The sequence below is a fragment of the Eleutherodactylus coqui genome, chromosome 1 (genome assembly GCF_035609145.1).
Source record: "Eleutherodactylus coqui strain aEleCoq1 chromosome 1, aEleCoq1.hap1, whole genome shotgun sequence".
Lineage (NCBI taxonomy): Eukaryota > Metazoa > Chordata > Amphibia > Anura > Eleutherodactylidae > Eleutherodactylus > Eleutherodactylus coqui.
The window spans coordinates 358,662,471-358,806,649 of record NC_089837.1 but is presented as its reverse complement, the minus strand read 5'-3'; the positions used below and the strand labels follow the sequence as shown (position 1 = coordinate 358,806,649).

At 44.2% G+C, this 144,179-nt stretch overlaps 2 protein-coding genes and 1 long non-coding RNA gene across 5 annotated transcripts; 2 read left to right on the top strand and 1 right to left on the bottom strand.

The window, feature by feature from the left end:
• The first annotated feature begins 9,751 nt into the window (after positions 1 to 9,751).
• On the top strand, positions 9,752 to 31,562 carry ECRG4 (ECRG4 augurin precursor). Of its 2 annotated transcripts, none has more exons than XM_066577583.1 (5): positions 9,752 to 9,906; positions 22,238 to 22,353; positions 27,028 to 27,072; positions 28,706 to 28,863; positions 31,036 to 31,562. In XM_066577583.1, the coding sequence occupies exons 2-5, from the start codon at positions 22,269 to 22,271 to the stop codon at positions 31,195 to 31,197; spliced, it is 450 nt and encodes a 149-aa protein (XP_066433680.1). In that variant the 5' UTR covers positions 9,752 to 9,906; positions 22,238 to 22,268; the 3' UTR covers positions 31,198 to 31,562. The 2 variants fall into 2 exon arrangements, with proteins under 2 accessions (XP_066433680.1, XP_066433672.1); XM_066577575.1 differs by having other exon boundaries at positions 9,753 to 9,906; positions 28,703 to 28,863.
• Positions 31,563 to 38,513: 6,951 nt separating this feature from the next.
• Positions 38,514 to 91,758, bottom strand: UXS1 (UDP-glucuronate decarboxylase 1). Of its 2 annotated transcripts, none has more exons than XM_066577553.1 (16): positions 91,522 to 91,758; positions 77,692 to 77,719; positions 73,689 to 73,740; positions 69,470 to 69,513; positions 67,568 to 67,628; positions 64,665 to 64,845; positions 63,730 to 63,834; positions 59,554 to 59,613; positions 59,105 to 59,226; positions 51,130 to 51,249; positions 50,230 to 50,273; positions 46,316 to 46,376; positions 43,949 to 44,006; positions 39,793 to 39,896; positions 39,361 to 39,472; positions 38,514 to 39,256 (listed from the first exon to the last, which is right to left on the bottom strand). In XM_066577553.1, the coding sequence occupies exons 1-16, from the start codon at positions 91,613 to 91,615 to the stop codon at positions 39,222 to 39,224; spliced, it is 1,281 nt and encodes a 426-aa protein (XP_066433650.1). In that variant the 5' UTR covers positions 91,616 to 91,758; the 3' UTR covers positions 38,514 to 39,221. The 2 variants fall into 2 exon arrangements, with proteins under 2 accessions (XP_066433650.1, XP_066433654.1); XM_066577557.1 differs by having other exon boundaries at positions 73,689 to 73,737.
• A 5-nt stretch (positions 91,759 to 91,763) lies between these two features.
• LOC136577655 (uncharacterized) lies at positions 91,764 to 104,032 on the top strand. The gene is made up of 3 exons (XR_010786539.1): positions 91,764 to 91,901; positions 95,253 to 95,362; positions 103,100 to 104,032. It is a non-coding gene; the product is annotated as an uncharacterized lncRNA (long non-coding RNA).
• Positions 104,033 to 144,179: the final 40,147 nt, after the last annotated feature.

The following is a 144,179-nucleotide window of genomic DNA, read 5'->3' as shown; positions in this document are numbered from 1 at the left end:
ATTTTTTAATTTTTTGCAACAAGGTTCTGATCTTTTTTAAATAGAATATCAGCATGATTGTCTAGCATTGATGCAACAAGAAAATTTAAGTTTTAAAAAAAAAGTTACTGAAAGCCCTTGTTAATAATGCATATTTTGAGTTGTTTTTTATAGATGGTACCAGGGTGATTGACGACTCCACACTGGATATACAGTGGTTACACAACAAGATGTCCTAAAAGCAGAATCTCTGCCTCCGCATGTCTCAGCACAAGAAGCGGATCTAAAAGCACTCACGGAGGCGTGTAGAGTGGCCACAGGTAAGACGGAAACCATTTACACTGACTCCCGGTATGCATTTGGCATAGCTCATGATTACGGCCCAACATGGAAGGCCAGACAGTTTTTTTACCTCAGCAGGACAGCCAATTAAGAATGTTGCAGCGGTGCAGAGTCTCATGGAGACCCTACTTCTACCTGACAAAGTGGAAAGCTCACACCAATTCCTACACCGGAGAAGCAAGAGGCAATGCCATCACAGACCACACAGCAAAAGCAGCGGCCCCCAAGCCGTGGAAGAAAAGAAGAAAAGAAGAAATTAACAATAACTTTGGACTTTGATAAAAACTTGGACTTTGATATACTAAGGACTTTACAGTTACAAGCCAGCAAAGAAGAAAAGGAAAAATGGACTAAAAAGGGATGGCGTATGGTGAACAGTCAACAGCACTTGCCCACCATGATCCCTGTGCCCCATGATGGCCCAGCTGACGCACGAAAAGACGAACCTCTCAAAGCAGCAATGATGACGATGCTTGAACAAGGACGGGTGGCTCCTGGGTTTTCTGTAGCTGCTGCATCATTTGTCCAATTTTGCATGATCTTTGCCGAAAGCAACAGGGCAGAAGTAAATTTGCCACATCACACTTGCCGAGGCCACTCTACCCATTTCAGGGATTGCAAATTGGCTACACTCAGCTCCTACTTGTTGGGAAGCATGAATATGTGCTTGTTGTTGTTGATATTTTTCAGGTTGGAGAGACCTACTCTGTTACCAAAGTAAATAAGCAGGTAACCGCACAGGAGCTCATGAACGAGGTAATCTGCAGATACGGGGTACCGGAAGTGATTGAGTCAAACAAAGGTAAACACTTCACAGGTGAAATAATGCAATACATCATGTCTGCTTTGGGTATATTCCAGGCTTTACACACACCCTACCATCCGCGGAGTAGTGGGAAAGTAGATACAAAAGGCAATGAAGGAAACGGGTAAATCTTGAATTGAGTGTCTTCTATTAGTTTTTCTTTTTCTAGGAGGATACATGTCACAGTAGCTGAGTTTGGGGAATGATTCTCTTGTTAATTTTGTCATAGGTTTCTCCAAGGAATTGTCAATAATGTATTCTGTAGTCTCTGCTTTTCTCCCAGGTCCTACAGATGAGTGTCACAATCTGAAACCAGGTGACAGGGTCTATGTAAAAAAGTTTAAGAGAGAAACCCTGTTTGAATGTCCCTACCAGATGTTGTTCACCACCCCAACTACAGTCAAGCTCGAAGGAAAGCCCACTTGGATCCACACTTCGCACTGAAAAAACTCATGATCCTGCATATCCTTTACATGCTATAATGTGGTACAATTCCTCTAACACACACCTTTGACTACTGTACACTAGCCCCCTGTTTCAGAACAAATTAATATAATCAAATGTGCAATATGAAGCCTACACTGAGGGTTAGAATGCAACACTGCATCGTGCTGAGAGAGAAGTTGACGCTCCAGGTGGTAACCTTGATCCACATGTATACATAGATACAATAGGAGTGCCAAGGGGGGTGCCAGATGAATTTAATTCTAGAGATCAGGTTAAAGCAGGTTTTGAGTCCTTATTTGCTTTTGTCACTGTTAATAATAATGTAGATTGGATGAATTATATCTATTGCAATCAGCAGAGGTTTGTAAACTACACTAGGGATGCTTTTGCAAGGGTTAGCTGACCAGTTAGGGCCCACTGCATCCATGGCGTTCCAAAATAGAGTGGCCCTGGATATGATTTTAGCAGAAAGAGGTGGGGTATGTAATTTCATGTATGTGTATTATCCCTTTGATCAAAAAGAGTATGAGTAAGGGACTGGATAATATGATACCAAAATTTCCCTTGTTTGAAAAAAAAAATGAAGAGCCAGTTCCGATAATGCCAACCAGGTAAGTTACCAGAAGAATAGAGAAATGTACTAGTACTGCGCCTGCCCCGGTCTCATAAGATGGACTGTCAGTGGACTTCCCATTTGCCTAGGGAAAGTGCAGAAGACCTTAGGTTCCGGCGAGGGCACACCCTGTGGGGTGTTAACTCGTACAGATAGAGGGTATGGATGCCCGGAAATAAGCCCAGGGAATCCATGGCCTCCTTCTGAGGTGAGGTAGGGATCCCCCCCTTTAGGAGTAGGGACTTACGGGCAGTGGAGAAACCCTGACGCAAGGGAGAGACGACCGAGGAAGAGTGCAAGGCCTGGTACTTGATCTCCATATTAAGTTTTTTAGGGGGGTTTGTGAGGGTATATATATATATTGCCATATGTTCTTTATACTTTTATACCTATATGCAAGTTCTATTCAATTCCAAATAAGAAAAAACTTAATCTGTCGCCTTAACATCAGATATTCCAAGGCTTTGCAAGGCTGAGAGAGATGTTTCTAGAAATTCAGAGATGATACCGAACCAGACACGAAGGCCGCGTGTACTTGGCTGTTTTTCTGGAGGCGCCAGTATCAAGATAATGACTGTTATATGATTTTCAGTGTCTCAGGCCGGAAATCCGGACTTCCCATATATGGAGAATGCATGCTTGGCCGTTTTCTTAGAATTGAGTGGGTGATTCTTTGCACTGGAGTTAATTGAATACGTGATTTTCTGTACATAAGCCAGAGGCGCCATATCAAGATAACGGCTGTTTTCACTGTCTCAGGCCGGAAATCCGGACTTCCCATATATGGTTATGAGCCCATCACCCCTTGCTGGTGATGAGACAAAGGGTATAAGATCTCATGTAATCTGTAATAAAGGGGAGCCATGTCCCGTGTGAGAAACTATACCAGACCTCTGTGTGGTGTTTTCTTCTTATCGCCGGCAGCGGGGCAAGTGGGGTGGGCCTGATTGGTGCTGTACTTAGAATTTTACCCTGACACTTTGACAGCTTTCTGGCTCCCCAGCAAGACTGTGTCACCGCTCCCCAGTCAAGGCTGAGTCAGCGGGAGCACTGTAAAAGGATGGTGAGGGAGTACGTAGCCGATCGCACGACCGTCCTCCGTGACGCCTCTGCCCCCTACAACTACTGGGTGTCGAAGCTGGACACGTGGCCTGAACTCGCGCTGTATGGCCTGGAGGTGCTTGCTTGTCCTGCGGCTAGCGTCTTGTCAGAGAGGGTGTTTAGTGCGGCTGGGGGAATCATCACAGATAAGCGTACCCGCCTGTCAACCGACAGTGCCGACAGGCTTACACTCATCAAGATGAACAAAGCCTGGATTTCCCCAGACTTCTCTTCTCCACCAGCGGACAGCAGCGATACCTAAACAACACGTAGGCTGCACCCGCGGATGGAAGCATTGTTCTCTATCACCATCCAAAACGTGGACCTTTTAGCTTCATCAATCTGTGTATAATATTCATCCTCCTCCTCCTGCTCCTCCTCCTGAAACCTGACGTAATCACGCCGAACGGGCAATTTTTCTTAGGCCCACAAGGCTCAGTCATATAATTTTTGTAAACAATTTTTATACGTTTCAATGCTCATTAAAGCGTTGAAACTTGCACCTGAACCAATTTTTATTTTAACTGGGCTGCCTCCAGGCCTAGTTACAAATTAAGCCACATTAACCAAAGCGATTAATGGGTTTCACCTGCCCTCTTGGTTGGGCATGGGCAATTTTTCTGAGGTACATTAGTACTGTTGGTTCACCAATTTTTTGGGGCCCTCGCCTACAGTGTAATCCAATTAATTTTTTGCCCACCTGCATTAAAGCTGACGTTACATCAGCTGGCATGAGCACTGCAATGGGATACATTTATGTACAGCCGGTGGGTTCCAGGGAGCCACCCATGCTGTGGGTCCACACGGAGTTGTAACTGCATGTGTCCACTTCTAAAGAACCCCAGTCTGACTGGGGCATGCAGTGTGGGCCGAAGCCCACCTGCATTAAACATGACATTACCTCAGCTGTGATGGGCAATGCAATGGGATATATTTATGTACCGCTGGTGGCTTCCTGGCACCCACCCATGCTGTCGGTCCATACGGAGTTGTAACTGCATGTGTCCACTTCTAAAGAACCCCAGTCTGACTGGGGCATGCAGTGTGGGCCGAAGCCCACCTGCATTTAATCGGACGTTACCACAGCTGTGATGGGCACTGCAATGGGATACATTTATGTACAGCCGGTGGGTTCCAGGGAGCCACCCATGCTGTGGGTGCACACGGAATTCCCATTGCGGAGTTGTACCTGCCTGTGACTATTTATAAAAACCGCGGTCTGACTGGGGCATGCAGACACCTTGACAGAATGAATAGTGTGTGGCACATAGGTTCCCCATTGCTATGCCCACGTGTGCAGCTCCTGATGGCGGTGGCACAGGATTATATTTCTCATTGCTTCTGTACAGCATTGTGGGCTATCGCCCCGTCCCTTTTAAAGAGGGTCGCTGCCTAGCCGTGCCAACCCTCTGCAGTGTGTGCCTGCGGTTCCTCCTCATGGCAGACGCACTTATAAATAGACATGAGGGTGGTGTGGCATGAGGGCAGCTGAAGGCTGCGCAGGGACACTTTGGTGTGCGCTGTGGACACTGCGTCGTGCGGGGGGGGGGGGGGGGGGTTGGGCAGCATGTAACCCAGGAGAAGTGGCAGTGGAGTGTCATGCAGGCAGTGATTGTGCTTTGTAGGAGGTAGTGTGGTGCTTAGCTAAGGTATGCATTGCTAATGAGGGTTTTTCAGAAGTAAAAATTGTTGGGAGGGGGGGGGGCACTCTTGCCGATATTGTGGCCTAATAGTGGGACCTGGGAACTTGAGATGCAGCCCAACATATAGCCCCTCGCCTGCCCTATCCGTTGCTGTGTCATTCCCATCACTTTCTTGAATTGCCCAGATTTTCACAAATGGAAACCTTAGCGAGCATAGGCGATATACAAAAATGCTCGGGTAGCCCATTGACTTCAATGGGGTTCGTTACTCGAAACGAACCCTCGAGCATCGCGAAAATTTCGACCTGAGTAACGAGCACCCGAGCATTTTGGTGCTCGCTCATCTCTAATAGGTAGGCTTTACGAAATTCAATTCTAAGGATGAAGATACAATACATATTGTGATAGCATTGAATCTTGTTTACTTAGTGGAGAAACAGCGGGCATGCAAGAGACTTCATGTGCTATTCAACCCAAGGTTCTGTCTATATAGCTGTCGATATAAGGCCCAGGGAATGCATGGCTTGACAGAAGGAAACCAGTTAAGGTTCTAACAGACCTTAGGCATGCCAGGTTAATGACATTACCCTCTCTGGAGTCAGACTGAGTGTCAACTTGTCTACATCCAGTATGAGTTCCAGGAACTTGCAACTCTTGGAAGGAGAGAGCCTGTATTTTTTTAAGATTCAACTTCCAACTGAAGACAGAAAAAAAGGTAATGAGGCATTCTGTCTATTTCTGCAGTATTGAGGTAAAACTGCTTTGATCCAGATATGGGGTGATAATAATTCTCTCTTGGTGAAGTATGGTTAGCATAATCAGAACTAGTTAGCTAAATATCCTGGTGATCTCTGCAAGGACTTGAAAATGGTAATACAGGTCCTTCTTGCCCCTGTTCCTGATTGTGATCCTCAAGAACTTTCCCTGTATCTGTGCCACTGGTGCCAATGGAGGTATTTATCATTGAGATAAAGGATTGCCATATAGTTCCCTAGGTCTATAAGGGACACCATAGATCAAATTGTCTCCATCCTGGAGTGTGCTGCTTGATATAGGTATTTAAAGTCAATTATTATCCTGATCCTGTTTGGGTATCAGGAAGCACTTCTTCTATTAACCTTCTGAGCTGAAATTTTTTAAGGGCCTACAACATGGTGATTCTTCTTTTTAACAGGGAAGACAAGATGGGGGAGGCAAACCTGTCTCATGGGGAGGAAAGAAAATCTTTAACGTTGCCAGGTGGGATGATCCCTGTGACCCATGGATCCTCAAATAAATGTTGCCATCGTGGAAATAAGAAAGCCAACCTGCCGACTACTGGGATGTCTGTAGTATCAGAAGTCAAAGTTCCTGAAACGGAGGATGGCTTGTCCCTGCTTCTTGCTTCTTTAGGCGTGTTCCCCTTAGAACTACTCTGGTGCATTCTTGGATGGATATTAAGGGAGCCCTGAATGAAGTCGGCACAGAATTGCAGTGAAAGTTATGCCGCTTGGCTTTAGCAAATACCCAATGATACTTGCTCTTTAGTCCAATTGAGAGCCAAATGTTCTACCTGGTTGGTATTTCATAAAGCACAAAATATTCTTAAAAGTATTATCTGGTGCCCATGGATTCAGTAATGCTATTTGGCATTCAGCAGAAGAGAGTGCCATCATGCTGGCTGCAAACATCACACCTTGCTTCCCTGCATTTCAGAGGAAGCCCTACTCCAATGAGATGTTCCTGAAGGATCTCACAAGGTCTTCGCACTGCACTTCTTCCTGAACATCTTTGTGGCGGTAAATAAGTGAGGATCTTAATGCCATGAATACATTGGTTGAGGCTATAGGTATTATCTACTGGGTAGCATTGGACATATACTGTATATCCTCCTCAGGGTCCCCCAGGCTAGTGCTGTGCTCTGCGAGAACCGCTGTATGCTTAGACAATTAGTTGTTTGCCATATCCACTTTACATAGAAATCCAGCCTTGCCCACCTGATATTCATCCACTGGATACAAAGTTTTAAATCTATATATAACAGCCTATGTGGATTTCTCCCTTCTGCAACCATGACCTATTTTAAGTTGTCCCAGTTTTGAATGGACTAGAGCAGTGGTTCAGAAACGTTTTCAGCCATGGAGCCCTTTACGAAGCAAAAGTTTCTTGTGGAGCCCCAAAGTGTGACAGAGGGTGTGGTAAAGAGAAGTGTAAGGGGCGTGGCTTACCACAACATATGATTTTTACCTCTGTCATTGTAAAAGGGGTTAAACAAAAACAGGGACATTTAAAAAGCAAACAGGGATTTTTTACGGCTACTATAAATACCGCTGCAAATCTGCTCTGTGTAGTAATAGTGACCCTTATATTGGTGGCCCCAGTAGTAGTAGCGTTTTCTATATTGGCCCCGTGTAGTAATAGTGACCCCCACAGTGGCCTCAGTAGTAACAGGGACCCACAACAGTAGCTTCAGTAGTAATAGTGTCCCCCTTATTGGCCCCAGTAATAATAGTGACCCCCACAGTAGCCCCAGTAGTAATAGTGACCCCCACAGTAGACCCAGTAGTAATATTAACCCGACAATAGCCCCACTAATAAAATTAACCCCCTCAGTAACATTAACCCAACTTTAGCCCCAGTAGCAATAACCCCACAGTAGCCCCACTAATATTAATCCCCTCAGTAACATTAAGCCCACATTAGCCCTAGTAATAATATTAACCCCTTCAGTAATATAAAACCCACAGTCGGTAGCCCCGGTAATATGAAGCACAACGTAGGTAGGCTCAGTAATATTAACCACAGCGTTGGTAGCCCCAGTAATATTAACCCCCCAACCCATATACTTACCTCCTCCTTGCAGTCAGCACCGCTCTTCCTCTGCTTAGTGCTGATCCCAGTGCACACTGATGTCAGTGTGTGAGCCTGGAATGCTTCTTCCCTTGTTCTCTCCTGTGGAACTAAGGAGGAGAGGACCCAGGGGAGGAGGAGCCTGGGTGCACACTGACGTCAGAGTGTGCACCGGGATTAGCGTAGCTGCGTAATTACCAGCCAGGAGCTGCGGCACCCAGGCCTGTGAGCACTACAGTGGTGAGCATCTAACGGAGCGCGTGCCAGCAGAGAGGGCTCTCTGTGCCCTCCCCGGCAGGCATACCGTAGGTTCGCCACGGAGCCCCTGACTGTCACTCGCGGAACCCCAAGGGCTCTGCAGAGCACAGTTTGGGAACCGCTGGACTAGAGACTTTAAAGCAGAGTCTTCATTGTCCAGATGAATTGCCTTCACAGCTTCCCTACTTAAGTCATTTGGAAACAAGTGCCTTGATGCCTCATCCTCTTCAGATGGTGAAGATCCTAACTCATCTAAGACCCGAAGGGCTTCCTTTGAAGGTTAAGACGAGGTACTGCTATCCAATCCCATACTGTATGATGAGCAAGGATTCTGCTTTGCCATTGAGACCTTTATGAAATCCCTGACTCTGGGCATCATTTCCTGCTAAGCGGAAGACAACAAGATTTGATTGCTGCCTGATAGTCTTCTAAGGAAATTAAGAACACAGAATGAAATCTCAGAAAGGGAAAATAAATCTTCACAACCCTTGGGTAATGAGGCATCACAGTTTCTACAAGACCTATGAAGTCATTTAACTGAATTTTTCTCATAGCTAGTTTCCTATCATGGACAGCAACCACCTGTAGGAAAAGTAGGACAAGGAAAAAACACATGGCGGAGAAGGAACTGAGGCTCTTTTGTGGAATTGGTTCCGTTTAACTCTGTGTCACCTTTTCAAGCATTCATGTTTGTGCTGTCATGCAGGACATCCAGGAAAGACAAATTTTGGCAAGAAAGTTTAATTTGTTCATTTGCTTTACCACATTTTATACATTTTGCATTTAGCCTTTGCCAACTTTATGGCTGTGACTGCTTTCTCTTTCTACAGACATTTTCATGTACACTTTTGAGAGACCTATCTGTGCCATAATAACCTCAGACACATTGACTGATGCAGAAGTGGAAAAACCATAAATCCAATCTGTGCATCTGGCCTGGAACTGTATAGCAAGAGGGCCTTGCATCAAGATATCCTGTATCAGAGAAACAGACACATGAAGATTAGCTCCCCCTAGTGGTGGTTGCATGCAGCTAAAATTATATAATTTATCAAGTCAGAAAATCAAAGATGTATTATGAGTAATAAGCACAGAATCTTGGACCTAAAACATTTATGGTGAACTTAAACTTTAGGTATACTGTACTATATTTGTTGAAATATGGAACCCATTTGAGTTATGTTATGAGTTCTGTGCAAATCCCTGGCTTTCTTTTTATGTTTCTTTTTTTAACTTAATGTTGGTTATTTGTTGCTTATTTTTTGGATTCACACACATTTTATTTATGCAGTCTTTTTGAACCAATATAAAAAGTGGATTCAAAAGCTAAGGGAAATACCGAATAAAGGAAATACTTCTATGTCTCCTTCTAGCTGGACCCACTTCTGGCTTTGGCTTATAAAAACTGAATGAAAACTGTCACAAAAACCTGCGTGTGAAACCAGAGTTAGGAAGATTTTAACCCTTTAAAAATAAGACAGAATTGTATCCCTGTCCCTGCCTGCCCCCTAAGTATTTCTACTTAACTTATATACAGTATAACTTACACATTTATTTAAATGGACACAAAAATCTAAGAATGATACAGAGTGATACAACTTTTCTAGACATCTGCAAGTAATTCCACTTTAGGATGTGGCATTTGTGAAAATACAGAAACCTGATTCCACAGCCCTAGCAGCTCTCGCCAAATTTTTTACAGAAGGTCTGGTATTCATAAGCTGAGTTTTTTTCATGAAAGTGCCTTTCATATGAGTTCACCTCCAATCAAACCAGATTTTAAACCACTACCTACAGCTACAGGGTATATAAGGAATACCTTGTGTAGCAGACGGACACAAGACATCCTTTTATACCGACACGCACTTGGAAAGCTCGTCACTACAGAGGTAAACTTATAAATCTGTTTTCTCTTTTTTTTCCAAGGCAAGAAACACATTAAGAATACAAACACGAGTGCAGTCCAGAATAGGTGGTCAGATTCGGAAATGAACTGCTCAGTTAGGATTTTACATATTGCAAATCAGTGAGCTATTTAACATGGCAGAGTGTGCTAAGCCCATAAAGTAGTGTACTGTACAGAGCTCTTCCTATGTTTATTGCCTTTCCTTTCATACATTTATTCTCACTTATGTGTTATTATTTACCATCTAGGAGGATAAATTGTGAATAAATTAGGAATTTAAAATTTTCCTTAGTATATGTGCAAGTAGTTTGCAGTTTATTATTTGTTATAGCAATTGGTAAGCATTGGTAGATATCATTTCAGGAAGCAAAGTCACTGTCCTAGACAGTATTGGCTGAATTGCTTTGATCAGTAATTATACAATTTTATTATATGGTTAAGAATTACAAAGTTGCGATTAATATTAGCTAAACCTAGGAGGGGCCGCTGTGATTGAGACAAAGTTACAGAAAGAATGTTAAACTCACAAACTGCTTCCTAAGATGGTATCTGCGTAGCGTTCCGTTTGTCTTCAATGTAATTGGTCATGTTAATCAATGCAGTTATGCCATTTTGCTGGTGCGTTGAAAAGTATATATTCCTCAATCGTTGTGCATCATGTAGAGGAATATGGAGTGCTAAAAGAAAGTCAAATTTAACTTTTCTAAGTCTGTATATAGTATAGCCATATGTGGAAATTATCACATATGACATAACAGAGCAGCCTCAATAAACTGTATTTTGACTGCAGCTTAGAGAAGTTGCCTAGTTTTGAAAATTGTTTTAAAATATTTTAATAAAGGGGAATTCTCAGTTCGGGACCTCCATTAAGTAGCCACAGTAGATAATGGCTGCCCACAGCATCTCTCCTTCTGGAGTAGCTAGCACATTTATTTACACCAATGGGCATTCTGCAATGATTTCTTACCACTATTGTGGTGGAGTACTGGCATTCAACATGTCCTGCTAAGTTTTCCCACAGAGTAAGGCTAGCTGCACATGACCGGGTCAGATTCCGCATGCGGGAGCCCACAGCGGAATCAGACCCTGTGCCCAGCAGGCATCTGCGCGTACCTGTATTTTCTTCTTCTTTTCTGTATTGCGGATGGTACGCACGGCGAGCCGTCGGACATGCGCAGTACAGATTTTTCCATACCGTCCGTAGGTGATGACGTGGAATCCACGACCTTTCTGCAGTGTCAATTGCGAAAGGGCCGCGGGTCACAGCACTTCCATTGACTTCCATGGAAGCCGTCCCGCACGTAATCCGCTTAAAAATGCTGCAATTTGTCCTCCGCGAGTGGAAAATTGCAGTTGATTTCCACTCATCTGCAGGAAAAAGCATTTTTCAATAGCATGTTATGGGTGGAATTTACAGCAGAATACGGAGGCGGACGCCCGCTCCAGATTCCACAATACAAATATGCCCATGTGTAGCCGGCCTAAAGCTGATTGCTTGTGGTCAGTTTATTTTTTGGGGATCCTTCTAACGGAAAAAGAATGCAAGTGCTGCATTTCTTTTTCTGTACTCTTAGGCCGCCTGCAGACGAGCGGGTCGGATCCGGCAGCGAGAAATCTCGCCGCGCGATCCGACCCCAGAGCCTGCAGGGGCGAGCGCGTACTCACCCGCGCCTGGCGGCCCCGGCTCTTTGATGTGCCGGCTGCCGCGCAGCCGGCGCATGCGCAGACCGGAGCCGGCGGCCAGGTGAGTGCGTGCCCCGCAGAAAATTAGAACATGCCGCGGTTTGTTTGCCGCGCGAGATTTCGCGCGGCCAAACCGCGGCCGTCTGCATAGGAGTGCGTATTGTAATGCACTCCTATGCAGACTTTCAGCGGCGGAAATCCCGCGGGAAATCCCGCGGCGGGATTTCCGCTCGTCTGCAGGCGGCCTTAGTTAGTTATTATTACACTCCAGTTTAATAGATGACCAGTAAAGGGACCGCTTACATTAAAATACAGTCTGTTCTGGAGCATGTGAAGCTGAGCAGATTGTTATATAGTTATATGGGAAAAGATTCAGTATAATATGTGATTCATTCATTTAAATGTCTGCTTATTCTGGGCTTAGAAGATTAGTGGGCAGTCCTACATAGTGATTGACAGTGCTCCCAACTGGTATGTCCGTGCAGGCCGTGGGAACAACAACCTACAGCAACGCAACCCAATAAGGGTTAACAGGAAAGAATATGCACTCGAACACCAACAACAAACATAAGCCGAACGTGCATACAAACAACCACAAGAACAACAGATACCAAAATGCTTACCAAATGTACTACAACTAGAGATGAGCGAGCACCAAAATGCTCGGGTGCTCGTTACTCGAGTCGAACTTTCAGTGATGCTCGAGAGTTCGTTTCGAGTAACAAACCCCATTGAAGTCAATGGGCGACTCGAGCATTTTTCTATATCGCCGATGCTCGCTAAGGTTTTCATTTGTGAAAACCTGGGAAATTCAAGAAAGTGATGGGAACGACACAGAAACGGATAGGGCAGGCGAGGGGCTACATGTTGGGCTGCATCTCAAGTTCCCACTATTAAGCCACAATAGTGGCAAGAGTGACACCCCCCCCCCCCCCCCGCACTGTCAGCATAAAGATCGGCAGAGAAGAACGATGTTAGCCCATTGAATTCAATGGAGCCGTCAATACAGCCGACTCCATTGAAAGCATCGCGGGATGAATTGTCGGGAAGGGCGTAAATATATAAGCCCTTCCCTGCAATTCATCCAGAAATGTGTAAAAATAAAAAAAATATATACTCACCTTGTCCTGGCAGAACGATGTTAGCCCATTGAATTCAATGGAGCGGCAATACAGCCGGCTCCATTGAAAGCAATGGGCTGCCGGCGATCACGGGATGAATTGTCGGGAAGGGCTTAAATATATAAGCCCTTCCCTGCAATTCATCCAGAAATGTGTAAAAATAAAATATATATATATATACTCACCTGGTCCCGGCAGACAGAGTTCAGCGCGGCCGGCGGCAGTCCTCCTGAACTGCTCTGAACAGCTGTGAGTAGTATTCAGCAGCCGGGGATTTAAAATCCCCGCCTGCTGAATGAGCTGCCTCTAATTGGTCACAGCCTGACCAATCAGAGGCAGATCTCACTCACACACCCATTCATGAATTCATGAATGGGTGAGTGACTGCTGCCTCTCATTGGCTCAACGGGACCAATCAGATGAGAGGCAGCAGTCACTCACCCATTCATAAATTCATGAATGGGTGTGTGAGTGAGATCTGCCTCTGATTGGTCGGGCTGTGACCAATTAGAGGATGAATTGCATTTCTGGGTGAATTGCAGGGAAGGGCTTATATATTTAAGCCCTTCCCGACAATTCATCCCACGCTCGCCGGCAGCCCATTGCTTTCAATGGAGCCGGCTGTATTGCCGGCTCCATTGAATTCAATGGTCAGTGCTCGTTTAATCGAGACGAGTACCGCGTGGTGCTCGTCTCGAGTAACGAGCATCTCGAGCACCCTAATACTCGAACAAGCATCAAGCTCGGACGAGTATGCTCGCTCATCTCTAACTACAACTCAAACAGATGGAAATATAATAAGTATGTATGAGGTATTGGTTTGTATTTTGGCCAGAATACATAAACTCATAAGCCCTCGTCAAGGGCCTTTGTTGTCTTGTGAGCCCCTACTCTAACAAGAAAACTAAAACCACAAAAAGGGAACCCTGCCTATAAGTGGGGCGATCGTTCCAATAGGGACAGCCCCACACTGGAACCTAGGAGCCTGGCTCGCCATAGATGGTAACAGGCAGGAACCCCAGACAAGGGAAATACAACATACACACTGACACAGGGCAGTTCATACCTAGTGTAGTCAACACCTACAGACATGCAACCAAGTGACCAAGTCACCAAGTGACTGCAACATAAAGGGAACACCACACAGAACAAGTCATTGTTCACACCTAAAGTCTGCACACCACACAGACAGTAGAAAACCCCACTCAGTACCTCAAGCATGCAAAGATAAAACAAGAGCTAGTTAAAAGTGTCACCACACCAAGGGGAAAGAGCATCTGACACTAAACTGATGTGAACGGAACAGTGTCAGATATCACCCACCTGACAACATACATGACATCCAATGTCTGGAGGCCGCAACTGATAAAGGGAAGGGAGAAGGGGCCCCCAGAACATGCAGACAGGGATAACTGGTGCCCAGACCATCTTCTGCGAAGGTGGGGAAAGCAACTCAAACTAGCAGCATGCATGGCACAAAACACCGAGTGGGAATGAGATAACAAAATAAATGACCAGCACCCTCATGTAAGGTGGGCTGGTATTTTTGTGCACTGACCAATGGTCATTAGCTGAGAACTCCACACCATCAGATGCCCAAATCAACCACACCTGCAAGAGCGTGCTCCTGGAAACCCATAGAACTGGAGGTCCCAGGAGAACAACGTGACACCAACGTATATGATGAATGTACTTGCAGACGTCTATGAGCATGTGAATTATAAAGTATAATTGAATACTCCTTTCAATACAAAGGGGCCCTGCAAAAGAAACTTTTTTCTCCAATGAGAGTCAATGGGCATGTAATTTTCTAGCATATAGTTTGATATCTCATGGATATATATATATATATATATATATATATATATATATATATATATATATATATATTCAGCATTCATGTCTGGAGATGTTCACATCCTATAAGCCAGATATACCCTACAACTGAGTCTCAGTGTTCAAGTGTCATATCACAAGTCTCACAGCAATAGCTATAGCTTTTTTGGCAAGGTAGCAATAACTTAGACTTACAAAGACTTACAAAGCTTAGCTGAATAGACTTTTTCCACTATACTTAATACTAATTCCTGAGCTACCACCTGGTGATTTTAACTGCTCCATTTTTGTTAATAGGATTGTTGTTTTCAGATTTTATTTTGCTTATTAAATTAAAAGTTAATGTTTTCTGTGACGGTAGCGTTGTGGAAACTTTTTGCTGCCTTACGGGTAATTTTGTTATGAGAAATTGTTTATCTAAGAGCCCTTTTACACTAAACGATTATTGTTCAGATTCTCGCTGGATCACAGGAATCTTAATAATAGTCATTCAGTGTTAATGCCTGAATGATCTGAACAATAATTTGTTCATCATTTGGATCATGCAGCTATCAAAAAAATCAAACGACGATCTGCCCATGTAAACATCTAGAATGACTGATTGTTTACTGGGAATGGAGGCAGGAGTCTGGAAGAGATCTCAGGTCCGCTCCCCCTCCCTTCACAGGATTGATCATCACTGTGTATAAGGGCCCTAAGTCACAATTGTAGACAAACACAATCTAATTAAATTAATACTTAAGGGATGGGAAGGTATAGTTTCTCCTTAAGGAGAGTACCTAGAAGGTGAGTGAGGGGACTTAAAAGGCCATCCATCTGCATCCAGGTCGCGGCAGATGGCAAACTTCAGCACAAGGATCAGGCCAGAGGTCACATCATAGAGAACAGAAGACTGCATCAATTATGCTTTGATTCGAAATTAAATGAAGGTGTGCTTGATTGTGTGAATGCCGGACCTTGTAAACCACAGACAGCCTGGGTCCTCCAGAGCGAGAACCTTTCTTTGTCAGTGGCTCTCTGCTTTTGCTCAAGTTTTTTTTTTCCAAATCAGTTTCTTTATGCTCTAATTCCAGTAATATGTTTAAAAATAATACAATGGTTATGTGAATAAATTAGATTATTCTATAAAGTTCAAAGCAGTAAATGAAAACCAAAAGTATAATTATGCTATAATGAAATGTTACTCAATGCTTTGCTTCTAGTCCACACAACAAGACCTTTAATATTTAACAGAAATAGCAATACGTAGCAGCCACGTGGACAAAGCTGTGAGCAGCATATTTTCTGTTGAGCTTGCATGTTTCTGCAGGAATATTTAAGCAAGAATCTGTCATATAGGTCCAGAAAATATGAAGTCACTTCTCTATATTGTGCTGTGTGTTAGTTAGTATGTGAGTGCTTCTCATGCTCCGCCCCCTGGTGACGTCTGCGCTTCACCCCCCTGGTGACGTCATCGAAGGTCTTACAGCATATATAAAACACAGAGCCTGACCGATAGAAGGCTGAAGGGCTGAAGGGCCTGCAGGGATGTCACTGCTGTGGGAGGAACCATTGTGTAGTTTGGTAGAAAGTACAGTATACTGGATAAACCGACAGCAGCTACTACCAGGACCTGTGATGATATCACCGTCATGTGATCACCTGTGTGGGTGGAGTCAGGAATCACATGACCAGGGGTGATCGCTGTATCCAGGAGTCTCGGGATGTGTGGAATAGCAGAGCTATGTGTGTGTGATGTGTGTGAATCAGAATGTAGCAGAACTGTGTGTGTGATGTGTTGGGTCAACATTAGAGATGAGCGAGCACCAAAATGCTCGGGTGCTCGTTACTCGGGACGAAATTATCGCGATGCTCGAGGGTTCGTTTCGAGTAACGAACCCCATTGAAGTCAATGCTCGCTAAGGTTTTCATTTGTGAAAATCTGAGCAATTCAAGAAAGTGATGGGAACGACACAGCAATGGATAGGGCAGGCGAGGCGCTACATGTTGGGCTACATCTCAAGTTCCCAGGTCCCACTATTAAGCCACAATAGTGGCAAGAGTGCCCCCCCCCCCCCTCCCAACAACTTTTACTTCTGAAAAGCCCTCATTAGCAATGCATACCTTAGCTAAGCACCACACTACCTCCAACAAAGCACAATCACTGCCTGCATGACACTCCGCTGCCACTTCTCCTGGGATACATGCTGCCCAACCCCTCCCCCCCCCCGCACGACCCAGTGCCCACAGCGCACACTAAAGTGTCCCTGCGCAGCCTTCAGCTGCACTCATGCCACACCACCCTCATGTCTATTTATAAGTGTGTCTGCCATGAGGAGGAACCGCAGGCACACACTGCAGAGTGTTGGCACGGCTAGGCAGCGACCCTCTTTAAAAGGGGCGGGGCGATAGCCCACAATGCTGTACAGAAGCAATGAGAAATATAATCCTGTGCCACCGCCATCAGGAGCTGCACACGTGGGCATAGCAATGGGGAACCTATGTGCCACACACTATTCATTCTGTCAAGGTGTCTGCATGCCCCAGTCAGACTGGGGTTCTTTAGAAGTGGACACATGCAGTTACAACTCCGTGTGGACCGACAGCATGGGTGGCTCCCTGGAACCCACCGGCTGTACATACAGAAGTGAATACAAATCACAAAGAATTACTGAGTAGCAGATATAAAACTTGTATGAAAGATGCAGAAAATGTTTAATACAGTATCCTACATGATCACTTAAGTCTGCTTACCTCCAAGTCGAGTCCATTCACAAACCATTCAATGCCCAGAAAGTTGACGGCCATGTCTGCATCCCCACTATACACCAGGATGCGATACTTCTGCAGAGAAGGATAAATAGCAGATAATGGCTGTCCCAAAAAAATTGTGCAACACTGCTAAAAGCAGCCTCAACAGTACTGCACACGGTCAGATGTGGCCCTAAGAAGGACCGTTGGGGTTCTTGAAGCCTAAAATAACTCCTAACGCTCTCCCTATGGCAGCTCCGGCACCAGCAGCACTGTCCCTGATCTCTGTCAGAACGCATCCGTGGCGAGCCGCGGGAGGGGCCGATTTATATACTCGGGTGACACCTGATCTCGCCAGCCACTCACTGCAGGGGGGTGGTATAGGGCTTGAACATCGCAGGGGGAAGTTGTAATGCCTTCCCTGTCTTTCTATTGGCCAGAAAAGCGCGCTAACGTCTCAGAGATGAAAGTGAAAGTAACTCGAACATCGCGTGGTACTCGTTACGAGTAACGAGCATCTCGAACACGCTAATACTCGAACGAGTATCAAGCTCGGACGAGTACGTTCGCTCATCTCTAGTCAACATGCATGTAGTAGAGCTGTGTGTGTGTCATGTGCTGTGTGTGTGATGTGTCAGGTCAGGATGGATGTAAATGGATGTACAATGCAGCACAGCTGTATGTGTAATGTGATGTGTGTGTAATGTGTGGGGTCAGCATGCATGTAGTAGAGCTGTATGTGTAATGTGTTGTATGTATAATGTGTGAGGTCAGCATGCATGTAGTAGAGCTGTTTGATGTGTGGGGCTCAGGATGAATGTAGTAGAGCTGTATATGTGATGTGTGGGGATCATAATGCATGTAACATTTAGTACAGCTGTGGGGCGCATTGCGCTCCAGAAACACTGGTACTATGATTTCCTAATAAGTACTAGTCAGGCACTATAGGGTTGCTGGAATATGAAGGAGAATTGTTTGGGGAAATACAGTATAAGGACCTTGTGACCTCTATTAGAATGGATTGATGATGAGGATTTTTTTTACAAGAGCTGAAAATATGCAAAGTATTATAACAGATATCATGTTTAAAATGGGAGACGCTTATTAGATGTGAAGTTCCCATATGGATATTTGTGAAACAATCTAAGGTGAGGTACGATTACTCCCATCACAGCAACATAACTCCAGGCCAGTTTCCGTAATGGAGGTTCCCCAAATTGAAACAGCAGTCTGTATCACTTCAAATTGTACTGTAAGATGAAATTAAGAAAAGTCATTAAAATTAAGATTCCTCACTAAATCAATTACCTATTTTTGTATAGCTGAATATTTTATTTGTTTGTAAATAATTAGTATTTGCATCCCTCTATAACACCTTGGAGGTATATATGATGCTGCTAAGTAACTATATATAAAGGGTGTGCAAAAATATGAAAACATCATGCGAAATGCAAACCAAATATAAAAATTGAACCAGGCAGCCTCTGATGAATTCAACAAATGTTTTGCTTTTTATTCCTCCATATTACAAAGAGTGGCGACGTTTCGGCTTAAACTGAAGCCTTTCTCAAGCCCATGGAATGCATGGAATTGTAATCAATAAGACTGAGTTGCCCTTTTGACTCCTGCTTGGCTGAGAGCTTTCCCACCACATTTGTGTTTACTTCACCTCTTGCCCTGCTCTGGGTGGTTGTGGGAGCCAGCTGATAGTAGCAGCTGAGTGGCTCGAACCCCTGACCAAATGGAACCTTGTTGCTTGGACAGATGTTCACTTCTGCCCAGCATCATCTGTGTCATATTATCTCCACTTAAAATCGGTCTCTACATGTCTTATTGAAATATGATTTAGAATCCCATGTAACTTAAGGCATCCATTTCATGTCCACCCCCTGTAATTGTATAATACTACTAATTTGGGTACCATATTGTTCATGGTACTGAAAGCTTTCACCACTTCTCTAAATGTTAACGATACAGAATAAAAAAACCGTTCTAAATACTATCAGATAATCTGATAGAGTTTATTTTAAACTTCCAATTTCTCCAAATTCATGGAATACCTGATTACAAATATAAAGTATAGTAATATTATTTATAAGTTTTGCTCACTTTTTCCAAAAAAATAGGCAGTGACAACAATCACTAGGATACTCAAACGTTGCTCGATGGAAAGGAATCTGGAATGAATAGATTTTTTCGGACACAGTGCCGCCTCTACACTGCGCTGTATGGGAAATGCAGCACAGCCCCATTTCTGCTTATTGATAGCACTGGGTTGGCACTTAGTACAATAGACATCAAACCAGCAGGTAGCGGACTGCCATGGTCTTCTTAGAATGACAAGTAGTGATGGTATATGAAAAGCCGTTTCTGACCTTTTATCTCACAAACGCAAATGTACCTGTAGTACACTTATGTGAAACTGGCCTTAAAAGAGCAAAGATTGAACAAACATGCGCTATTACTAAAGCTTTGACAGTTTTATTAAGCTGACAGACTACTAGCAAAAAAAGCTGAAAATTGCAAAATACCATAGTATAATTACATAGTGGCCCAAATCCTTAGAATAGGTCAATCAGCAGAGCAAAATGGCGATGCCACTTGCTGGAGCTCTGCCGCCCTGCCCATGTTTGTCCAGTAATAGCAGCTCATCTATATGGGTGGCTATTCATCAGGGTCCCATCACCTTTGCTAGTGGGTGCTAAGAACCCTATCTCTCAAGATGAATTACCTTGTTAGCAAACAACGATTCAGAGCATTGGCCCAACAGTGTGGAAGAGGAAAAAAAACACTAGATCATTCAGACTCGGGTAAAACTCAGCTTCATAGAGAATATTTTGATATTTCCTATGGGACCCCCTCTGTTGTGTGCATGCCGCTGACTACTTATGGTTTTGGACATTATATTTCTCTTTGTGCCACCCTCAGGATAGTATATGTAGGACATCCTGAAGTGTTTTATATTGATGAGACTTTAGTAAACAAAATGTATCAGTGTTACAATATAAGATTACAATACAATTAAGAAAAAAAGGTCAACAATTGCTGATCTTACATACAACAGGCTCCTGGTGGTTGAAGATTTACTGAGCAATGATCTCTTATTCCAGTATTTTCAAAGGGATACTGGAAATCTGAGCGGCCGCAATATTTTGCATATCTAAAAGCTTTGAACTGCACATTTAGAAATCATAAATGACCTTGATAAGTAGCAAAGGGATTCATTCTCTTAGAACCAATATGATACAGTGTAAATAATACACGAAGCATGAGGATGTTCCCTTCATTCACCTCAACTGCTAAAGTGGCCTAATACATTGGATTAAACTCCCCAGACGCTGCTATGTTGTTTTGGTATTTTTCTTGGTGAAAGGAGAGGCAGTACTGCGGAACAAAATTAATTAACCCTTTGCAATCCAATTTTGGATTCAGGGTTTCCTAGGGGGCTTTCTTTTTCTGCCATTCTACAATGGCGCCATCTGCTGGCTAGAGCCAGTATGGCAGTATGGGACATGCCAGAGAGGCCCCCCGACAACAGAGCAGCCAGTACTATAGAGTAAGAATACTCTGCCAGACGTCTTCCGAATTTGGAGCTGTACAGGCTTCAATCAGAATGTTGGAAGACGTCAGACAGTGGATTGGAAAGGGATAAAGGGGTTTTATGGGACAAAAACCTAAAAAAACAGGGACAGGGGATGTTGTAAAGTAAAGAAGTAAGGCATGCTCACCTCCTTCTGTGGCCCTTTGTCCAGGGAAGAGCACCCAAAAAGTGTGTGGAGACACCTGGGGAGTGGTCGGGAGGGTGGTGGTGTGAGAAGACACGCAAACTATGGAAAGTGAGAACAAACTCATTGAAATCAATGGGTTCTATTCTCTGTGTTTTGCATGCTCTGGTAAAGTAGAATGGCCTGCAGAGGGCTGTAAACGGGCTTTCTGTGTACTGAATTAGAAGGGATAGCTGTTTGAATGTGTCTGGAGGAGCTAAAACCTCCAGACACACTGAGCTGCAGGCAGTGTTGTTGTGGAGCCCCTCAAGGTTAGAGGAGACTGCCCTTTCGGGGATAAGGGCTTGCAAGAATCCAGAGAGGAGCATATATGGAGATTGACTACCCTGGGACCCCTGGGGGGAAGAAGCAGACAGCTTAGAATTGCTGAAGGGGCTGAAGCCCGAGGATCTGGTATGGACCAAGCGTAGAAGGCTTGTGTCTGACAGGGAGGATGCCACCAGACTTACACACCCTGGTTGGGTATGATAATGAACTTTGTTGGTGTTATGACATGCACAGTGTGAAACTGCAATAAAAGGCTGGTGAATCAAGATATTTTTACTAAAGATACATTCTCAAAGTGAATTTCCTGATGTGTTGTCTCCCATCTTATGGAAGAAGATAGCGGTCCAGGAGTGAGTAACCCCCAAAGTTACGTCAGCGTGCAAATATGTCTGTGTAAAGTCATCCTTACAGATTTACCTGTAGAAAAACAGTATACAATATTCCTTTAGGTAGGACTGACCACTTTTAAAAAGATCTGTCAATAATGCCGGACCCTTCTTTGGAGAACAGTGGTGGCATCAGAGTCAGATGTAACATCCATTTTCCTCCAACTTTTATATAAAAAGTCAGAAGACTGGAGCTGTCTCTAGATACAGTTTGCTTAAATTCTTACATTTTATAGACATGAAAATTACCGAGCAATGTGTTTATCTACAATGTGAATCCTGTACATGTGCCCAAGAAAAACAGCTACAGGAGATGTGTTTGCACCTAGATGTCATGTTGAATACTGCCAGCATTCATTAGAAATGGCCTGAAGTAACCTTGCATGAAAAGAGGTCACAGCTGAAAAGATTATTTAATTCTGCACCCTCCCTTCATACCCACCTACTTAATGGAGCTTTTCTGGCATGGAAAGAATAATGGACATTCTCTTTGCATGTTCTTCTAGGTAAGGAATAGCAGGTTTCTTCACCAACAAGATGGGACCCTTCTCCTTCTTACAACGACGTCTTGGACTATCATGTCTGGCCTTGGTACTTCTTGTCCTGGTGCTTTTATGCCCGGGTGAGTATTCATAATATAATAGTTGGTTAGTTGTAAACTGTATACCTAAGGTTGGAATTATTAATGGTGCTGCCATTATGTAGTCAATATGTACATCTAATACACAGAGGAAAAACTACATCAATGCGCAAATGAATGACATATACCAGAACACAAATACTCTTTCCAGGCTTTTCTGGACAAAACAAATATTACCTATTACCTACTATTACATATTACCTGCAAGAAGGTAATGAAACACAGTAATACAATGCATATTAAGTGGGGGGCTTTATTTGCATCATACATTATATCATTGTTATGCCTTGCAGCTTTGATCATTTTAATATTCAGTTCTACATGTCTTCATTCATTGGTGTCAGTTATCAGTAGTCGAAATTGACTTCTCCATTAGTCTTGCAAAAGAATTGTCCAAATTGAGCAGTAATTGAAAACAAGGAAAAAATATTTCCATTTTTGTGTTCCATCAAGTATTTTAGATATGTACTAAGATGCAACAAGATATGTTATAAACTTTGTTATAAACTAAAATTGAATGCTCAGAACCAGATATATGTACCATAATACTTGAAAATGATTGCTAAGGATCTAGTATCCTATTATACCTCTCTTACTGTATAACATGCATCTACACTTTACCCTACTTATGGAAAAAGTTAAGAAAAACATCTTGTAGTATTTCAGATATGGCTGTAATAAAATACTGAGCATCCTGGCGGTTGTCATGCCTCAGTTAGGTGTTACCTTCATGTTTAGAAAGTGTTTTCACCTTTAGTGCATGATTTCTACAACTTTTTGATATTATCACTGTTTATGGAGAATCACTACACTTACCGTAGAGATGCAAGCAAGATACAGTACTATCAGTTACTTGCAATTTGTGAGCATCCTGAAAGATTTCTTTGATTACATTAACTACAAAAGAGAGAGAAATATGTCATGAGAGGTGAACACAACTGTGGCTGAAACAAGCTATTATACTATAATTTAACAGACCATAATTACACTGGTGGTTCTTTATTGCTGTCAGCCTATGACAAATACATCTTAGCCATTAGAGGCTGAGACACAAGGCATTATATAGTAAAAATATATACATACTAATAAGGTGCAGTCCAAAACAGTGAGTGACTCATATTTTGTATTAAAATCAATAGTCAATACACTTATGCCATGTTGTGTTACTGTAAGGATACTGCTAACTAGATGTTAGTACAATGTAATTGTTCCCAGAAAGAGAAACCACATAATCTTGTAGATATGATACATTTTAAGGTGCATTTACACACACAGATGATCGCTCAAAATTTGTCAGAAACTGACAGTTTTGGCGATCATTTTGCATTATGTACTAATGGGCTAATTAGCCCATTAGTAGCTAACTGGCTTCATTTGCGTGTATTTAGAGAACAGTGGGTGGTCTGTTCTCTAAATACATCACTATTGATTTTCAGTGGGACAGCTGCTGAAAGAATGTTATCAGCGCTGCCCGCGGAGAACACAGTGTGCGGTCCGTCTTATCAGTCCTGATGGATTTTAAACTGAGCTGAACTCAGCAATGGACGAATAGTGCATGGTAAGTGTACGATGGGCACACATTTACACCCGATTATCGCTCAGAAGATGGCTTTTGAGCAAATTTTGAGAGATAACCATTGTGTGTAAAAGGATCTTTAATCGCTAACAAAAATACATGATGTTAATGTGAGTTTTCGAACCAACGCTGGATTTTAGTTCGATGTTGGTAGATCATTGCTAAGAGGAGTGTATCACCCAAATTACTGACTGGGTAGACAGACAGCAAACAGGAGCAAGCAGTGTCTTTTGCAAAAAGCCATAGAGGCACAGCACATTCAAGAATGCACGCTTGTGTTTAAAACTTTCTGTATGTACCATCTGGCATCCTTATGTGATTGACTTGAAAAGTGAAGAATTTGAATCCTGAACCAATCCAGATTACCAATGAGTGAAATCAATCATTAGTTTGCTAAACAGACCCTCAGGCGCACCTAATGACATCATGCTTTTTTATCTTTATCTATACCGTCTGCATCACCGCCGAGAGGACTACTGATTGATGTTCACAGTTCAAAGAGCTTCAGTGCAGCAAATAGACCCGATGTACAAGAGCCCCAAAGCTCGCATTGACCTGTAATAAATACATCTACTCAGCATTTAAACTTAAGGGAGTTAGCAGTGAGTTGGAAAGAAAAAGAGCAAATGTGCTAAAATAAAAAATAATCAGTTCCTCAATCCACCAAAAACTGCCCTGAGAGGTCACAAGCTGTATTTACTGACATAAGCAGCTGAGCACTCGATGGTGACGTGACCGCTGTGTATATGTGCCGGATCGGCAGACAACTGAAGAGGTGAATACTGATTGTTTAACTTTTTTTTAGTACATTTGCTTCTTTTAACTCAAAATCATTCTGAGGACACCCTCATAGTGGCATAGGTGGGCATAAGTAACAGTCTTCTGGGCAGACCATTAGACTAGGTTTGAATTGCAGAATCTGCGATCTTCTCCTGCGCAGATCATCTGTGACATTCCATACCAGTACAGAAGAAAAGTTAAAACTACAGGTACGTGCGGATGCCAGCCAGGCACAGGGTCGGATTCTGCTGCGGGATCTGACCTGTTTGTATGCAGGCGGCCTAAAACAACTCAGTGGAGGTGGATGGTTGATATTGATTCTGTTAATGTAATCTGTGAAAAATGCAAATGATAAAAAGTTGCCCTAGCTTATTCTAGTCTTGCTAAATATTGATAAATATCAGGACACACTTGAGGACAGTAATTCATGGCTGGAGGTTGGATATCTGTTCCAGGGAGGACTGTTTTTGTATTCCAACACTCAGACACACACTTACCACTATGAATTTCTTGGGAATGGAAAGTTTTGAAATATCCCGTCTGCAGCCTGAACTGTCTGCTTCTAACATTAAAGTGCCTCCTTAGGCCACTTTCACACATCAGTATTTTGTATCTGTATTTGATGCCAAGACTTGAAGTGGAACAAAAAGAGAAATAGTACAATGGAAAGATGTTCATGTCTTCTGTACTTAGCATCTACTCTTCATTTTCACTTACAAATGCTGGCCAATATACTGCTATGTGACAGTGGCCTGAGAGGCTTACACTGAGGATAATATTCAAGAAGTCTTCAAATTGCTAAGTGAGCAGGATAAGCCAGAAGGGATTTGATTTCTTGACACTTAGACAAGCGCCTCAATGGAGAAAGTAATAATATATGCTTAATATGTCTGTCCCCCGAGGCAAATTCCCTATGCCTGAAACCAGCACAATGAAGATGCTGAAGTGCATGGCAATTAGCTGAGTACAAGGTGCGGCCACTCATAGAAATAAGACACTGCGAATGTGTTTATCGCCAGGGATAGGATCACATACTAATGGCCTTAATATTCCATAGCCAAAAACCTAATGACGCAGATGTAGACTGGACTTTTCACACCTACTTTTAGGACTGCATTACAGCACAGAAAGATTCAATGAAAGGATATCATCACTGCTGATTTATCATAACTTATTACAAAAAAACATGTTGCAAGTTATGGACAAAAACTCAAGTCAACTAAACTGTATAAATTGCTGATTGGGGGTGTACCACCAATCGGCAAGTTATCCTGTGGATAGGGTATAACTTGCTATCATTACCGATCTCAAGAATGGGATTCTGTGTCCCTGGTCCTCCTCACTGCAGGGTTAGTGCACCCCCCACAGTGAAGAGGAGACTGAATAGAGCACTGGTCACACAAGCAAACTAGCACTGTACTCACTTTCAATGGGAATATGGAGATACCTGAATGTCACCCGCTTAAGTATTTCCATCAACCCCTTGAAATGAATGGAGCACCAGCCATGCATGCTTGGTCAGTGCTCCATTCGTAGTGACGTCACTGCGGGCAAAGAAGCAGCCACAGGAGTGACAGGAGAGCAGGACATAGGAGGGAATAACTTGTAATTGTGGTACAACCCCTTTAAAGTAAATCTTCACTTTTTATTAGTGTGTTGTTATTTTTGCCCAAGATTTAGTGCTGATTAATTTCTTAATATTCTCTGATAGCTTCAAAACCTGTGTATAGACATTCATATATACATGTATAACATAATGTTTAGACTGTTTGCCTCTGCTACCGGGGAGGGGGCAGCTTACTGCATTCTGCTTTATTCTTGAATTCATCGTATAAACAGCATGCCATAACCCCCCCTATTGGCAGCTACCAACAGCCAGCAGGGGATTTGGAGCTTAAAGAAAATAACAAAATGGTGTTGAGGGGCGGACATTCACAATCTCCACCCAGATTAAACTTTTGAAAAAAAAATCTGTACTGCGCATGTCCGACATACAGATGAAGAGGACAAATGACAGGTACATGAGGACAGCGCTGCTGCCAGAGTCAGATTCCGCTGTGGTTATATTTCAGTTGAAGATTAGAGAATTGTATTCCAATCACAGACTGGATGCCAAGCGCAACAACAATGTTCTTTATTGTCCATATGATTTGTCCAAAACCACTCAGTTTATGAATGCTATACACTTCGAGGATCTAATTCGAAATGTACAGCAAAAAGTAGGCATAAACAGAAGTAAAGTGCCATTTTGATGGCTGTATACTTGTAATACTAATAAATGTATGTATGCATATTTCTAGATGCTTCAAGTGGAAACAAACTTCGAATGATGCTTCAGAAAAGAGGTGAGTCGATCTCTGCTTAAAATCTTAAAGAGCTAATAGTATTGTATAGGAATCCTTCTGTAACACCTGTTGATAGGAACTTTTAAACTACCGTATTTAAAGGGGTTATCTGGGGATTTTTATGTGAGCCACTTGTGGCCCAAAGCCATGTGTTTTGGCTATTCACATGGCCACACAGATAGAACCACGCTTTGTCTGTGAACCATGTGATGTCCAACAGTTCCTGATGTTGGCCTAAATTTCCCAGGAACTATTCCTCGTACTCTACACACTTCACCATGTCAGGTGGCTGCAGTTCATGAAAGACCATGATGCACTAGGATTTCAACTAGGTTTGCTTGGCAGCTCTGCCCGAAATTGCCAGTTGTGGAGTGAATGTAATCACACATCCTAGTTTGTGGCTGCTGACATCTGTGGCAGCCCTCCCCGATGTGCATCCAACAAAGATCCACTTGTTTTCAGTTTGTTTCCTAGTCACCTTGTTGGGTACAGTGTGACCTCAAAACTTTGCCCGAACTTTTCGCTAACATTCCATGAATGAAGTGGTCACCCAATGTGTGTGTATGAGAAAAACATACCCTTCTGTAGAACACTCCAAGTAACCCACACTCTCAGCTGTGAGAAAATATCGTAGACAACACTGGACCTCATTTATCAAAACTGTGTAATAGTAAGGCTGTCCCTGTTTCCCACAACAACCAGAGTTCAAATTTCCGAAACCTGTTAGAGCTGCTAGTTTTCATAAATGAGCCCCACCTTCTCTGGAAAAGTGAACTGTATTCTAGCAGGTGCTGCCCCTGACGGACAGTACATCCGTGGCTCGATAACCCCTTTTAAAGAGGATGTGTGCGCTCTCCTGACAGCTAAGGATCTGTCAGCTCTTTGCAGTGCTGGTCCATTGTCTTTCCTCATAGACATTCATGAATAAATTGACAACTAGATATTACCAATTGGGGATATTACCAGCTGTGTGTTCCTACACAGTCTGACATCCAGGGATACCAACCTGAATTTTTCTTGACAACTAATCCGAAAATCATGGACAAACAACATTTTTTATAGTCAATTAAACGTCCATAATGAATTATACAGATTATAAATGATACAGGTCAGAAACTGGTAAGAACTCTTTTGAGGCATTTACTGTGGGCTGTAAAATACCAATAATTATAGTCATAAAAACCCGGTCAATATCCACAAGCCTCAAAAAAAAAGCACAGATGCCTCAATTTATTTTCACGGACACTGGAAAAAAAGTGCCCTATTTTCACGGACTGTCCAGGAATTTCTGGATGGTTGTCAACCCTGCTGACATTTACCAATCAGTGCCAGACTGTACAAGGGCACACCTCTTTGACGAGAGGTATAATAACATCCATTTGTCAATTTATTTATACATTTTCAGGAGAAAAAAACAAAAGATGTTCAAGAATACCGTAGTTATTTTATGGGGAACAAAGTATTTTTTAAATCAGGAGAGCTGATAGGTTCTCTTTTAGGGCCACTCTTATGAGACAGTCATATTTCGGATGAGTATTTACGTTAGTGAAACTGTGCAGTGAATACTTGATGCTGAGTCGGTCATGCAATTAATCTTGGATTTTTCTTTATATTTCTTGTTGGTTGGAAGCAGCTAAGGAACCAGCGAAAACTGTTGTATCTGTGGATGGGAACAAAGCCAATGAGTTTTTGAATACACTAAAGCGATCAAAGCGCCAGCTCTGGGATAGGAGTCGCCCTGAGGTGCAACAGTGGTACCAACACTTCCTTTACATGGGCTTTGATGAAACAGTAAGTGATGCTAAATGCTACAGCCTGTCTTTTTAGATTAAGATCACTAACCTAAAAATTCTCATTACCTGATGCTGAGATCTGGATAGCCTCTAATACACCATCTGTATATAAATATAACTAAAGTCAAACAGCAGCTAAAGAACACGATCCTTGGCTTTCTACCAATGTTAACTTCCATCCAAGTGAGCTGAGGTGCCATACTATTACCACAATCTAGTACGTGTATAATCGGGAAGCAGGGGTGGCCAACAATTTTCAGTTGCCTTTATGTCCCTGCTATTGGTTATCAAAAAGTTGAACCTTCAGTAAATATTCACTTGTAAACTGTAGTTGCCAATTTTGGAAATTAATATCCCCATGTGTAATGTGCACACCATTCCTTTGTACCCGGGTTGCATAAATCACACCCCAACACATTCGTAAAATAATCCCAACAAGCAACACAGTTACATAAATAAATATAATGAATAACACAAAATCTTAAACACTTACAACCTTTCAGCCCAATGTCCACGGGCGGATTTTAATTATAAGATCTGCAGCTCTAGAAGCCCATAGGGATGCATTAGCACCCGCAGGGCAATTTAAAGCATGCGGATGTGATTTTTTTCCTTGGCGTGCAGCTTGAACGCACAGAAAGAAATCGCAGCATGCTCCATTTTGTCTGTGGATGCCGCAGGGACGGCTTCCAATAAAGTCAATGGAAGCCGTCATATTCGCGACACACCCGCAACTGTCATTGTGGCTACGCCGCAGATCCGCAGGAATGCAGGACATTCCAGGGAAAAAAAATGCATGCGTGTGGCTCGTCGCCAGCACATCCGGACGCATCTGCCGTGCTGAAGAAAGCCAATCCGGCTGCCGCAGAGGAGATCCACATTGGAGCCGGAGAGTTACAAAAAACTTTTTTTCTCCCAATGTCCACAGGCATGGCTGGATTCTGCTGCGGGATTCAGCAGTGGAGTCCGTGCGTGCCTTAAGGCCTTTGGGCCTTTAGTTGGCTTCACAGAAATGTACTTGTGCACGCAATATGAAGAGAATAGAATCCATTGAATTTAATGGGTTTGTTCACATTTTTGTATTTTGCGCACGCAGGGAGATGTGTGAAGTACTGCATATTTGCACTGGAAAAAGAACACATTAGGAATTAATTAGGCATTTCATTTGGTGCGTTTGTTTGATGATGCTTTGTGGGACAAAAAGTACAGTAAAATACACTGATGCTTGCACAAAAAAAGTTCATTATACAAAAATCAAGCACGCAGGTGCGCGCAAATGTGCTTATACTCATGTGATGCCGGCCTTAGTCTGGATTCACATGGTCAAGTGCGATATTGGTCTGTGAAACAAGGGCCAACGACTACAAAAGAGGTTGAGCTAACTACTTGAACCACGTACTCGTGTGTTGTGGTGCTGACAGCGGGTAACTGACCAGCTAATTAAGTAGCTCTCAGTTGCCCCCATTGGTATACCTGCCTGAAAAACTATCCCTGAGACCAAGAGTGCGCTAGGGCCCAAACAAGAAGCTAATAAGCAATGCGGAACCATGAACCAAGACAGACAGACAGAAGCAAACAAGGAATAAGACAAACCACAGACTAGGAAACACAGACTGGACTAGAAATAAACAAGATACAGTATACTCACTGGTAGACTAGATAAGACTGGACTAGAACCAGGTACATAGAACTAGAACAAGGAATACTGGATTAAACACATGTTGTCACAGCCATCAACTGTACACACTGCGGAAACCATTAATACTTAATGATATTGATACTTATTAATATGTGAAACTACCTATGGGAAAAATAAACGAGAAAGTAATTTAAATTAAGCCTCTTTCCCATGACATTTATACATATGGCAAAGTGTGTCATTGCACTTTTAACAAACTGCATAAATCATTTCTACGGACAAATACAAGAAACCCTGCATTATATCTTATCAGAGGTAGCTGCTACATCCACCTCCATTAAGCTGTTCACTCACTGTGAAATACTGTTAGATCCAAGTTGAGAGATGCAATGGACTAACAGCTCACTGACTGATCAGATTGTGAGCTGCCCACAGAAGTCTATGGAGAAAAGGAGGTAAAGCCAAATCAGAATGTAATGTAAAATTATCGGGGCAAGGTATGTAATCATATGTCATACATTTTTAATACAGAAATATGAAGATGATGCAGATTACTGGATGAATCAGCGGCGTGCTGGAACTGAATACTATGGAGCTTTTCACCATCACCACTATGATGAAGATGCACCAATTGGACCTCGCAACCCCAATACATTCCGACATGGAGCCTCGGTGAACTATGATGATTATTAGTTCTGCCTTAAAAATGAGAAGCAAAAGGCAAAACTTTCAGTCTCATTGGTAATAATGCATTCTTTAGCACTAAACTGATGGGGTCTAAAAGAACAGCTATGGTCCGTGTTACCGATCAGTTTCTGGTATACTTTAGTCTTGCTGCATAACACATTTGTGCATGGTCACAGTTAGCAGAGCTAAATATTTGTTATGCAAATTAGTAGCATGAAAAAGGCATTAATATTTTTGATGCACAAAGACAAATGGTGCTATCTAATCGATGTTTTCATTATAATAAATAGTCTGAATTGGTGGTTTGCTTCCTTTTCTATAAACCAGTGACAAACACTGCTAATAAATGTAGTTCTGAACTTTTAATGACATGTCACAGTTTAAAGTGTATTTCTGTGTGTAAACAACTTTCCATAAATCAATAGTTTAAGCAAAGATAAGAAACTATGTAATATATGTTATTAGAGACAAAGCCACTTATCTGACATCTCCCCCATCCCCCACCCTGGGTGGCCACACACATTAGATGTATAATTGGCCAAAGATTTTATTTTCTCTTTACGTCATTCAGCATGTGATATAAATTACATATATTTATAGTATTGGTCATTATGAACATTGTGATATCTAATACATTCTTTCCCATTAAAAAAAACTTGTCACCGTGACAGAAAGGAAAACCCTGTGTGTCAACAAGCCTATCACCGAGGGAATCACTAAAATATAACTTTTATTAGGTAAAGATAAAAATAAAAATGTATAAAAGGCGTGGACTCTTATTCCAGTTACACTCCTACTGGACCAGTAGATATTCTAACAGTAGTAAGTCCATATAAGTATATACCAGATGATGCGCTAGGTTCTAACTCCACAACCACAATGACCCCATCTATATTGTTGGTGCATGGGTCGAGATATATATTATGGTTGTGTACAGCTCCACGTGTATAAATGGCCACAAGGGCTATCAAAGCACAATGTAGGTTATATTTTTTGTATTTATACGTTGGAGCCGATAAATGGGTAAAGGCCAGAATAATAAATGTAACCCCCGTCTGGCAGAGTATTGAGGCATATATTAATGCCCAGGAAATATAGCATCAATCAGGTATATACTATGTGGTATATCCCCTATTATGGTGGATTATACCCTGATGCGATAACCAGCTATAGTAAACACGGTCACTAATTTCATCTATATAGTGACTCACTTGACTGACGTCATTTAGCGTGTTTATCTAGTTTATATAAAAGCTGGCAAATAGACTGCAGCGCTGAGTGGTCTGTAACTCGGAGTTAAATGGTGCAAGGACATATTACAGCACCAAACGTTCCTTTTATTTTACCACATTCCCATTAGGGACAGACACAGCGGACAGTCTTAGACCAGGGTCATTAACTCATAATACCCTGTCACATGGACTAAACACTGCTGAGTGCAGCTAATAAAAACAGCTGATCACTGCTTCACTAGAGATGAATGCCGCTGTTTGTGAGATTTTATAATCACCAGCAGCTACGAGCAGCTGAACTGAAGAGGGTTCAATAAGATATATAATGAACCCTCTTTGTCTCTTTGCTATATTTCCTGGGCATTAATATATGCCTCAATACTCTGCCAGACGGGGGTTACATTTATTATTCTGGCCTTTACCCATTTATCGGCTCCAACGTATACAAAAAATATAACCTACATTGTGCTTTGTTAGCCCTTGTGGCCATTTATACACGTGGAGCTGTACACAACCATAATATATATCTCGACCCATGCACCAACAATATAGATTGGGTCATTGTGGTTGTGGAGTTAGAACTTAGCGCATCATCTGGTATATACTTATATGGACTTACTACTGTTAGAATATCTACTTGTCCAGTAGGAGTGTAACTGGAATAAGAGTCCACGCCTTTTATACATTTTTATTTTTATCTTTACCTAATAAAAGTTATATTTTAGTGATTCCCTCGGTGATAGGCCCATTAAAAAAAACAAACAAACATACATTCTTTAGGCCTCATGTCCACGGGCATAATTGAATTACAGAATCTATGCGCATGATCTGCAGTTCAATATGCCCATAGACAATCATTGGGCATCCACAGGTATTTAAATACCTGCGGATGTCATTTTATTTTACCTGCATGCGGATCGCACGTGCGGGAAAAAAAATGCAGCATGGTCCATTTTTTTTTGTAGATCCCGCAGGGACGGCTTCCATTAACCCCTTGAGTGGCGGGTTTCCTACCACCCTGTCGTGCCCACCAGGGCAGGTTTTTTAAATGGTCTAATCATTGAATTTCAACTAATTTTGCAGTTGCGTTCCAAGAGCCATAACTTTTTCATTTTTCCATTGATACGGCCATGTGAGGGCTTGTTTTTTGCGGGACAAGTTGTACTTTTTGATGGCATCATTTTTGGGTATATATAATGTATTGTATAACTTTTGTAAAAACATTTGTAGGGAGGAAAAAAAAGAAATTCTGCCATTTGTTTTTGGATTTCATTTTTACGGCGTTCAACATGCAGAATAAATAGTGTGATAAGATTATTCTCTGAGTCACACGATTCTGGCGATACCGAGTTTATACAGTTTTTATGTTTCGGGGAGGAAAAAAGAAACGGGGAAAAAGAAAAAAAGGGGCCATGTCATTAAGGGGTTAAATAATGTACCAACTTCCTTCTCTGGGTCATTACGACGCAGGAATACCACGTGTGATTTTATTTTACATTTTTTACAAAGTAAAGGGAGACAAGTGTTTTTAATTTTTTTAATAATTTTTTTACTTTTGTTTTTTTTTTACTTTTTTTTTTATTTTGTCCCTTTAGGGGACTTCCACGGGGACCCATCAGGACCCCCTGATCACATTCCGGGGGGCCGATGGTGACAGCCCTTTACATGCTGCAGTCACATAGACTGCAGCATGTAAAGGGTTAACACAGCAGAGATCAGAGGTTTTCTCTGATCTCTGCTGTAAGAGCTGGTACCTAGCTGTTCTCTGACAGCCAAGCATCAGCTCTCCCTGCCACAGAGATCATCGGCTTGCTTCTGACAAGCTGATGGTCTCTATGGCAACATATAAACAAAGCAGGAGACTTAGAAGCAGGAGATTGCCGGCATATCGGCAATATCTTCTGCTTCTGTTGTTCAAAGCCCTTGCTTTGTTCTCTGTGGGACTGTGCAGGCAGAGCACAATGCCACAGCCTGTGGCATTGTGCTCTGCAGCTCCCATAGTGATACATAGCCCGGAAATCTTCTGGGCTATATCACTATCGGCAGTGGAGCTCGTCCCGGAAAATTTCCGGGCGTGCCACTCAAGGGGTTAAAGCCAATGGAAGCCGTCCCCTGAAACTGCGTACGTGCCGCGGATCTTCGGGAAAGGAGGAGATTTAAAAAAAAAAAAAAAAAAAGACACTACTAGTGCAATATACATTTGACAGCTGTTCTTAGAGCCTATAAGCTGGTATACATGGCAGACCCAGAAGCCTTGACCAGACCTTCATCTGCCATAGGACCCTATTGGCATATTAAGGTCACAGTACAAGATGCTGATGGGTGAAAGGGGAAGCCACCTCCCTCTGTCGACCACTTACAGGCTGTGACCGCTATTATGGCATTAAGGCTTCATTCTCACGAGCACACAAATGGCGATTTTTTATTTTTATTTTTATGGCTGACCGATGTACGCGCCCATCTAAGGCATTGGTTTCTAATGCCTTAGTTCCCACGGGCGAATATACAGCGCATAAAAGTCACTCCGTGAAAAATTGAACATACGCTACTGAAATACATATTGACGCACATACAGCGAGCAAAAAAGATCATTCTGGAACTATCTTTTGCCTGATATAGGGCGGCGAAAAGCTTACAGGTGCCTCTATGTAGGCAATGAAAGGCATCCAGAGGATTTTGGCAGAGCGAGGGTTTTCCGGGGTGCGACGCATTTTTTCCGCTATAACAGTCGCTCCCAGTAGTGTGAATGGGCGAGAAAACGCTGGCCATAAGTGTGGAAAACCGTCTGTTTTTGCAATTTTACAGTATGGATGACAAAACTTAAAGATGCATACGGCTGAGTGAAAGAGCCCCTAGGCTGGGTTCCCATGGAGTGTAATTGCCATGGAATTTCAGTGCAGACTTTCTGCATGGAAACTGTGCCCACGGCTTTTTATCCTGGAATAAAGCAGCAAAGTGGACGAGATTTGCACAAATCTCGTCCACAGGCAGCGGCCGATCCGTTGTGGCCAAGCCACGCTGAAATTGACATGCTGCGCAGAAGTCAAAGCTACGGCATGTCAATTCTCTCCTCGTTTCCGCGGCAGCCACTCTCCTCTCTGTGGGGAGAGATGTCCGCAGCGGAATGCAGGCGGCGAAGCAGCTTCAAAATCCACGGGGTTTGAAGCTGCATTTCTGCTGCAGAAATCTTGTGGTATTTCTGTGCGGTCATTCCGCGGGATTTCGGTCATGTGTGACCCCAGCCTTAAGATGCTAAAACTACCAGGATTATAGTTATTTGTACCCAGCTGTCAGTAAACAGACAAACCCCAGTTTTCCTGGCATGGGACCGTAGATTAGGCCAGCGTGATTTTACGGTCAGATAGCATAAGGTCGCTTAGTAACTGCCATAAAAACACAAGAGTGTTCACTAAGGGCCCATTATACAAGTTGTACCCGAGAGTCTCACCCATCCATGTGCTGCCTGATACCTGCGGAAGAGGACATTACATCTCAGATTCTGGTCCGTGATATGGCCCACAATAGGATTTGCTGTGATTTATTTTTTTTCCCACGTGGACATCTGAAAATGCCTGTCTGAATAGCTTATTTGGCTATAATGGATCCGTGTGCTGGGCATAAAATACATGGATGAGAAATATGCCCATGTAACTAGGCCCTAAGGGGTGTACACATGCTGAACCATCTGCCACTTCCTTTTCCATACTTCCAGTGAAGCATTGCCCTTACCTCTGAGCCTGCCTCTCCTTTACCCATAGTCAAGACAGGAGAGGTACTGCACATTGTGACATAGTTGATCTGAGCTGGGGTGGGGTGGGGGATTTCACATATTTAATAGGTTTCCTACTTGACTGACCTAAATAGGAGCATGAGATGCCCATGGCGTAATGTACCACAGAAAGTCCTAAATGAATAAAACTATTACAATACAATAGCAGAACCCAACTATTAAAGGGGTTATCTAAACTGCAGAGGAACAGGTGCCCAATGGTGGAAAAAAAACGGATCAGCCAATAGTTATTTCTACCGGTACCCCGCTGTGTGCACCTGTTCTGGGCCTCCTCTGTGATGTAATCTCTACAGAAGCCAGTGTATGGGACGTCACAGGCTGCTGCAGCCAATGAAACAGCTCACCAATTTTTCACTGATCTGTCATTGGCTGCAGTAGCTTGTGGCGTTTCATACGCAGTTTATAAACATTGCAGCACAGAGGAGACCTGGAGCAACAGTAGGGAGCTGGGAGAGGTATCAGCTGTTTTTTTTTGTACCACAAGGCACCTGTTTAACTACAATTTAGATAACTCAGACAGCCCCTTGAACATAAGCACAGCCCAAGAGCGAAATATAGGGCTAGCAAGGCACTTGAAAGGCAGGTGTGCTATATCAGGGGCACTTACGCATTCAGTGCATGGAGAGTCACATGGGTAGGTAGGTGGGCTGCATGAGGGACAGTGAGAGGATGTCCATGGCATTGAAGAAGCAGCAGCAAAAGCAGCATAGCTTGGTAGCAAGTTTCGGGATACTGCACGGATGCAATGAGGTGTGTGTGTGAGTGTGTAATGCTAGCAAGGCCACCCTATTTAGCTCACCAGGGATTCGGAGGCCCATTATTCCTTCCTAAGCACTCAGCCTTATAAAAGGGTGCAAGGCTAAGCCTTTCTACTATTTTAATCTAAATAGCTAGGCTGCCCTCTTCAACCCTGCCCTCCAATCACAAGTTGCTAGTTTGAGCAGTCTGCCTGCTGCTAGCCAGTAGAACACAAGCAGGTGCATAACTAGAAAATGTTGGGCCCCATAAGAGGTATTCTTACTTCGATGTTGCTGTATGAGGGCTTGTTTTTTACAGGAGGAGTTGTATTTTTCAGTGGTACTATTTAAACGTACCATATATTGTACTGAAAAACATTAGAAGTGGTGCTTCAAGATTATAGACATTTTAAGAGGCAAGTATACTCAAAAAAAGCTTGATCTGCTCAGTTTTTGATCCTCCTAGGCACTTCCTTAAATTCTAAAATTCTCCTTTGCTCCTTAAAAGACCCAACCAATTTTCACTTTTTCATACCCACCTTGCAAAAATTGTAGCTTTGCTTTTTTGTTGAGATGGCCACACGGGGGCTTGGTTTTCGCAAGTAGAGCTGGGGTGCCATTTAACGTACCAGAAAGTACCAAAAAAACTTAATTTTTAGGCGAGGTAAATTAATATGCAGCTGTGCCATTCAAAGTGTACTTTCATTTTCACAGTGCAGAAAAAGTGACATGTTGATTTTATTCTGCAGATCAGTATGATTGCAGCAATACAAACATTTACTTTTACCTCCTACTTCAAAAAATTAAAAAACAATTTTAGCATTGTGTTTTTTTCTTATGGCAATTACTGTACAGGATAAATTATGCCATTCAATTTTGGGCTTTTACAAAAAGGGGCAATAAAAAAAATATATATAAAATTCCCATGCGTATATATGGCAGATGTCGCAGAGTGGTTTAAGAAACACTGTGCCCTTCCTGGGGGATAATGCATGACACACGGATTCTTTATTTGGTCTTTGCTTATGTCATGCATAACAAATAGAGATGAGCGAACCTACTCGTTTCGAGTAATTACTCGATCGAGCACCGCGATTTTCGAGTACTTCAGTACTTGGGTGCAAAGATTCGGGGGGCGCCGGGGGCGTGACGGAGTGGGGGGGGGGGTAGCAGCAGGGAACAGGGGGGAGCCCTCTCCCTCTCCTTCTCCCCCCACTCCCCGCTGCAACCCCCCACTCACCCACGGGGCCCCCCGAATCTTTTCGCCCGAGTACGGAAGTACTCGAAAATCGCGGTACTTGGGCGAAAAAGGGGCGTGGACGAGTAGGCTCGCTCATCTCTAATAACAATCAAAATAAAAATCAAATAAAAATACTTAACTCAACTGGATCACTTCTAGTTCCCACTCATTTGACAGTGATGATTAGCAACTTCAAGGCGCCTTCTCTTACTACAGGTGAGCAATGATTGCACTACAGCAGACACAGTAGCAGTCCATTACTCACCAATTTTGATCATAAAAAGTGTTTGTATATATGCTACAAGAAGTACAAAGCAAAAAGGTAGATCATATTGTTCTTATTTTATTAAAATAGCATATTCAACCACCATAAACGGATAATACTTTATTTTCTTTATCCAAGAGTACACTTGACAACACAATTGTGATTCAAAATAATCTTATTTATAATAGCTGCTTCTAAATTCAAATGTACAGCCTTGTGAACATTGAGGAAAACAAAAGATAATGCTTAATAAAAAAAAACAAACCAACAAAAAACACAGCTTTCGCACATTTTCTCACACTCTTCAACCCCTTTATCGAGGGGCATCTAAATCGGCAGCATGTAAGAGTGCACCCTCTTAGCAAGGAAGGCTGCCACCATATAATGCATAGAATACATACCATATTTTTAAAGTACCCACCATATTTTTGTTTTAAACATATATAAATAAAGTTGGCATTCTTTGTTTCCACGTTAGCTTCTAAAAGAAACCAGTAATTTAAACCCGTTGTACTCGGCAGAGTCTGAAAAAAGACTAAAAGGTAATTCTTAGCTGGCCCCACCACCAGCAATAGGGCTGACCTGTCCTGAGACAGTCAAAAACAGTCACAGCAAGATATATAAAATGTGGAGTTTTTCCATGTTTTTCCTAGACTACTGTACATAGAAAGACAAATTTGGAAAAGTGCAAGGCAATGTTTGCAGTTCTCAATGTTATTAGGCACATCCATTCCTTTAAAGCAAGCTTCGAAGGGAAATTCCAGTTTTATTCTTCATGATACCCCCTCAGAAGTCTCTTTTCTTGTAAAAGAAACAAAGGGGAGAGGGAAAACAAAAATTACATCCTGTAAACCATCAAGATAGCCTCTCTTCTTTATGGAGTGTTCAGTTCTGCCGCGTTCTACCTTTTTTAATTCTTGCTGGTTTTGGCTTGGGTATATATTGGTTGTTTGCTTGATATTCAAGCTCTTTGCTAAAGTAGTGGATTGTTTTATTCAAGCCTTCTTCTAGTGGAACCTGAAAATAGAGAGGAACGCAAGAGAGATAATGTTACCGTAGCTTTCTGATCTTACACCAAAGGGTCAACTAGAACAATCTACCGGAAAAAAAAAATTACAGTATAACTTTACCCAGATCTTAGATTTTTCTTATTGAACATGAACTGGAGAAAATCATATGCCTTTACTTTGATAGGAAAGAAAATGCTTGACATACCTTAATTCAGATGTTGGCTGTTGGTAACACAACTGTTACTCCACCATTTACTTCTGATACCAAGTATAAACTGTATATACACATCTAACATACAACGTAAGTTTATGTCCCACTCTACATACCACAGGTTCCCATCCAAGTAATAGCTTGGCTTTCCTGATATCCGGTTTTCGCCTTTGTGGATCATCTTGAGCTTCTGAAAGAAACTGTATTTCTCCACCACTCCCTATAAAGAACGCACACCATTAAAGGAGTTTGTCCAGACACATCACACACACTTTACAAAAATACACAGAATGCTTTAACCCCTTCCAATCCACCGTCTGTCCTCTGAAGACATTATGATTTAAGGCTGTACAGCTCCGATATTGGAAGACATCTGCCAGGGTTCTCTTACTGTATATTGCCAGTCTCTCTGCTGTGGGAGCCTATCCAACGTGTCACCTCATGCAGTACTGGTTTTAGCCAGCAGATAGCGGCATTGTATGACGACAGAAAAAGAGTAAGCCCCCTAGGAAAACCAGGATAGAAATCGGATTGGAAAGGGTTAAAATAAAAAGTAACCAAAAAACTTTTCTGGATTGCCTGCTGGTCTCCCTTCTTCTTGGTCCCAGTCAAGACCGATATGTGACACTTGTAGCCAATGAATGAATACAATAATGACATGCTGCAGTGGTAAAATGTCTGCGTCAACAGGGACTAGGTATTAAACAGCTTGGCGGAAGACCTGGGAATCGTTAGAACAGTAGCAGTAGACCAGTCAAGTATTATTTTAACCCTTTCCAGTCCAATTTGTATCCTGGTTTTCCTAGAGGGCTTACCCTTTTTCTGCAGTTATACAACGGCGCTATATGCTGGCTAAAGCCAGTACTGCATGAGGTGACACGTTGGATAGGCTCCGCCAGCAGAGAGACTGGCAATATACAGTAAGAGAACCCCAACGGATGTCTTCCAAGATCGGAGCTGTACAGCCTTAAATCATACTGTCTTCAGAGGTGAGACAGTGGATTGGGAAGGGTTAAAACTCTTTGGGCCTCTTTCCCACGAGCGACAGCGATATCACTGCTACAAAATCACAGCTTTACCCCCTTGATTTTGTAGCGACAGCGATGTGTTTTCCTGTGGAAAATCACGCATCGCTGCTGCCCCCGATAAACTCGCATGATTTTATCGTGAGAGGGTGAAGCCCTACCACGAAACTAAGCCCGAGCTGTACCCCTAAGAGAGGGAGAAAAAAAGGGAATACTTACCTAGTAGGCTCGGTCTGGGTCCTCCCGCTGCTCCCTGGAGCTCCACTGTGCATCCTGCAGTCCTCATTCGCCCACAGAAGATCACTTACTGGTTGCCGGATTTATAAATTCCGGCTCCAGGAAGCGATGGCTCTGATTGGTTTATCCAGCGCTGTTCAGCCAATCAGAGCCATCACACTGGTTCATCCAGAACTGATCTTCTGTGGGTGAATGAGGACTGCAGGACTGAGGACCCGGGCCGAGCCTTTTAGGTAAGTATTCCTTTTTATTCATTTATATTTTTGGAGTGCAGCTAGGGCTTAGTTTCGGGGCATCGCATGAAAACCACGATTTCATGCAATGCAACAAAAACGAAGGCTCTATAGGAAAACATGAGCCTCAAAACGAAAACGAAAAAGAAAAAGAAAAAAAAAAAAAAGCAAATCGCAGCAATAGAGGATGCTGTGATTTCTTTTCCTTGCAAGATAGCATCAGAGAAAACTGCGCTAATGTGAGGGAACCCATTGGAAACCATGGGCTTCCCATACATGCGTTTTCTTGCGTTATCGCATCGCGGCAAAATCGTGCTATTTTGTCGCCCGTGTGAAAGCAGCTTTAAACGCATTTACGATTGTAGGATTCAAGAAAAGCCAAACTACAGTATAATAATGTCCAATGTTCAGAACAGATAACCAGGCAAAATATACCTACCTATGAAGTTTTAACACAAGAGACTTGTGGTAGGTCATTAATCATACCGGAAGAGGTCCAGCAATTGGGATGTTCGCAATGAGAGGTCCTGGTCTATTTTTTTGTTGATAAGTGGATACGTAAGAGCGGGGTCCATTTAAAGGGGTTATTCCAGAAACTAATTTAGGATGTCAGAACACACCAGCGTGTACATTTTACAACCCATCTAAAAGTATTCTCTTGTGAGCTAGTCATTGCTCAGTTATAGTGCCCCCTGTTGAATCTCCTTCCCCTTCAGTGCATCCTCAGCAGTAGTGAGGGATTCTTACTGGCTATGCAAGGATACTTGGTTTCTTATTTGCTTGTCAAATCATGAAATAAGGAAGCACAGTGGCATCCTCGGAGGCAGAGAACAATTGGTACCCGCACAGTAATTGCCATAGAAGTGAGGTGGACACTACTTTAGATACAGCCTAGAGGAAGGACACAGGATCGAAATCGCTGTTGGCTATGCTACCTGCCCACAAGCCTCCATGTCAGCCGTGGTGCTGACAAGATAGAACATGCAAAAGGGACAGTTTCACCCAAAAATACGGTTGAAGCATTTAAATGTGATATTTGGGTAGATGTGGGAGTAAAAACCTGCTGCATTTTTGCGCAAATATGAATATTGTGGCCAAAAAAAAAAATGCAACAAAGCCATAAATAAAATACACCCTTCATGAGTATTTCTAGCTTACACTAAGTGGAGCGCCAACTGATTCTCCTGCTATCAAAAGCATGTTAAATGCAAAAACGTTTTTTTTCTAATAAACAAAACTTAAAAAGGGTATCACATGACTGGAAATTACTTCACAATCACTTTGTACTTCCTGGTTGTTGATGACAGGACATGCGACTACTGCAGCCAATCGCTGGCTATAGCAGGTCACGGTACTGTTGTGTCTTGTCGACACTGGAAGTGGTTTGTGTCGACAAGTGTCAGGCTGCTTGACAGCCAGGTGACAACCCCAGTTCGTGATTGGGTGAAGTCACCCCTTCGCCGCTGATTGCCTGCAGTCACCCCTCGGCTGCTGTGCTTTCTGCTGGGCTGCTGGAAGTTGTCCCCGGCGGCTGCAGTGAGTGAGTCAGTTGGCATTGGGTCCTCCTCTCTCCCCTCGCGTCTCCAGCTATCTTTGGCCTCCCTAGGCTACCGTCTGTGAGGCTGGCGCCTTTGCCCTCTCGGGTCCTGCCACTCACACGCTATGCTGTGACTGCGCGGCTGGAGCTGCTCCTCCAGCGCCGCTGAAAGGGGGGCTGTTGTCTGCATGGCAGGACAGAGGACCACAACGGTGGTGGGGGGTTTAGAGGCTGCAGGGGGGAGGAGGTGAGGTGGGCAGCAAAGGTCCTAGCAGCGTGGGGACAGAGTTTTGCCTGGGATGGAGGGTTAGGTTAGTTTTAGTGTTAGGCTTAGATTATTAGCTGTAAATGCTTCCAGCTAATAATGTAATCCTAACACTTAAACTAACCCTAACCCTCCATCCCAGGCAAAACTCTGTCCCCACGCTGCTAGGACCTTGCAGCAGCCACCCAATTAGAAACGTATGGGTGTACACTGGGCGGATCGAGCCCATCACCACGTCTCCACCCACACTTGTGGTGGAGACATAATACAATAGTACCAGAGGTCACTGCTGTGGTCAGTGATTGGCTTAAGAAGTCACGTCGGTCAGCAGAAACCAGGAAGAACAGAGTTGTTGTGAAGCGATGTCAAGCTTTGGAAAAACCACTTTAAATATGAAAGCCAAGTTAACAGCATGCCATTAGGAGAATGGAGTAACTACAAGTCAGACAATAATATATCAGTAGTTCTCTAAGCTGCCTCCCAATGATCAAGAGAATCAGAAGGGAGAAAAGGTCTAGCGAGTTGACATTCATACACTGGTCTGCACAATTGTTAGCTTTCAGCCATATTACACACCTGAGGGTTGGGTCATAAGGTCAGGGGGAAACCTCCCACAAGCTCGCATAAATGATCTGCAAAAGCAGTGTGTAAAATGTCTTAAACTGACAGCTAGGACATCTGCAAATGACTCTGATGCATGTAAATCGGACTAACAGAACAAGTGTACAAAATGTATACTTCCACCAATGTCAATGTATTGACTAGAATTTCTGAGATATATGATATATTATATATATATTAATCAACACTTCAAATCCACACAGCAACTTCTGCACTTGAGCAGACATTGAAAACTACAGTGGTGATGAGCGTGTCCCCAATTCCATTCCCAGAGCTCTGTGTCCAATTATCCACCTCGTGATTACACATCTAATCAACAATTGGCAGGATTTCTCAAGGGGGTGCAGGACTCACCAACAAGGTGTTTAATTAATCGGGCAAATTCCAGGATGGTATGCTCTTCTGGGTTTCCCTGTGGAGGAGATGAAAGCAGATTACAACTTTAATTGCAAATTGTAATTATTAACTTCACCGCTCAAATGAATTTATGATTAACTTCAAACTTTATCCTGATTATATAGACTCTTATTTCACCTGGAAACATAAATAGTAACTGGACAAAGATACAAAATAATGACATTGTAGATGTCAGTGTGGGCCATACTGTGCTAGACTTACATATGCCTTTAAAAAGTTGGCACCTGCCTTCCACAATGATCCAACACTCATTCCATCTATTGAGTTGGTTCATAGCCCGCTTCCTATAAGCATTTAGGAGCACGCACCTGTCCCTATAATATGCTGTCCTTACATGAGGCAGAGCTTTCAGGTGACAGACGTACTAGAAATAGATCTTAACCCCTTACTGCTATAGACCATATATTTATGTCCTGCAGTGTCAGGTTATGTATGAAGAGAGATCACGCAGCGATCTCCCTTTATGCAACGCGGGCGCCGGCTGTTTCTTACAGCAGACACCCGACAGCAACAGCTCTATTAGCCGCGCAGCTGATCGGAGCTGCTAGCCCTTTAAATCCTGCTGTCAGTTCTGAGAGTGGCATTTAAATCCCCCAAATAATGTTCGGGCGTCCCGTATAGCCCACACGTGATATGATTGCAGGGAGCAGCGTGGGTATCATGGCAGCCGGGGGCTTTCTGAAAGGCCCCAGGGCTGTCTTAGCAGAATGCTTATCAAACCATGCCCTCTGGGTGGCTTGATAAAATGCCTGCCCGATCGCAATATGATATAATGCGATCAAAGCATCGCAAGTTATTGTCCCCTGTAGGGACTTAAAAAAAAAAGGGTAAAAATAGGATCAATAAGTTTTACTAATTATTAAAAAGAAAAAAACAAAAACATCCTTTTGCCATATTTATAAAACAAAAATACATATTTGGTATCACTGCGTCCATAAAATCCGATCTAAGTAACGTATTATTTACCGCGTACGATGAACGTCATAAGAAAAACAAATGCCAGAAATGCGCTTCTTTGGTCACCCTGTCTCCAAGTAAAAATGCAATAAAAAGCCGTCAAAAAGTTGTATGTATTTCAAAATGGTACCAACACTAACTAGAGGATGCCCCGCAAAAAATGAGCCCACGCACAGCTATATTGATGGAAAAATAAAAAAGTTATTGCGCTCAGAAGATGGCGGCAAAAAATATATATATATATATAAGTTTGGTATTGTAGTAATCATACTGACCCATAGAATAAAGTGATCATGTCTCTTTGTTGCAGTTTGTGTGCTGTAGAAAGACGACGCATTGAAAGATGGCGGAATGTCTTTTTTTTTTCCATTTTACTCCACTTACAATTTTTTAAAAGTTTTTCAGTACATTATGTAGTACCATTGAAAAATACAACACGCCCCGCAAAAAACAAGCCCTCATACAGCTACATCGATGGATAAAAATATACATACATATACATTTTATTTATTTAAAAAAAAAAAAAATAAAAATTATATAAAATATTTTTTTTAAGGGTGGGGAGAACCAAAAATGGAAGAAAAAAAAAAGGGTCCACATCATTAAAGGGGTTGTCTCGCGAAAGTAAGTGGGGTTAAGTACTTCTGTATGGCCATATTAATGCACTTTGTAATATACATCGTGCATTAATTATGAGCCATACAGAAGTTATTCACTTACCTGCTCTGTGGCTGGCGTCCCCGTCTCCATCTAATTTTGGTGTCTTCTTGCTTTTTTAGACGCGCTTGCGCAGATGGGTCTTCTCCCTTCGGCTCGGCTCGGCACCATCAGCCTTTTGGCTCTGCCCCCTTGTACGCGTAATCGCTTAGCTCCGCCTTCATCACATGTGCCGATTCCAGCCTCCTGATTGGCTGGAATCGGCACATGTGGCGGGGGCGGAGCTACGCGATGATGCGTACAAGGGGGCGGAGCCAAAACGCCGATGGTGCCGAGCCGAGCGGAGAAGACCCATCTGCGCAAGCGCGTCTAAAAAAGCAAGAAGACACCGAAATTAGACGGAGCCATGGAGACGGGGACGCCAGCAACGGAGCAGGTAAGTGAATAACTTCTGTATGGCTCATAATTAATGCATGATGTATATTACAAAGTGCATTAATATGGCCATACAGAAGTACTTAACCCCACTTGCTTTCGCGAGACAACCCCTTTAAGGGGTTAAAGGGGAAAAAAAAGGTTTCAAATGATTAGAATTTTAAATAACTTACTTACTATTTATTAGCTTCATGGGATCCAGTTTCAGGTTAATATGTTACACAGTACAATGTGATCGCACAAAGGGACACTTACCAGGTTCACGGGACTGCTGACATTGCTGTTCATTAAAGCCACAAGCCCATTAACCAAGTCACTGGGAGAGAGAAGAACCAGTAGATTATTAGGTCATGTCCTCTGCAGGCTGGTGCCACTTTGGAGCTAGTGTTTCATTGCATAGTCTTGTTTAGTAAAACCAACCCTGGACACAATCACATAGCTATACATCTGCCCTCCGGCCGTCAGACAACTGCTTGGCAGGGACAAAAACAGGGACTGACGCACAAGAAAAGCAGAAGACAGAAAAGTCATCACCCAACTGCTGCCATTTCGCTGGTGCTTGGTTACCCACCCACCGGTCTTCACTTTTGGCTGCAGTGAGCCAGCAATGACTGCACTGGGGATTAGCTGTAGTGGTGAAAGTCCCACTATTGGGAAATCGTTACTGCGGCAGCAGAGAATTGGTGAAGGAGTTTTGTTTAAATGTCTGCTCACCATTTTGACATGGTATTGATGAAAAATGGGAAGCTTGAACAACACCTCTACAGCACCACCAATTAGACAGCAGCATTCATGCAAGTCAATGTCAGACCTTTTAACAAGCCTTGGAACAATGACTGGGATTATAAGCCAAAACCGGAGTTTTACTCAGAACGGAAAGAGAACCATTCACAGATGGACCATTTTGGGGGATTTGTCCCTCATTAGTGTGCAGTAGTTGCTACTTTCCATTTGCATAAAAGTTCCCGGAGGAGCATACATGGCCTTATAAGCCTCCTCACACAGTCTAGGTCAGGGTTTCCCCAACTCCAGTCCTCAGGAACCCCCACAGGTCATGTTTTCAGGATCTCCTATAGTAAGAACACCTGTGGCAATGTCTGAGGCACCAACAATAATTACAGCACCTGTGCAATACTGAGGAAATCCTGAAAACATGACCAGTTCGAGGGTGTGAAGACTGGAGTTGGGAAAGAGTGTTCTAAGTCAGTGTTCCTCAACTCCAGTCCTCATGCCTAACAGGTCATGTTTTCAAGATTTCCTCAGTTTTACACAGGTGATTGTACACAGGTAATTGTCGGTGCCTCAGACATTGCCACAGGTGTCAGTTCTATAGGATACCCTGAAAACATGGCCCGTTAGGGGTCCCTGAGGACTGGAGTTGAGAAACACTGTTCCAAGTGATCTCCCAAGGAGAAACTATACACTTCCTAACCCGGTATTGAAAAAACGTTTTCCGTTCTCAAGATAACTTACTTAAAAGAACAGACAATATTCTCACCACCCTTTTTCTGATCATGGAAAAACAGTTAAAAATATAGTTGCCTTGTCTTCAGTACCTGCCTAATATTACTACATAAGGAACAATGTCATGTTGGGCTGGAATGCAAGACACCCAGTCATAGTGAACACTGGCCTAGATTCTGTAAAGCTAAACAATCCTGCATTATTCTTTTACATGCAGAAGCTAAGCTGGAGATCTGAATCTGCACCCAGTGCAGTAAATCATTGCTGTCACCACCCCAGTCTTATAGAGCGATAGGAGAGGATGTAACATAGCGGGTCTAATAGTCTATTAATCATCCCAATGTTAAATAGGACACGGTGCTTCATATCATCCGCAGATACCCTTCAATACCAGCACTATCTTCCAGAACATTACTGTTACCCAAACAAGCTCCATGACACGTCATTCAGCAGCGATAATTTTATTCTAAGCAGAAGCTTTGTGTGCTAAAACTGTTAGCTTTATCTTATAGTGACAAGTTATATTTGCATAATTTTATAATATATATATATATATATATATATATATATATATATATATATATATATATATATACATATACATATATACACACACACACATATATATACACACACACACATATATATACACACACACACGCAAAAACTCGGCGTACGAGCCGGCTTGCAAGTCAAAAAACTCACAAGCTGAGGCTCGGGGGAGAGGTCGGTGATATACTCACCTGTCACCAGTGTTTCGCCCTTGCGATTGTCTGCGGCGCTGCCTGCAGGCTGTCGCTCCCGCCCCCATGTCGACACAGAGCATTGCTTTCTGGTAGCGGGGCTTGAATGCCCCGCCTCCAGCAAGCTGAGCTCTGATTGGTTAACTGCATACCACGTCAGCCAATGAAAGCCAGCGCTGGGTTAACCAATCACAGCCATTCAATGATGCAGTTAGCTTCTCTATTGAAATGCATTGGAACACATTAATGGTGTTTTAATGCATTTCAATGGCAAAAGTGCTTTGACATGCAAGTTTTTTTGGCTTAAGAGCTCCGTCTCGGAATGGATTAAACTCGTATGCCAAGGCACCACTGTATAATATTATATATAAATAATCTCTTATATCTATACCTCTCAGTTTTCATGGCCAGATTGTAATCGCTTAACTCTTTTTTGACATTTGAAATAAATACACATGTCAACAGTAGAGATGAGCGAGCATCACCCTTAGCGAGTATCTCCCGCTCGGAAGAAAAGCTTCGGCTGCCGGCGCGGGTGACCGGTGAGTTGCGGCGGTGAGCAGGGGGGGGAGAGATCTCCCCTCCGTTCCTCCCCGCCCGTCGCCAGCAGCCAAACCTTTTCTTCCGAGCGGGTAGATACTCTCTAAGGGCAATGCTCGATCGAGTAATTGCCCTTAGCGAGTAGGCTCACACATCTCTAGTCAACAGCATTATGGTGGGTATGAAAATCAACCACATCATCTCACATTTCAACTTCTGCAGTGGGACTAAAAGTAAAAAAAAAAAAAAAAAAGCCTTGAAAACACCACCTTGCAAACAAATCCTTAATGTGGTGCTCAGACAGGAGAACATCTTCTTATGGGTAGATTCGGCAACAAATTCAGAGCAAACTGGGTGAAATTTGTTGCAAAAAAATCATTATAGAGCTTGCTGTGGAAACTCTGTAGAGTGCTCTAAAATCTCCGCATATGGGTTTCTGCAGTCTGTATGGTGTTTTGGAAAACCCTATTCACTTGATTGAACTGTATTTTAGTGTGGATTTTCTGTGATCTAATCTGCAATATATACAGCGTGCATGAACTTGGTCAAATCTTTATTTACGCAAGACTGGTCAATCTACTTAGGTACCTACCATTTCCTACTTTTCCTTACTGTTCTCTTTAGAAAAATATGAACAGTTGTATATATAAAACAATGCTTCCACATTGTATTGCAATTCCATAAATTGGTCACTAGAGGGCAATAATTCCTGGGAATGGGCCCATAGATGCATTTATGAGATAGTCGGAATCAGCAATAATCAACAGTATGCTTAGAAGTAATTAAATGAATTCTATATGGCTTGAAACCGTTTCAATATATTTCCAGTTGATGGATAATGATATCTATAGATTTTTTTTTTTAATTACACACATACATGGAACTTTCTACTTCCTTACCTTTCACCCACTGTCTAGTACTTGGATTATGATTAGAGAGGAGCGAACGTACTCGTTTCGAGTAATTACTCGATCGAGCACTGCGATTTTCGAGTACTTCCGTACTCGGGTGAAAAGATTCGGGGGGCGGCGTGGCGGTGCGGGGGGTAGCAGCGGGGAACAGGGGGGAGCCCTCTCTCTCTCCCCCCCTCACTCCCCGCTGCAACCCCCCACTCACCCACGGCGCCCCCCGAATCTTTTCGCCCGAGTACGGAAGTACTCGAAAATCGCGGTACTCGGGTGAAAAAGGGGGGTGTGGCCGAGTACGCTCGCTCATCTCTAATTATGAACACACACACACACACACACACACACACACACACACACACACACACAGCCTTCTAAAGATGGGCAGTTTGCATTGTGTATATGATGAAACTCCAAAACTGTCACAGGAAATTTGGTCTACGTAAAAGGTGGTTTTTGAAAAGGTTTTTCTGCATTCTGAAATCATAGAAGTAGGGTATAGAGTAGAAAGGCCAACCTGACATATTGAAATGCTCTGGTCTGCGATCCTGATCCGTATACCTAAAACAACCAGTAAAAATAAATCAAGTTATGCAAGTTCAGAAATGAATATACATACAAATAAAAACAGTGCAGAAAGCAAAGCTCCATCTGGCAGACCCTTTACTGCCAATCCCCAATATAATGTTATATAGATTTCTGTAGTAGAACTGCAGAACCACCAGCATGCTCTGCAAAGTACATGCCCTTTTACGCGGGCCAGAAATCTCACGATTTTCATTTGCCTGAGCGAACATGCTGGTGATGTCATCTCACCGGCTCGTTCTCACTTGGGATGAGCGTTTAGACTGCATGCTTCTTGTTGAAGATCAGCGTTTAAACGGTACAATAGGTGAACGAGCCGGGGCTGATTGTTATATTGGCTAAAATGGAATGACGAACAAAAAGCGCACGATTAATGATCAGTTTGACCGATTTTCTGAATGAGAATTGTTCAGTCCAAACGCAGTAAAGGACTCTTTCACAAGTGTGCTTTCAGCGCAGAATAGGTGCGCGGAAAAAAAAGCGCTTCTAAAAGAACTAATGGTTTCCTATAAAAACGATTGCTTGAAGGAATTTTAGATGCACAAAATACTCACATCTTCCAAAGATAGGACATGCGTGGCTACAATGCCCGCATCTAAGGTCTGTCTGCATTAAAAAGATAGAACCTGACCCATCTATGGTGTGTGATGTGCAGGAGTTTCCATAGACTCCTGTGTGTAATATACAGACTACAATCTCAGTAAAAGTTTTGGTAAAGACAATTGGATACGAGGCCATCATTTAAAAAAAAAAAAAAAAGGAAAGGCCAACCCACTAGGCTTTAATTCAGCCCAATAATGGATGTAGAGAAAGCATGCGATTTTATACTTACAGTTAGAGGCTCTCCCTGTAGGGCCTGCAGTACAAAGTTACTGACAACTCTTCCATCATTCATGTGCATACGTGGCCCAAACGTATTAAATATCCGAGCCACTCGGACCTCCACACCTTCCTGCCAACAAGATCACCAGTTTATTCACAAGCAGACTGACATTTACCATCAGTTATAACAGCACAACCATCAGTAATAGGGTTTATACTAGAATTTCTCTGCACCCTAAACCATCCAGATATTAGCCATAACAACTTGGCTTACATAACGAATGGGAAAGTCAAAGTAAAAAAAGTGGGGGGAAAAAAAATTTACATGCAGGAAGACGAATTCCTAAAATAAGTAAGCCAAAACTGTGAAAGTTGGAAACCGTATGTTTGGTGGGGATTTTTTTGGGAGTTTTTTAACTGAATGGCTTTTTTTTCCCGACACACCTCATTCTCCGAGTTGGTGTTTAACCCCTTAGTGACCAAGCCTGTTTGCGCCTTAATGACCAGGCCAAATTTTGCAAATCTGACATGTGTCACTTTAACATGGAAAAACACCAGAAAGGTTTTGCATATCCAAGCGATTCTGACATTGTTTTTTCGCCACATGTTGTGCTTCATTTAGGCGGAAAAAATAGACCGATAGAAATTGTGTTTATTTATTAAAAGCGCCAAAATTGGGAAAATTTTGAAAAAATCGTCATTTTTTCACATTTCCAACTGCAATATCTTAAATATGTGCAAACATAATATAGAAATTTTTGCTAAGATTTATATTTCCACCCGTTTACTTTATTTTGGGCGCACATTGGAAAAACTTTCGTTTTTTTTTAACTATTTAGGAGACGTACAAATTTAACATTACTTTTTAGCATTTTGAGGAACACTTTGTTTTCCTATACCAAGCCGAGATTGGAAAGGCTCATGAGTGTCAGAATAATAGATACCCCCCCAAATGACCTCATTTTAAAAACTACACCCCTTAATGTATTCACTGAGGGGTGTCATGAGTATTTTGACCCCACAGTTTTTTTTCAGGAATTAATTCAATTTAGAGGAGAAAAAGTAAAATTTCATATTTTTGCAAATCTGTCATTTTAAAGACATAATTTTTTCCTATAGTTTACATGAAAATCAGGATTTACACCCCAAAATGGATACCCCTATTTCTGCCGTGTTCAGAAATATACCCATTGTGGCCCTATTGTTATATCTGAGTCCACAACGGGGCCCAAAATGAAAGGAGTAGTCAGTGTCTTTCAAAACAGAAATTTTGCTTGAAGTCCTTTTAGGCCCCATAGCACACATGTAGAGTTCTTGAGCGCCCAAAACCATAGAAAACCCCCACAAATGACCCCATTTTGAAAACTAGACCCCTTAAGGAATTTATCTAGGGGTGTACTGCATATTTTGACCCCACAGTTTTTGAATGAATTCAAACCAAGCAAAAGGAAAAAATTGTGATTTTCGTTTTTTCGGCAATTCTGTCATTTTAAAAACAGCTTTTTTTGTACAGCACACATATGAAGGAAGACTTGCACCCAAAAATGGATACCCCTGTTTGTCCCGTGTTCAGAGACATACCCATTGTGGCCCTAATCTTATGTCTGGATACACAACGGAGCCCAAAATGAAAGGAGCGACCGGTGGCTTTCGGAACACAAATTTTGCTTGAAGTCCTTTTAGGCCCCATTGCACACTTGTAGAGTTCTTGAGCGCCCAAAACCATAGAGAACCCCCACAAATGACCCCATTTTGAAAACTAGACTCCTTAACGAATTTATCTAAGGGTGTACTGCGCATTTTGACCCCACAGTTTTTGAATAAATTCAAGCAAAGCAAAAGGAAAAAATTAGGATTTTTGTTTTTTTGGCAATTCTGTCATTTTAAAAACAGCTTTTTTTGTACAGCACACATATGAAGGAAGACTTACACCCCAAAATGGATACCCCTGTTTGTGCTGTTTTCAGAAATATACCCATTGTGGCCCTAATCTTATTTCCGCATGCACAACGGGGCCCAAAATAAAAGGAGTAATCGGTGGCTTTCAGAACATAGATTTTGCTTGAAGTCCTTTTAGGCCCCATTGCCCACTTGTAGAGTTCTTGAGCGCCCAAAACCATATAGAACCCCCACAAATGACCCCATTTTGAAAACTAGACCCCTTAACGAATTTATCTAGGGATGTACTGCATATTTTGACCCCACAGTTTTTGAATAAATTTAAGCAAAGCAAAAGGAAAAAAATAGGATTTTCATTTTTTGGGCTATTGTGTCAATTTAAAAACAGTTTTTTTTGTACAGCACACATATAAATGAAGGCTTTCACCCCAAAATGGATACCCCTGTTTGTCCCGTGTTCAGAAACATACCCATTGTGGCCCTAATAGACTTACAGGACCCATGGCTAGGCCTACAATGAAAGGAATACCCGTTGGATTTCAGGGTACAGCTGAATAAATTCCAGGCCCCATTGCCCACTTATAGAGCCATTGAGCGGCCAAAACTATAAAGAACCCCCTCAAATGACCCCATTTTGAAAACTAGACCCCTTAACGAATTCATCTAGGGGTGTACTGCGTATTTTGACCCCACAGTATTTGAATGAATCTAAGCAAAGCAGAAGGAAAAAGTTACGATTTTCAATTTTTTTGGCAATTTTTTCAATTTAAAAACAGTTTTTTTGTACAGTGCACATAGGAATGAAGACGTTCACCCCAAAATGGATACCCCCGTTTGTCCCGAGTTCAGAAACATACCCATTGTGGCCCTAATCTACTTACAGGACGCATGGCAAGGCCTATAAAGGACGGAACACCTGTTGGATTTTAGGGCACAACTGAATAAATTCCAGGCCCCATTGCTTATTTGTACAGAATAAAGATTGACTCCCTAAAAATCCCCCCCCTCCCCCTCAGCGCCCTTTTTGGCGTTCGCAAATCTTAGATAAAAGTAAAAATGTGAACTGTGTAGTATTTCCGAAGACAGGGGTAATTACGGAGGCTGGTTGAATGGGCCCATGGGGCAATAAAACCGGGTATCCCCCCCCTCCTCTCATGCTTTTTGGGGGTATTTCATGACCTCAGTGGCGGGTATGGGGTGTAAAAAGTGGCGTTCCGTGAGTCTCCGTAAGCTTGATGAGGTGCGGCGGTCTCACACAGAAGGCGCTCAACAAGGTGCTCCTGGAACTGCAGGAAAGCGAGCGTTCCCGGGGCTTCTTGTAAAATACGTATCACAGGTAGCGGTCTGAATAACGCCGGGCTCACGCGGGTGCAGGCGGAATCCGCTTGCGGAGGCCCACAGCGGATCCCATCTGTGAGCCCGGCTGTGACCCTGCGTACGGCTGCGTAATGTACTGCGCATAACTGCCTACTCACACAGGCGGTCATGCACAGTACACCTTTGTTTGTATTTCCCGCACCATCGCTTAGCGATGACGCGGGTACCCGCAGCCCGTATACAATGTAGTTGCGTATGGGCTGCGGGTATATCCACGACCATGGAGCACAATGGGCTCTATGTTGCCGATATCCGCAGTAAAATAGAACCTGCTGCGTTCTCTTTTCTGCGAGTGGATAACACAATTCTGACCCGCTAATGTGAGCGGAATTGTGTAATCCAATGCGATTGATCTGCGTATTACCGCGGATCAGACGCATGCGGAATCCGTCATTCCTATCCGGTCATGTGAGACCGGCCTAAGGTAGATCGCTACCTTTTTATCACGTGACCGGGGACCGCTCAACGAGGCCCCTGGTCACTGCTCCAGGCTCTCTGTGACCGTTGGTCGCTGGGAGCAAGGAGATTTTAAATTTCCTGGGCTCCCTGACTCCTGCGCATGTGTCCGGCTTTTTGCCGGCAATCGCATGTGCAGAATCCTGGAAGGTCCACGGAGGAAGATCGCGTCGGGATTCAAATACGGAGGCCTCCGGTAAAAAGATTCATCTCCTCTCACCGATCGCATCAGTGAGGGGAGATGAAACTTCAAATTTTTTTTTTAACTTTTACGTGATCGCCATTATTGGATAATGGCGAACACGTGACCAGGAACCGCTCACCGCGGACCCCCATTAAATCTCCATGCTCTTGGCTACGTTTTGTAGCCAGGAGCAGGGAGAATTTAAATTATCCTGGCAATCCACAGCTTTTGCGCATGCGCCCGCCATTTTGGCGACGGGCGCGTGTGCAGAAGCTGTGGTAAGGTCCGCGGATAAATCTGGGGGCCTTAGGTACGTACTTTCATCCTCCCTCACGGATATGATCCATGAGGGGAGATGAAATGTACGCTTTTTAAACTTTTAAAAACTTTTTTTTACTTTTTTTTTTTTTTACTTTTTTACACTTTTTTCTCACTTTACATGATCACTGTCATCCATTGGATGACAGTGATCATGTCCCCGGTATAATCTCTCTGCTCCCAGCTACACATGGCAGCCAGAAGCAGAGGGATTTTAAATTTCCCGGGGCTCGAGCCCGTCTGTTCACGCGCCCGATGTCAATCATCGGGCGCGCATGCGCAGACGGGGATTCGGGTCCCGGGACATCGGGACACCGCTGAGGACTGGGGGTGAGTATTTTCACCTCCCCTCATGGATCCGATCCATGAGGGGAGGTGAAACTGACTTTTTTTAAACTTTTTTTTAACTTTTTCGCGATCGCCGCTAACCATTGGATAACGGCGATCGCGGTACCGGGGACCGCTCACCGCAGTCCCCGCTGACATCTCCTGCCTCCCGGCTACCTACAGGAGCCGGGAGCCAGGAGATTTTAAATCTCCCGCGCCGCCGGGCCTTCTGCGCATGCGGCTGACGTAATGCCGCCTGGCGCGCATGCGCAGAAGACCGGCTTCGGGCCCCGGAGCGGCAGGAGAGCGGGGAGCAGCGTGCCAGACCTGGGTGAGTAATTTCAGCTGCTCCGATGGATCCGATCCATCAGAGCAGCTGAATCTTTAACTTTTATGTACGTTTATTTACTTTTTTTGCGATCGGCGCTATCCATTGCATAGCGCCGATCGCAATGCCGGGGGGGGCTCCGAACAGCCCGGGATGACAGCTCCATGCTGTCAGCTACCTGCGGACACCGACAGCATGGAGCTGTCACGTCCACAGCCCGAGGGGCACTATTCTCTGCAGGAAGCATGTTTTTACGTCCTCAGAGAATAGAGCCCACTTCGGGAGGACGTAAAAACACTATGGGCTGGTCGTTAAGGGGTTAAGAATGATCGTAAACATAAATAAATAAATAAAACTGCAGTAAAACCCGCCACTGCCCTAGCGACTTAGGCCGTTTTCACATGGCCAAGAAAGTCGCGTGAGACACACAAATAGTGCACGAATATGAACCCCATTCTTTTGAATGGGGTGATACATGAGCCATCTTTCTTGTGCGTGGCATCGCGATGTAGTAAACAAATCGCAGCATGTCTTATCCTTGTGCGTGCCCTCGCATCTCCCATTGTTTTCAATAGGGCCGTCGGCAGCATCGCGCCTTGGGCTAGGTGCACATGATGCAAGGGCAATGTGAGGCAGTTTTGAACGCCTCACATCCACGGGGAAATCGCATGTCTAGAACACGGGGCAGATTTACTAAATTGTGCAAGAAAACTGTCTTATACTATTTGCATCATAGTCGTCATGTTTTTAGTTACTTCTTATAACTCGTCCTCCGGCCCTATTGAAAGCGACGGGCGATATCGCAGGAAGATAAGACACGTTGCGATAGGTTTCCCGCATCGCGGTGCCATGCAGGAAAACCTCGCTCATGTGTATGACCCCATTCAAAAAAATGGGGTTCATATTTGTGCTTCTTGCAATGCACAAATCTTGCACGATTTTTATCGCCTGTGTGAAACCACCTAAATTAATCACTCAGCAGGGTCATTGTGATAAATCTCATGCATATAAAGACAGTCTAGTCCAAGTTTGCACTGTCTAATTAGACAGTATTATGCGATCCGCACCACTATGCGGTCTGCTGAATACCTGTCACACATATCCAGAAACTATTAGGCATTGTAGGGAATGAGTGAAAGTTTGGGGATGTAGAACCGTAGCTGGAATGGTGAATCACTCCTTATTAAGCCATTGAGAGTGCCGATAAGTACAAAAATGTTATATCATGTAACACCTGCTCAAATGTGTTTAAAAATGGGGAAAAAATTAAAAAATTTTACAGTTGGGTAATGACCTCAAGTACTGTGGTGTGAAGAGGAGGACATGCTGCTAGTGTTAATAGAACAACGGACGCCAACCCGGAACTCATCATCATGTGCATTAAGATCATAAGAGGCAAAACCCCAACTTCTGAGACTGAACTTTGGAGGTTTTTACATCAAACATGCGAAGTATTAGAACAGGTCTCTTTGAAATGTAGACAGCAAGTGTCCCAAAAGGAATGGAAGCTGCATGAGGTGAAGAGAAAACTCACTAATAAAAATATCAGCTGCCTAAAGGCTTTTCTGATTACATTTTTCTGACAAGTCCCACTCTCCCGGGAGATAAGCCAACAATAAGGCAGGTTGCGAGAGGTCACAGCACCACTTGAAGCCTGTCAGTAGCCGGCGGCTCTCTGCAGTTGACTGTGTACAGTTAACACCACCCGTAGGGAGAGTTCTTCAAAGAACCCATTATTGTAGATTGGATCACAAATTGAGGAGAAACTAGAAATATTACATTTCAAAGCAAATCCCAAAAAGGTACTTTAAGCACAAGAGAAAACACTTTAAGTCTCTTATGCTTTTATGTGGAAATTGGAAGCTTTTAACTATTGCAATTTGAAAAAAGTTTAAAAAAAGGGGAGAAAAAAAAAAAAAAGCAAAAAAGTCTCCATAGAAACTGTAAAAAAAAATACAATGAAAAAAAAAAACAAAACATGTTTTGCTTTCAATTTGATCCAGTCTGATTGCAGTTAGAGTGCCTTAACCTTTGGCTTTCACTAGGGCATGCCGGTTTGAACAGTGGATTAAACTTTTCCTTAGATAACCTGGTGTATTAACTTTTAATTTGCAGACAAGTGCATGAGGAAATAATAGCATCCAGACCATTTAGGGGTGCGACCACATGTTGCAAAAGAAATGCAGGTTGGAGTTACAGTACAGTTCCAGCAGGAAATCCGCAGCGTTTTTTCCCCTATCTACACAGGAACAGGATTTGCTTTAATCCCACTCACTTTCATAGTAATAGTCTTCCCACAGCATTTCCGCAACATGTGAATGAGCCCCTAAGGTGGTACCTCAATCAAACCAGTCTATATAGTGAATTTCCCATGAAAAATAGCTGGAAAGTTTTCCTCTGCAGAAATTTTTTGAAATTATAATAAAAAAAGATTCCCAAAAAATAAGTTGTCCCAGGATGCAATCTGTGTGGGAAATCCAGCGACAGGTGTTCAATTCACATGCAGCACCAATTCAGGGTCTTCCAGAGGGAGAAACTCTGCTTGCAGCAGAGGGTCTGCCTACTATTAACTTAGATCTCCCTAAGGTTGGGTTCCCATGGGACGGAAATCTCACGGACACTCTGCGAGTCTTCCACAGCGGAAAGGCTGTTTTAGAACCTGCACCCAATTGAAGCGACCTTTCAGCCGGTCTTCCGCTGCGGAAATCTATCCTCATAAAGAGGAGAGAGTCAACAGCTGAAACGGCGCCAAAATTGATATGTCCCAGATTTGAATTTTGCGCTGCACGTCGAAAGCGAACTGTCGGCAGCATGTGAATGAGATTTTTGCAAATCTCGTCCACTTTGCTATTTAGTCTCAGGCAATTCAAGCCTTACTACGGCCCCATAAACACATGAGCTTGAGGAAAACTGGCAGAAAAATGCTCTGAATAGGCGATTATTCAGCCATCTATGTAATACCCCTATAGGCATATATGCATACAATTTTTTTCTTTGTATGGCAGACATACCAGTACAAAATGATATTAGCAACAGTAAATAAAAAACAAACAAGTGAGATCTATTCAAAACTACACTGCATATAGCACAACCAACCTGTTTCATATACGCATAGCACATAGTCTCTGCTACGCGCTTCCCCTCATCATAACAAGCTCGGGGGCCAATCGGATTCACATGTCCCCAGTAGTCTTCATTTTGAGGGTGTACTTCTGGGTCTGATGATGCAAATAAAAAAGGTTCAACTTACTAAGTTTCTCAAAGTAAAAACATATGATCAAAAAGAAATAAGTGCAAAACTAGGTGGTGCTCCTTAAATGTAATCGTTACATCAAAATTACATAAAAAGGACCAAAGATGACAGAAACCAAAGCATTACATCATTTCTTAGTCTTGACACCAGGAACAATTGTGGTAAAGGAAGGCGAGACGCAGGAACAATGTTGCAAGCCATGTCAAGTGTAAACCTCTTCTAGCAATATGCTTGCTAATGCAATACAGCTACAGCGATATTCTAATATAATCTCCCAATATTACAACGTTACCTCCATAGACTTCTGAAGTGGATGCCAGTAGTAACCGAGCTCCAACACGCTTTGCTAATCCTAGAGAAGACAAGAATATAAGGAACAAGAGGAAATTGCTTTTAGAGAATTAAAGGATTTGCCCAATCTTAGCTTAACCAAGGTGAGAATATATTTACATTAAACCAATGGACACATTGTGCTACTTTATAAATTTACCTTGTGAATCAATGTATCACTTTCAGGATCTCTGCTTCCCACCAGTGAATGAAAGCACTCTCATTTACATTTAGAGACTGAAAACCTCTCCTGACATCTCTGATCATAGATGAGGGATTATTACAGCCAGTTGAAATAAACCCACAAGCTTTTTTCTGACCTGAAGTCTTACAAGTCGTAAACTATGGTGCATGCCCCAATGGCAAAGTCACTTTGCAACTTTTCGCGGTTTCACAATTCTCTCGCCAAGAATTAGGTGGGCTAACTACAGGCCACTAGATTTACTATAATTTACAGCGACTATTAGCCCAAATCTACACCTGCTGGCAGAAGTGACATGTCTCTCCCGGTTTGTGTATAGGGAAACATATAGGCGATCTGGGTGGGGAGACAAGGTCCTATTCTGAGTGCATGTTCGAAGTATTCTAAAACATCGCAGAGTTCCAGAACAAAGCATACGTAGCTGCAATATCCCTACATGTCCCGAGTTCATGCTACCCATGGCTTATGCAGTATGAACTCTGTGACAGGTTCTCTTTCACATATTAAAAGTATAATTGTCAAAAAAATAAATCTTTATTAAAGAGCAGGAAAGGTAACACTTTTTTCACTATGTATTTAATAGATTTGGGATGTTTTTAGTAGAAAAGCTCTTAAAATACTGCCACATTCAGCGAACGACCGAACACTAGCAGCAGGATATCGCGCATGCGCACTAAAGCAGGCTGCTGAGAATTCGGCATTGCCTGATAGGCTGTGAACGTTTCATCACTCGTAGCATTTACTGCCCTACAGGAAGTGAGCTGCAGCTAATGAATGCTCCAAAACAGGAAGAAGAGGAACCGGCCTGCTGGAGATGACGTGACCTGGGGGACTGGAGGAGCCAGGAGAAGACCAGTGAGGAGAATGTGTGGTAAAAAGACTGACGGGGGAGGAATCGGTAAGTCTTGATTTTTTTTTCTAATGACAAAACTCCTTTAGGGAAAATAGGCATCCTGCTACTTAGTGGACAAGGGCTACCGAGTACAAGGATGACTGCTTTCGTATGCCTGCACTCCGCCACGCTACTGCAGGCAGAGATCAAACATTAGTATAGTTTTCTAGAAGAGGACCTGTCATTTCCTCATGTCAGTAGGGTTGGTGCGTAGCTTTACAGCAGCAGCCGCAGTCCCATTAGCTTAATTGAGCTCTCTTGTTTATACCAACCCTTGTTTCCCATACATCTCAGATTTGGCTCATGCTGCTGTGAATGTATCTAGTGGGCAGTCCTCACTATTCATGGGGGACATCAAACTTCGTTGACAAACAGTGGGGACCGCCAACTTGACACATTCACAATGCTTTGAACAGGCTCTAAAAACAGCGAGCATGGGGTAACTAGCGAATATAAACAAAAGACAGACATCAATAGAAAAGAGGTCCAAGTAAAATGACTTTCCCCAAGTTACATTTTACATAGACCTTATAGCCTGGTGTCCTACTACCCTGAATTAGGTCCAAAAGAGAGGTATCCGTTAGTGTTCAAACCCATCCAACAGCATAGTCATCTGGATGACCAACCATTACTCAGACGCCTCTGCACTATGCCAGTCATTGCATTGACTGCCCATCCACTGCAGAACTAAATTTAAACTCCTCATCCCCAAAGCTGTCCATGGCACCGCGCCAGTGTACATCACTTCCCTCCTGCACGTACACCACCCAGCCCGCTCACTCCGATCCGCTAACACACTCAGACTAAACACCCCTGTAATACAAACCTTACATGCTCGCCTACAGGACTTCACCAGAGCAGCACCCATCCTCTGGAACACTACCCCAGAACATCCGGATAATTCCTAATGCACAAAATTTCAGGCACGCCTTAAAAACCTCTTTAGGGAGGCATACCAAATCTCCTGATCTAGTCCCCCTGCCCTTCCCTATGATCCCCACACCTTCCACCCTGCCTATCACATATGACCTCTATCCCTGCACCTCCTTATCGCCCCACCCAGTTTGTTTCAAACTGATTACATATCACATGTAATTGTTATATTATCTGTGTTATTCTGCAGAGTTTTCAAGCACGGGAGAAGTTGGCGCTATACAAATAAAGATTATTATCATTATTATGACCATTGTGGATGAGCCCACATATCTTGATCAAAATATTTGCTAAGAACCGTGCTTTTTTATGTGGTTAGTATATTCACAAGAGGCATGCAAATTTATTCAGATATTAACCCTTTCCAACCAATTTTTGGATTCCGGGTTTCCTAGAGGGCTTGCGGGTCTGCCATTATACAACGCCACCACCTGCTGGCTAAAGCCAGTAACTACATGGTGGGATGCGTTGGGAGAGCCGCGGGCAACAGAACACTGTAAGCATATCCTGTCGGACGTCTTACGACATCGAAGCGGAAAAGGCTTTAGTGATCATGCCGGAAGATGACCAGCAGTGGACCTGAAAGGGTTAATTGTGCATGAGTGCTGTTGCCATGTGTTTCTGCTATCACAGGAGTCAGTGAGGCTGCAGCTGTAAAGCTACACAGCCGAACCCACTGATATGCAGACATGACAGGTCTTCTTTAATGGGGTTTTCTGGGACTACACTATTTATGACATATCCTCAGAATAGGTTGTCCATTGATTTGCAGGGGGTCGGCGACTCAGGATACTTGTCAAAGTGCTGAAGAGGTTGCAGCGCTTGGGTGAGTGATGTTGTCACTTCAGTCCATAACAGGCACAGAAATGTACATTGCATAGCCGCTGTGCCTAGTACTGCAGTTCAATCTCATACACTTGAATGGGACTAAGCTGCTCTCAATATTTGTGGCTGTGATGAACGTGATGACACATGTCTAAGAAGAGGCCGCAGTGTTGACCTGAGTGCCATGGCCTCTTCAATCAGCTATTTCGTGGGGATCTCAAGTGGTGGACCCTACTGATGGTACTGATATCCTGTCCTCAGGATAGATCATTACCAATTTGAGGTCCCAGAAAACCCCTTTAATTTGGTTCATCCAATTACTTTATAGCCTATTTTCTTCTAATTTTCTTGGCCAGCGCCAGGTGTTGTGAAGAAAAGCAGGTACTCTGCTTAAAGGCCCTTTTACATGCAGCGATTATAACTGAAGATTTGTTCAAAGCGGACGAAAACCACTCAAAATTTGCTCCATTTGAATGGAATTCTTCAGTCTTGAGCGGCTTGCCGACTTGAATGTACTCATTGTGCTTGCCTTGCATACACAATGGAGTACATTGTTTACTCATGTCGGGAGAAGAAAATAGAATCCTACTGGCCAGATAATCCCTCACATAAACACACACCAACCTGAGCAAACAACTCATGCTGAATTTACTTTAGCTAATGGAGGAAATGTAGATTATTAAAAGCCATTATCTGTAATGTAATTGTATACAAAAATAATCAGATTGTTCAGTCGTGAGGCTGTTTCAGCAATAATCGTTGCGTGTAAAAAAAAAAAAAAATCTTATGCAGCTGAAGTTGAAGTTATCTGATACAATACGTTGTGACCACGGCATAATCATGCCATAAAAATGTATGGTGCGTGATGTAACTACCTAAAGCAAAAGTAAACATGTTGACTAGATTATTATTTTTTTTTTTTTCAACTAATCTTAAAACAAAATAATAAAATTGTTTTCTAATCTGTCTCCAATTTCTTATTGCACTTTTTAAATTCCATTTTCTGTGCACGATCATGCGTTCAGTCCATAACACACAGATCCCGTGTTACCTATTATCCTCTGAATAATCCCTGTAAACAGCTGAGCCCCCGACCAACTAGATTGCAGTAGCTTTAATCTTGTGCCGTATTTTTATTAATGAACAGGATTAAAGCCCAGAACCAAGGACTGTATATTTACAGCGCTTATTGTGTCAACCTGCTAAGAAGCAAGTTGTTTCTGAGGATGCGCTCACTATAAGTTTGGCAGCAGCAGTTATAAAGCATCCACATCTATGTAACTCACCCAACATGTTCAGAGTTCCTATTGTGTTGGTTTTTAATGTCTTGATCGGATTATACATGTAATTTGGTGGAGAAGCAGGAGATGCCAAGTGGTAAATCTGGTCCACTGTATGGAAAAAAAACAAACATGTAAGTCAATACTGATTCTTAGTGGACAACCCTTTCATCTGTTAACATCTGGGAGGATTTTGCCTTCCCTACTTGCCCGGTGACCAAGTATTCTAAAAGTCACTATACACAATGCATTAAAAATTGTGGAAGAATTTTTCTGTGGCAATTTCACAGCAAAGTCTGCAAATACTACATTTAGATTTAGTGACGGATTGATTGCAGATCTGCTCAAACCTCAGGGCAAGTCCTGCAAACCCTCTTTAAATTTACTAAGCTCTTCTGTACGACCTATACAACTACCAGCAATGTTTGACTATGGAAATTGCATGGCTGGGTACTTTATTTTATATGTCTGTTTGAAATGGATGTGGCCGAAATACCTGTCAATAATTGGAGGGGTCTAATTTTGGCCCTTTAGTGTACATCTATGGGAAACCCATTTTAAAAACTGGTTGACCGACAAAATTTCCTTAAAAACAGATCCTACTTGCCATAAAACAACAAATAGTCATATACCCGCCTCTCCAGGGCTTCCCGCATCTCCCGTGCCGACAGCACTGGTCTCGCCTGCGACGTCATGCTTATAGGCTGCAGCAGCCTGCAAACACAGACTGGATACTATGGACAGAGCTGCGTCGTAGGAAAAACGAGAAGCTGGGAGAGAGGAGTATATGGCTATTTTGTGACACGGGGGACCTGTTATTTAAGAAAAATACCCCTTTAACTAAAGGAAGATAGCACTGAACCCTATAGAAGGATGAAGAGTAACTACAGAATCCAGAAAACAGAGGCTGAAAAGGTCCCAGGAAACGACAATGTGTTTACCTTCAATGTAAAGTGGTTCCACAACATCATGATTGATTAGTTCAAAGTTCTCATGGCCAATCCAGTGCTCCACATTTCTTTTCCTACCAGTAAAAAAATTGTCTACGACAGTAACCTCATGGCCATCCATCATAAGTTTGTCTGTGAGATGAGAGCCCACAAAACCAGCACCTCCTGTTATCTGTAAAGACAAAGGCAATTACCTCATATTGAACAAGAGGTTTTATCCTTTTGGTTTTTTAATTTAACAATAAATGAAGAGAACATCAAAAGGAACAAGGCAGCGATACAATAGGACCCGACAACACCAACAAGGTGGAGTCAGCCAATGAGAGCAGATCCTGTAAAGATTGGTACAATGAAAAAAGGATGTTTAACTCCTTAGTGACTAACCCTATTTGCACCTTAGTGATGGAGCCAAATTCTGGAAATCTGACATGTGTCACTCTAACATAGAATAACTCCGTAAAGGTTTTGCATATCCAAGTGATTCTGACATTCTTTTTTCGCCACATGTTGTACTTCATTTAGGTGGTAAACATAGACCGATAGAATTTATGTTTATTTATTAAAAGTGCCAAAAGTTGTCGAACGTTTGTTTTTTTAAGGAGATGTACAAATTTAACATCGATTGTTAACATTTTGAGGAACACTTTGTTTTCCTACACGAAGCAAAGACTGCAAAGGCTCATAGGTGTCAGAATCATAGATACCCCCACAAATGAACCCATTTTAAAAACCCTTAGTATATTCACTGAGGGGGGGGGTCATGACTATTTTGCCCCCATAGGTTTTTTTTCAGTAGTTAATGCAAGAGGAGAAAAAAAAATCATAATTTTGCAAATATGACATTTTAAAGGCAGTTCTCTTTTCTATAGTGCATGTGAAAATGAGGATTTACACCCCAAAATGGATACCCGTTTGTCCCGTGTTCAGGAACATACCCATTGTAGCCCTAATCTACTTATAGGACACATGGCTAGGAATGTAATGGAGGGAGCACCCGTTGGATTTCTGGGCCCCCTTTGCTCACTCGTGTTTAAAAAAAATTGACTCTCTAAAAATAGATGAAACTTCACTTTTTTTTTTTTTTTTAACTTTTACATGATCGCAATTATCCATTGGATAACAGCAATCACGTGACCAGGAACCGCTCACCGCAGCCCCCCATGACATCTCCAGGCTCTCGGCTCCCTTCGGTCAGGGAGATTTTAAATTCACCGGACAATTCTTGACTTTTGCACATGCGTGCGCCATTTTGCTGATGGGTGCATGTGCCAAAGCTGGAAAGGTCCGCAGATTAAAATCCAATTGGTGGACAAATCTGGGGACCTTAGGTATGCAATTTCGTCTCCCTTCATGGATATGATCTGTAAAAAGAGATGAAACTAATTTTTTATTTATTTATTTTTTTTACACTTCTTCACTTTACATGATCACAGTTACCAAATGGATAACGGTGATCACGTGACTGGGAACCGCATACAGCGGTCCTCGGTGACATCTCCCTGCACTCTGTTATCTCTGACAGCCGGATGCAGGGAGATTTTAAAATTTGCCATATACTCTGGCCTCCTGCACATGCACGCCACATTGGCGCATGCGCAGAAGTCGGCAGCAGGTGCAGATTGCCGCGGGACATCGCAGAGGACGGGGGTGAGTATTTTCAGCTGCCCTCATGGATCCCATCCATGAGAAGAGCTGAAAATCTAACTTTTCAAAACTTTTTATTTACATACACGAGATCGGAGTTATCCATTGGATAGTGACAATCGCATTACCGGAGGTGGGACTCCCCACGGCCCTCAAGGGCAGCTTCAGGTTGTTGGCTACCTCTGGGAACCGAAAGCATGCAGCTGCCACGTCCACAGCCTGCAGGGCTTTGATCCCCAGAGGCAGCGTGTTTTTACAGCCTTTGAGATTAAAGCACAGGAAAGCAGGATGTAAAAACACTATGGAGTGGTCACTAAGGGGTTAAATGAGTGGTTGCTGCCTGAATCAGACAGGAAAAAAAACCATAAAGACAAAAACCTGCACTCCCTCTCCCGGGGCTATACATCTCAGTGATTAATTCTTAATAGAGATGAGCGAACGTACTTGGTAGGGGCGATTTCGCAATCGAGCACCGCGATTTTCGAGTACTTCACTACTCGGGTGAAAAGTACTCGGGTGCGCTGTGGGGCGGGGGGTTGCAGAGGGGAGTGGGGGGTAGCAGCGGGGAACAGGGGGGAGCCCTCTCTCTCTCCCTCTCCCCCCCACTCCCCGCTGCAACCCCCCGCTCACCCGAGTAGTGAAGTACTCGAAAATCGCGGTGCTCGATTGCGAAATCGCCGTTACCGAGTACGTTCGCTCATCTCTAATTCTTAACAACATCTGAAAATGAGGGTGTCTAGCTATTTTGGCCAAAACATTTCAACTTTGTGTGGACATTTTTCGTTCATGTAAAGAATGTATGTAGGGTCTACGACCATGTTTCCTTGAAAATAAGACCTACTGCGATAAGCGCTACCCTGATTTTCAATCGGGTTGGCTTGAAATTCAAGCCCTACCCTGAAAATAAACCCTAGCTACACCACATGAAAAAAATAATAAAATAAAAAAAGCAATGCTCACCTAGCAGGCATCGTCCGGGTCCCTCCCACTAGTTTCTGGCATTCTAGCAGGCTTCCGTGCAGTCCTCAGCGCCGACAAAGCATCTCTAGCTGGTAACGGAGATTAAAGATCCCGCCTCCGGCAAGCGATTGCTCTGATTGGTTCTCGAGTGCCGCGGCTTGGCCAATCAGAGTCGGCGCTCGATGAACCAATCACAGCATCACATTGAATGGCTGTGATTGGCACACAAGGCATTTTCTGCATCACAAGATTTTCATGTAGCTAGGCTACCTGCTGGCCTTTACACTTACCAAAATTCTTTTCCTGTCCTTTTCAGATAGAAATTTCACAGGTGGGTATTTCTGTGTAAAACTGTAATAATAAAAAAAAAAAAAACAGAATGATTACACCTCAAATATAGCAACACTGGAAAATATCTTAGGTGCGTCACACATGGATGATTTGCTGTGGATATTAGGGCTTATTTAGACGACCGTATATTGGCTCGGTTTTCACGCCGAGCCGATATACGGTGCCCTTGTCTGCAGGGGGAGGAGGATGGAAGAGCCAGGAGCAGGAACTGAGCTCCCGCCCCTTGCCACTATTTGCAATGGGAGGGGCGGGGCAAAGTGGGGATACTTAGCTCCGCCCCATCTCGCCCCCTTGTTCTATTTTACCGCATATTACGCACGATAGAGCCCTACTGTTATCTATGGGTGCATAATAAACGCTGTACTTACGCAAACGCATTGAGTATATGCAGAGTTTATGTGTAAAAAGCCAACCCCACACCCAGTTACCCAAGTCAATCTTTAACCCTTTCCAATCCAATTTGTATCCTGGTTTTCCTAGGGGGCTTACTCTTTTTCTGCTGTAATACAATGGCGCCATCTGCTGGCTAAAGCCGTTACTGCATGAGGTGACACATTGGATAGGCTCCGACAGCAGAGAGGCTGGCAATATACAGTAAGAGAACCCTGACGGACGTCTTCCAACATTGGAGCTGTACAGCCTTAAAGGGGTTGTCTCGCGAAAGCAAGTGGGTCTATACACTTCTGTATGGCCATATTAATGCACTTTGTAATATACATCGTGCATTAAATATGAGCCATACAGAAGTTATTCACTTACCTGCTCCGTTGCTGGCGTCCCCGTTGCCATGGTTCCGTCTAACTTCGGTGTCTTCTTGCTTTTTTAGACGCGCTTGCGCAGATGCATCTTCTCCCTTCGGCTGGTCTTGGAAGCATCGGCGTTTTGGCTCCGCCCCCTTTTCGCGTCATCGCGTAGCTCCGCCCCCGTCATGTGCCGATTCCAGCCAATCAGGAGGCTGGAACCTGCACACGTCATGGGGCGGAGCTACGCGATGACGCGAAAAGGGGGCGGAGCCAAAACGCCGATGCTTCCAAGACCAGCCGAAGGGAGAAGATGCATCTGCGCAAGCGCGTCTAAAAAAGCAAGAAGACACCGAAGTTAGACGGAACCATGGCAACGGGGACGCCAGCAACGGAGCAGGTAAGTGAATAACTTCTGTATGGCTCATATTTAATGCACGATGTATATTACAAAGTGCATTAATATGGCCATACAGAAGTGTATAACCCCACTTGCTGCCGCGAGACAACCCCTTTAAATCATAATGTCTTCAGAGATCAGACAGTGGATTGGAAAGGGTTAAACTGTGAATTCTCAGACCAATCTTTTTAAAAATAAACATATAGCAGCTATCTACCTTGCATAAGGTTTCCCAAGCATTCAACGCCCTTTTACTCTTCATCTGTTAGAACTGATCCAAAAGCTGGCACAGATATATGCATATCTCATAGCCTCACAAATCTACCCAGCTGATGGAAAGTGTAAAAAGTTGCTGCACTTTCAGCTAACTTGACAGGTCATAGAGAGGCGGCAGCATATACAAGATCCTGCTACTTTCACTAAATGAGTGCTGAGGGCACCTTTGCCAGCAGTTACAGATTGATAACGTTAATATAGCAATTTTACCGATCTTTAATGAGAACTGCCAGATCTCGGGTTGTGAAAACCTATGCTGTAATTCGGGAATGCCGTGAATGCTGGGAGTTGATTACTTTAAATGGAAAGTTGTTTTTTTTTTTCTGGGGTCATGGCTAAATCAAAAGTAAATCAAATGGATATTGCTGCAATAGGTCCTCTATGAGAGTGATATTAGTTAATAAGCAATGTTATAACGCACTTACCTTTTTTCCAAATCTCTTATTTTGTCCCTTAATGGTGCAATGACCTGTACAAGAGAAACACTGGATTGTAGCAGAAAACAAAACATGACCTCAAAAGAAGGATTTCCCCGATCAAGTCTCCCTCTCTACCAGCAACGCTGCATCTAGACCCCGACGACTTATAACAATCATTAAACTGAGATGTTCTATTCTGGTACTGGATAGAACAAGGGATGGAGGGGCATTCTAATCATAGGTTTTTTTCAAAAAAAAGAAAAAGTATTGTAATATAAGTATATATTATATTATTACAGATTTTTTTGGGCAGACTATAGAGACTTTTTAGTAGATCATCCAAACCAGATGAATGACAGGCAATCATTTCACATCGACAATAATAACGCGAGCCAAAATCCATCCTGAATGACTTCTAATTATGTACATAGTAGAACACTTATTTTATCGCTTCTGGCTGAATAGTCAATCATGTTCAAAGATGTTTATCATAATGATATGCCGCTCTTTTTGAGGGACATCTGGGTATTACTAAGTGATCTTGTATGATCCAAACAATGACATCCTAAATTGGTTACATCTACAGATAGTGTAAGTGATGGAAAAGACTTTGGGGGATTTAAATTAGCATAAGATTCTGAGAGAGCGAAAGGCTGAAACTAACTGCAAGCTATTGTCCAAAAAACAAATACCCGATTTATACGGTCGGTCTCCGTGAGAGCACCGGCTGTCATATCAAGTGAAACAACATGGTGGAGATGGGACTCTAAGGGTATGTTCATGGTGGAATCGTCACAGAGAATTTCACCTCTAAAAATTACGCTAAAATCTGAGGCCATCAGCTGCGAATCTGCACACAGATGTTAACGAGGGAATTCCACAAACGGATTTCCAACATGAAAAAACTAAATAAATATCGCATTTCCATGTTTGTATTCCTCAGGTAGATTTTGCCCATTGATGGGACAAAATCCGTGTGCAGATCCACACCAAAACCCGTGGACTTTGACAAGGTTTATAGAGGCAGAATTCACAGTGGAAAAAGATAATGCAATTCAATTGTGTGAACATACCCTAATGCCTCATGTCCACGGGCGGAGCAGATTACGCATGCAGGAACCTGCACCGGAAACCAACCCTGCCCGTAGCTGAGGACACTGCGGAACTTCTACTTACCCGTCCGGGTCTTCATTTTCTTCACTGCAGATGTGTGTGGATGCGCTGGCCGGCGTGCTGCTGCTCATGCGCAGTGGAAATTTTTTTTTTTTTAAACTCCTGCTTTCCCACGTAATCCACAGCCCGTCCCGCATATATTTATTTTCAGCCCCACTTCAGCACTATTCAGCAAACCCAGCAACCTGATTGGTGAATAGTGCTGAAGTGGGGCTGAAGATAAATATATGCGCCCCTCCACAATTGATTTGCGGAAAGGCTGCAAATCGGATGGCTTCCATTGACTGCAATGGAAGTGGTCTGTGTTGGGAGCATATATCTATATTCAACAACACTTCTGCTCGATTCACAACGTGATTGGTGCTTTGGGTCGGCCGAGTCACAACGTGATTGGTGCTTTGGGTCGGCCGAGTCACAACGTGATTGGTGCTTTGGGTCGGCCGAGTCACAACGTGATTGGTGCTTTGGGTCGGCCGAGTCACAACGTGATTGGTGCTTTGGGTCGGCCGAGTCACAACGTGATTGGTGCTTTGGGTCGGCCGAGTCACAACGTGATTGGTGCTTTGGGTCGGCCGAGTCACAACGTGATTGGTGCTTTGGGTCGGCCGAGTCACAACGTGATTGGTGCTTTGGGTCGGCCGATTCACAACGTGATTGGTGCTTTGGGTCGGCCGATTCACAACGTGATTGGTGGTTTGGGTCGGCCGATTCACAACGTGATTGGTGCTTTGGGTCGGCCGATTCACAACGTGATTGGTGCTTTGGGTCGGCCGATTCACAACGTGATTGGTGCTTTGGGTCGGCCGATTCACAACGTGATTGGTGGTTTGGGTCGGCCGATTCACAACGTGATTGGTGGTTTGGGTCGGCCGATTCACAACGTGATTGGTGGTTTGGGTCGGCCGATTCACAACGTGATTGGTGGTTTGGGTCGGCCGATTCACAACGTGATTGGTGGTTTGGGTCGGCCGATTCACAACGTGATTGGTGGTTTGGGTCGGCCGATTCACAACGTGATTGGTGGTTTGGGTCGGCCGATTCACAACGTGATTGGTGGTTTGGGTCGGCCGATTCACAACGTGATTGGTGGTTTGGGTCGGCCGATTCACAACGTGATTGGTGGTTTGGGTCGGCCGATTCACAACGTGATTGGTGGTTTGGGTCGGCCGATTCACAACGTGATTGGTGGTTTGGGTCGGCCGATTCACAACGTGATTGGTGGTTTGGGTCGGCCGATTCACAACGTGATTGGTGGTTTGGGTCGGCCGATTCACAACGTGATTGGTGGTTTGGGTCGGCCGATTCACAACGTGATTGGTGGTTTGGGTCGGCCGATTCACAACGTGATTGGTGGTTTGGGTCGGCCGATTCACAACGATTGGTTGTTTGGGTCGGCCGATTCACAACGATTGGTTGTTTGGGTCGGCCGATTCACAACGATTGGTTGTTTGGGTCGGCCGATTCACAACGATTGGTTGTTTGGGTCGGCCGATTCACAACGATTGGTTGTTTGGGTCGGCCGATTCACAACGATTGGTTGTTTGGGTCGGCCGATTCACAACGATTGGTTGTTTGGGTCGGCCGATTCACAACGATTGGTTGTTTGGGTCGGCCGATTCACAACGATTGGTTGTTTGGGTCGGCCGATTCACAACGATTGGTTGTTTGGGTCGGCCGATTCACAACGATTGGTTGTTTGGGTCGGCCGATTCACAACGATTGGTTGTTTGGGTCGGCCGATTCACAACGATTGGTTGTTTGGGTCGGCCGATTCACAACGATTGGTTGTTTGGGTCGGCCGATTCACAACGATTGGTTGTTTGGGTCGGCCGATTCACAACGATTGGTTGTTTGGGTCGGCCGATTCACAACGATTGGTTGTTTGGGTCGGCCGATTCACAACGATTGGTTGTTTGGGTCGGCCGATTCACAACGATTGGTTGTTTGGGTCGGCCGATTCACAACGATTGGTTGTTTGGGTCGGCCGATTCACAACGATTGGTTGTTTGGGTCAGCCGATTCACAACGATTGGTTGTTTGGGTCAGCCGATTCACAACGATTGGTTGTTTGGGTCAGCCGATTCACAACGATTGGTTGTTTGGGTCAGCCGATTCACAACGATTGGTTGTTTGGGTCAGCCGATTCACAACGATTGGTTGTTTGGGTCAGCCGATTCACAACGATTGGTTGTTTGGGTTAGCCGATTCACAACGATTGGTTGTTTGGGTTAGCCGATTCACAACGATTGGTTGTTTGGGTTAGCTGATTCACAGTGATTGGTTGTTTGGGTTAGCTGATTCACAGTGATTGGTTGTTTGGGTAGAATTGAGCAGAAGTGTTGTGGAATATAAATATATGACGGCTGAAAGGACCGCAAATCAAATCTGCATGCTTTATTTCATTTGCAGATGCCTGTGTTTCCCTATGGGCGCCTTGATTTGCGGATTCTGCAAATCAAACCTGCCCATGGACATTGGGCCTAAGGGCATGTTCATACAGGGTGGAAATGCTAAGGAGTGTCCACAGTGTAACATTCTGTAATCTGCAACAGATTCCACAAGGCTTGCGCTGTCGGTGCACCCTGGAACCCAGCAGTCTCTAACAAATGCCAAGCCACTGGTCAGGCGGCGGTGTCGCACTGACAGTACAAATACAGCGAGAGGAAGGGAGTGCTGTAGCTGCACATATGCAACTGAGTCATCTTACACCCCAGTTAATACGGAAATTGCCGTGGAATTTTCCGCAGCATTTTTGCCCCATTATTACGTATCCCAAGGGTGCTATCACACAAATGGATCACTCCACAAGACGCCAAAGAATATTTTGCAGTCAAAATTTCTATGAGTGAATGTGGATTTTGATGCTGAATTTCCAACAGAATTAAGCCATTTGCAAAACTGCATTAAAATCCACGTTCGACATGTGGATCTTGGAGCAGATTTTTCTGATTAGTGTCTTGAGGAATATTTCCATGTATGTGAAAGCAACCCAATGCAGAACAGCTATATGATAAATGCTATGTAAAACAAGAAAACAAATAATGCAACAGACCTCTTCTATTTTCTTTTCCATTTTCTGCTCCCCATTCTCTTGGATTGACCTGCTGAGAAGTAGGATATAGGTCAAAACAAGCATGTGAAAAACAAGGCCGTCTGTGCCGGTTAAACATTTAGATTAATTTGCTGACTTGGTGAAAATATATAAATTACTTTAGTAACTGCAAAAACAGCAACACCCCAACATAAAAGTTGTTGTTGGAATTGAACCCTTCAGAACCAGGAACCAAATAGACGTTTGCAGGGTTGTGGGGGTATTCAAATTCCACTTGTTGTGCTGCACAGTCAAACTACTTATGTTACATCCTCTCTCAGATTTTTTACTCTATTAGATTTAGAACTATAATTTTCTATTTTTTCACGTCCCCCCCCCCCATCCTACGTTTTACAGCCAGTACCGGTCAGAACTAGGATACGCAGAGGCCGGCAATTGCTGCCGCAGCTCTCGTTTGTCGATGGCTTCTGCTCCGACGCCTGCATATCGCAGCGCCAACAGCTGGAACTGGCTGGAAAACCACTTTAAGGTCTCATGTCCAGGGCATCCTGCACAGAATCCACCCGCAACCGGCGACCCTGCGTACCAGTCCGTATCTTTTTTTCTTCTGTACTGTGGATGTGTGCGGACGTGCCAGCCATCGCACATGCGCAGTACAGATTCTTTTTTTAAAATCCCCTGCTCTTCCCGCGGAATCCGCAATGCCAATTGCAGACGTGCTGCGGGTCGGATGAAAGCCGTCCAATGGTCAATGGAAGCCGTCCACGCAGGAACTGCAGTAAAATAGAGTATGTGATTTTTCATCCACAATTGGTTTCCGCTTATGTGCTTGAGGAGTCGTTTTTTCATAGCGTGCTATGGAGGCTTATTGCTGCAGAATCCAGAGGCAGACGCCCGCTCCGGATTCCGCACCAAAAGGCTGCCCGTGGACATAAGGCCTAAGGATGGGTTCACACAGAGCCGATTTTCAGCAGAATGTCCACAGCGGACATCCTGTTGCAGATCAGTTGTGGAATGCCTGCCTCCAACCCGCACCATTTGGTACAGGTTTTGAAGTGGGTTTCATTGCGAATTCCTGTGCAGAATTCACCCCCTTTTTTTAAAGGGGGCGAGTTCCGCAGCAAAGACGGCAACATAATTGACATGTCGCAGATTTTAATTCCACACGGCAAGAAAGATCCCGAGCGGATTTTGTGCGGGTTATTTCTGCAGCATGTGGCCAAGATTTTCAAAATCTCGTCCTTTTTGCTGCTATTGTAAATGCAGCTGAATTTTTGTGCGGACGGTCTGCACAGAAATTCTGTGGCAATTCCGGCCGTGTGAATGTAGCCCAAGGATGCGATCAGACGCGACTGATTTGCCGTAGGTTTTGCTATGGAATTTGTTGTAGATCTGCAGCAGATTTCACCCCTTTAATTCAACTGAAAGGGGCAAAATCTGCTTCAGATCTACAGCAAATCAGCTACGTGTGAACGCATCCTAAAAGGTTGTCTGGGACTTCAGGCATTTTTTGTCTATTAGATATCCTCAGGAAAGATCATCAATAAGTGATCAGTGTGGGTCTGTCACTCAGGATTCCCACCACCAAATCATGTCGTTCAGTAGTGCAGTGGCCTAGGTTGAAACTGCGGGTATTGAATTCAATGGGAGCTGTGCCTACAGTACCAGACCAAGCCGCTGCACTATGGACAGTGAGACCTGCTTCCTGTGCTGTCAGTACCAGAAATTGGCTTATCAGTGGAAATCCTGGTAAACAGACCCCTACTGATCATCTGTTGATGACCTATCATGAGAATAGGTCATCAATGGAAAAAAAAAAAAAAAGCTTGAAGTCCCAGACAACCCCTTTAAAGGGGTTGTCCCGCGCCGAAACGGGTTTTTTTTTTTTTCAACCCCCCCCCCCCCCCCCCCCGTTCACCGCGAGACAACCCCGATGCAGGGGTTAAAAAAGAACACCGGAGAGCGCTTACCTGAATCCCCGCGCTCCGGTGACTTCTTACTTACCTGATGAAGATGGCCGCGGGGATCTTCTCACTCGGTGGACCGCAGGGCTTCTGTGCGGTCCATTGCCGATTCCAGCCTCCTGATTGGCTGGAATCGGCACGTGACGGGGCGGAGCTACACGGAGCCGAGCAGCCCCATTGAAAAAAGAAGAAGACCGGGACTGCGCAAGCGCGGCTAATTTGGCCATTAGACGGCGAAAATTAGTCGGCACCATGGAGACGAGGACGCTAGCAACGGAGCAGGTAAGTGAAAAACTTTTTATAACTTCTGTATGGCTCATAATTAATGCACAATGTACATTACAAAGTGCATTAATATGGCCATACAGAAGTGTATAGACCCACTTGCTGCCGCGGGACAACCCCTTTAAGAAAAAAAAAACAAAAAACTAAACCAAACAAACAAAAAAAAAACAGGACTGCTTCCCGATTGGTTGACTATACATTCTAGGTAACTGTACAAGTATTTCCCCATAAAGAGGACGAAATGGTTTCTTAACAGCAGTTGCTAAGCATTTCAAGAACTAATGACACTGACATAAACTTCACATTCTCTGCGATAAGGGACACAAACTGCACATTTTGCGATAATGAACTCCAATGATTTGGTCATGGCCAGGGTCGTGAGCCACCTGAGATTTATTTGTCTCTATGCATTGTCCTGGAATCAGTATTTCACCAGCAGAGTTCCTGTGTCATGATATTACATGGACCATACCACAAAAGCTCTTCAAAAGGGCATAAAAACTCCTACCACAGTTACTGGTGATGAATCGAAGCTCCAGTCACAGTTATAGTAGAGGAGATCATAGCTCATCCTTCCGATTGTACTTCTAGTTTGTAGCTTATTTAGATGAATATAACAATAATAATAATCTTTATTTGTATAGCGCCAATTTTTTCCGCAGCGCTTTCAGGCATGGATAAATGCAAAACAATACAACAATTACAATGTGAGATACATTGGGTTAGACACAAATGGGTTGGGGGTGGTACAGGAGGTGCAGGGGTTGGGGAACACAGGCAATAGGAAATTTTATGTACAAATCATTTATTAGAAAGCAAACAGGGAGGGGCGAGGGACTAGGCCAGGAGATTTGGTATGCTTCCCTGAAGAGGTGCGTTTTTAAGGCACGTCTGAAATTTCTTGCATCGGGAATTGTCCGGATGCCTTGGGGTAGAGCGTTCCAGAGGATGGGTGCTGCTCTGGTGAAGTCCTGTAGGCGAGCATGTGAGGTTCGTATTACAGGGGTGTTTAGTCTGAGTGTGTTAGCCGATTGGAGTGAGCGGGCTGGGTGGTGTACTGACAGTAGGGAGGCGATGTATGGTGGCGCAGTGCCATGCAGAGCTTTGTGAGTGACGTAGAGGAGTTTAGATTTAGTTCTGCAGTGGATGGGCAGCCAATGCAGTGACTGGCATAATGCAGAGGCATCTGAGTAACGACTGGATAGAAAAATTAGTCTAGCTGCTGCATTTAGTATGGATTGGAGTGGAGCGAGTCTAGTGCGGGGGAGGCCAATGAGTAGCGAGTTGCAGTAGTCAAGCCGGGAGTGGATGAGGGCAACCATGAGCGTCTTTAGCGTATCCGTGGTTAGGAACGGACATATTTTAGCAATATTTCTGAGGTGCATGTGGCATATTTGGGCCAGAGATTGGATATGGGGGGCAAAGGAGAGGTCAGAGTCCAGTGTGACCCCAAGGCATATACAAAGTACTGATAATTACACTGCCCTCCCAACAGGCAGAGAGGGTACCAGCTCTTGGATGGTCATGTGATGCTATGCTGATGCATCATGGAAGTGTTACAGCATAGAGAAAGTGAGCAGAAAGAAATCTCGGCATCAGGATGGTGGCTGAAAAGTAGGAGACAGGAGGCTACAATGTATGGAAGTGACTGCAACATACACAGATGTTCAGAGTGGACAATCAGGTGAGTGGTGCAGGGATAGAAAAGAGTTTATGCCGGAATGGCCATTTAATGAATGATGAAATAACCATACCTCATGTTGACAAAGTTTCCCCAAACAGCTGAAGAGAGAACAAAAAGAAAAGATACATTAAATAATAGACATAAAAATACAACACAAATATATAAGCCCTTTCTGCCCTTGTACATAGTTGTTGCAATGGAAAGAAAAAAAAAAAAGATTTTTCAACATGACCCTGGAACAGTTATTTCACTTGAAGACACTTCCAGGAACAGACAAGTCATATCGCCCTCGGACAGCCTTTCAACAGAATTCATGTTCCCTTATGCTAATTCTATACATAACCAACAGCCCTGCTCGGAATTGTTCTAATGAAGCCTTAAGAGTTCTGTAGTCCTGGCTAACCCTTAAACTCAATGCTGATCATTGGTCCTCTGCAAATTGCAAATCACAAGTTTAAGGGGAATGCGGTTTCAGCATAATACAGTACTACCATTTAAAAAAAAGTCCTAATGTCCCATTTAGACGGGACGACAATTGTGTAAACGACTGCATGACCGCTGACTTCACCGCTAGGGTAGTTAGCGCTTATGCAAAGCATTTAGACAGGCAGATCACCGCTGGATCATGGGCTTCTCGCTCAGCGGTTCACCTTCTATGCGAAGTGCCAAGTGGAGAACATTTACATTGTGCGAATAGTGAACTTTAAGATTTCTTTTTGCATTTACACACGACGATTATCGCCAACTTTGTTCGTTTGAATGAATTTTGAGTGACAATTGTCCCGTGTAAATGGCCCTTTAAGGATCTGAAGTTAAAGAAGTACCAGTGCAGACACCCATGACAATACACGAGTCCAACTATATAACAGAGGCATGACTATTGTCCTTGGGGCTGTCCTAGAGGGGTCATCGAGATTTAAGGTCCACTTACACCAAAGGACTGACATTGTTCGCTTGCTTAAATGATGATGAGTTCGCTCTCAGGCAGCCCGTTAATACAGGCAGATACATCATTGGCTTGTTCAAATGGGAAATCATTCAGCTGTTCACATTCACTGTATAAGAATGATTGACGATCAGTATTTAAATTGAATGATACGTGAATGGGTGAACAATGATTCTTAAACCAGCATAAAATGAGCGATGAATAAAATGCGAACGATTTAGCGTTAGTCACTGGCTGCCTTTACACTGAATGATTGTCCTTCATTTTCGCTCCTTTATACTCGTTTCATGTAAAAGGACCTTTACAATACACATACTCAAAAGCATTATTTTAGACATCCTCTGTGGTTTAAACAACAAGCAGCAAGTATCAAAGTCCTGAAAGGAGGATTATTTTTCCCTCGACTTTGACAACGATGGCCTATCCTTATCAGATCAATGAGAGTCAAGGCTCAGTTACACACAAAGACAATCTTTCAAACGATTAAAAGATTGACAGTTCTAGCGATCACTTTGCCTCAAGTACTAATGGGCGCTAATGCCCATTAGCACTTCATCAGCTTCATTTGCATGTAAATGAGTCTCCAGCAGCTGTTTGCAAATCCCAGCATGTGGTCTGGACTTTGCACAGGCTGCCAAGGTCTGTCAGCTGAATACAATATAATCAGGTGCTCTCTTGGAGAACATAGCATGCAGTCCCTGCTATATCTTTGCGTCTGAATGATGGATTTTATTCTCACCTATAAATCATCGTTCAGCCGCAGAGTGCAAAATGGAAGCGTTTACACGCAATGATTATCGCTCAAAGGCCATCGTTTGAATGAATTTTGAGCGATAATTGTTGCGTGTAAATGGGGCTTCAGACACCCGACACTCACAATGATCAATTTAAAGGGGCTGTAGCGAGTTCTGTGTCTCCTTTCTTGTTTACCAGGCACAGCTTCATGCATTTTGTAGCGACTGCCTGATGCCGCAGCTCAGTCCCATTCACTTGAATAGGACTGAGCAGCAGAGTGCTGCAATACCAGACACAACCACTACTAAATGCACAGAGCTGTGGCTGATAATGAAGGGAACATGGCACTTTTCAGAGCACCGTAGCAACTTAAACCATCTAATTGGTGGGGATACCAGGAGTTGCACCTACACCTCTATTATTGATGGCCTATCCGTGTTCTCATGATAACGGGAGTCCTTGTCTTTGGCCCCCAATGATAAGCCATTAAATTCTTGAAACACCCTTTAAAAAGGTACCCTTTTGCTTGACACTTACCAGTTATGCAGTTCATTTTATATCTAGGTAAGCAGTATAGTTAACTTCTTTTCAACTATAAAAGAAAAACCTCTGGTGATCTAGCGTTTCTTAGTTTTAGACTGTTCTAGTGTCACGGTTTCTGCTTTATAACGAAACCACAACAGTTAAGCCCATCCGTTAAGCCCAAGTAGATACTGGCGACTCTTTAAATAGCCCAATACACCAATGGCTGTGCTATTCCTGCTGCCAAAAATACTGAAAAGGCCTGATTGAGTCAATGTGAACAAAGCCACAGCCATCTACTACCGAAGGGTTTTTGATTCAGGGATTTATTATTCCAGTTGCCAGATTGCAGTTGGGAAGGAGTTTTGGGGAAAAAAAGGAAACCTAATGGAAAGGTTTATTTTATTTTTTACAATTGTAAATTTAGGCCGCTTTCACACGGCCAAGAAAATCTTTTGCGGGGGGGGGGGGGGGGGAGGAGGAGAGAAAAAAATAAATAAAATCGCAGCATGTCCTATCTTTGGTGTTCCCTCAGAATTTATTGCCCATTGTTTTCAATGGGGCCGGCAAAGCCATTGCACAGCGTGCAATGTGAGCGCGAGTACGATGCATTGTGAGATTTCCTATTGATAACAATGGGAAACACTTGTCAATCCTTCGGCTTTTCTGCTGTGAAAAATCGCACATTGGCCAGATATCACACCCGCCTGTGTGAAATTAGCTTTAGAAGGCATGCAAACTTAAAGCTTTCCATTTCTATTCATTATTAGTTGCATTTAAGCCTCCTGTCCACGGGCAAATTAACATTTACAATCCGCAGCGTTTCTCCTGCACGCAGATCCGTGCCCCATAGGGATGCATTAGACACCCGCAGGTAGTTAAATACCTGCGGATGTCATTTTTCCTGTCAGGCGCGGGTCCCACGTGCAGGAAAAAATCCGGACATGCTCCATTTAAGTGCGGGTCTCCCGCAGGCTTCTATTGAAGCCTATGAAAGCCGTCTGGATCCACGGGAGACCCGCACCAGAATTAAACTCACCTGCTCCGGACGCTCCGGATCTTCCCTTCTTCGCGGCTTGATCTTCTTTCTGTCGCGGCCGGATCTTCTTTATTCAGCCCGGTGGATGTGCCTGGCGCATGCGCGCGGCACGCAGCCGGAGTGCCAAGCACATCCGCCGGGTCGAAGAAAGAAGATCCGGCCGTGACGGAGAGAAGATCAAGCCGCGAAGAAGGGAAGATCCGGAGCGTGCGGAGAGGTGAGTAATTGTTATTTTCAGCGCTCATGTCTGCGGGGCAGGAGGGACCCGCTACGGATTCTCCATGGAGAATCCGTAGCGGGCCTGATTTTCCCCGTGGACATGAGGCCTTAATGAGGTGCTGCAGGTGCTCAGAGGAAACCAGGAAAGAAAGAAATATTTATAGAACGTGAAGCTGTTGATACAATTGCAAACAAATGCAAAACTAACACAAACCGAGGCTAACATTTCAATTTCTTGGTGGATCTGTAGAAGGGCGTTTTCACATGGGCAAGAAAAATCGCGCAATATTCTCCCCTAATGCAAGAGTCAGTAAAAAAGCAGATTAGGAAATCAATTATTTACAAAGGTTTCCTTCCCATCTGTGATGTTTTCACTAATGTGATGTTGTTATTCTTTAGAAAAAAAAAAAAGAAAGCATTGGTTATGCCAAAAAATACCGTGTGAAACTAGCCTAAGGGTGCCCACCCACTGACGATTTTTTTTTCTTTGCGTTTTGCGTTTTTTCTGCAGAGCAATTAGAATTGAATGTACTCCTGTCCACTGGCGTTTTGCGTTGCGTTGCGTTTTTTAACATAGGAACTGTCAGTTGCATATGTGTCCTTATTTTTCTCCTAATGCACCCATGAAAGTCAATGGAAATTAATGGAAAAGCCGCGAAAACGCGGCAAAAAACGCCGCGAAAAACGCGGGAAAAACGCCGCGAAAACGCAGCGTTTTTCACGCACGAAAATCGCAAACGCCAGTGGGTGGGCGCCCTAAGGCTGGGTTCACACGGGCGGATTTGCCGCGGAAATTCCGTGCGGAATTTCACCACGGCAAATCCGCATGCAGCCGCTAACCCCGGGATTAGCAAGCCACATGGACGAGATTTCTCAGAAATCTCGTCCACACGGGTCGGCAAATCCGCTGCGGCTAAGCCAGCAGAAGCCGCTGCTGTGGCGCGGATTTTGCCGACCGCAGCATGTTCATTTTTTTTTTCCGCTGCGGCCGCGCTCTCCTCTGTGGGAGTGCCGGCCGCAGCGGAAGAGTGAGCGGCTGGGCCGCTTCAAAGCTGCCGCAGGTTTTGCAGCAGCGGTTCTCCTGGCAGAAATCTCGCGGTTTTTCGCTGCGGCCAAACCACGAGATTTTCGCTGAGAATCCGCCCTGTGAGAACCCAGCCTTACTGAGCTTACAAAAAAAATTAAAGAAAAGAAAAAAAAAACAAAAAAACAACAACTTAGCTTCCATTAGCTTCAGTTTGGAGCTTCAGTTTTTGATTCCACCAATGGGATGGTAGACGGATCCTTTGAAAACAAACTCAAAAAACAGACGTGAGCAAAGTCTAAGCAGGCTTGAAACAGGCAGATTCCTATTGCAGAATCCGCGATCAGCAAATGGCACGCATAGAAAGGTGTGTGCTTTTGTATTTTCATTCACACTCGAGGATTCAAATTGCATAGCCCATGAGTGGTGGAAAACAAAAAAAAAACAAAAAGAAAAAAAGGCCCAGCATGACGTACAGGCACCCACGTCACCACCTAGTGAAAGCACAGGAAATACAAGTATTTAAAAAAAAAAAAAAGATCCATGCTGCTCATAAATGACGGCGAGTCCTCCACGGTTCAGATAATGCAGGTACGCGGGTTAGGGTATGGCTAGGTTTGCATACTGTGGCATATTTTTTGCAACAGAAAATATGATACGAATTTTAGAGAGAACCCCCCCCCCCCCCCTCATTTGACAAGGTGAGATTCACGCAGGTAATTTGCAGCATAAACATAAATGCGTATGTTAAATTCGCAGCGCATGTCAATTCCATGGTAGTTTAAGCAGTTTTTTTCTGTACCATGTGGATGGGATTCTGCAGCACTCGCGCTATGAGTTATGTAGCCCAAGGGCGGTTTCATGCACAAGCTTTTGTGGCCATTTTTCATGCAGTTGTCTTGAGCCGAAGCCAGAAGTGGATTTAAAAGATATGGAATACTAGCTTGTTACCTGCGACTTCGGCCGCGTGGAAATTTTTATTTTTTTTTAAATCTAATCTGTGTTTTGCTGTATACTGAAATGTAAAAAGTTGAAATAGTGAAAGAAATCTATAACTGCAATTTGCTCTCAGCACAGTTCTGTACGGTTTGGGTCTGTTCATCTTTTGCTAGGATGTAAAGGTTTTGTGGGCTGTATACACGGGAGCCGTCACATACAGCTGCCCAGTTTTTTTTTGCTATTTGTCATAATATGGGCAACAAAGTTTTTCTTTAAAATCTCAATCCATGTTAATGTGTCTTTGGGTCAAGTTATAATCACAGGAAACGCGAGGATTCTCCACTACCTTAAGAATCGCATACGTGTGGCAACAATGTCTGCCCTCACAGGTCTGCTCGTTTGGGGAGGTCTATCTCAGGCAGGTATATAAATGATTAGAGGGTACTGGTGCATCTCGTCTCCACCACCGGAATGGGTGGAGATAAGCTGCATGCCCACAGCTTCTGATTGGCTGCCCCTTAGCAGGCACAGCCTTTCTCGCAGCAAATATTGCTTGGGTCATTCTACCAGATTGTTAGGTGCTATTGGGACAGGCAGATATGCGCACGCCCCACCACACATTTGGGTATTGTGAGCCAAAGCCAGAATAACCATTCACAGACAGATTGTTTCGGGGGCTTTGCCCATTATCAGTGTGCAGTAGGTTTCTTGCTTGGCTAGTAAGAGGCTGGTTCCATCTTTGCATTTGCATATTTCCCAGAGGAGCATGTATGGACGTTTAAGTCTTACACCTTCTAGGTGCTCTCCTTAAGAAGAAACGATACCCTTCCTGACCCACATTGATAGGCCTCTCACTAGTCAAGCAGGAAAGCTGCTGTGCACTGATGAGGGGCAATCATCCCGAAACAGCTGGCTGTGTATGGTTATTTTGGCTTTGGCTCAAAATTCCCAGTCATTGTTGTAAGGCTTGTTTAAAAAAAGCTGACAGAAGGCAGCATTCCTGCAAGTCAAATAGATGACACTGCAGAGGTATTTTCCATCTTCTTATTTGCATATTTCCCAGAGGAGCATGCATGGACTTATAAAGCCCCATTTACACTGATCGTTTGAGTGACAGTTTTGGCGATCATCTTTGCATACTTTATAGTAGCTACTATAGAATATGCAGCCAGAGCGGGACACCACTGCAGCCACTAATAAGCAAACAGATGTATTCTTCTCAGTGCTGACTACTAGCGTCCCCGCTGTGAATTCACAGCAGGACACAGGCACAGAGAATCTTATCAGTGCAGATGGCTGATAACAGCCTGCTCTGCTGATAGCTAATCGCTCAATTCTAGCAAGCTAGAATTCAGCGATCAATGACTCATGCACGAAAAGTGCACGATGTGCCTGCATTTAGACAGAACGAGAAGCGCTCAAAAGACATCTTTGAGCGATTCTCGTGTCTAAAAGAGCCGTAAGTCTCCTCACACACCTGCTAGATGCTCTCCCCAAGGAGAAACGATACCCTTCTTGATCGGAGTTATAAGGTTCACACTTCGCGGTCTCTTAGCATTTTCCTCGTTCTTTTCAAAAGCGGAGAGCAAATGCAACGAGAAAACGCAATTTCAAAACTGCTCGCAGCTTACCACAAATTGCCACATTTTGTGCCGCAGCAGCTGAACAGCCAAAAACAACCGATCAGCAATTTTAGAAACTGCTTTTTCTCCTGTGTTTCAAATGTACGTAAGAAGCAAAAGGGGGGGGGGGGGTGATCTAAATTAAAACCCCCCAAAACACATCTTTAAACATTAGCTCATCTCGTATTTTAAGCTGCAGCCATGAACAGGTGTGCAGAAGTCTAACGTGTTTATCAGGTCAATTAACTGGCAGGTTCAAAAATAGATGCTTGTGCTGATCGCACCGCCAGCATACATTATCGCTTCCACGCGACCGAAATAGCAGGAGGAACAGAACCTTCACTACGGGGGCCAAGGTGGAGGTTTGAGGGGTCAAAATACAACAGCATCTCAAGCTGCATGAAGCCACTTTCACCAAAGCCCGATGCTCAGAAACACCTAAGAGCAGCACATCTCTATTATGGCTTCTGCTCCCCTCCTAGTTTAGGCAAATACACTGACCGAAAACTGCTGAAGGGGGCGCTCACACATTACTCATTGCTGCGGATCTTGGTGCAGATCTGCAGTAGATTTCAGCCTTTTAACTGAATTCAAGGGATGAAATCTTCTGCAGATCTGCAGTAAATCAGCGACGTGTGAACGCATCCTAGTTTCAAACGGGCGAGGGAGATATTAGGCTGTGAATTACTGCCCGACATCGCCCTCGCAATCCTTCTGTAAACCCGTGGATGCGAGGAGTTTCCACGTAGAAGCAGCCTTGCATCCCTGCAGGGCTGATGGAATCCCCTGCCGCGGCTGTCACAGCCGCAGCAGGGGGATTACCATGTTCTCCCATTGTTTTCAAAGGGTCAGTCGCTGCATTGAAATCAATAGGCGATATCGCAAAAACATAGAACATGCTGCAATCTTGTGTATGACCCCACTCAAAAGAAAGCGGTTCATATCTGTGCGAGATTTGGGCGTCTCGCAACACACAAATCTCACACGATTTTCCTGGCCTTAGAGCGTGTTCATACATATTGGAAGCTACGAGGCTCAAAGCTGCACCACAAAAGTGAAGACGAGAAAGATACAAGAAGGTAGGTAGTCCAGCATCCAGAAAGAAAAGGGATATTTTATTGAATAGCATGCAGCAAGACATCTAAGGCCTCGTGTTCACCAGTTTCGTTCGCACTGCGTATCCACGTGCACCCATAGAGATCAATAGGGCTGTATGAACGTGATACGCGGTGCAATAGAGCATGCTGTCATTTTTTTCTCATGCGTATCACCACGCAGTATCAATACGCACATGTGCATGCATTGACAAAAATTAATTGACTCCATTCGCCGTACATACCAAGGCTGTGGAATGCATGCGCAGTAAGCGGGAAAGAACGCCCGTGGACATGAGGCCTAAAGTAGGAGATACGATATCAGCTACCTGCTTGTGTTATGGATCCCCAACGTTCAGGAATCGGATCCGAGCTCCCAGGAGATTGTTTAAGCGAGCTGAACTTTGTATTACACGGAAACAAGGACAACTCTCATTTATGTGGCAGCTGATCCCCGAGTGATAGCCACATGCGGCCACCCATCCCCTGCAACTACATAGCGGCCAAACAAGTGAACTGCTGAACATGTAATGCAGGAACAGCCTGGACGCGCCAGAGTAGGAGGTCCACCCACTGCGCCTAATACCCTAGTAGGCGAGCTGCAGCAACCCACCAACACCAGCGCTGCGAGGCAGAGAAATCTATAAGCCTGAAGCCATCTCCGCAACAATAGATGTATTACTAATTATTAGACACAAGTCATTCGTGAAGGAGTCGGAATACGGGAAAAACGGACTCGGAGTTTGTTTCCGTAACGGCACTGCGTAAAACCACTTCTCCGAGATCACTCTTTGGGGCTTCACCCAGGACTGTAGGGTCCATGAGCCAAACTTACGACCCTTTCAGAAATGGCTCAAGCATAATATTCAGGCTGAGTTCACACGTGGCGATGTGGAAGAACCACAATTTTGGAGAAAAAAAAATAATGCAACAATAAAAAACTCCATTAAAAAACAATCAGGCATTTTTTTCAATGCGGTTTTTAGTTGTAGAAAAACCACAGTTAAAAACCGCAACAAAACACCATATGAATGAAGCCTGAGGCCGCCTGCACATGGCGGAGCCGGATTCCACGTGCGGCTTCTGCAGCAGATTCCGTCTATGCCCGCGGCCAGCGACCCTGCGTACCAGTGTTCTTTCATTTTCATCTGTACAGCGGATGGTCTGGGCGGCTCGCCGTCGGACATGCACAGTACAGATTTTTTTTTTTTAAATCAAGTGTTCATTTTTTCTGTGCCGTTGGTAGGCGATAATGTGGGTACCCGCGACCTTTCCACAATATCACTGCAGAAGGGCTGCGGGTAGGACAGATTTCATTGACTTCAATGGAAGCCATCCGTACGGAATACATGCAAAAATGTAGCATGCTGCAATTTTTCCTTCTCAAGCGGAAATTGCAGTTGATTTCTGCTTATGTGCAGGAAGAATCGATTTCCCGTAGCATGCTATGGACGGTATTTGTTGCGGATCCGCGTTGCAGACGCCCACCATGGATTTCACAGCAAAAATCCACTCGTGTGCAGGCGGCCTAAGAGTATGGAAGCCAACACAGATCCTGCCTCTAATAACCAGCAGAGGTGCAGATTTCTGCTGGGCGGAAAGCGAACGAACCCCACTATAGTCAGCGGGGGTCCATTCAGAGATGGAACTGGCCGTGCGGATTCCCCTTTCCTGCTTCCCGAATGCAGATGTGAAACCACCCTGAAATATATTTTTTTTTTTATTTTGGAGCTGGAGTTGGCAGATTTCTATCAATTCCACCCAAAAGTGACTCCAACGCCACAGCTTCACCGAGTGCTGCTGCCCATTATTTCCCGGTCCGAGCGATCCGATCTCCTTCAAACACTGATAGCATCTCCTTGTATCAGCAGACTGTTAAGCCCCATTTAGATACAACGATCATCGCTCGCAATCCGATATAACGATAAAAGTGAGCGAAGGTTTTGCTTTTAAAGACGGGCGCTTTTCTCCTAACGAAAATCATTGGAAAATGTTGTCTTTTCAGTCGCTGTATTATCGTTGTGTAGGGTTTGCATTGAAAACTCCCCTAAAAATCGCTGAACGATGTCATTTTGAACAAACGAAAAGCAAACGGCCGAACAATGGATTTTAAGTGGACGAACGATGAGCGAATCTTTAACGAAAACTGCAAGACGGGTGCAAGATAGACCACGATTATTGCTTAAACGATGGCTTTAGAGCGAATTCCGAGCAATAATGGTGTCTAAATCAGCCTTAATGAAAACAAAGATCTGGTACCGTGTTAGCCAGTAGAGCAAAATGTGATTGTTCTCAGCAAGAGAAACGACGTAATCTTGTAGATATGATACCTTTTAATGGCTAACAAAAATACATGATGTAATAATAGCGAGCTTCCGAACCAACGCAGGGTTCTTCTTCAGGCTTATGGATTGGATCTGAAGAGGCATGGATATTTATACACACTTATAACATACATACTTATGACAAGGCACAGATATGGATGTGATTGGTTCGCACTTAAAAGGAATTCTGCAACAGCAAACAAACTTTTTTTGTCTAGGCACTGATAGCGGAGTGAAAGTTTTATGGTCCCTAAATTACTGTTGGGGGGGGGGGGGGTCGGCAGGCTAGAAATGCTACAAGAGGTACACAGACATCTTTAACTAAACACTGATAAGGGAGTGAAAGTTTATGGTCCCTGGATTACTGTTGATGGAGGTCTTATCTGTGCAATAAATGTCTCACACCTCACATTCACGCATAAATCCTGGGGAATAATTTAACCCAGTATTCAGCGTGTCAAAGGTTGTTATCAATTTATATTCCCAAATTCTTCTGTGGTTTTGTGACTTGAAACCACCCTTCAATATCAAAACTCTCATATCCCCTATGTCATGTCCATGGTTAGAGAAGTGCTCGGTCAGAGCACAGAAAAAGGGAATTACCGGTGGCCGAGCACTTCTCTAACCATGGACATGACATAGGGGATATGAGAGTTTTGATATTGAAGGGTGGTTTCAAGTCACAAAACCACAGAAGAATTTGGGAATATAAATTGATAACAACCTTTGACATGCTGAATACTGGGTTAAATTATTCCCCAGGATTTATGCGTGAATGGGAAGTGTGAGACATTTATTATACAGATAAGACCCCCCATCAACAGTAATTCAGGGACCATAAACTTTCACTCCCTTATCAGTGTTTAGTTAAAAATGTCTGTGTACCTCTTGTAGCAATTCTAGCCTGCCAACCTTTCCCCCCCCCCCCCAACAGTAATTTAGGGACCATAAAACTTTCACTCCACTATCAGTGCCTAGACAAAAAAAGTTTGTTTGCCGTTGCAGAATTCCTTTTAAGTGTGAACCAATCATATCCATATCTGTGCCTTGTCATAAGTATGTATGTTATAAGTGTGTATAAATATCCATGCCTCTTCAGATCCAATCCATTAAGCCTGAAGAAGAATCCTGCGTCGGTTCGCAAGCTCGCTATAACATCATGTATTTTTGTTAGCCATAAAAGGTATTATATCTACAAGATTACGTGGTTTCTCTTGCTGAGAACAGTCACATTTAAATCAGCCTTTACACAACCTCTTTAAACTAGTTGTACAAAAGTCTGGGGCCCTTTAAATCACTGCGATGGGGGGAGGGGGGGGGGCATCATTACCCTCGGATATTTCTAAGTAGTGACCCCCCTTCCCACTTACTATTCCAACACGGAAATTTGAGAAACACACATTTTCCAAAGTGACAATTTCTCTTTTTTAAGTCACCAAACAAGATGATGAACCTTCACAGACACCAACTAATGACAACCTGCAGAGTAACAGGTGTTACACCCGCAAAGGTGAGATATATATATATGGATAGCAAAATAGAAACAAATGAAAACCACGGCTTCCGTTTCCAACAGATACAGTATATGGAGCGGTTAAAAAAAACAAAAACGACCGCTTGCTAATGTTTGCTTCTGTTTTTTTTTTGTTTTTTTTTTAAAGGGATCTGTTACTTTATTCTCGTCTTTCTAAGCTTCTGCGCACGCTCATTTATTAACGGATCTGTTAAATGGACATCAAAAACTGTACCCTTTCCATTCCGTCACCAATCAGATAGAACGTCCATTTGAGTTCCATTAAAAAAAATATATATATATGGAAATAGCGCAGACCGCTGCTCTACTGGAAATCACACGGAACTGAAGTGAGCGCGAGGCCGCTTTCAGACTAGTGTATATCAGCTCCATGTTGGGTCTGTGTTTTGGGAACCGTAATATACAAATAAAGTACCTAAGTGTCTGGTCACATGGCCCAATTCATCATGGTCATTTTTTTTAAAACTCAGCCCGATTTTATCTGTTTTGGTGTTATTTTCTATTGTGCAAATACAGATCCGTACTTGTCCAGTAATAAGCGATATACGCAGGCGAATACTGATGCAACGCTGCCGGCATACGGTTGTAATGTCCTCCGTAACACGGATCCGCAGTACGGACAGGCTGCAATACGCTCAGCTGACACCGGCCTAACTGAGGCTCCGAAAATCCAAATGGGATGTAAAACACAAGGCTTTTTACCCTGTTTTGTAGCAGCTCTGCCGGAAACGCAAAACGGAAATCAAAGCCACTGATGTGAACGAGCCCCAATATTCACCCCTAAAAGCCCCCACCGATCTACAAGCCCCTCCGCCGCGCTGGCGGCCCCCGATCCACAAGCCCCTCCGCCGCGCTGGCGGCCCCCGATCCACAAGCCCCTCCGCCGCGCTGGCGGCCCCCGATCCACAAGCCCCTCCGCCGCGCTGGCGGCCCCCGATCCACAAGCCCCTCCGCCGCGCTGGCGGCCACCGATCCACAAGCCCCTCCGCCGCGCTGGCGGCCACCGATCCACAAGCCCCTCCGCCGCGCTGCCGGCCACCGATCCACAAGCCCCTCCGCCGCGCTGCCGGCCACCGATCCACAAGCCCCTCCGCCGCGCTGGCGGCCACCGATCCACAAGCCCCTCCGCCGCGCTGCCGGCCACCGATCCACAAGCCCCTCCGCCGCGCTGCCGGCCACCGATCCACAAGCCCCTCCGCCGCGCTGCCGGCCACCGATCCACAAGCCCCTCCGCCGCGCTGCCGGCCACCGATCCACAAGCCCCTCCGCCGCGCTGCCGGCCACCGATCCACAAGCCCCTCCGCCGCGCTGCCGGCCACCGATCAACAAGCCCCTCCGCCGCGCTGCCGGCCACCGATCAACAAGCCCCTCCGCCGCGCTGCCGGCCACCGATCAACAAGCCCCTCCTCCGCGCTGCCGGCCACCGATCCACAAGCCCCTCCGCCGCGCTGCCGGCCACCGATCCACAAGCCCCTCCGCCGCGCTGCCGGCCACCGATCCACAAGCCCCTCCGCCGCGCTGCCGGCCACCGATCCACAAGCCCCTCCGCCGCGCTGCCGGCCACCAATCCACAAGCCCCTCCGCCGCGCTGCCGGCCACCAATCCACAAGCCCCTCCGCCGCGCTGCCGGCCACCAATCCACAAGCCCCTCCGCCGCGCTGCCGGCCACCAATCCACAAGCCCCTCCGCCGCGCTGCCGGCCACCAATATACAAGCCCCCCCAGCATGGCACCTCCAGGCCAGGGTGGGCAGAGAAGGGGCATTGTTCTCTATGGTGCAGGAGCTACACAGCACTCCTATGGCATGTCTGTGCCATGCAGAAGAGCAGCTGGCACTGTCAGCAGGATGCCCGCACACGGCCCCGGCTGGCACGCAGGGAATGAATGGGCAGCGGGTACTCACAGGCTACATAGGCGATCAGGGCGAGTGCGATGAGCAGCTTCATCATCCTTCTATTGATTGCAGTCAGTAGGCGACGCATCCGGCTTCTCACCATCCCCTGCCCGACCACGTTCAGCAGCCGCGCCCGCAGCCGGGGACATGGACCCCCGGGCAACAAGGAAACCCCGGGAAGACGGAATGAAGGGAGATGCAAAATCCTAGTGGGCTAAAGGACCTCTGGTGATGTCACGCCACGTGACCAGACATGTGATCACCCTGTGTGGGAGGAGCCAGGCTGGAGTTTGTGAGGAAGTGAGCTGCAGCACAGAAGAAGCATTATGGAGCTTGTTAGTAGATGCTTGTGGCCTGGGACATGGCTACGGAAAGACCACCTACCCGAGGTGAGCCACAACGGCAAGGTTCTGGGGGCTATGAGTGCCCTCCTCCTGCGGGTGCAATGCTCTGCATGGCCTGGGGACAATGCTTTATATGGACTGAGGTGCAATGTATGGTGGTCTTTACTAGTGGGTAGTTCTGATTTGTTTTCTCTTGTAGTCCCTTGGGCACAGTTGGCAGTAGTGAGTGGTGAGGTGCAGGGCAGTGAGCTCATGCTCTTCAACTCATATAGTGAATGAGAAATGATTTACCATTTGCAACATTGTAGCTACTTGTGTCTGACACCTTCATATCCTGGGCGCTTAGGCTGAATGCACACAGGCGGAGATTCCACGGTGAGATCTCACGCAGAATTTCCGCCATTGCACGCTGCCATAGGATTGCGGACAGCTGCGATTTGACCACATGAAATTGCGCGCAGTAACAAAATCGCGACATGCCCTATTTCTGTGTGAGCTTCGCTGAGACAGTCAATGAATGGCTGTGATGAGCATGGAGCCAGCGCCAAGAACCAATTACAGCAGTCTGTTGCTGGAGGCGGGGTTCTCAAACCTGGCTTACAGCAATAGATCTGTCAGTGCAGAGGAAGCCTGGAGCAGCGGCCGAGACCCGGACGGCAGTTGCTAGGTGAGTATTGCTTTTTTTTCCCCATCTCGTGTAGCTAGGACTGATTTTCCGGCTAGGGCTTATATTGCAAGCCCTCCCCGCGAAAATCGGTGTGCCGTTAATGCTCTCAAAAAACGTGGCACCAAGTTTTGCCGCTTTTTTAGCAGTGCTGAAACCGCTGCCCATTCATTTCAATGAGCAGCGCACGGCTGAAAACGCCCCAAAATGGAACATACATCACTGTCAAAGCGCAGTATGCTTGTGTGAACAGCCCCATTGAAATGAATGGGAGCCTTGTACAGCGTTTAGTGCTGTGCTGAAAATGCAGCGCTAAACGCTGTATAAAAACGCCTGCGTGAGTGAGGCCTAACTGGTTGCTAGGTTACCTGCATCAGCTGTGTAAAATGACTCAGATTAAACCCCTAGGGCCAGTTATTATATTACCGGTCCCCACAGCTAAACAGCGCTATGTAGTGCCTTTTTTTCAGGCCACTACAGATGCTCTATATGGAGTGGCGGCTCTGTGCGCATTGACATATAATTCTTTTCGCATGGTCTCAGAGTTTAAGGCCTCATGTCCACGGGGAAAATCAGGCCCGCCGCGGATTCTATATGTAGAATCCGTAGCGGGTCCCTCCTGCCTCGCGGACATGATGCCTAAAAATAAGAATAAACTCACCTGCTCCGGGCGATGTGTGTCTCCCCTTCTTCGCGGCTGGATCTTCTTCGGCCTGGCGGATGTGCTCGGCATGCCGGCAGCGTGCCGCGCGCATGCGCCGGGCACATCCGCCAGGCCGAAGAAAGAAGATCCGGCCGCGAAGAACCGCATCGCCCGGAGAAGGTGAATTTAATTCTGGTACAGGTCTCCCGCGGATCTGGACGACTTCCATAGGCTTCAATAGAAGTCTGCGGGAGGTGTCCCCGCACTAAAATGCAGCATGTCCATTTTTTTTCCTGCACGCGGATCCGCGCCTGACAGGAAAAATGACATCCGCAGGTATTTAACTACCTGCGGGTGTCTAATGCATCCCTATGGGGCACGGATCTGCGTGCGGGAGAACCGCTGTGGATTTAAAGCCCGTGGCCATGAGGCCTGAGGCCTCATGTCCACTGGGAAAATAAGAATTAAAATCCGCTGCGTTTTTCCCGCACGTGGATCCGCGCCCCATAGAAATGCATTGACCACCTGCGGGTAGATAAATACCCGCGGATGGTAATTAAAAAATTTCTGGAGCATGAATAAAAATGGACATGCTCCATTTTAGTGCGGAGCACGCGTGCGGGAGCTCATAGAGCACATAGCTGAATTGATCTCCTGCATGAAAAGTAAAAGACAATTACAGTGCATCCACAGCCCAAATCCGCAGCGGGTCTGATTTTCCCCGTGGACATGAGGCCTTGGGGTGAACTAGGATGCAATGCTCTGCAGGACCCGCTGCTTTCGGTAGACTGAAGTGCAGTATGTGAAATCTCTGGGACGCTCTGCAACAAAAATTGACATGTAAAATATGTGCTTTTGACTGTAAAATCCACAGCGGGTTTTTCGGGTATGTGTGTCCTTATACTGGTGTGTGGTATGGCGAGCATTTAGGAAATGGCGCCTGCTCAAGCCGTACAATAGTGTACTCGTGTTGGCTGCCATTTCCCACACAGGACGTAAGATTTGATTAGTTAAAAATCACAAACTTCCTTAAATGTGCCTCAGTGACACGGATCTACATATTTATGGGTTTAGCACTAGAGATGAGCGAGCACCAAAATGCTCGGGTGCTCGTTACTCGAGTCGAACTTTCCGCGATGCTCGAGGGTTCGTTTCAAGTAACGAACCCCATTGAAGTCAATGGGCGACTCAAGCATTTTTGTATATCGCTGATGCTCGCTAAGGTTTCCATTTGTGAAAATCTGGGCAATTCAAGAAAGTGATGGGAACGACACAGAAATGGATAGGGCAGGCGAGGGGCTACATGTTGGGCTGCATCTCAAGTTCCCAGGTCCCACTATTAAGCCACAATAGCGGCAAGAGTGCCCCCCCCCCCCCCCGCACTGTCAGCATAAAGATCGTTCTCCTCTGCCACAGCTGTAACAGCTGTGGCAGAGAAGAACGATGTTAGCCCATTGAATTCAATGGAGCCGGCAATACAGCCGGCTCCATTGAAAGCAATGGGCTGCCGGCGAGCGCGGGATGAATTTTCGGGAAGGGCTTAAAAATATAAGCCCTTCCCTGAAATTCATCCAGAAATGTGTAAAAACCCAAAAAAATATATACTTACCCGGTCCCGGCAGACGGAGTTCAGCCGCGGCCGGCGGCAGTCCTCCTGAACTGCTCTGAGTAGTATTCAGCAGCCGGGGATTTAAAATCCCTGCCTGCTGAATGAGCTGCCTCTGATTGGTCACAGCCTGACCAATCAGAGGCAGCTCTCACTCACACCCATTCATGAATTCATGAATGGGTGAGTGAGTGCTGCCTCTGATTGGCTCAGCGCAGGGACCAATCAGGGGCAGCTCTCAGGGTGAGTATATATTTTTTTTTTGTTTTTACACATTTCTGGATGAATTTCAGGGAAGGGCTTATATTGCCGGCTCCATTGAATTTAATGGTCAGTGCTTGTTTAATCGAGACGAGTACGGCGTGGTGCTCGTCTCGAGTAACGCGCATCTCGAGCACCCTAATACTCGAACGAGCATCAAGCTCGGACGAGTATGCTCGCTCATCTCTATTTAGCACTAATTCCCTTCTTTCTCCATTACAGACACCTGTTCCCCCAATAATCAGACGATGGATCAGAGAGGCGGCATGAAGCCTTCAAAGGGAATTTCTCCAAGTTCTTCACTCACGTTTCTTTACCGAGAACTATGAGACGTAAGTGTTATTTATTTATTTTTTTAGTTCAGATTTAGTTCAGATTTTTTTTAAAGGGGTTCTCCAGGCAAAAGCTATTGATGACCAATCTTCAGGACAGGACATGAATAGTTAATCACCAGGGACCTGCTGTGCTGGTTGTGATCCCTGTTGTATGGGATGAAAATGTATGGAGGCAGCAAGTCAGCCCAAACCATGATGCCCCCTCCACCATGCTCCATAGTTGGGATAGCTGGTGGTGTGCAGTGTTCTTTTTTTCTCTAAACATAGTGTTGTACATTTGTGCTAATAAGTTCTATTTATTATAATATATATTACTAGCTTACCCGTCGCGCGTTGCTGCGAAGACAGACAGACAGACATACATACATACATTCGTTTTTGTATATCTAGATAACAACCAATCACAGCGCAGCTTTTTTATGTTACCTCACTGGTATAATATATAACAACCAATCGCAGCGCAGCTTACATATGACCTTAGCTTTATATATATATATAGATAACACCCATAGTTGTACAATGCCAGTAATCTTCCCAGGAGTGTACTCAACAACTTCCCAAAGTTTCATGGTGATTAGATAAATGGTGTAGTAATGCATAAAGGACAGACAGATAGACAGACATACATACATTCATTTTTACTGGCATAGTACAACTATCCTACGATAGGTGGCGCGCGTTGCTGCGAAGACAGACAGACATACATTCGTTTTTATATATCTAGATAACAACCAATCACAGCGCAGCTTTTTTAGGTTACCTCAGTGGTATAATATATAACAACCAATCACAGCGCAGCTTTCATGTTACCTCAGCTTTATAATATATAACACCCATTCACAGCGCAGCTTATATGTTACCTCAGCAGTATAAAATATAACAACCAATCACAGTACAGCTTTCATGTTACGTCAGCAGTAAGAGAAATAACAACCAATCACAGCGCAACTTTTATTCTGCCTCAGCAATATAAAAAATAGCAACGAATCACAGCGCAGCATTCATTTTAACTCAGTGGTATAATATATAGCAACCAATCATAGCACAGCTTTTATTTTACCTCAGCATTCTCAATATCCAGGAATTGTCTTGTGATACGTTCGGCGGATGCATCATTTTGTAGTTGAACACGCATCCCGTTGCTCGTAATGCCTTTTGCTTTTGTGCTTGAGATGGAAATCAAATGATCTTTGTCTGGGGGGGGCATAACTGTCGACGACGCTCGCACGCGCGCCACCTATCGTAGGATAGATGTACTATGCCAGTAATCTTCCAAGTAGTGTACTCAACAACTTCCCATTAACTTTTCCTATTTATGACATAATCAATGCTCGTGCCAAATTTCAAGTTTCTATTACATCGGGAAGCGAGAAACTTTGATTCTGTACGTAAAATTTGGACGCTAATTGTTTTGCGCTTAAAATTGAATAATCGAGTTGGGACCCACTAACTTTTCCTATTTATGACATAATCAATGCTCCTGCCAAATTTCAAGTTTCTATGACATTGGGAAGCAAGAAAATTAGATTCCGTACGTAAAATTTGGACGCTAATTCTTTTGCGCATAGAATTAGTATATGAGGAGGAGGTCGTCTGTGTAATATATTAGTATATGAGGAGGCGGTCGTCTGTGTAATATATTAGTATATGAGGAGGAGGTCGTCTGTTTAATATATTAGTATATGAGGAGGAGGTCGTCTGTGTAATATATTAGTATATGAGGAGGCGGTCGTCTGTGTAATATATTAGTATATGAGGAGGAGGTCGTCTGTTTAATATATTAGTATATGAGGAGGAGGTCGTCTGTTTAATATATTAGTATATGAGCAGGAGGTCTCACAATGCAGCTTTATAGAACATGTTGGGGCATGTTCAAGGGCGTCCGATGTTGATGACATCAGTGATGACATCACAATAGCAGGTGGCTTACTTATTCGATCTACGTGGGGGGGGGTCGTAGCTTTCGACGACGCTCGTGCGCGCGCCATTTATCGTAGGATAGTTGTACTATGCCTATAATCTTCCCAGGAGTGTACTCAACAACTTCCCAAAGTTTCATGGCGATCGGATGAATGGTGTAGTAGCGCATAAAGGACAGACAGACAGACACGCACGCACACAGACATACATTCATTTTTATATATATAGATTAGAAATAAGGACCTTAGCATATGTAATGTTATACGTGCCTCTTATGGCGCGAAGTGACCTGAAGGTTGCAAGTTCAATCCCGCATAGTTCAGGTAGCTGACTCAAGGTTGACTCAGCCTTCCATCATTCCAAGGTCGGTAAAATGAGAACCCAGTTTGCTGGGGAGTAATAAATAAATTACCTGACAGCTCTGCGGAATAAGTTAGTGCTGTAGAAATAACAAGATTTATTCATTTGCATAATACAGGATATTTCATGTATGTGAATTATAGATGCATTTTGGATTAATCAAGCATTTGGATTGCATGTCAGAATGAAAAATGCTCAACTTGTACTCTGATCTGTTGAACATCATAGATATCTCTCACAGATGTTAAATAGGAGTGTGAACAATATGTTAAGGTCCTTTTACATGAGACGAATGTTGGGCAAACGATGCCGGACACTCATCCCTGTGTCTCCGCACTCCTGTATGGGAGCTAGCAGAGCTGTCTCGCTCACAGAGTGGCCAGCAGGGGGGCGGGGTGGTGCAGGAGATTTCTCTCCTCTTGCTTCCCCGCCCCCCTCTATTCACATAACACAGCGGCTGTTCACTACTGAACGGTGGCTGTTTAAACTGCACGATGAGCTTCAACACTGATCTTTAATGCTGCAGGAGCACAGGAGTGCGGAGACACAGGGCCGAGTGTCGGGCATCGTTTGCCTGACATTCGTCTGTGTAAATGGGCCTTTACTGTGTGTAAATGAAGGCTACAACTAGTTGATAAGAATGGTGTACCATCATTCTTCCTTTACATATTGTTTGAAAAATTGGAAAGCCCAATTAAAAAGTTTCTTTAACCATAAGATTGAGGCTGGATGTCTCCAGGCTGGATGATGGCAAACTAGGGTTTAAAGGACTCAGGTATGACTCAGAAGGAGAGGGAGCATAGTGGGAGTGGGGGGAATTACCAGAGTACATGGAGTGTCCATGTATGGTAACTTTGACAACGTCGCATTGACTTTTAATTTTTGTTTTTTCCTCCCTGCTTTCAAATAAATTATAATTTTAATAATATAATTATAATATAAATATTATTATTTTTCTATTAATTTGGCCACATGGGCGCTTGTTTGTATCAGAACAAGTTCCATTGTGGAATGGTTCCATTTAGTGTACCATATAACGTTCTGGCGTAAATTATACATATATATCTGAGAAGGAGCATGGAGGTGCTGGGGGTTGTGCTTTATTACACCTCTTCATGTATTAAGTGCAGCGGCAGAAATCATACTAAGCCTTGCGGATTTAAAACATTTTTCCCAATGTTTTTTGACAGCCCAGTGAAGGCAGTGGACTGATGGGATACTAAGGGCTTTTCAGATAGGACAGTAGGATGGAACAATACATTGTGCTCAGTTTAGGAATTATCTGACCTTTTGTTACAGATCGGAGCGTTGTATGGGAGAGTCTATCTTTGCCAGTGATCTGGGGATTAAAAAATGCATTTTTTTGTTAAATGCTTTTGCATAGCAAAATAAGAATATTGTTGTGGGGCCAAAATACTTTTGAAACATAATATTCAATTTGATTACAATTTTTTTCTCACAGTTATATGTCTTCAGGAGATTTTGGTGAATTCTGCAGCACATTTCACCCCTTCAATTGTGGATTTTTTTTTTCTTGGGGCGGAGTTTTTGAGGATTTTTCCGTGGCAGAAAATCCGCAGCAATCCACTAAACTTGGGCGAATATGAACTTCATTATTTTGAATAGAATTATTCACATAACCAGTTTTTTTCCACAGCGATGCTGTGAGGTTTAGAATCGCAGCACCTGGAACGCCTCGCCCATTGTTTACAATGGGACCTTTAAAGACATCGCATAGCGCTCTCATGCTGAGTGATGTGCATGCGAGTGTGAGGCCATGTTTCCAATTGAAATAAATAGGAAACACTTGTGACCCTCTGACGCGCATGAAACAAGAGCCTGAGGATCGCCATTTCACAGAAGGGATCCAAGACTTTTTTGAATAAAAAAATGTATGTTGGCAAGCGTGATTTTCTTGGCCCGATATCTCATTTAACCGTGTGAATGTGGCCTTATTTGGGTGTTGCTGTTTTGTGGCGTTCTTTCTTTGTCACAATTAGCTCAAAAGAGCAGATGAGGTTTTTCAAAAATGCAGCATTTTTGCAAAAAAAAGTCACAAAACCAGCATGTGATTGCACCCCTAATCTGGGGCATTATTGCTACTGCAAATGTTACAGAACAGAAAAGAAAATGTTTGGGTAAACAATGAATTTAAAAAGATGCGTTTTCGTCTTCTTTGGCATCGAGGCATCTTTGGTCTTGAGAGAGGAAATACTGAAATTTTAAAGAAGTTAGTTCCTCCATATATGGCAGTGCAAGCAGGCCCCTCTTTCACAACTGCAGTCTTCTGTTGTGTACATTGTATATCATGCCACGCATTCATCAAGTAGTTCCAAGTACACAATACATACCGTAGCGGTGTCTGATAAAACCAGTTACTGTTATCATTGTGAGCCTACAAGCTTTTGTTCTGCTGGCCTTTGTTGTGTCATGTAATACCTGATAAGTAACTCTTTTGTGTGTCTTAAGGAGTTGTGCTCACTTTGTCTATTGCCTCTATTATCAGGATATACTCAGTAGTAGTTTCCAGTTTCTGATTTCTACATAGACTAATGCTGTTGACAATCTAGAAAACTATGTTATGTCGGTGTATGCTACTCTGCTGGGGGTTACAGTTCACTGTGCTCTGGATTACTGTTGGAATGGGTTGTGGTTGGTTTGATGCAACTGGGGGTTATTTAGGAGGGTTCTTAATCCCTCCTTACACTGAGATCCCTGCTAGTCAGTTGTTCTGTTCAGTCTCCTCCTGGAGGCAAGGGAGAGCATAGCTGGGTGCAGTGGTTCCTCCAAAGTTTGGATTCAGAGTCTCTGCCTGACACTCACAGATAAATTGGGGCTTTTTGTTATTGGTAGAGTGTATTCTTTTGGATTGTTTTATCTTTATTTCCAGGTATCAGGGTGAGAGGGTACCCCAGCTTCCAGTGTGAGTGCATCCTTATCGGGATGATCCATTCACTTTTTAGGCAGGGAAATTCACACGTTAAGGCCCTTTTATACACAACGATTTTCACTCAAAAATCGCTCAAAGCCATCATTTGAGCGATAATTGTTGTGTCTAACTGCACTGACATCGTGCAGTGTTCGTTAAGCTGTCGCTGATCTTTTAGCATGCTGAAAGATCAGGAATTCAGCTGTATCCCACTCCCTGAACACAGGCGGGGTATGAAGAGCAGAGCTGTCCAGCTCTGTTCTCCATACCCTGGTCGGAGCACTCCGCTGTATAACAGCCTGGCGCTCCAAGCAGAGAACAGCTGGATGCAGAACCGCTTGTCTTCTGCATCCTCCGCTCGGAGCGCATGGTGATTACTCAACGTTTGAGCGATCACCTTGCGCTGTAAAAAGAACACAATGATTATTGCTCAAAAATCGCTCAAAAGAGTTTTCGAGCGATAATCGTTGTGTCTAAACCAGCCTTTAGAGTCCCATAGGGAGAGTTCCCTTTTATTTTATTTTATTTTCTCTTTTCCATTAACTATTTGCTTTCCGGAATCTGTGGTGTTAACAGTTCCCGTGTGTTCGTTTCAGTAACACAGTTACCTGACACTATACTATAATAAAATATGGTAAAATAACATTTGAATAGATAAGACATAGTAGAAAGGGTGATGTTTGGGTTGTTGTATAGTGAAAGAAGAGGAATATGGGTGAGGATGAATGATCGTAGCTTATAAACGTTGTAATCTTTCTCTACCTGTTTTAGTACTTGGAACAAAAGTTTTTTTTTTAATATCATCTGATACCAGAACTGCCAGGGCTCTAGAGTGTGGCGGTCAGCATAGGCAGAGCTATCTGCCATCACGTGCCGTTTATTGCAGTATTTCTGCTGAAGCTTGGTATTGGCTGATGAACAGCAGCTTCTTTCGGGATTGGAGCAGTGGGGTCTGAAGCTCCTGCGCTGCACTCTGGGCGCCATTTAGCAGGGTGATTATAGCTTTTTATTTTATTCTTTTAAATTCAATGAATGGCCGAGCGCTGCCTGTGATTGGCTGAGCGCTGTGACCAATCACAGGCAGTGCTCATCTGTCATTCATTGAACGGCTGAGCACTGCCTGCGATTGGCTGAGCACTTAGCCAATCAGATACAGCTCTTTCAGCAGGTGGGGATTTAAAATACTTTTGCGCTTTGAATTAAATAATCATTTTTGTGCTGTACGGATGTGTGTTATTAATTACATTACATAGGGGTGCACTCACTTTTGCACTTAGAATTGAATAATCAAGTTTACTTTTTCTATTTAGGATCTATTTACCTTAGCTGTATAAGAAATAGCAACCAATCACAGCACAGCTTTCATTTTACCTCAGCAGCATAAGTAATGAAAGCCGAGTTGGGATGGGTTGCTATTGGCAAGAATTACTGGGGAAATCTTAGGGTGCTTACGGCTTTTTGATTGCTTTTTATTTAATTGTTTTGTGAGGCTTGATGATTAAAAAAATCAAATTTTATGTTACCAATCATTACGCACACATCGATACCAAGTTTGCGGGTTTTTTAAAATTTGCATTTTTTTTCAATGATATCTCACAAGGGGACTTGAAGATGCAATCCCTTGATTGCTTAGAAAATATATTGTACTACTTATGTAGTACACTGTATTGTCTTACATTGTCAAATTCTCACCACTAACAGTATGGCCTCCGGTTGCCATGGTAACCTTTTGTTATCCCGTAATCTGATCACGAAAGTGCCGATGGCTTGAAGGAGAAAGCCTTTTCCCTCTCCAAACACTGTAGATGCTGCTGTCTGCATTAACAGTGGCATCTAAAAGGTTAATAGGGTTTCCAGACACACATAGTATTGATTCGTCAGTATAGGTTATCAATAGTTGATCGGCCAAGGTCTGCCGCTCAGGAACCTGGCCGATCAGCTGAGCAGGTGGATGCTGTCACCCAGGGGTCGTGGGCGGAAGCAGCTGCTCCGACCCCTGTGTAGTGGCTGACGCTTGTAACTGCAGGCTGATGCCTTATTGAAGTCAATGGGAGCTACATTGATCCATGAATGGTCTCTGTATGATCTTATGCTCTGATTTATTATTATATTTTTTTTAATGTGCAATAATGGGATCTTATGATAGTTTAGCTTTATGGGTGATTGTATACATTTATGCCAATGACTTTAATACTGTGTTTTTTTTAAGCTTTCCATGTGGTGGTGGTTGTGTTAGTCACAAAAATTTTAATTTAAATACCTGCATTTTCATGCTGGAGGGCTCATGCTCCGTCAGCCGTTTTCAGCTCCTCCCAGTGAAGATGGTCCCATATAGCGCTATATGGAATGGGGTGTGTGAAAAACGTAGTAAAAAGCAGGTACAACGCAGTAAAATGCTGCTTTACAAATGCCTGTGTGGGAGCGGCCTAACACAAGTTACTGACACAATCTATAGTTAATAACTTTCAAGCTTTTCATTTTTAACTGTCAAAATTTACGAATTTTACATCTATTTCCTTTTATAGGCTGACGTATTTCAGTTCAACAAGATTGGTAAGACCGATGCTGAAAGAAAGAGGAAGAGTCTTGCTGGACAATCAAACTAGAAGCCTGCTGAGCGAGAAAAGCTAAGGGAAGAATGCAGAAATAAGGAATGCTCGTAACAATGATGAAGACTGTAAAGTCAAACATAGAGCTGAGTCAAGAAAAAGTATGGCTGCCTTCAGATAAAGGCAAAAGGCTCAGGCTTTGATATGTAATGTCAATCAGGAGGTTGCTAGTAATAATATGGAGTGATGGTGTTACTGCTCATCTCAAAAATTGGTATGTAATGCTGACTTTATCATTTTAATAGCATCTTAAAGTCATGGAACTTTACAGAATCGTATAATGGGGATGATGGGTTGGGACATACCAATAAAAGACTTTTCTTGCTTAAAGTTTTTTTTTTAAATCTAACTTGTTTTTCTTAGTTTTTTCAAGATGATTTATTACATGTCATTCCAGTGCAAATTTAGTAACAATTTAAACAATTATAGGATGGTACAGCCCACGGTATTCCTAAATTGTAAATTTCAATCTCAAAATTTTGCAATAAATCATTCGATATAATAATTTAGAAAAGAATCAAAGTTATTAGGTTGACAATAAAACATAACAGTAATTCAAACAACGGCAGCTAGAGATTCCATGGACACTTGGATTTTCAAGGAAGAGAAAAGGTTCTTGTTTGATGCAGCAACCTTTTCTATGACAGGCGGAAGTTTTTTGTGAACCACCAGGATCTCTCCGTCAGGTAGGCCTGTGGCCCATAAGTCTAGCATTTACATATTTTTAGCACTCTCCTCAAATCAATTTAACCCTTTCCAATCCACTGTCTGATGTCTAAAGACACTAATATTTAAGGCTGTACAGCTCCGATGTTGGAAGTCGTCCGTCGGGGTTCTCTTACTGTGTATTGCCAGCCTCTCTGCTGTCGGAGCCTATCCAACGTGTCACCTCATGCAGTACTGGCTTTAGCCAGCATATAGTGCTGTTGATTCACTGCAGAAAAAGAGTAAGCCCCCTAGGAAAACCAGGATACAAATTGGATTGGAAAGGATTAATGAGTTTTCTGATATTGGTACTAGGAGGTCATCACTTGGCCAGCAGAGAATTAGTATAGAAAGGTATATACATCCTGACCTCCTGGGGCCAGTACATCCATTGTGTTTACTCAAAGTGGATATTGTGACATATAGTGTGTAATTTGGAGCTAACTCTCTTTCAAAGAGTAACTCAACCACGGACTTCACATGGAGTTCAAACCAGGTAGGTTGTTATTTTGCTTAAAGTTCTATGGGATCAGGCAGTGGTACATACTGCTTATGATCTTTTTCAATGAGTTACAGAAATGCTCTGAAAACTTGAAGGCTGGGGTTTCACACGGCGTATTCCCGACGGAAATCTCGCAGTTTGGCCGCAGCGAAAAACCTTGAGATTTCTTCCGGGAAAGCGCTACTTCAAAGCCCGTGGCACATAGCCGTGGGTTTTGAAGCGGCTTGGCCTCACGCTTTTCCATTGCGGCCGGCGCTGCCATAGCGGAGAGCGTTGCCGCAGTGAAAAAGAAGAATGGACATGCTGCGGCCGGATAAATCTCGTCCACATGGCTGGCTAATCCCGGGATAAGCGGTCGTAGGCGAATTTGCCGCAGCGAAATTTCGGACGGAATGTCCGCGGCAAATCCGCCCTGTGTGAACCAAGCCGAAAACAACTTGATAATTTCTCCCAAATGTGGAAATGGTGCAAAAGAAAAGAAGCCTTAAGGCCCTTTTACACGCTACGATCATCGCTTAAACAACAGCAACGAATTGTGAACAAGATGCCGACATTTTTGAATAAAAGTATTCACACCCAGGGACCCCAATACTTAACTGCGGATCCGGCGTCCTACATCCCGCATAACGTTTCGGCGTGACGCGCCACAGCATCATGTGACACGCCGGTCACATCACAGCGTAACCTGACGCGGCGGCCGCAGGCGGGGAAGCGGCCTCACGCTATCTTCCGCTGTGCTACAGCGGAAGATATCGTGATGGACGGCTTCCATTGACTGCAATGGAAGCCGTCCGCGCGTACACCCGCGGCAAATAAAGCATGCCGCGGGTGAGGTCGGGTGATTTCACGGTGCGGAATTCCATGGTGGAATTCCGCACCGTGAGCATTGAGCTATTAGGTTCAATAGAACCTAATAGCTGCGGACAACGCATATACGCGGCGGAAATCCGTCCGTGGAAAGGAGCCCTAATAATCTGTATTTTCCCTCATTAGCTGAAGTAAAGTCAGTAGCAGCTGTGTTTGAGGCCTTGTTCAGATGAGCGTGCTCCTAGCACATTATAGGCGCGTGAAAAGATTGCGTCTAATAGAACCAGGGGTTTCCTATAGAACCGTTCATATGAAGGAATTTTAGACACACAAAAAGCTCGCACCTATCAAAGATAGAACATGTGACTGCAAAGCTCACATCTAAGATGCGTGCTGTGAGAAAAGATAGGACCGGACCTATCTTTGGTGCGTGGGAGTTTCCATAGAGTCGTATGGGAGCTGGATAACACTCACTTCCCGGTCGCGTGAATGGGTAATTTCACTGCTAATTAAGCTCAAGACATAATAGCTGGAAATCACCCATTCACGCGATTTTTGCATGAGTGAGATGCGTTTTTTTTTGTTTTTTAAGTGCAGCTATTTGAGCGTGAAAACAGCGCTCGTGTGAACGAGACCTGAGTGACAGATTATCTGGCCTGCAGATTCCATTGTCTTTCTCACTTGCATATATGATGAGTACATAGTTTTTTTTTTGTTTGTTTTTTTTTCATTTTTCTCCACGTAGAATTTTTAAAAAGCTTTTCAGTACATTATACTGGTGCAATCACCAACTGCAGAGTCTCTAACAGGGATCAAGACCACCAGTGACTGTAGATAGTCCGATACCCAGTATTTGGATATTCAAGATGTGTTGGTGTGCCATCATGGGTACCATTATCCAGGCTCATCACCAGAAAATGGACTGTTTTGACTTCATCACCGTGCAGCCTCCCCAAAGGTACTGTGCTAATAATTTATTCAAGGGACAGTAACTACATGTTTCAGTTAGCAGATTAAAGGCCCTTTTACACAAGACGGTTATCATTCTCCCGCTGGGTTTTGAACAATAATCGTCCTGTGTAACAGCATGCTGAAACTGGACGAGAATCACAGCATCACAAGGACAAGTGTCAGGCATCGTTTGCCCGACACTCATTATGTGTAAAAGGACCCTTAGTCATTTGGTTAACCGAAGTTCCTGCAAGACTAAGGGCTCTTTTACATGGAATGATTTGTTTAAAAAAAATTGTTGGACCTTGAAAATGTAAACATTAACCCCTTAGTGACCAAGCCTGTTTACGCCTTAATGACCAGGCCAAATTTTGCAAATCTGACACGTGTCACTTTAGCATGGAAAAAGACCAGAAAGGTTTTGCATATCCAAGCGATTCTGACATTGTTTTTTCGCCACATGTTGTACTTCATTTAGGTGGAAAAAAAAAGACCGATAGAATTTGTGTTTATTTATTAAAAGCGCCAAAATTGGGAAAATTTTGAAGAAATCGTCATTTTTTTCACATTTCCAACTGCAATATCTCAAATATGTGCAAACATAATATAGATATTTTTGCTAAGATTTATATTTCCATCCGTTTACTTTATTTTGGGCGCACATTGGAAAAACTTTCGTTTTTTTTTTAACCATTTAGGAGACGTACAAATGTAACATTACTTTTCAGCATTTTGAGGAACACTTTGTTTTCCTACACCAATCCAAGATTGGAAAGGCTCATAGGAGTCAAAATGATAGATACCCCCACAAGTGACCCCATTTTAAAAACTACACTCTTTAAGATATTCACTGAGGAGTGTCATGAGTATTTTAACGCCACAGTTTTTTTTCAGGAGTCAATGCAATTTAGAAGAGAAAAACAAAAATTTCATATTTTTGCAAATATGTCATTTTAAAGACAGGACTTTTTTCTATAGTACACATGAAAATTAGGATTTGCACCCCAGAATGGATACCTCTGTTTGTCCCGTGCTCAGAAACATACCCATTGTGGCCCTAATCTTACGTTTGGATGCACAATGGGGCCCAAAATGAAAGGAGCAATCGGTGGCTTTCAGAACAGAAATTTTGCTTGAAGGAGATTTAGGCCCCATTGCCCACTTGTAGAGCCATTGAGTGACCAAAACTATGGAGAACGCCCACAAGTGACCCCATTTTGAAAAGTAGACCCCTTAACGAATTTATCTAGGGGTACGATGACTTTTTTGACTTCACAGTTTTTGAATGAATCTAAGCCAAGCCGAAGGAAAAAAATTACAATTTTCATTTTTTTGGTAATTCTGTCATTTTAAAAGCAGTTTTTTTGTACAGCACATATATGAATGAAGACTTGCACCCCAAAATGGATACCCCTGTTTGTCCTGTGCTCAGAAACATACCCATTGTGGCCCTAGTATTACGTCTATATGCACAATGGGGCCCAAAATGAAAGGAGCAACCGATGGCTTTCGGAACAAAAATTTTGCTTGAAGGAGATTTAGTCCCCATTGCCCACTTGTAGAGCCATTGAGTGACCAAAACGATGGAGAACCCCCACAAGTGACCCTATTTTGAAAAGTAGACCCCCTAACGAATTTATCTAGGGGTATGATGACTTTTTTGACTTCACAGTTTTTGAATGAATCTAAGCCAAGCAGAAGGAAAAAATTATGATTTTCATTTTTTTGGCAATTGTGTCAATTTAAAAACTGGTTTTTTTGGAAAGTGTACATAGGAATGAAGACGTTCACCCCAAAATGGATACCCCCGTTTGTCCCATGTTCAGAAACATACCCATTGTGGCCCTAATCTACTTAAAGGAAACATAGCTAGGCCTATAATGGAAGGAGCACCCGTTGGATTTCAGGGTACAACGGAATAAATTCCAGTCCCCATTGCCCACTTGTAGAGCCATTGAGCGGCCAAAACAATAGAGAACCCCCACAAATGACCCCATTTTAAAAACTAGACCCCTTAACAAATTAATCTAGGGGTGTACTGCATATTTTGACCCCAAAGTATTTGAATGAATCTAAGCAAAGCAAAAGGAAAAAATTACGATTTTCATTTGTTTGGCAATTTTGTCAATTTAAAAACAGGTTTTTTTGTACAGTGTACATAGGAATGAAGACATTCACCCCAAAATGGATCCCCCTGTTTGTCCCGTGTTCAGAAACATACCCATTGTGGCCCTAATCTACTTACAGGACACATGGCTAGGCCCATAATGGAGGGAATGCCCGCTGGATTTCAGGGCAGAACTGAATAAATTCCAGGCCCCATTGCCCACTTATACGGAAAAAAATTTGACTTCCTAAAAATAATCCCCCCCCCCCCCCCCCCCCGTCATCCCCATTTTTTGGCATTCCCTAAATATTAGATAAAGGTAATAATATAAACTGCGTTTTATGTCCGAAGACAGGGGTAATTACGGAGGCTGGTTGGATTGGGCACATGGGGCAAGAAAACTGGGTATCCCTCCCCCCCCCCCTCCCATGTATTTTGGGGGGTATTTCGTAACCTCAGCGGCGGGGATGGGGTGTAGAAAGTGGCGCTGTGAGGCTTTGTAATCTTGCTGCGGTGCAGCGGTCTCACAGAGAAGGCGCTCAACAAGCTGCTCCTGGAACTGCAGGAAGACGAACGTTCCCGGGGCTTCTTGTAAATTACGGATTACAGGTAGCGGTCTGAATAACACCGGGCTCACGTAGCCGTAGGCGGAATCCGCTTGCCGAGGCCCGCAGCGGATTCCAGCTGTGAGCCCGGCTGTGACCCTGCGTACGGTTGCGTAATGTACTGCGCATAACTGCCTACTCACACAGGCGTTTTTTTGTTTGCATTTCCCATGCCGTCGCTTAGAGATGACTCGGGTACCCGCAGCCCGTACACAATGTGTTTGCATATGGGCTGTGGGTATATCCGCGGTCATAGAGCACAAAGGGCTCTAGGTCGCAGATATTCGTGGTAAAATATAGCAAGCTGTGTTCTGTTTCTGCGAGTGGATTACGTAATTCAGACCCGCTAATTGGGGGGAATTGTGTAATCCAATGCATGCGATTGATCAGTGGATTACCGCTGATCAAGCGCATGCAGAACCCGTAATTCCTCTCTGGTCATGTGTGACCGGCCTAATGTTAGTTCGCTATTTTATCACGTGACCAGGGACCGCTCAGCGAGGCCGCCGGTCACTGCTCCAAGCACTCAGCGACCGTTGGTCGCTGAGAGCAAGGAGATTTAAAATTTCCTGGGCTTCCCGGCTCCTGCGAATGTGTCCGGCATTTTGCCGGCGGGCGCATGCGCAGCAGCCGGAAGGGTCCATGGAGGATAATCGCATCTGGATTCAAATGCGGAAGCCTCCGAGAAGATGTTTCATCTTCCCCAACCGATCGCATCGGTGAGGGGAAATGAAACTGCCACTTTTTAAAGAACTTTTACGTGATCGCCATTATGCATTGGATAACGGCGATCACGTGACCAGTAACCGCATACCGCGGCTCCCCGTGACATCTCCAGGCTCTTGGCTACCTTTTGTAGCCAGCAGCAAGGAGATTTTATATTTCTTGGGCAATATTTCACTTTTGCGCATGCGTCCGCCATCATGCTGATGGGCGCATGCGCCGAAGCTGGGGTAAGATCCGCGGATCAACATCCCACCAGGGAACAAATGCGGGACCTTGGGTACGTAATTTCATCCCCCCTTACAGATACGATGCATAAGGGGAGATGAAACTAACTTTTTAAACTTTTTTTTTTTTTTTTTTTTTTTTTTTTTACTTTTTAACTTTATATGATCACCGTTATCTGATGGATAACGGTGATCGTATGACTGGAAACCATATACAGCGGGCCCCAGTCATATCTCCCTGCACTCGACTATCTGTGACAGCCGGGTGTAGGAAGATTTTGAATTTGCCGGGCTCGCCGGCTTCTGCGCACGCGCGCCGCATCGGCACATCGCAGAAGCCAGCGGGGGGTCCCGACACCGGCAGGAGGACATCGGCGGACCTGAGGTGAGTATTTTCACCTCCCCTCATGGATCCGATCCATGAGGGGAGGTGAAACTTCTTTTTTTACATTTTTTTCACTTTTCCGCAATCGTCGTTATCCATTGTATAACGGCGATCGCGGTACCGGGGACCGCTCACCGCAGTCCCCGCTGACATCTCCTGCCTCCCGGCTACCTACAGGAGACGGGAGCCAGGAGATTTTAAGTCTCCCGCGCCGCCGGGCCTTCTGCGCATGCGGCTGACGTAATGCCGCCTGGCGCGCATGCGCAGAAGGACGGCTACGGCGCCCGGAGCATCAGGACAGCGTGGAGTCGTGCGGCGGACCTCTGTGAGTAATTTCAGCTGCTCCGATGGATCCGATCCATCGGAGCAGCTGAATCTTTAACTTTTATTGCACTTTTATTTACTTTTTTGCGATCGGCGCTATCCATTGCATAGCGCCGATCGCAATGCCGGGGGGGGGGGCTCCGAACAGCTGGGATGACAGCTCCATGCTGTCAGCTACCTGCGGACACTGACAGCATGGAGCTGTCACGTCCACAGCCCGAGGGGCATTATTTCTCGTCCGTATCATTGGGGGCCACAGCCTAGACCATGGGATATAGCCACTGCCCTAGGAGGCGACACTAAGCAAAAAAGTGTTAGCTCCTCCCCACCTGGCTATATCCCCCCTGCAGGCACTCAGCTAATTAGTCTTTAGCTTAGTGTCTGCTAGGAGGCAGACGTGGAAAGAGCGATTCACGGGAATCCGGGGAGTCGGGGCTTTTCCCTGGCTCTACTGGCCTCCCGGGGAAGACGCAGGCAGGGGGTGTCTCCACCACTACTGCGGCGTCTCACCCAGAGAAGAAAAAGGGGCCCGACCATGCAATGCGCATCTGAGTCGGTTACCCGCCAGCCATAGGGCTCCCCCTCCCTGGAGTAGCGCACTGTCTGACGGTGACGCGTAGGGGGCAGCACTGCTGGAGCAGTCGACGCACGGGCAGGCTGTGGCTCCCAGGACAAAAGACACCCCGCTTGGGACTCCATATGGACAGCGGCGGCGGCAGCAGCGCAGGTTACCTTAAGGAGCATCAGGACGGCAGCGGCGATGGCAGCAGCAGCTCTCCCAGCCAGGGATAGAAGCTAGCATGTTGCAGGACGCCGGGACGCCGGCCGGCAGGCCACTTGCGGGCACGGCGCTCCGGGGGGCGGAGCGCCGTCGTCACGGCCGGAAAGCGTCACTTCCGGGTCGCGGGGACGCTTCCGGGGCAGGCCACGCCCCCTCCGACCGCGGCAAGTTTAAAAGGGACCGCCGGACAGACGGAATGGCCGCTCTCTGGGACACTTCGTCTGTCTGCACCTCTGAGCCCAGCACCCGCAGCTCTCTGAGCACACAGCAGCCGTCCAGCCGTTCAGCCCTGCAGTTTCCTTCTGCTACGGAGAAAGCACCCGGACAGCAGCAGCACCTCCTGTCTCGGGCACCAGCAGCAGTAACAACTCCGCAGCAGTCCCTGCCACAGCACCTGCCGGGTCACCAACGCCGCGAGATCGTGTGGTATACCAGCGTCGACTTCCGACAGCATCCAAGCGTCAGGACCAGAGGCTCCAGCTGGATCGGGGGAACCGCAGAAACAGCTGCTAGACCGGGTAAGCCCTGCCCAAGGCAGCACTTTGCGGTGTTCTCCCCTCGCCCTCCCCGTCCCCCCTGCAGGCATTCCTGTAACAGTACGTAGTGTATCCGCTACCTAGGAATTGTTTTCTGTTGCCATGTCTGGCCCTAGATCAGAGGGTTCCAGCCCGGCCAAGGGGAGGGTGAAGCATTACGCTTGCACTACCTACAGCGTTAAGTTCGCTTGCGGTCAAGTCGACCCCCGCTGCGCTAGATGTGCCGCGGTGCGCGCAGCTCCAGGGACCCCGGTGCCCCCCGCCGCCCCTGTGGAGCCAGGGCCCGAACCCCAATGGGCGAGGACCCTGGCCGCTGCCGTTTCTGGCTTGGCCACATCCTCTGCGGCGATTTTACACCGGTTAGAGCCCAGCTCAGACGCGTCCTCCTCGGAATATGCACGAGGGAGGGCACACAAGAGAAGGAGGTCCCGTAGCAGCGAGGACACTCCCCATAGATCGCGCCACACCAGGAGGTCGTCTAGACCGTCAAAGTCCAGACGATCCAGGGACTCTCATGGGTCCAGGGAGTCCGTGCATACTTACCATAGATCAAGGCACTCTTCACGGTCCCGGTATTCTGCGAGACCAGCCCGGGCTCGCCATGAGTCCCCTCGAGCGTCTTGCTCATGGGCGTCCCAGGACACGGCCCAAACGGCAGGCAAGGGCAGTGGGTCTGAAGACTACGACCACTCTGCAGGCTCGTCAGTTTCGGAACTAGACGAGGAACAGGTGTCGCGCCAAGCCAGCCTAATGGACGGCCTGGTAATATTCATAAGAGAAACCCTCCAAGTAATGGAGGAACCAGTGGAAACGCCTCCTTCCGCGGTGTCATTTAGACGGCAGAAGAGATCACGACAGGTCTTCCCAGACCATCCGGATTTTTCGGAGGTCTTTAACAAGGAATGGCAGAACCCGGATAAGAAATTTAGGCAAACCGGGAAGACTTGGGAAATTACATATCCATTCCCAGGGGGCCTGAAAAAGGGTTGGGCAGTACCTCCGGTAGTTGACCCGCCAGTGTCGCGACTGTCTAGAAGCACAGCACTGCCAACAGCCGAGGTAGCAATGCTGGCTAATCCTCAAGACAGGAAGCTGGATACGTTGGCAAAAACCGTGTTTCAAGCCACAGGCACCGCCTTACAGCCGATTTTTGCGGCCGCATGGGTCAGCAAGGCGTCCATAGCCTGGGCCAAGCAGCTACGGAGAGACATTGTAGCAGGCGCTCCACCGAGTGAGTTGCTCGAACTGACAGACAACGTCATACAGGCAAACAAGTTTGTATGCGCAGCAGAACTAGACGCAGCCAAGTTCGTTGCCCGGGCATCCGCTGCATCGGTTGCGGCAAGGAGAACTCTCTGGCTGAAAAGCTGGTCAGTAGATACAGCATCCAAGATGGCCCTAACAAAATTGCCATTCGAAGTAAACAGGCTGTTTGGACCTAAACTGGATGACATGATAAAGGACGCCACAGGCGGCAAGAGCACGTCGTTACCACAAATGCCGGCAAGAAAGGAGAAGGTTCCACTAAAAAGGAAACCGTTTTTTAGATCCTTTCGGCGTTTTTCATCCCGTCCAGGGTCAGGGCAGTGGTCCCAGTCTACAAGAACCCCGACGGACGCAAAGAGGGGCCCCTCTTTCAAAACAAGACAAACATGGCGATCCCGACCCGGACATCTAAAACGGCGGGATCAAAGAGCGCGGCATGAGATGCTGCCCCCACCCAGTGTCACCAGGGTGGGGGCAGGCTCTCCCAATTTCGGGAGACATGGGGGAGGCGCGTGAGCGACAAGTGGGTGCAGGAAATTGTGACATCCGGGTACGCAATCGAATTCACGACTCTCCCACGGAATTCATTCTGCAGGTCCAGAGTGCCTACCACCCTGGAAGGAGTAGCCAACCTACAGCAGGCGGTGCAGAACCTTCTGGCACAGGGGGTTGTGAAACCGGTACCGGGGGCACAAGAGAGGCAAGGGTTCTATTCGAATCTCTTTCTTGTACCCAAAAAGGACGGCAGAGTGAGGCCGGTTCTGGATTTAAGGAGGTTGAACCAATTCATCAGAACAAAACATTTCCGGATGGAGTCAATCAAGTCCGTGATAACCTCCATGCAACCGGGCGAATATCTGTCCTCGATAGATATCAAGGACGCTTACCTCCATATCCCGATTCGGGAAACACATCAAAAATTCCTTTGTTTCGAAACACAGGGAAGGCATTTTCAGTTTACGGCGCTGCCATTCGGCCTGTCTACCTCTCCAAGGGTCTTTACGAAGGTACTAGCAGCAGTGATGGCGCTACTCCATGCGGAAGGTATATCAGCCATCCCATACCTGGACGATATACTAATAAAGGCACCGTCGTGGGACGGCAACATCAAAAGCCTACACGTCACGATGAAGATTCTAGAAGAATTCGGCTGGATAGTGAACCGCGAAAAATCGTGCCTAATACCGACACAACGCTTGGAGTTTTTGGGCATGATATTTGATACCAGCTAGCACCGGGTCCTGCTACCCCAAGCAAAGGTAGACAAGCTCCGGCAGGGAGTCCGGTCCCTAATACAGGGGAAACCGTTAACCCTCAGACACTGCATGGCTATCCTGGGCCAGATGGTGGCAGCATTCGAGGCGCTTCCGTTCGCCCAGTTCCGGTCAAGGAAACTACAACAATTGATATTGTCACGCTGGAATGGGTCCCGGATGACCCTGGAAAAGCGAATCCAGATAACCCCTCAAGTCCAAAGGTCACTGAAGTGGTGGCTGGAACCTGGGAGGCTTCAGGCGGGACGGCCTTTGGGCCCAAGTCGTTGGACAGTAGTGATGACGGACGCCAGCCTTTCAGGTTGGGGCGGAACACTGGGGGACCGGTCTGTTCAAGGAGTGTGGTCTCAAAAAGAGACAAGGCTACATATAATCATCCTAGAGTTGCGGGCCATCTACCTGACTCTCCGACACTTCGGGCCCAATCTCAAGAGAAAAAATGTACGCGTCCAGACGGACAACACCACAGCGGTGGCCTATGTCAACCGACAAGGGGGAACACGGAGCGCGTCGGTAATGAGCGAGGTGGCAGGCATACTAACGTGGGCGGAGAAGCATCTGAGCTCGATTTCCGCAGTCTACATTCCCGGAATAGAAAACTGGGTGGCGGATTACCTACGCCGGGAAACAGTGGATCCCGGCAAATGGGGGCTGCACCCAGAAGTATTTCGGACGATATGCCTGAAGTGGGGCACGCCAGACGTGGACCTCATGGCGTCCCGACTAAATTACAAGCTACGCCCATTTGTGTCCCGAGCGCGGGATCCACAGGCAGCGGCAACGGATGCGCTGACCATTTCATGGGGGGAGTACAAGCTCCTATACGTATTTCCACCAATCCCTCTCATACCGAGGATCCTAGGGAAAATCAAGCAGGAAGGGCGACCAGCGATATTAATAGCACCAGACTGGCCAAGAAGAAGCTGGTACGCGACCATCATAGAAATGCTGTTCGACACACCGTGGCATCTTCCAGAGCAAAGAGACCTGCTATCCCAGGGGCCTTTTCTACACCCGAATTCCAAGTCTCTACATTTGACGGCTTGGCCGTTGAGACCGAGGTGTTGAGGAGGAAAGGTTATTCGGAGAAGGTTATTCAGACAATGATACGGGCCAGAAAACCAGCCTCATCTGCAATTTATTATAGAGTCTGGAAGCGCTTCTTCATCTGGTGTGAGGAGAGACGGGTACAACCGATGCAATTCTCAGTGGCCAGAATTCTTGCATTCCTACAATCAGGCCTCGAAGTGGGATTGAGGGTAGGTTCGTTAAGGGGACAGGTGTCGGCATTAACGGTACTGTTCCAAAAGCCAATCGCAAATAGGATGGCAGTACGTACATTCCTGCAAGGAGTCGCCCATACGACACCCCCGTTTAAACCCCCGGTCCAAACTTGGGACCTTAATCTCGTGTTGGACACTATGACGGGCCAGCCGTTTGAGCCGCTGAAGGAAATTTCTATGCGACTACTGACCTGGAAGGTGGTATTCCTCGTCGCCATCACGTCAATCCGTAGGGTCTCGGAGCTGGCGGCTTTGTCTATACAGACGCCATATATGACCTTCCACCAGGACAAAGTGGTGCTGAGGCCATCACCCGAGTTTCTACCAAAGGTGGTATCGCAGTTTCATATTAATGAAGAAATTGTCTTGCCTTCTTTTTGTCCAGATCCAGTACACAAAAAGGAAAAAATGCTGCACCACCTGGACGTAGTAAGGGCGCTGAGGATCTATGTGAAAAGAACAAAGGAGTTTCGTAGGACCGACACCCTCTTCGTTATTCTGGAGGGGACCCGAAGGGGCTTGGCAGCCTCAAAAATCACCCTATCCAAATGGATAAGGTCCCTGATAACAGAGACGTATCGCACCTCAGGGCGCTCGCCGCCATTTCGGGTTACGGCCCACTCCACACGGGCGGTAGGGGCTTCCTGGGCAGTCCGTCACGGAGCCTCAGCCCTTCAGGTGTGTAAGGCAGCCACCTGGACTTCCTTACATACGTTCTCAAAATTTTATAAGGTCCACACAGCTGCATCATCTGACGCCGCTCTTGGCCGGAAGATCTTGCAGGCGGCGGTCGTTGACCGCACAGACAAACTTTGAATGCCCACCCAATATATTGTTTTCGGGACTGCTTGTGGACGTCCCATGGTCTAGGCTGTGGCCCCCAATGATACGGACGAGAAACAGATATTTTTGGTATAACTTACCGTAAAATCTCTTTCTCGTCGCGTTCATTGGGGGCCACAGCACCCACCCCTTGTTTATTTAGGCGGTTGCTGGAACTTTCTGTTCTTCGGTCATGGTTTGGCAGAAAATTGTGCCAAAAGTTTGTTTTTTGGTATGTATAAAACATAATATGTATAATTTTACTCCCACTGGCTTCCTACTGCTTGCAGACAGACTAATTAGCTGAGTGCCTGCAGGGGGGATATAGCCAGGTGGGGAGGAGCTAACTCTTTTTTGCTTAGTGTCGCCTCCTAGGGCAGTGGCTATATCCCATGGTCTAGGCTGTGGCCCCCAATGAACGCGACGAGAAAGAGATTTTACGGTAAGTTATACCAAAAATATCTGTTTTCTGCAGGACACATGTTTTTACGTCCTCAGAGAATAAAGCCCACTTCGGGAGGACGTAAAAACACTATGGGCTGGTCATTAAGGGGTTAATCGTTCAGTGTAAACATGGCCAATAATTGAACTAAGAACGATAATGTGTTTGCTTACCGTTCATCCCTTTTATTCAGACTTAAAAATAATTGTTGAGTCGTTCGCAAGTTGTTGCATGTAAAAAGCAATTATTAGTAATTCCCATTCTCTGGTACAGCCCCCCGAAAGTCCAAAAATCAAGTAATTGACCAAAAAATTTAAGAGTATCTGCATGTGAAAACAAAGTGCATCTTAAAGTATTGTTCGCTCGTTCAAACAATTTTTTTGCTCCGTGTAAAAGAACCCTTAGTTGCTTCACAGTAGACTTCTATTTGGAAACAGGACTTCTAGAGCTTTTTATTCGTGGCCAGGGTAAACAATTAATTGTAATAGTGCAATTTTGCATGCTGAATATTGAGGACACCCCATTCATAGGGTATGGACTGAGTAATAGCCTTAATTAAATGTTAGTAAACGGTTTGTATTGTATCCAAATGAGGCCTGTCTCACAGGAGTGGGTCAAATTCCACATGCGGAATCCAATCCAGCCTGCGTCCATGCGTACCTTGCTTTATGTGTATTGCGAAGGGTCTGGATGGATTGCTGGAATGCAAATTGCGGAAGGGCTGCTGGTCGGACAGCTTCTATTGGCTTCAACGGAAGCCTTCCGCGAGGATTCCACCCAAAAATAGAACATACTGCGATTTTCTTTCCGCGAGTGGAAGTCGCAATCACATGATCGGACATGCGAATGTTCTATTTTTTTGAATGTGCATGGAAATTCTGTCACGGATTCGGCAATTCAAACTCGGTCACACGAGACCAGCCTAATACTGTTCTATGTTGTTGTCACGTTATTCTTTATTGTACATTCAGTAAGGCATTGTTTGCTCTGCTGGAATAGTGTAGAGCTATTCCATAACTGGCGTTCTATTCTGCACCTGCAACCCATTTTGTAAACATGCCAAATAAAATAACTATTGTGTGTTTTGCTCCTTAATTCTTTACAAAACTTGTGATCTCAATATTTCTTTAAAAATGAATAAAAATTGCACAGTAAGAAACGTTTTTCACTATCCACTAACCAATTTTTTTTCTGGCCAGATGGTGGCACCATAAGATTAAGCATATAAACTAGGCATTCTCCAACCATACACAATACTTACATCAATTTGCCTTAATTTCTGGTTTATCACAACACAGCTGTATTCCGTCAGGGGCTAACATAGTGTTCACTTTGTGAATCTTCAGTTTTTCATCCTTTCAATAACAAATATACTAATTGAATAACAATAGTTTTAGCCCATATCTCAACAGCAAACGGCTAAAGAGATGGAATTCTGGCTTAAATCTCTCCTGGCACAGTTCAGTGGGTCTTTAAATAACGGCTTTTACCTATACAGACCAAATGCATTGGCTATTTGTGCACACAAAAAATATGCACAAAATTACATTGATTTTGCGTGCATATGCGCGGTGAATAGACAGGTTTTCTGCACATGTCATGTTCATTTACACATGCGGTGTGTAAATGCACACCAAGATAGGTCATGTAGCGCAAATACGCTCATGTGAATGAGCGCTTATTGGCTCTCCTCTGTCTGTACTTCTTTTTCAGGAAACGTTTTGCAATAAAGACACCCCTGTCCATGCCTGAGAATGGGGGAGGCCTCTGAATTGCTGCCTAGGTGTTCTTGCACTTGCTCCCCTCTACATCTCTGCGTGGACTCTTGAAAGGGTTGTACCAAGATCTAAAGTTAATTACGGAGAATAACTTTAGATCTTGGTATTGCTTTACGTATGCAATTATAGACTACTGCCAAACCTTTGCTGCTCCTTTATCACTTGGAATATTTTGTCTAACATCTTAAACTGCTTTTGCACTTCCATGCAAGATGGAACAATGCCTCTACAGCGCCACCTATTAGACAGCAGTATTCCTGCAAGTCAATGTCCAACCTTTTAACAAGCCTTTTAACCATGACTTCCAATGTAAGCCAAAGCCAGAGTATTCTCCAAAAGGAAAAGAGCACCCTTCACAGACAGACTTTCGGGGTTTTGCCTCTCATCAGTGTGTAGTAGGTTGCTGGGTTGGCTGAGTAAGAAGCCTATGATTTGGGTTTGGAAGGGTATAGTTTCTCCTTAGGGAGAACACCTAGAAAGGTGTGAGGAGACTTGTAAGGCCATTCATGCTGCTTTGGAAAATGTATGCAACTGGAAAGAAGTAACAATACCTTTACAGAACCACCTATTGGACAGCAGCATTCCTGCAAGTCAGTGTCATACCTTTTAACAAGCCTTGTAACAATGATTGGGAACATAAGTCAAAGTCAGAGTCTTCTCCAGGAGAAAAAAAGAACCATGCACAGACAGACTGGTTTGGTGTTTTGCCTCTCATCAGTGTGCAGTAGCTTTCTGTCTTGGTTGGGTCATACGCCTTTGATGTTCACTGGGAATATAAACCAATGTCATTTTTATGGTGACATTGATACACTTTATAAAGATGATTAGTCCACTTACCCCACTCCTTTCTAACCCAGCTTTCCCTCAAGGATTAAACAACCTAAGCTCACTCCTGCACAACATTCTATCACATGGTAAGCTGAACTCATTATCCTTTTTTACAAACCAATTTCAACCCCTTCAGAGGTGTAGTGGAGAACAATCCACTTTTTTACTTTTGATTAGGTCTTATATCATCAGGTTGTAAAGTTGAGTTAAACCCATTAGATGCAATGTGTAAATACTTCCCAATATACCCAGAGACCCTCTCACAACTTTATAGAATTCTAAATGGTACACCACAAACTAACAAACTGCCCCATATCATTCAATGTGAAAATGATTTCAATTCATCCTTAACCATAGAACGATGGTGTCATAATAGTAAGACATTTAGTAATAATATCTGGCAGGTCTTGCTAACAGAAACCTCCCTAAAAGTACTCCAAACAGCTTACCTAGTACCTACTTGGATATACACCATCTGTCCTGAGGTCTCTGACCTATGCTTTAAGAAATTGCAAGGGCCCTATTTCCCAAAAACCTATCTGGTAGTCCTGCCCTACAGTGCAAGCCTTTTGGAGAAAGGTCGCTCATCTTATAGCCTCTGTAACAGAAACATCCCGGGGTCTTGACGTTTTACCTTGTTAAGGCTTTTTTAAACGCAAAGATAATCTTTCAAATGAATGAAAGATTAAACAATCTATTTGCATAAAGTGTTCATGGCTATTAACACTTTGTCATCTTTAATTGCATGTAAAAGGACCCGTTCTTTGCAGAGCCCAGTGTATGTTTAAATGCACGCCCAGCTGTGCAAACAGCTGTGGGCAGATTGCATTGTTCTCCTTGTTTTAATGTAAACATGCCACGTGGAGAACATCCTGCAGTCTATTGAAAGATGAGCGAAATGCATTCAAATGAAATGTATTTGCTCAGTCTTTCAGCGGCTGAATGATGGATTTTATGTGAAGTTAAATCCTACGTTCAAACAAAAAGTGCACGATGCCCGCGTTTACATATAACAATTATTGCTCCTTTTCATTTGTTTGGCCGAATTTTAAGCGATAATCAATGCATGTAAAAGGGCCTTTACTAGGCAATAATCCTACAAAACTATTTGCAAAGCGCCTTTTAAACTTCCACAATTTATAACTATGGCAGCTCGCATTTACATAGCCCAACAATGGCGAAAACCACAACTACCCTTTGACCCATTATTGGCCCATGTCAATAAGAGATTTCTACAGGAAAAACTGATTTTCATAAACCAGGACAGATGATCCAATTCGAAAAAGGGAGCCATGCATTTCTCGTACTAATATCCTGAATTTTCACTATTCCCTCCAACTCTAAATATAGACATAACTTATAACACAGAGCCTCCGATGGGTAGAGAGTACCCCCACTTTCTATATAAAAGCCAAGCTAGACGTATGATCCTTTTAATCAAACACAAGAACATTCCAATACCCTGCTATTAGCAATGATATTGGTTAGGAGCTTTCCTGTTATTTTCATATGGTTATTACTATTTTCACTGCTATAACTATTACCTGTCATGTACCAATATCTACCTCCTCCTGCGTGGGGCACCTGCGGCAGACTTGTTGCCAATGTTAAAATTCTTTCAATAAATACCTTTGAAACATAAAGAAAATTAGCATTTATTGAGTACTTCCTAGTCAGCTGTACATAATTTACTGAGAACCGCTGTCCATATACCGTGTCAAGACTCAAGAACCTCCTCTATGAGCCTATACAACTGACACATAGTTGAGTGCGAAGATATCTTTCTATTAGAATGGATGAACATTCACCTGCATGTCTGCCATGTATTGCTACATTTCTCTTGCAGCCCTCTTTGTAGGGAAAGTGCCTGGATGCCTATGTATTCCTCTACCAAAATAAGTTGTTATAAGTCCCAGCCAGAAGTGCGGGATAATATGTTGCACTGGATGGATGCTTGGATCTCTTTTTCTTTTTTAGAAAACAAACAAAGAAACCCAGAATATTGAACACGAAGAAAGACCACATGCCCAGCCAGTCTGCCCTTACATTATTTCCTTTTTATTGCATAGTGTGCAGAATGAATGCTTGGCATGTAAAATAAACAGTTGTTTGGTGCTTATTACATTTGTATTTCAGATATATTTGTAATATTAAATGGACAGAAATAGTAAAAGGTGGAGCAGCAACCCAAAAAGAGGGACATATAGACTATTTTCTTAGTGAGGGTGTGTAGACTATGTCCTTAAAGGGGTTGTCTCGCGGCAGCAAGTGGGGTTATACACTTCTGTATGGCCATATTAATGCACTTTGTAATATACATCGTGCATTAAATATGAGCCATACAGAAGTTATTCACTTACCTGCTCCGTTGCTGGCGTCCCCGTTGCCATGGTTCCGTCTAACTTCGGTGTCTTCTTGCTTTTTTAGACGCGCTTGCGCAGATGCATCTTCTCCCTTCGGCTGGTCTTGGAAGCATCGGCGTTTTGGCTCCGCCCCTTGTACGCATCATCGTGAAACTCCGCCCCCATCACGTGCCGATTCCAGCCAATCGGGAGGCTGGAACCGGCACACGTCATGGGGCGGAGCTACGCGATGATGCGTACAAGGGGCGGAGCCAAAACGCCGATGCTTCCAAGACCAGCCGAAGGGAGAAGATGCATCTGCGCAAGCGCGTCTAAAAAAGCAAGAAGACACCGAAGTTAGACGGAACCATGGCAACGGGGACGCTAGCAACGGAGCAGGTAAGTGAATAACTTCTGTATGGCTCATATTTAATGCACGATGTATATTACAAAGTGCATTAATATGGCCATACAGAAGTGTATAGACCCACTTGCTTTCGCGAGACAACCCCTTTAATAGGAAAAAGTTCTTTTTGAAGTCTTCAGGTTGTATAACAAGTGCAGCCAACCCCAAATAAGCGTCACAACTTTCAGGGTGAATGTGTGGAGAAAGGTACCAGCGAAAGGCGAAAAAATTGGAAATAAGGTGCAACCTGAGGATATATATGAGTATACAAGGGAAACTTGCTTAGCTTATCTGTTTATTATATAACCAGCATATATACACATTTTGAGGCTACCAAGCCTCTTCCTCAGTATTTACTCTCAGCATACGTCAGGAGCGGAGCGCAAGGTTTTGACATATGGCCAGAGAGAGGTCGCTCATGATGCTGATTTTTCTTTCGACTTTTATCTTGTAATATTAAATGGAAACTTTGTCGTCATTGATACTTAAAATATTAATTAACCCCTTAGTGTGAACTATCAGAGAGGCCAAAAACATATGAGATGTTGGTTGGGCTTAAACATTTTATACCCCAATGCATATTGGCCCCCAAGAAGAGCACCAGTGACATCTCTAAGTGGATAAAAAAAAATGTGATTGATTCTTTTTCTGAGGTGTATTTATACAAGTTATCTGAATTAATATGTTAACTTTTACCCATCAATATTCCCAAAGCAAGCAAGAAAGTAATAAAAGACAGATAAAGGTACACATGGACCCAGAAGGCCTTTCCATACTTTGTTATATTTTTGGCCCATCTATTTGAGAATCAATTGAGGTGAATTGGGGCCAACTTAAAACACAGATGAAGTTACTGGAGTAAAAGGAAGATAACTTCACACATGGCATGAAATAATAAGATTAATATTTTGCTCAGGGTACTCTGTTTTATGTACAATACTGGTTCAGAAGCTGTTAGAGGGCCACTTCTGTGATTTTTTTTTATTCATTCACTATGCAGCTATCCCCCAGTATATATAAGTGAGCTAATGTTACTTTAGTTAGTTAGTTATTTCTATGTGAAACTCCCAGCCTATTCCTCCTCAGATGGTCATGTGATCTCAGTTCTGACCAGCTGAGATCTACTTGGGGTTATGGATTCATTTTCTAGTCAAATTCTCAGTATGTGTGAGGCTGTTACATGGATCTACCACCAAAACAGCCTAGAGGGGGATGTGGGCAGTAATATCACAGTTACTGGTGATCACACAACTCCTGTCAAACTGTTATAATGGAGGAGATCACAATCATCCTCATGACTGTATATGTATGGTTTGCAGCTTATTTTGGTGAATATAGAAAGTAATTATAATTAAATTGTTCCCCCCAGCAGGTAAAAAATCATTAAAAAAAACAGTATAGCCTTAGCCAATGTTATGCTGATGCATCATGGGATTGATTGAAAGTTAAAGATCCCCCTCTCAAGATGGTGCCTGATGAGCATCAGACAAGGAATAACACTACAAGAACATGGCTGCAATCTGCAGAGGAGACTTCCAGAGTGTGACAGGCCATCAGGTGAGGGGAGCAGGGATGGAAAAATGTGGAGCCGTGTGGAGCCAGCCTAAGAGATCTACTGTTTGTGCACAGGGTATGACTGCAACAATCTCAGTTCACATTGAAATGTCGCAGGATGGACAGCAAATCTGGAGGGATATTGTGTTCAAGAAAAGATGTATTTCATTCAAGACTAAAAATTCTAAATTGTCAATCCTTAAACAAAAAATTCCAAATCTTCAGACCTCGAATCTTTGGACAAGCTGTTTGATAAGGATATTCTCCGCTTCTTTGAACAGCTACAGACAAGTTATAAACTCCTAAAGGAGATTTTCTATCAATATTTGCAATTAAGAATTTTGTGTGGTAAGGGTACATGGTATACACACCACCAAGTGGATTCTCTACAGCTATTCCCAAACGGAGGGAAACACATTAGGGTCTAGCATACATGCTAGTATGAGCATAGTTGTACATGGAAAAACATTAAAACTATACTGCAGAACTAAATGAGGCTGTTCTTTATAAAGCAAGCAAATGAATACGTAATCCAAGCATTTAGTAGATATTTTAATAAAATCAATAGTAAAACAAAAAAAAACACCTTATTTTATGCTATCAATAACATAATTGTATGTATACCTTACGTATTGTGCTGTTGTTCAATCACCAAAGCCAAACAGTAATAACAATATATACATGTGACAGCAAATAATTAGACATACAAGACCATTTCTGTCAGCAATGTGTATATAATGCGGTCGACTGCTAGAAATATAAGGAGCAGAATAGTTATTTGTCACAAGATACTATTAGTTAGATCCTCATTAATTCTATTGTTGGCACAAAAGACATAATTATACCTTGGATACATTTATTGAAAAGAATTTCTCTGAATCTAATTTTTCTTTGTTCACAATGTTTGAAAAGTTCACGCATTTCTATTAGATTTTCGTCTACTAAAAATAAGATTGTAGCGAAATAACATTTGAATTTTTTCGTGAAAAAAGGTATTTTCTTTGCTTGAATACTTAGTAGAAATTCATTTAGAATTGCAAGGTTGAATATGAAAGTAACGTTTAGGGTGAACACCCACTGGTGATACAATATCCTTGCGATGCGAGAGTAAGTGAAAATGCATGATAATGAAACCAATGATTTTCAATGGTTTCATTCTCATTTGCGATGTTTTCACTGTAATCTCGCTTCGCAAAGAAGAATCTGCGATATCGCCCATTGTATTCAATGGGGCCAGTGGCAGCCCCATTGAAAACATAGGGAGTACATTGAGCTCCCCCGACACAGCTGAGACAGTCGGTCCCCGCGGGGTTAAAGGAATGCCCTGTCACAGCTGTGGCAGAGCTCCACGATGCTATCCCATTGCTTTCAATGTGGGCGACGTGGCTGCAGCCCCATTGAAAGCAATGGCATGAAGGCTGACACCACACCAATGATTTTCAGGGAAGGGCTTGAAAATAAGCCCTTTCCTGAAAATCATGGCTAGCTGTAAAAAAAAAGTAAAAAAAAAAAAGATTAACTCACCTAGAAGAGTGAGCTCTTCTCTCTGGCCCCAGCAGTTGTCTTCTATGTTCTGGAGGCTGGGGATTGAAAAATCCCCGCCTCCAGAAAGCACTGCCTCTGATTGGCTGAGAGCTGTGGCCAATCAGAGGCAGCTCTCAGCTGTCATTGAATGACAGCTGAGTTCTGCCTGTGATTGGCTAAGCACTGTGGCTTATATTCCACGGCACACCCGTAGCTGACACTGCGAACATTCTGTGGGTCCGGGGGAAAGTAAGAGATTAAAAAAAACAAAAAAAACAACCTGTACTGTGCATGTCCGAAGGCAAGCCGTGATGACTATGCACAGTACAGCAAAGCAATCCATGTGGACGCTGCTGCCGAGGAAAACAGGTAAATAGGGCTCCCTGGCCGCGGGCAGGGCTGAATTTCATGCGGAATTCCCTGCACGAAATCCGACCCTCCCATGGACATGGGGCCTAAGGTCACCACACCTGGGTGTATTGTCATTGTGCATTACAAGGGATGCCAATAGCCCACTGATTTCTATTGGGCCAATTGCATCTGCAACTTTTTCACGCACATATTACTTGTGCAAAAAAAATATAGCATGTGCTATCTTGGTGCGTATTAAGCGTGCATACACGCCAAGATGGAGATTAGTTTTATCTTTGTGAAATATAAAGTACAGAGATGACATGTACAAAATGTAGCATTTATATTATAAATCTGTGCTGTGATCTTTCCAGACATAAGCATTTTAGTTCAGGCAAAATGTCTTATAAAGTGTCAATTGAAATTGACCGCCAAAAATATGAGACAGTATATACAAACACTGGAGGAAAGCACAAGACTGCTTTGTCTTCAAGCAGACAGTCACATAACCGTTACACTGTAATTCAAAACTTAAGACAATTTAAGCATCACTGGACAATTTTCCGGAAATTCATGCAACATGCCATTACTATTCACGGTTTTGTTTTTCAGAAATCATTAGAATTTCATGAAGAATATGTGCAAATTGAGAATCTTGTTTTCTCAATAATGCTGGTTTCCTCAAGTTAAAATTACATTGTAATGACATATTTCATGCTTTACTTTCATAGTATTGATGGTTTTCATTTCCATCTCTAATCGGCAGTGTTTGTCTCTCATTTAGCCTTCTGAAATAAGCAACTTTCTACAAATTTACATTCAAGACTGCTTTTTAAAATTAGTCAACAGCCATGATTCTCCATTGGATTTTATCTAAGTCTACAAACATTTCCACTGGGAAGCTAGAAAACTAAAAAATGGACACAAAACCTCTCTGGGCTTGGTTTGGAAACTTTGAAGCATGTCTCTCAATAACAAAATGTAGTTTTTTTGGATGCCAACCTTAAAGGGGCTTTCCAGGCAGAATACTATTGATGACCTATCCTTAGGATAGGTCATCAGTAGTTGATCATCTGGGGTCTGTCATTTAGGGCCCCGACTGATCAGCTGAGTAAGTGCATGCTGTCAGTGACACAAATACACAGAGGTCGCAGCGGAAATCTGCAAGCCGACCTCTGTGCACTGGCCGACACTTTTTTTCAAAAAAGTTGATTTCAATGAGAGCCACGCCTGCAGTTACAAGCGCCGGCCATTATACAGAGGTCAACGTGGAGACTTCCACTGCTTCTGCTCAGACCTCTTTGTATTTGCAGCACTGACAGCATGCGCCCGCTCAGATGATTGGTTGGGGTCCAATCAACTATTGATGACCTATCCTAAGGATAGGTCAGCAATAGTATTCTTCCTGGAAAACCGTTTTAAGGGAAGTAATAGTGATAATAGAATGCGTGAGGGAGAGGAAAACATCTCGTACCCCCAGGAAGATGTATGAGAACCAAAAAAAAAAACCAAGTGGCATACATACATGAAGCTACTAATGTGTGTTGTAAACTTCCCAAAAAGAGATATCCAAAGTGGTCCTTAGGTAGAGCTACCAATATAGTATCACGTATAGACAGAGAATTTGTAATCAATTAGAATATGAACAGAAACCTATGCTCAACAAGTCAATTTTCAACACTTTCTTACATGTATAACCCCCCAGTTCACACAAATTATTAACAAGACTAAAAACTACCTTTGCTACACAATGATGATAAAAACATAACATGCTGTCATCATTGGTCAAGATTATTTCTAAAAAAGTCTTCTACAATTGGATCCATCCGGTCCCTGAGTTTTTAATGAACATCTTACTGCCGTTGAGCATTAATGCATGCTCCGCCTGAACAACGGATGACAATTTCTTTTTGCTTGTCATGCAGCTTATGCATGCAGAAAACTAACCGATGGATCGGCCCGTGGAAACAGGCAATTCTTCATTAATGAACGGCTGCCTGTTTATTGCGAATGGGGGCGGGCCAGAACAATTCGCGGCTCGCTATGCCTCCATTCACTAGCAATGATCGTTCCTGTGTAAAAGCACAGGAACGTTATCGCTGGGACGACCTGTTGGGCATCTGCACCCAACAGGTCTTCCAAGTGTAAAGGCATCCTAAGAAACTGTAGAATAATATTTAAGAGATGTTTTAAATGTACTCCTTTTTACAGACACACATCCACCGGTTACAGAGAGTCATGCACTAGAAATAAACATAGCTTGACAGGCTGTGAACATGAGGAACTTCCTCTGAATCATTTCAGTCAGTTGCCTTCTGGTCAATTAGAAAATGGTTTCTGTTTTTACAAAAACACTGGCCTACTTCCAGTTCATCGCCCACAAATTAGAGATGCAGAAAATGATATTAGTATAAAATTACTTGAATCTACTAGTTTCATATTTTAGATAGGTACACTCTGTACATGGCAATCAGTTTTCAGATGAACAGACTTGTCAGCCATAACATTGACAGGTGAAGTGAATAATGTTGGCACCTGTCAAGGCGTGGGATGTATTAGGCAGCAAGTGATCAGTCAGGTTTTGAAATTGATGTGTTGGAGCAGAAAAAATATGCAAGTATAGGGATCTGACAAGGACCAAATTGTGATTGCTAGACACCTGAGTTAGGCCGGTTACACATCTGCATCGGAACCTCTGGCTGGAGGTTCTGTTTTAGATCTGGCTGAAAATACCAGAAGAAAAAGCATGGTATACAGTGCTTTTTCTTTCGTCCAAATGCCAGGCAGCTGGGATGGAAAGTGGATGGACTCAATTATAGTCAATGGGGTCTGTCCAGCGCTGTTCGGTTCTGTCCAGAAGGGGAGCCCTTTGGCTGCAGGAATTCCCCTTTCCTGCGTCCCAGTGTGAAACCACCCTCGGAGTATCTCTAAAATGGCAGATCTTTTGAGGTATTCCCAATATGTAGTGGTTAATACCTACCTAAAATGATCCAATGGACGGAAAAGCATTGAACTGATAACAAGGTCATAGGCACAGAAGACGCATGTGTAGAACAAAGTCTAGTTTGCCTGGTCTGATTTCACAGAAGAGTTACTGTTACACAAACTGCTGAAAAGTTAATGCTGGCTATAGTATAAAGTTGTTAGACTTCACAGTGCACCACCGCTTGCTGCTTATAGGGCTGTTTGGCTGCAGAGTGTTCAGAATGACCGTGTCCATTCTCAAAAACACCTCGGGTGATCACAAAGGCATCAGAGCTGGAACATGAAGCAATGGAAGAAGGTGTCCTGGTCTGATAAATCATATCTTCTGTTACATCATTTGGATGGCCAGGTGCATGTGCATCACTCACCTGAGAAAGAGGTAAGCAAAATAGCAGAGGCATTTCTGTGGTGAAAATTAAGATATCATACTTCTATGCCCTCATCCATATTAAGGGGTTCTGGGGGTCTGATTTTATTTGTACTTTTTATGAGGGACATTTGTGATTTCTTAGTGGCTGGCAATTCTAACATAATATTGGAGAAAGGATTGTCTCACTCCAGTGTATACAATATGGTATTATAAGGATAGTCAGCGTTCGTCCATTCAAATTATCACTAGACACTAATCTTGATATATGAACTGCCTATAGTACCCCTTATAATTCAGTGTGGTATGGTACTATCCTAACTGAAATCAGCACTATTAATGCCAACTATTTACAAAAATGTAATTCGGTTAATTTAGGCTGGGTTCACACAGGGCGGATTTGCCGCGGTTTTGCCGCAGCAGATCCGCCCGCGGCAAAACCGCCCGCAGCCGCTAATCTCGGGATTAGCCAGCCATGTGGATGAGATTTCTCAGAAATCTCGTCCACACGGGACGGCTAATCCGCTGCGGTAAATCCGGTTGAAACCACAGCTGCGGCAGCCGCAGCCGCGGTTTCCAAAGATTGAGCAGGTCTGTTTACCTTTCCTTTTTTGTTTATTTACGTCGCGGCCCCACTCTCCTCTATGGGAGCGCCGGCCGCAATGGAAAAGCATGCGGCCAAGCTGCTTCAAAGCCGCCGCGGCTTAAACCGCGGCGGTTCTCCCGGCGGAAATCTCGTGGTTTTTGCTGCGGCCAAACCGCGAGATTTCCAACGGGAATCCGCCCTGTGTGAACCCTGCCTTAGTCTTACTGTGTTGTGGTTGTGTGCTGTTGTGGTTTACACATACTTACCGTTCTGGTTGAAATGTATTGCAAGAGATTAACAGTTTGATATATATTTTAATTGATAATAAAAGTTATATTTTAACCACATCCATTGTTCTTGTAAACAAAAACACACCATGTTTCCTCCTTCCCGTTTCATTGTTTCCCCTTTGTGGAGAAAGCTGTAATGTAATAATGTAAGTAAGGCAAATGGGGGTCGGGGCACAAAAAAATGACACCTACCCAGTGATGTACATAGAAGAGTTAAGGCCCCATAGCAAAAACCTAACTGGACCCCCCATTATGGTGTCCGATTTTGTCACCCAACACAGGGGGCCTTGTGTTTGTTCCCCATTTCATGCCCTTAAAAACAACCCTTGAGTTAATTCTCCACCTCCTAAGGGTGACTACCCACTACATTTTTTTTTCACTGCGAAATTCGCAGTGTTTTTTTTCTGCAGAGGTCTATGGGACTTGTAATGTTAAAATCGCGAACGCGCAAAATCGCAATTTACTGTGAAATCCTGATTTTGCGCGATCGCGATTTTGACATAACAAGTCCCATAGACCTCTGCAGAAAAAAAAACGCTACGAATTTCGCAGTGAAAAAAAAACTGTAGTGGGTAGTCACCCTAACAATGCAGTTCTATTTTGGAGGACTTTAGAGGACAGTCCTGCATATGTTCCCATTGCCCAGTAGCAAAGGGGATCAATCAGAGCTAGGCCTCCTGTCTTCAAAGACCCCATAGTAGGTGGTCTGCCTCTATGGTATGTACACCTTTACACCTATTTCTTGGAAGAGGGGTGGGGGGGGGGCATTCAAAAGTTTGGTGTGGAGCCCTGTACACGCTAGTTATGCTCTTGATTTTATAATTACAGTTTACCTGCACCTTTAAAAAACTTTTGATGTTTCAGAGTGACATGGAAAAAATTTGATCAGCAGGGGTCCAGAGATCAGCTGAGACCACTGCTGATCACTGAAGTGAAGAGGCTGCAGCACTCGCCTTAACCCCGTGACCGTTCAGCTGTCATTGTTGTCTATGCGTTCCTGTCAGCAACTGAAGAGGGATGCATAGACTTCGACATTTTTGCGTACGTCTTCAAGAGCCAACAAGCAATGATGACAGCCAAAAGGGCAGTTCATGGATCAGCACCCATACGCCCGCTGATCAAAACGTTTGACATGTAAAAGTTTTTTAAAAGAGCAGTTACTATTCAAATATTTGTATCCATAGTAATATAGTATGTAAGGCCAAAACATATATAAACAGTTAAAGGATTTGCATTGAAGGCACTGGCCCCTTAACAAATAATGCAGGAGAAATCATAGAAGATGATGGGGGTAAGGCGAATCTATTAAATCGTTTTTTCTCAAGTGTATTCATGAATTGAAAAGAAATGTCACATGAGATGCAGGGGAACAAAGCGAATCCCCTGCTAAGTATTGCATGCCTAACACAGGAGGAAGTGCAGAGCCGGCTAAAAAGGATTAAAATCGATAAATTACCAGGCTCAGATGGAATAGACCCAAGGGTTCTGAGGGAACATGATACAAAGATTATTTCTTATATTTAGGACACTATTGAGACCGGGGCTGTACCACTGGATTGGCGCATTGCCAGTGTGGTTCCAATATACAAAAAGGGGTCTAAAAGTGAGCCTGGTAACTACAGGCCGGTAAGTCTCACTTCAATAATTGGAAAATTATTTGAGGGGTTTCTGAGAGACTCCATCCTAGAATACCTCAAGGCAAACAACAGTATAACTCCTCATCAGCATGGGTTCATGAGGGGTCGATCATGTCAGACCAATTTGATCAGCTTCTACAGGGAAGTAAGTTCTAGGCTGGACCTGAGAGAGTCTATAATATATTTATCAATGACATCATTGAAGGACTACACAGTAAAATATTGATATTTGCAGACAATATGAAATTATACAAGGTAATTAATACAAAGGAGGACAATATGCTGCTACAAATGGACCTAGATACGTTGGGGGCTTGGGAAGAAAAATGGCAACTGAAGTTCAATATTGATAAATGTAAGGTTATGCACATGGGCAGGAAAAAACAGATGTCTCCAATAAACACTAAATGGGGCACTGCTAGGGAAAAGTGATATGGAGAAAGACCTGGAAGTACTAGTTAACTATAGACTTAACTGGAGCAAACAATGCCAGTTAGCTGCTGCAAAAGCAAATAAAGTCTTGGGTGCATTAAAAGAGGTATAGGGGCGAGGGACAGAACATTATTCTTCCGATATATAAGGCACTTGTCAGGCCTCACAGGGAATACTGTGTACAGTTCTGGACACTGGTGCTAAGGAAAGACATTGCAGTGCTTGCGGGGGTTCAGAGAAGGGCAACTAAATCAATAAACGGAATCAAAATTGGGATTATTCACCCTGGAGAAAAGACGGTTAAGGGACGACCAAATAACTGTGCATGACCACATTAAGGGACAATGAAAAGATCTCTCCCATGATCTGTTTATACCCAGAGCCGGAATGGTAACAAGAGGGCATCTGATACGTCTATAGGAATAAAGGTTTCATCACCAACATAGAAGGGGGTTCTTTACTGTAAGAGCAGTGAGACTGCGGAACTCTCTGCTCGAGAATGTGGTGATGGCAAAATTGATAGAGGAGTTTAAACGGGGACTAGATGTCTTTTTAGAGTGCTATAATATTATAGGATATAGACATAGGTGACCAGCGGGGTTGTTGATCTGGGTCTTAGAGTCAGGTAGGAACTCAAATGTTGATCTAGGGATTACGTTGACTGCCATTATGGAGTCGGGAGGGAACTTTTTCCTCTAAATGAGCTAAATTGGCTTATGCCAATCTATGTCTTCCTCTGGACCAACAAGGGGGAGTGGAAACAGGCTGAACCAGATTGTCTTCATTCAGCCTACTATGTTACTATGAAAAAAGACACATGTCCATCCATTTCTGTCTATTATACCATTAATGTTGTTCCAAAAAAGGCGGAAAAAAAACAATGAGGTTGAAGCCAATTTTCCACATTTAAGGGAAAATATTATCTCCAGACTCCAATCTGGCAATCAGACTGATTCCTGGATCAACAACCCTTCTGAAGTAATTTGTGATTAGAACATGCAATATTGTAACGTTGAATAAAATTTTTCAGGCCCCTCTTAAACTCTTTTATCAAATTTGCCATCACCACGTCCTCAGGCAGAGAGTGTTACGGTACTCTGACCCCCGAGCGCCAGATGGGGTGCCCTGAACTTACCGCACCCCACTGTCCCTGCCTACTTGCCTCGACCTGGCTAACCCCAGGCGGACAACTGTGCGGCGGTCCCTACTCTGGCTAGGGACCTGGCGACTGCCTAGATGGAACTAACTGACGGGGGACAGAGTGCCGACAGCAAAGGCAGATGGAATGACCAATAGAACAAAAACTGAGCTACAGGCAAGCTGGAGGAAGCTGACTAGCAAACTAGGAGCTGGCTGAGACTAGCTGCAGACAGACTAACTAGAAGCAGACAGAACCAATAACTGGCAGTGAGCTCAGGTCACTGCCAGCCTTATAACTGCGAGACTCCACTCAGGGGCGGAGAATGGGAGGAGCCAACGCCCCCACTCACAGTACAAGAGAGAGGAAGGGGTGCAGGCGGCGCCCTACGGGCGGACCCGCACACGCCGCCGCACACTGGCCACCCCATGTCGCCGGGAGAGCCCTGACGTCACAACTCCAGGACGCCGGAGCGGCGTGCTGACCGCGGGACCCCGCGCCGTGCTGCATGTTAACAGAGAGTTCCATAGTCTCACTGCTATTACATTAAAGAACCCCCTTCTATTTTGGTGCAGAAACCTTCTTTCCTCTAGACCAGTGTTTCTCAACTCCAGTCCTCAGGACCCCCAACAGGTAGTGTTTAGGATTTCCTCAGTTTTGCGCAGATGATGTAACTATTGTCGGTGCGTCAGACATTGCTACAGGTGTTCTTACTATAGGATATCCCGAAAACATGACCTGTGGGGGGTCCTGAAGACTGGAGTTGAGAAACACTGCTCTAGACGCAGAGGATGCCCCTTTGTTACAGTCGCAGTCCTGGGTATAAACAGATCATGGGAGAGATCCTTGTATTGTCTCCTGATATATTTATACATAGTCACTAGGTTTCCCCTAAGACATCTTTTTTCTAAACTAAATAACCCCAATACTGATAACCTCTCTGTGTATTGTAGTCCACCCATTCCATTTATTACTTTAGTTGCCTGCCTTTGAACCTGCACAAGCTCTGGTATGTCCTCCTTGAGTACTGGTGCCTAAAACTGTTCACAATACTCCATGTGTGGTCTGACCAGTGACTTGTAAAATGGAAAAACAAAGTTCTCATCATGTGCCCCTAGACCTCTTTTGATGCACCCCACGATCCTATTTGCCTTGGTAGCAGCTGCCTGACACTGGTTGCTCCAGTTAAAGGGGTTGTCCCGCGGCAGCAAGTGGGTCTATACACTTCTGTATGGCCATAATAATGCACTTTGTAATGTACATTAATTATGAGCCATACAGAAGTTATAAAAAGTTTTTTACTTACCTGCTCCGTTGCTAGCGTCCTCGTTCCCATGGAGCCGACTAATTTTCGCCCTCCGATGGCCAAATTAGCCGCGCTTGCGCAGTCCGGGTCTTCTGCTTTCTTCAATGGGGCTCCGTGTAGCTCCGTGTAGCTCCGCCCCGTCACGTGCCGATTCCAGCCAATCAGGAGGCTGGAATCGGCAATGGACCGCACAGAAGAGCTGCGGTCCACGGAGGAAGAGGATCCCGGCGGCCATCTTCACCGGTAAGTATAGAAGTCACCGGAGCGCGGGGATTAAGGTAAGCGCTGAGCGGTTTTTTTTTTACGTCCCTGCATCGGGGTTGTCTCGCGCCGAACGGGAAGGGGGTTGAAAAAAAAAAAAAAACGTTTCGGCGCGGGACAACCCCTTTAACTAAAATACCCAAGTCCTTTTCCATGTCTGTTTTGCCCAACATTGTTTAAAACAGTAAGACCATTTTACAGTATATGTACTGGCTTTGTTGATACCTACAGGACTGTACTAATATAGCTGTGCAATTCCTAAAATCATAGCATTCCCTATCCCAGACATTTTAATGTACCACTTTGCCTCATTGACTCCAGTGGGGTAACCCAACTAAACAAAATGAATGACAAAACACAATCAGAACTTTCATAATATCCATTCTAGAGAATGTTCTATGAGTTAGCAGTGCAGCACCCTGCCTCCTCCGCATTATCTGAATGTGTGACCTGGGCCAGATTGATGTGGAAGTCTGCAATAATGTATTTAACTGCTTGTAATAACTGGTATAAAAACACCTACATTACAAACTAAAGGAAATAGCATTCTCTTAAACTCTGATGCACTTCCAGATACTATTTGACTGGACAGTGCTAATGTAGGCTTCAATTAAAAGTTATTAAACCTAAGACAAAAGTATTCCAAATACATTAACAACCATTTACTTGAGTTGATGCTTGTAACATAAAATAAGGTCAACAGCTATTGACCTACTTCTATAACACCATTTTCACCTTATTATTTTCTCCTCCGTGAACACAAGATGTACAACATAGTAGATGTTACCAGTCAGTTGTACCCTTTTATATTTAAAAAAAATAATCATTTTACATGCATCCGGCTGTACGCTTAATGTGGTCACATTGACTACTTCTACATATATATTAATGTAATTAACGCTGATAATGTTCAAATTGCTGTCAGCATTGAGCACTAGATATCACATACAGTTAGAGGCCACATGTGACATTGAACTATGGTGCTTGGAGGTAATGGTGCTCATCAGTTATTTTTATTCCATATAGTCTCTCTATCAGACAAATAACTCTAATAAGACATGTCATAAGCCCGACTGGATAATTAAAATGTTTAGTAATGAATGCTATTATTTTTATAGCATAGCCTGTAGCCACAATTGTCACAACGGGCAGAAGTTGGAGACAGAAAACTAAACATGTCACTGTCAGACAACATTGGCTTCTTATTATGCATTCATCTTCATTTCTTGGTTGAAGCGTCCACTGAAAGTTATTACAAAATAATTGTAATTTTTCACACTTTCCAACTTTGCAGTGTTTTGATTCATTGTCTATTACAGGTCCACCAATTCCCAAGATATGGATCATTTGTTTATCTATGGGAGGCTTGCTGACCTGGTGGTCACTTTGTTTAATTTGCCGACTACATAGTAGCCTAGAAATATCTAAAATAGGTGCAAACACTGCCTGAACTTGTGGCTGCAAGTCAGGTGTGTCAATGTGCAACCATATTGGTGATTTATGATGGGAGGAAGCAATTTGTGTTCAATCTGCCTAGCTGAATTAAGTTCCATTATTAGATCCAGTATTGACCATTTTCAGGCCTTTTTTTCAAATATTGAGGGAGTTTAGTCTGATAGACTGCCCTTCCAGAAGTGGCCTAGTTCCCACATTTCAAAGGCTATTGAAGAACTGAGAGTACTAGGGTAACTAGGCATACCAGGCTACAAGTTGGAGTAGCAATAGAGCATTACCAATATAACATTACCAATTATAGAGTGATAAGGTGGCTCTCCGCAGACCAGACACTGGTTTTGATACATTGCTATCAGGCCTGCGTGAAGGTATAGAATTGATGCGTCTTATTTTAGGATATGGGGTGGGTTAAATTATTTTTTGGGGATACAAAAATCCATCCTGTTAGGTAGATGGAAAAATGTTGCCCATTATGGAGCTTGTCTTCCAGATGATTAGCATCCATATGTTAATTGCAGATGGAATGGCTTGATATCTGTTATGAGCGGCTAAGGTTTAAGATGGGTCATGGCATGATTTTCTTCTAATGTTTTACTATATTGCTAAATCAAGCTGTCTCCTACACACAAAAGGGAGTTTTATATGTTTTATTTCACTGAAGACCCATTTAGACATGATTATAGCTCAAAATTCACTCAAAAGCCGTCTTTTGAGCGATAATCGTTCTGTGTAACTGCACACACATCGTGCAGTTTTCGTTATCCCGTCGCTCATCGTTGTCTTTCAGCGTGCTAAAAGACAATGAGTCTTATCAGGGATTCACAGCGGGGTTACAGCTGATACTATTGTTTCAGCTGTATCCCGCTCCCTGATAATGGGTTGAGTATGAAGAACAGAGCGGTCCAGCTCTGTTCTTCATACCTGGCACGGAGTGCTCGGCTGTATAACAGCTGGACGCTCTGTGCAGAAAACATCTGGATGCAGAAGACAAGTGGGGACTCGGAGCAGAGGAACAGCTGGATGCAGAAGACAAGTGGGGATATCCCGCTTCTCTTCTGCATCCTCCGCTGGCAGCGCAAGGTGATCGCTCATCTTGCGCTGTAAATGACACAACGATGATCGCTCAAAAGTCGCTTGAGCGACATCTTTTGAGCGATTATCGTTGCGTCTAAACCAGCCTTAAGAGTTTTCTAGAGCAAAAGCTATCTAAGAAACTAAACAAAACCTGAATGCTTATTTGTGGGTTCCTAAGCATGTGCTAAATCTGCACACTCTAAACAGTCACCCCATGACTTATAATGTGATGACTGTACACAGAATGCTGCACCAAATCCATCAACTGTCTACCACCAAATCCCAGAGCTAGTCCAAGCATGACGAGTTCTCTGCCTTGGCCCGTGGGTGCCGCTACCTGGAAAAAGGCATCTGGAAATAAAATAAGGCCTTTTCACATCTCCTTTGGAAGTTCCATTTGGCACTTCTGGAACAGATCTGGCACAAAATCCCAGACGAAATAGTGCAGCATCTGAGTAATGCATTGAATATGTGCAGTCTGACTTTCCCCTTTAATGATGAACTTATTTTAGGTACTAATGACCAACTTTTTTTTTTTTTAATTACTGCATTTCTAAAGCCATAACTTTTTAATTTTTCTATCGACATAACCATATGAGGGATTGCTATTTGTGAGACAAGTAGTATTTTTTTAATGCCATAGTTTTGGGGTACATATAATACCAGGCCATGAGGTTTCTCATCTCCTAGCCATTAGAGCTGGCACCTGGTTGTCATCAGGGCTTCCGATACAGAACACCCGCACCGGTCTTATTCCGATGTGCTGTAAAAAAGTGCAGACATTGAAATAGTGACCACTGCAAAAAAGCATATTGATGGTCACAAGGCAGTTACACTTTGTTGCTCATTCTATGACACACCACAACATTCCCACGTTGTATTACTTGTCTAACCAGCACCTGAGAGGATGAAAACAATCTGGGTGCGCAGAGAAAAAGTTGAAGGCCAATTTGATATCCAATTATGCCATCATTGCAGGCTGATCAAAGGCTCCATGTTGTACTGCCGCCTCCAAACTGGAGATTAGGTCATTCACCGATTGACCAGGTAGAAAGGATAAATGATGTATGAGGCAAAACTTCCCTAGTTCCTGGCATTTACATCATATCACTGTGCATTGACATCAGACTAGTTTACATACAGGAGAGCACAATATCAGTCCAAGAAACCCTGACTGATATTGTGCTTGTAATATGCGATTTTCTATGCTAGTGCAATCCTTCATGCAAGAAACGCATTGTATAGTGGTACATGCAATGTTCATAGGACATTGTATTTCAATAGGACAATAGAAAATTGCATTGTGCTTGCAAGAAAATAACATCTGCATGCGACTACGATGCAATTTTTGTTTGGTTCATAGAAAATAATGGGCGACAGCGCCCAGAAAATAGAACATGCAATGATTCTTCTATTTCGCAGCATCACTGCAGAGGAAAATTGTTCATGTGAATAATCACATTGAAGTCAATTTTTCACAAATGATTTCCGTTCATATCACTATCGGACAGAATTCACATGTAATTGTATCCTAAGGGATGTTTCACAAGGGCGATAAAATCGCGTGATTTTCGTCTGCTCTGATAGTCAGTAAAAAAGCAGAATATGAATCCAATGATTTACACTGGTTTCATTCCCATCTGCGATGTTTTCACTGATGCGATGTTGAGAGGATAAAAAATCTTGGCATGCTCTATCTTTCTGCGATGTGCTATTTTTCTTTTATCTCCCATGTATTTCTATGGAGGTTTCTTTTTATTGCATCGCAATGCTACAAACGCGCTTTGCGATGTGATTTTAACATTACAAAGTCCCATTGACCTGCACGATTTTATCACAAGCGTCAGCAGTGTGAGATTATTCTAAAAAAAAGCACTGCTAACGTTCACAAATCGCAGTGAATGAAGGTGCGACTTTGCTGCAAATTTCTCGTGACCAAATCGCAATCGCCCATGTGGAATTAGCCTAAGGCCTTAGTCACACGGGCGTTTTTTCCCACGATTTGCGGATCGCATGACGGATGCGCATCCACAAATCGCGTGACTGGGGCTGAAAAAAAAAAAAACTCGCCCGAAAAAACTGCTCCTAGCTGCGTTTCAATAGGAACGGGCCGGAGCAGTCCAGCGCATTGAATTCAATGGAGCCGGCAATACAGCTGGCTCCATTGAAAGCAATGCGCTGCGGACGATCTCACGATGAATTTTCGGGAAGGGCTTAAATATATAAGCCCTTCCCTGCAATTCATCCAGAAATGTGTAAAAACAAAAAAAGCAGACGGAGTTCAGCCACGGCTGGCGGCAGTTCTCCTGAACTGCTCTCTGTAGTATTCAGCAGCCGGGGATTTAAAATCCCCGCCTGCTGAATGAACTGCCTCTGATTGGTCACAGCCTGACCAATCAGAGGCAGCTCTCACTCACACCCATTCATGAATTCATGAATGGGTGAGTGAGTGAGTGCTGCCTCTGATTGGCTCAGCGCAGGGACCAATCGGGGGCAGCTCTCAGCTGTCATTCAGAGAATTCATGAATGGGTGTGAGTGGCAACATAAATGCAGCATAAGTGCTTTTCTTTTCTAGGCCATTCTTACACATGCGTTACCAAAACACCGGGTTTAAACTGTATCGTTTTACTGCAATTTCGTGCAGCATTTTAGAACGCATTCTAATACCTTCTAAATAATTTTTTAACACACTCCATCATTATAATTGGCGATCAGGTGTGTTAAAAAGGGATAAGACGCAGAAAAATAGAGCAGACAGCGCTTGAACATCTTGGCATTAGAAATGCCACATTCGAGTGGTAGTCTGCAAAGCCCCATTGAAATCAATAAAGGCATTGTACTAAGATTACTAATCTTGGCAAAAAGTGGGCTGTGTGAGAGTGGCCTAAATGATCCCTCACCATCCCTCTATTTATGGAGAGCCTGAATTCTTTTATTCCCCCAATAGCACAGGGAATATCAGTTGATGTTACATCTACTTTCTGAAAGAAACACAATACAAAATAGGAATTTAAAAGTTTGGCCTTCTCAACATCATTTTTTAACAATTCACCATTTTCATCCTGTAAACCTCCAATAGCATCTTTGACTTTTCTTTTGCTTTTGACCTACTCACAAAATCTATTTTTATTGCTTTTGGCCTCTGTTGCAAGCCTCAATTCATTAGTTTCAGCTTTTCTGACACTTGGCCTACAGTTTCTGCAGACGGCCTTATATTCTTCTTTTGATAAGCCCCCCTCTTTCTATTTGATAAACGTATTTTTCTACCATTTTAATGTGTGCAAGTTCTATGTTCATCCATGTCTCTTTAAATGCTTCCCAATCTTCCTTCTTTTAGAGATTATTAACGATTGTGCTTTGAGAATCTCATTTTACAATATTTATCAACATTCTTAGACATTTCTGTCCTTAGGAACATCCAGCCATTGCATTCTTCCTACCCTCTTTCTAAGTTTAATAAAATCTGCCTTTCTGAAATCCAACCTTGAATCTGAGTTTTCTCAGGTCTTCCTTCCCTTGCTATCCAAAATTCAATGATAGCATGCCTAAGGTCTTAAGGTCCATTTAGACGGGACGAGTGTTGGGCAAATGATGCACGACACTCATTCCCGCACATACTAGCGCCCGTGCACCTGCACAAGAGCTAGTATCATTAGCTCTCAGCGGGCAGTTCTCTCCTTGCGCTCCCCCACCCCTCTCCATTGACTTAACATAGTGGCCGTTCAGTACTGAACAGCTGCTATTTACACTGAGCGATCAGCTCATAGTCCATTGCTTATGCTGCATAAACAATGGAATATGAGCTTAGCGCTCAGTGTAAATAGCAGCTGTTCAGTAATGAACGGCCACTATGTTAAGTCAATGGAGAGGGGCGGGGGAGCGCGAGGAGAGAAATCTCCTCCAGCTTCTTCACTGTGAGCCAGCGATACTAGCTCCCGTGCATGGTTTGCCCGACAATTGTCCCGTCTAAATGGGCCTTTAGCCATCCATACTTCCTCAATCATTTCTTCCCTGTTGATAAGAATTACCTCCAAGATAGCAGATCCCCTTGTTTTCTCTACTGCCATTTGGAAGATAAAGTTATCAGCAAGAGTGTATAACAATTTGTTGGACCCATTACTTTTGTCTGAGAGAGATTCCCAACAAATGTCTGGATAGTTAAAACCTCCCATTATCACTGTGTGATACTTTTTTGAGATCTTGGCCATCTGATGTAGAAAGAGTTCATCCATATCTTCTGCTTGTCCAGGTGACCTATAGTAAATGCCTACTATGGTGTCCTTTCTGTTCTCTCCTTGTATTCTTACCCAAACAGGTTCTACAGAACTACCATGCTGTGAAGATGTATGCTTTCCTAATATGCAACGCAATACCTCCTCCTCTTTTATTAAAGGGGTTGTCTGGCCAGAAACATTGCATGTCATTACTTCTGTTTGCCCATTTCCATGCACTTTGTAATATACATTGTGCATGGAAAATGAAGCACACAGAAGTTTTGGACTTACCTGAAGAGGTGCCCCCCCCTGTGTTGCTCCTCCGTCGCCCATGGTTACGACAAGAATCTTCTCTTCTTCTTGTCGGGCCGCAGCAGCTCTCGTCGGCGCGGGAACAAGCCTCTTCTCATCCGCGCATGCGCAGTTCTTCTCTCTGCAGCCGGGACCGATATATGATCTCCTTGTGTGCAGGGAGGGGGGGGGGGAGGATGGAAGAGCGAGAAGCAGGAACTGAACTCCCGCCCCTTCTCTGCCTCCTCTCCGCCCCTCTGCACTATTTTTAATGAGGAGAGGTGGTACAGGGGCGGAGCTAATGTGTACCAACTTAGCCCTGCCCCCTTCCCGCCTCTCCTCATTGAAAATAGTGCAGAGGGGCGGAGAGGAGGCAGAGAGGGGGCGGGAGCTTAGTTCCTGCTCCTCACTCTTCCATCCTCCCCCCCCACCTGCACACAAGGAGATCGTATATCGCTCCCGGCTGCAGAGAGAAGAACTGCGCATGCACGGATGAGAAGAGGCTCGTTCCCGCGCCGACGAGGGCTGCTGCAGCCCGACAAGAAGAAGAGAAGATTCTTGTCATAACCGGGGACGACGGAGGAGCAACGCAGGGGGGGGCACCCCTTCAGGTAAGTCCAAAACTTCTGTTTGCTTCATTTTCCATGCACAATGTATATTACAAAGTACATGGAAATGGGCAAACAGAAGTAATGACATGCAATGTTTCTGGCCGGACAACCCCTTTCGCGCCGGATAGCTGGTCTGCGCATGCGCAGAAGACATGTGCGGCGCGAGCACACCGGAGCGGCCCCATTCAACAGAGCAGAAGACTGGACAGCACAAGCGCGTCTAATGGAAGGAGAAGGCAGCTTTAGTCGGCGCCATGGAGACGGGGACGCCACCACCGGAGGGGGTAAGTGTATAACTTCTGTATGGCTCATATTTAATGCACGATGTATATTACAAAGTGCATCAATATGGCCATACAGAAGTGTATAACCCCACTTGCTGCCACGGGACAACCCCTTTAAGTCTGTTTGTTATAAATAAATGGTATCCTTCAAGTTTTGTATTCCAGTCATGTGTATCATCCCACCAAGTTTCCGTGATGCCTATGACATCATATTTCTCTTCCTGCATTAGGAGCTCTAGTGCTCCTTACTTGTTTCCCATGGTCTGTGCATTTATGTAGAAACATTTTAGTTTGTGATCGGTGTCTCTTGCTTCTCTACTTTCCTTCTGATTTTTTTGTCTTTGTTCTTTCTCTCCACCTCTAATAGGGAGGTTCTCAATTGTATTTATTGGCTGTATATTTTTGCCTGGCTTTTCATTTCCCTTTCCATATACTGTATATGCTTTCCTGTCTTTGTAAGGTGCAACCCATCTCTAGCAAGGAGTCCATCATAAAGGTAATTCACTCCATGGTCTAGAAATCCAAATCCTTGCTGACAGCACCATCAACGTAGCCAGTTGTTCACCTCTAGAATCCTGTTCCATCTCTTTATTCAATGGCCATTTACTAGGAGGATGGATGAGAAGACTATCTTTGCTCCTAGTTCCTTCACCTTTCTGCCGAAGCCAGCAAAGTCTCTACAGATAGTTGCAAAGTTCTTTTTTGCAGTATCATTTGTCCCTACATGTATCAGCAGGAATGGGTATTAGTCTATAGAACTAAAGAGTCTTAATATTATATCAGACTCATTAGCACACCTCGTGAGGTTGTCAGGTCTGCAGACAGCGGCCTCTGTTCTTTTGCATAGGGAATTCTCCATAGCCACCACTCTGCTTTTCTTCTTCACAACAACAATTCTTTTTCTCCATTCAAGAGTGCTTAATAGAGTGTTCTTTGTGGGTAAAGTCATTTCTTGATGTACCTCTTCGCTGTTCTCCCTTCTGAGTGCCTGGTACCGGTTCCTGGGGAATATCAGTGCTCACTGACTCCTCATCCTTCTGCTTGTTTGGGTCAGAAGTTCCCATTCCCCTGCTTCTGCAGGTACACTGAACTTTTTTCCTTCAATATTGTGAAAAGCCATTTTATGCTCTGTTTAGGAAATCCTAATTTTCCTTAACCTTTAGGCCTCATGTCCAAGGGGAAAATCAGGCCCGCTATGGATTCTCCATGGAGAATCCGTAGCGGGTCCCTCCTGCCCTGCGGACATGAGGGCTGAAAATAGGAATAAACTCACCTGCTGCGGGCCGTGCGTGTCTTCCTTCCTTCACGGACGGATCTTCTTTCTTCGGCCCGGCGGATGTGCTCGGCACACCGGCTGCGTGTCGCGCGCATGCGCCGGGCACATCCGCCGGGCTGAAGAAGGAAGATCCTGCAGCGAAGGAAGGAAGATCTGCATCGCCCGGAGCAGGTAAGTTTAATTCAGGCGCGGGGCTCCTGCGGATCCGGACGGCTTCCATAGGCTTCAATAGAAGCCTGCGGGAGCCGTCCCCGCAGGAGATCCG

What these genes read in the sequence shown, in the direction of transcription:
- ECRG4 (XM_066577575.1), top strand. Translation starts at nt 22,269, where the DNA reads ATGGGACCCTTCTCCTTCTTACAACGACGTCTTGGACTATCATGTCTG. An exon ending in CCTGGTGCTTTTATGCCCGG is followed by an intron (nt 22,354 to 27,027) that starts GTGAGTATTCAT and finishes GCATATTTCTAG; the next exon opens with ATGCTTCAAGTGGAAACAAA. An exon ending in AATGATGCTTCAGAAAAGAG is followed by an intron (nt 27,073 to 28,702) that starts GTGAGTCGATCT and finishes GTTGGTTGGAAG; the next exon opens with CAGCTAAGGAACCAGCGAAA.
- UXS1 (XM_066577553.1), bottom strand. Translation starts at nt 91,615, where the DNA reads ATGGTGAGAAGCCGGATGCGTCGCCTACTGACTGCAATCAATAGAAGG. An exon ending in TGGAAAAGAAAATAGAAGAG is followed by an intron (nt 69,514 to 73,688) that starts GTCTGTTGCATT and finishes TCTCTTGTACAG; the next exon opens with GTCATTGCACCATTAAGGGA. An exon ending in GGAACCACTTTACATTGAAG is followed by an intron (nt 63,835 to 64,664) that starts GTAAACACATTG and finishes TTTTCCATACAG; the next exon opens with TGGACCAGATTTACCACTTG.